We start from the raw sequence: 120,759 nt of genomic DNA on the forward strand, positions 1-120,759 counted from the left end.
AACTACCTCATCCCCTTGCTGTATTTATTTATTTATTTTGCTCCTTTGCACCCCAGTATCTCTACTTGCCCATTCATCTTCTGCACATCTACCATTCCAGTGTTTAATTGCTATATTGTAATTACTTCGCCACAATGGCCTATTTATTTCCTTACCTCCCTTATCCTTTCCTTATTTGCACACACTGTATATAGACCTTTTCTACTGTATTATTGACTGTATGTTTGTTTATTCCATCTGTAACTCTGTGTTGTTGTATGTGTCGAACTGCTTTGCTTTATCTTGGCCAGGTTGCAGTTGTAAATGAGAGCTTGTTCTCAACTAGCCTAACTGGTTAAATGAAGGTGAAATAAAAAAAATACTATGGATATATTTAGTATGCCAAATGTTCCAGGATGTCGTACTAAATTCGCCAAAATATGAGGAATACACGAAGAGGACACTATTTCCGTACTTTAGGGCCAATAATGCAAATCTTCAGGAAATCTACCCAATGTTTGACGTGATTATTCCCGTCATTCTGAGCTTAGCTAAATGGTATAGTCATTGTGCGTTCTCAATAGACATTCGGGTGCTTTCATAAATTCGCTCTGGCTGTCTACTCTGCTCTGAATTTACAAAACAGACAATGTGACAATGCTCTGAATTCATGAGCGCATTCTGGAACTCCTGATTGAATTTAAGAACACACCCGAAGTCGTATAATGTCTAACCGGTAATTTGTTATGCTAGATAGCTAGCAAGAGGTTGCATAGCAACAGCATCAACTTCCGGTAGACAGGTGAAAAGCTAGTACGCGCAATTGAAAGCCTACTGTTCGTTTACAGTATACTAAAATGAACTAATAATATATAGTATGTAGTATACAGTATGTTAGTATGGGTATTCGAGCACAGCTCTTGTTTTCATCAATGCTCATTAAGAAATGCTAGCGGCCATGACTGAAGGCAAACAAGAATTGTCTTGGGGGTGTGGTTTGATGTGGGTGTTTCTTGGATGTGTTTTTACCATTCAATTGCAATAAACAAGTGCAGTAGTGAATACGTAAGGTAAGCCAGCTTTGCTGTAGAAAACAACGTTTTGAAGTTGAGGACTTCTCCCGATGAGCATTGATACCAGAGCACGCTCATTTGGGCTACAGTTTGAATCACAACGTACCAGATGAGTGCGGAATCTGACTTTGGACATTGAATTATTATTATTTAAAAAATGTTGTGTTCGATCAAAACATTGGGTTTTGGAAGTGAATGTAGTGGTGCGTTTGGTTGGTGGATCTGCACATCTGTAATGATGACCATAACTGTATTTTATGGTTGAAACTTGCTGAAATTTGTTGACAGTGTTCCTACCATCCCAACAAAGCAGTTGTGGACAAAAGTTTACTTGCCAATTGCATCAAACATGTTTTAGACCTTGTTTATGGAAAAGTGGTTATAACTGTATTTTATGGTTGAAACAAACTGAAATTTGTCCAAGGTGTTCCTACGATCTCAACTACACAGTTGTGGACAAAATTTTACTTGCTAATTGCATCAGACATGTTTTAAGACCTTGTTTATGGAAAAGTGGTTATAACTGTATTTCATGGTTGAAACTTGCTGAAATTGGTTGGCAGTGTTCCTACCATCCCAACAACGCAGTTGTGGACAAACTTTTACTTGCCAATTGCATAAAACATGTTTTAGACCTTGTTTATGGAAACTTGAACTTGTTAGAGAAGTGATCCCGCTGTGGGGATCAAATCAGCAGAAATGCTCAAGAGCGCCACCATAGAGGTTGATAAACCTCAAACTTTCATTAAAATTGACATACAATATACTGAATTAAAGCTACACTCGTTGTGAATCTATTGACCAAGTCAGATTTGTAAAATGCTTTTCGGGGAATGCATGAGAAGCTATTATCTGATAGCATGTAACACCACAAAAGACCCGCAGGGGACGTAAACAAAATAATTAGCATATTCGTCGCTACACAAACCGCACAATAAAATAGAAAACATTCATTACCTTTGACCATCTTCTTTGTTGGCACTCCTAGATGTCCCATAATCACTATTGGGTCTTTTTTTTCGATTAAATCGGTCCATATATAGCATAGATATCGTTATATGTAGACTGTGTGATCAACGGAAAAAAACAGCGTTTCATAACGTAACGTAATTTTTTAAAATTCAAAAAGTCGACGATAAACTTTCACAAAACACTTTGAAATACTTTTGTAATGCAACTTTAGGTATTAGTACACGTTAATAAGCGATAAAATTCATCAGGAGGCGATGTAAAAATCATTAGCTGTCGTCTTGGAAAAAATTTCAGGAGAGAGCTCTTCCAAATTATCTGGGCGGGGACAGTAGGAAATGAGTTCCCTTGTTTCGGTTAGACCAAGAATCAATTGCGCAACAAATGACGTCACTCTAGACAACATGGGGAAGCTGTAGAAAACTCGGCTCTATGTAATTCTGTTCGCTTTTAACAATTGCCTGTCGTCGCGGAAGAATATATGTTTTCCATTTTCAGTGAACAGATTTTCATGCACTATGCGATAAAACGCACGTTCTGTAAATGGCACAGGCGTGATTTAAACAGTTTTGGAAACGTCTGAGTGTTTCCTATCCACACACACTAATCATATGCATGTACTATATTCCTGGCATGAATAGCAGGGCGCTGAAATGTTGCGCGATTTTTAACAAAAAGCTAAGAAAATTCGCAACATCCTTAAAAGGTTATGGAAACTTGGTTATAACTGTATTTCATGGTTGAAACTTGCTGAAATTGGTTGGCAGTGTCCCTACCATCCCAACAACGCAGTTGTGGACACAATTTTACTTGCCAATTGCATCAAACATGTTTTAGACCTTGTTTATGGAAAAGTGGTTATAACTGTATTTCATGGTTGAAACTTGCTGAAATTGGTTGGCAGTGTTCCTAACATCCCAACAACAGAGTTGTGGACAAAATTTTACTTGCCAATTGCATCAAACATGTTTTAGACCTTGTTTATGGAAAAGTGGTTATAACTGTATTTCATGGTTGAAACTTGCTGAAATTGGTTGGCAGTGTTCCTAACATCCCAACAACAGAGTTGTGGACAAAATTTTACTTGCTAATTGCATCAGACATGTTTTAGACCTTGTTTATGGAAAAGTGGATATAACTTTATTTCATGGTTGAAACTTGCTGAAATTTGTTGACAGTGGGATCGATTTGGATGTGGAGGGTCCGTCATGGTCTGGGGCGGTGTGTCACAATGCTGTGCGTTACAGGGAAAACCTCCTCCCTCATATGGTACCCTTCCTGACATGACCCTCCCAGCATGACAATGCCACCAGCCATACTGCTCGTTCTGTGCTTGATTACCTGCAAGACAGGAATGTCTGTGTTCTGCCATGACCAGCGAAGAGCCCGGATCTCAATCCCATTGAGCATGTCTGGGTCCTGTTGGATCGGAGGGTGAGGGCTAGGGCCATTCCCCCCAGAAATGTCTGGGAACTTGCATGTGCCTTGGTGGAAGAGTGGGGTAACATCTCACAGCAAGAACGGGCAAATCTGGTGCAGTCCATGAGGAGGAGATGCACTGCAGTACTTAATGCAGCTGGTGGCCACACCAGATACTGACTTACTTTTGATTTTGACCCCCCTTTGTTCAGGGACACATTATTCCATTTCTGTTTGTCACATGTCTGTGGAAGTTGTTCAGCTTGTCTCAGTTGTTGAATCTTGTTATGTTCATACAAATATTTACACGTTAAGTGTACTGAAAATAAACGCAGTTGACAGTGAGAGGACATTTCTTTTTTTGCTGAGTTTATTTAATCCAATCACTTCTCATTGCACATTTTTCAGTTTTCACACAACAATTGTAGTCTAGACACTGACCACAACACGACTGACCACAACCACACAAGCGGATTGGCCATCTGGCAATTCTGGAAAATTCCAGTTGGGCTGGACCATTTCTTTGTTGGGTGGCCTGGTTAAAATTGACACACACAAATATTTGTTAATATAAAAATAAAACGATGAGAAAGGTCAAAACTAATCTATAATGAGCCTTTGGCTGATCAGTGGGCATTGGTCGACACCCTTACCAAGATGGGCAGGCCCGGTTTTCTGATCGGCTGAGCTGAGGTCGCGTAAAGTCGAACGCGGCATCAGCAAAGAGACCTGCTCCGACTCCGTCATCAGTTCGACAGCCAAGATCATGGATAGTAAAAAACGGAAAGGGTGTCTATAAAATGTAGAAAGAGCACATTCTACATTGTCACCCCATCAAAACGTAACATTTTCTGGGGTGGCTGAAATCATGATTTGGTCAAACAGTAAAGTGCATTATCCTCATGATTCTTGTAATAATTCCTGTGCCCTCGCTGGGGCCTGCTGTTGTGATGAACGAGCCACTCCTCTCCCCTATGAGTTAAAGAGAAAAATGCGTTCTGATTGTATAACATTTCAAAATGCAATTCCGGGAAAATTATCATAGTAGTTAAACTGTCATTGTAAATTGCGCACACATTGATGTCAAGATATGCACCTATGTTCTGTTGGTGATGAATGCAGGAGCAGATTTTAAGATCAGGACAAGACATCTTTTTTAGTGAATGACACAGTTGAAGTCGGAAGTTTACATACACTTAGATTTGGAGTGATTAAAACTCGTTACTCTACAAATTCCTTGTTAACAAACTATTGTTTTGGCAAGTCGGTTAGGACATCTACTTTCTGCTTGATAAGTAATTTTTCCAATAACTATTTACAGACAGATTATTTCACTTATAATTCACTATCACAATGGGCCAGAAGTTTACATACACTAAGATGACGTACAGCTTGGAAAATTCCAGAAAATTATGTCCTGGCTTTAGAAGCTTCTGATAAGCTAATTGACATAATTTGAGTCAATTGGAGGTGTACCTGTGGGGATGTATTTCAAGGCCTACCTTCAAACTCAGTGCCTCTTTGCTTGACATCATGGGAAAATCAAAGGAAATCAGCTAAGACCTCAGAAAAAAATTGTAGTCCTCCACAGGTCTGGTTCATCCTTGGGAGCAATTTCCAAACGCGTTAAGGTACCACGTTCATCTGTACAAACAATAGTACGCAAGTATAAACACCATGGGACCACGCAGCCATCATACCGCTCAGGAAGGAAGCGCGTTCTGTCTCCTAGAGATGAACGTACTTTGGTGCGAAAAGTGCAAATCAATCCCAGAACAGCAGCAAAGGACCCTGTGAAGATGCTGGAGGAAACAGGTACAAAGTATCTATATCCACAGTCAAACAAGTCCTATATCGACATAACCTGAAAGGCCGCTCAGCAAGGAAGAAGCTACTGCATAAAAAACGGTTTGCAAATGCACATGGGGACAAAGATTCTACTTTTTGGAGAAATGTCCTCTGGTCTGATGAAACAAAAATATAACTGTTTGGCCATAATGACCAAACATAACGTTTGGAGGAAAAAGGGGGATGCTTGCAAGCAGAAGAACACCATCCCAACTGTGAAGCACGGGGGTGGCAGAATCACGTTGTGGGGGTGCTTTACTGCTGTAGGGACTGGTGCACTTCACAAAATATATGGCATCATAGGAGGAGAATGATGTGGATATATTGAAGCAACATCTCAAGACATCAGTCAGGAAATTAAAGCTTGGTCGCAAATGAGCCTTTCGAATTGACAATGGATCCTAACTGACCTAAAACAGGGAATATTTACGAGGATTAAATGTCAGAAATTGTGAAAAACTGAGTTTAAATGTATTTGGCTAAGGTGTATGTAAACTTCCGACTTCAACTGTACACAATAGGCCCATCTGGCTTATATGACTATGACGGTCATAATGCTTATTGACAGTGTCAAAGTGTATTTTCTACAAGTTACTTAAAATATGGAGAAAAAAATGACTGTAGAATTCATTCAACAACAAATGACTTAAGAAACAAACTTCCAAACAAACAGAAACTTCTTGGCAGGGAAAAACACATTTGAATAAATGTGGGTTGTTACACTTACGTAGGTGTCATAACCAGTCATTAAATAAAGCATTATACTGTATGTTACAACAATAGTAAATATATGGGTCATGAAAGTTTTATGACAGGTTATGTCACAAGTTATGTGAGCTGTTATGACAGTGTCATAACGTGTTATGACGCTGGGTGTCAAGTAAAGGGTTACCCATACAATTTACTAGTAGCAGTCGGAATTGTACAGAACAAAAATATTAAATGCAACATGCAACAATTTAAAACATTTTACTGAGTTACAGTTCATATAAGGCTAATCAGTCAATTGAAATAAATTCATTAGGGCCTAATATTGATTTTTACATGACTGGGCAGGGGCTCAGGCCCACCCACAGCCAATCAGAATGAGTTTATCCCCACAAATAGGACAAAAATACTCAGTTTCATGAACTGCCCTGGTGGCTGGTCTCATGAAGCCTGGGGTCCTGGGCTAGTGTGGTTACACGTGATCTGCAGTTGTGAGGCTGGTTGGACGTACTGCCAAATTCTCTAAAACGACGTTTGAGGCATCGTATGGTAGAAAAATTAACATTCAATTCTCTGGCAGCAGCTCTGGTGGACATTACTGTTGTCAACATGCCAATTGCACGCTCCCTCAAAACCTCACATTGTGACGTTGTGTTGTGACAAAACTACACATTTTTGAGTGGCCTTTTGTCCTGAGCACAAGGTGCACCTGTGTAATGATCATCTGTTTAAATCAGCGTCTTGATATGCCACACCTGCCAGGAGGATGGATTATCTTGGCAAAGGAGAAACACTCACGAACAGGGATGTAAACAAATTTGTGCACAACATTTGAGAAATACACTTTTGTGCATATTAAAAATTTCAGGGATCTTTTATTTCAGCTCATGTTTTTTGTTCAGTATAATTCCAATGCAAGAATCCCCAAACATGTATCCCCCTCACTGATTTTAACTGTCCCCTTACTCACTTTCTGGCTGGACATGCAGCGACCCACACCCCGCTGCTGATGGATATCCCTCATAGTGACTCAAGGTAGTTTGGAGAATGGGTAAGCGAGCTGGACGATGATGATAATGATGTTCCCACTACCTCTATGATAAATGGCTGTACTGTAAACCTATGTTCAAATGTTAATTGTTTTGTGTAAAAATACAGTCTCAGCCTCCAGTATTTATGCTGCATTAGTTTGTGTCAGGGGGCTAGGGTCAGTGTGTTATATCTGGAGTACTTCTGTCTTATCCGGTGTCCTGTGTGAATTTAAGTATGCTCCCTCTTATTCTCTCTCTCAGAGGACCGGAGCCCTAGGACCATCTGGCATTATGACTCCTTGCTGTCCCCGGTCCACCTGGCCGTGCTGCTGCTCCAGTTTCAACTGGTCTACCTGAGGCTATGGAACCCTGACCTGTTCACCGGACGTGCTACCTGTCCCAGAGTCTGCTGTTTTCAACTCTCTAGAGACTGCAGGAGCGGTAGAGATACTCTCAATGATCGGTTATGAAAAGCCAACTGACTTTTACTCCTGAAGTGCTGACTTGTTGCACCCTCGACAACTACTGTGATTATTATTATTTGACCATGCTGGTAATTTATGAACAGTTGAACATCTTGGCCATGTTCTGTTATAATCTCCACCTGGCACAGCCAGAAGAGGACTGGCCACCCCTCATAGCCTGGTTCCTCTCTAGGTTTCTTCCTAGGTTTTGGCCTTTCTAGGGAGTTTTTCCTAGCCACCGTGCTGCTAAACCTGCATTGCTTGCTGTTTGGGGTTTTAGGCTGGGTTTCTGTACAGCACTTTGAGATATCAGCTGATGTAAGACGGGCTATATAAATACATTTGATATACACATTTGAGAATTATCTAGTCCAATTGTGGCAGGCTTCCATTATTTTCATCCATTTGCGTCAGTTTCAAATGGGGGACTTTTAGAATGAAGGTGAACCACTGATTGCTTATCAATTATGTTGTTCACGTTCCAGTGACTTTGGACACTATGTTTTAATCATTGACACGAACTGGGGCGGCAGGGTTGCCTAGTGGTTAGAGCGTTGGACTAGTAACCAGAAGGTTGCAAGTTCAAATCCCCGAGCTGACAAGGTACAAATCTGTCGTTCTGCCCCTGAACAGGCAGTTAACACACTGTTCCTAGGCCGTCATTGAAAATAAGAATTTGTTCTTAACTGACTTGCCTAGTTAAATAAAAAAACTAGGATATGACGTCTGGTCTCTTCAGTCTAAATAGATATGAACATAACTGTATTATTTTACCACCTTTTTGGATGTCTCATCGCTGCAACTCCCCAACATGCTCAGGAGAGACGAAGGTGGGGTCATGCTTCCTCTGAAACATGACCCACCTAACCGCAATCTTTAACACCTGCCGGCTTAACCCGGAAGCCAACCACACCAATGTGTCAGAGGAAACACCGCTCAACTGGCGACCGGGGTCAGCCTGCAGGCACCCGGGCTGCCACAAGGAGTCGCTAGAGCGCGATGGGCCAAGTAAAACTCCACTGGCCAAACTCTACCCTAACCTGGACCACGCTGCACCAATTGTGCTCTGTCCTATGGGACTCTGGCCACAGACTGTCTTCCACCACCATTTATGTATTTTTGGTGTGCAACATCCTAAATTAAAACAGTAGACATACAGTGCTGACCCCTTATTCTATAATGTATTAAATAATTTATCACACACAATGCCCCATAATGACAACTTGCGCTTTTTTCTAAATTTGAGCAAATTCATTAAAAAATAAATAAACAGAAATAACTTGTTAAGTATTTGCAAGGGCACTTGAAATTGAGCTCAGGTGCATCTTGTTTCCATTGATCATCCTTGAGATGTTTATACAACTTGATTGGAGTCCACCTGTGGTCAATTGGACATGATTTTGAAAGGCACACACCTGTCTATACAAGGTCCCAAAGTTGACAGGCAAAAACCAGCCATGAGGTCGAAGGAATTGTCCGTAGAGCTCGGGACGGGATTGTGTCGAGGCACAGATCTGGTGGGGAAGGGTACCAAAACATTTCTGCAGCACTGAAAGTAACGAAGAACACAGTGATCTCCATCAATCTTAAATGGAAGAAGTTTGGAACCACCAAGACTCTTCCTAGAGCTGGCTGCACAGCCAAACTGAGCAATCGGGGAAGAAGGGCCTTGGTCAGACCAAGAACCCGATGGTAACTCTGACAAAGCTCCAGAGTTCTTCTGTGGAGATGGGGCAACCTTCCAGAAGAACCACCATCTCAGCAGCATTCAAAAACCAGGCCTTTATGGTAGTTGCCAGACAGAATCCACTTCTCAGGAAAAAGGCACGACAGCCCGCTTGAAGTTTGTCAAAAGACACCTAAAGAAAAAACAACCATGAGAAACAAGATTCTTTCTCAGACTGGGGTGAAGGTTCACTTTTTAACAGAAAAACAACCCTAAGCACACATCTACGACAACACAGGAGTGGCTTCGGGACACATCTCAATGTCCTTGAGTGGGCCAGCCAGAGCCCGGAGTTCAACGCAATTTAACATCTCTGGAGAGACCTGAAAATAGCTGTGCAGCGAAGCTTCCCATCCAACCTGAGGCTTGAGGGTCTGCAGAGAAGAATGGGAAAAACTCCCCAAATACAAGCTTGTAGCGTCATACCAAAGAAGACTCAAGGCTTTAATAGCTTCCAAAAGGTGCATCAACAAAGCACCGAGTAAAGGGTATGAATACTACATTTTATACATTTCTAAAAACCTGTTTTTGCTTTGTTATTATGGGTAGATTAATGAGGGAAAAACTAATTAATTTTAGAATAAGGCTGTCACGTAACTAAATGTGGAAAAAGTCAAGGTGCCTGAATACTTTCCGAATGCACTGTATGTCAAATTTTCCAACGACGGTCCACCAATAAGGCTAGTTAATGAGGGAAATTATGCCTAAATGGAGGATGCTTTATCGATCCGTTCCACACGGGACGAGTGTATTGGTAGACGATAGTGCAGATCAAGTGGCCACTATCAGCTGATAGTGGCTTTCGGAGTTAAGCTTTCACCACAGAGAGCAGTATGCACTTTTTCCCCTGTGGGAGTTATTTTTTTCTGTTCAGGGCCCACTTAAAAAAATATATACAGTGGCAAGAAAAAGTATGTGAACCCTTTGGAATTACCTGGATTTCCACATAAATTTGTCAAAATTTGATCTGATCTTCATCTAAGTCACAACAATAGACGTGCTTAAACTAATAACACATTTATTTTTCTGGTCTACATTTAAAAAGTATGTGACTTATCCAAAAGCTAATTGGAGTCAGGAGTCAGCTAACCTGGAGTCCAATCAATGAGACAAGATCGGAGATGTTGGTTCGAGCTGCCTTGCCCTATTAAAAAAACACAATTTAAGTTTGCTATTCACAAGAAGCATTGCCTTATGTGAACCATGCCTCAAACAAAAGAGATCTCAGAAGACTTAAGATTAAAGATGGTTGACTTGCTGGAATGGTTGAAAAAAACTCTGAAAGCCTTGATGTTCATCAGTCCACAGGTAAGACAAATTGTCTATAAATGGAAAGTTCAGCACTGTTGCTACTCTCCAAAGAGTGGGCATCCTGCAAAGATGACTGCAAGAGCACAGTGCAGAATACTCAACGAGGTTAAGAATCCTAGAGTGTCAGCTAAAGACATACAGAAATCTCTGGAACATGCTAACATCTCTATTGACGAGTCTACAATACGTAAAACACTAAACTGGAATGGTGTTCATGGGAGGACACCATGGAAGAAGCCACTGCTGTCCAAAAAACATTGCTGCACGTCTGAAGTTCGCAAAAGAACCCCTGGATGTTCCACTGTGCTTCTGGCAAAATATTCTGTGGCCAGATGAAACTACAGTTGAGTTGTTTGGAAGGAACACACAACACTGGAGAAAGAGGCACAGGACATCAACATCAAAACATCCCAACTGTAAAGTATGGTGGAGGGAGCATGGTTTGGGGCTGCTTTGTTGCCTCAGGGCCCGGACAGCTTGCTATCATTGACGGAAAAATGAATTCCAAGTTTATAGAGACATTTTGCAGGAGAATGTAAAGCTATCCGTCTGCCAATTGAAGCGCAACAGAAGTTGGGTGATGCAACAGGACAATGACCCAAAAGACAGAAGTAAATCAACAACAGAATGGCTTCAACAGAAGAAAATACACCTTCTGGAGTGGCCCAGTCAGAGTCCCGACAATAACCCGATTTAAAATGCTGTGACATGAACCCGAGAGCGGTTCACACCAGGCATCCTAAGAATATTGTTGAACTGAAACAGTTTCGTAAAAATGTATGGTCCAAAATTCCTCCTTACCTTTGAAGATCTGATCCGCAACTACAGAAAACATTCGGTTGAGGTTATTGCTGCCAAAGGAGGGTTAACTTGTTATTAAATCCAAGCGTTCACCTACTTTTTCCACTCGACACAATGTTCACATGGTGTGTTCAATAAAGACATAAAAACGTATAATTGTTTTTTAGTTTAAGCAGACTGTCTATTGTTGTGACTTCGATGAAGATCACATCAAATTTTATGACCAATTTATGCAGAAATGCAGGTAATTCCAAAGGGTTCACATACTTTTTCTCTCCACTGTATATTCCCACACAAAATAATTTCTCCACTGTCTGTATATGCTCAGTTAACCTATATACTATGAGGATATATTTGGATGATACTAAATCCTTCACACCAATGTGTGAACACCTTTGGGGGGAAAAAAAGAAGAAGAGAACAGACAGCTGCTACATGCATCACTTAGTGATAATAAATAGCCACAATGAAAAGTTAGACATTCTTGGTTTTATTAAACTACAATATAACAATTCTGGGCATATATTTAATAAACTAAGAAGCATATTTAATTCACATTTAAATAAAACTGAGTAAAACAAAGAACAAACATGCCTGTCACAGAACATTGAGGTCAAAGAAATGGCGCCATTAGATGGATTTTCATCTTTTTTTCTTCTTGTACTGGGTCACCAATTTGGCGCCGGTGGTTGCCATACAACTTTCTGATACAGGTCAGGTCCTTGGTAGCAGTAGTCTAGTCATACGTGCAAATCAGACACTATTTTCCCAGATAAAATACACTGCCTTCATGGTCCCTCGCAAAAGATGCGTTTAAGACTCACATTTTAAAGCAATTAACCCCTTCAAAAGTAGGACTGTTTATTGCCTTTTCCTTTATTTTGAAACATTTTAAAATAACACATTTTTAACAAACACCCATGTATCATTTGTAATTTCTTGAAATCTAAATGGATGAAAATAAAGTTAACATGATCGTTTCGTCCAATGACAGAGGGGGGAAAGGACATGAGGAAGAGTAGCTGTTGCTTTTGCAAAAAAAAAAAAAAAGGCAGTGGCAAATCGACACTAACATTCAGCTAGTTAAACCGTGCCCCCTTATCTTGAACAGCCACAGAGTACACACCATAATAGGCTACACAACTTTGGAAGGGGATTAAGGTCGGAAACTAGATTAAATGTGTAAATAAAATCTAATACAATATTACTCAAACAATACTTTGGTTTTGTAATGTACATGACAGTGGATCGTTCAAGGCTTTTACACTCCATTGAGGGATGCAGGTTTACCGACTAAGACTACTTCTCCATAGGCAAGCTAGTGTTCATGTTATGTGCATTACCAAGTCACCCAGAAAGCATGCTAACTTTCAACAGCACACACCCTAGAGGCCTAAAGCAGGGCTAGCCTTATTATACAGCTCAACCAACTGTTAATCGTTTGAGAGTTTAGTAAAAGATATGAAAATAAAATATGAGTAGGCGATGGACCAATCACTCAAACAACCAGGTGGCATGGTCAAAAATAAGTGAGCCACTATCCCATTTGTGAACCGGTGACCTAGTTTTCCCAGTCACCTAGTGTGACCACAGCTGCAGCTTGCATTGGTTCGGCTCCTTTTTTTTGTTAACGATTGAATAACTTATCTTGAACTCATAACTTAAATAACGTGAAATTATTCCCCTTTTCTTTAGTGACCTACGAATGCATTGGTTCGGCTCCTTTTTTTTTGTTAACGATTGAATAACTTATCTTGAACTCATAACTTAAATAACGTGAAATTATTCCCCTTTTCTTTAGTGACCTACGAATAAAACTAACGCTCCTCTCTTCCCCCATATCTGGATTTACCCTGCCCAAAGGCAGAGGTTGTTGAAGTGATAAGGTGAAAATGCTTCCCGTCATATCTGAGTGTTGACATTGAGGTGCCGACTCGCTGTCATCAGTTACATTGACATGTGTTCTGGAAGCACATAGGAGATGTCATCCCATGGGTGGCGGTACAGGCCCTGTTTTAGCCTCTTCTGGTCCAGGTAATGACCTGGGATGGGAAGTAGAGAAAGTGATTATTGATTAACTAGAACTTATTTAACTACACCTTATAACTTAGTATTACTGTGATATAGTAAAGGGCGGGGGTGTATGCCTTATGATTAACGACTCGGTGTAATCACTACAACATATAGGAACTTAAGTAATTTTGTTCACCTGACCTAGAATTCCTTACAATACAATGCTGAGAATTCTCTTCGATTATAGTCAGTTGCATATATCCCTCCAACCTGAAAGAACTTCACAAGACTATGTAAACTAGAAACCATACATCGAGGCTGCATTTATTGTAACTGGGGATTTTAACAAAGCTAACGTGAGAACAAGACTCCCTAAATTCTATCAGCATATCGAATGAGTGACGAGGTCGTAGCATTCTGGATCATTGCCACACTAACTTCTGCGATGCATACAAAGGCCTCCCCCGCCCTGCCTTTGGCAAATCTGACCACGACTCCATTTTTTAAAGATTCCCAGCCTATAGACAAACTAAAACAGGAAACGCCCCTGCTCAGGTCTATCCAATGCTGATCTGACTAATCGGATTCGACACTTCAAGATTGCTTCGATCACGTGTACTGGGATATGTTCCAGATAGCCTCAGACAATAACGCTGACTCGGTGAGCGAGTTTATTAGCAAGTGCATCGGAGATATCGTACCCAACTGTGACTATTAAAACCTTTCCTAAACAGAAACCGTGGATTGATGGCACATTCGCGCAAAACTGAAAGAGAAGCACCTCTTTTAATCATGGCAAGGCGACTGGAAACATGAACGAATACAAACAATGCAGCTATTCCCTCAAACAAGCAAAGCGTCAGTATAGAGACAAAGTAGAGTTGCAATTCAACAGCTCAAACACGAAACGCATTTGGCAGGGTCTACAGTCAATCACATATTACAAAAAGAAAACGAGCTCCGTTGCGAACACCAACGTCTTGCTCCCAGACAAATTAAAAAACTTCTTTGCTCGCTTTGAGGACAATAGTGCCACTGACACGGCCCACTACCAAAGCCTGTGGGCTCTCCTTCTCCGTGGCCAATGTGAGTAAAACATTTAAACTTGTTAACCCTCGCAAGGCTGCCGGCCCAGATGGCATCCCTAGCCGCATCCTCAGAACATGCACAGACCATCTGACTGGTGATCATTTACGAACATATTCAATCTTTCCCTATCCCAGTCTCCGGTCCCCACATGCTTCAAAATTGCCACCATTGTTCCTGTTCCCAAGAAAGCTAAGGTAACTGAACTAAATGACTATTGCCCAGTTGCACTCACTTCCGTCATCATGAAGTGCTTTGAGAGACTAGTCAAGGATCATATCACCTCCTGCCTGATACCCTAGACCCACTCAAATTTGCTTACCACCCCAATAGGTCCACAGATGATGCAATCACTATCACACTGCACAATCCCGTCTGGACAAGAGGAATACCTATGTAAGAATGCTGTTCATTGACTACAGCTCAGCATTTAATGCCATAGTACCTTCCAAATTTGTCATTCAGCTCGAGAACCTGAGTCTCGACCCCGCCCTGTGCAGCTGGGTCCCGGACTTCCTGACGGGCTGCCCCCGTGTGGTGAAGGTAGGAAACAACATTCCACCCTGCTGCTCCTCAACACTGGGGCCTCACAAGGGTACATTCTCAGCCGTCTCCTGTACTCCCTCCATAACTGTGTGGCCATGCATGCTTCCAACTCAAATCATTACGGTGGTAGGCTTGATTACCAACCACGATGAGACGGCCTACAGGGAGGTGGGGAGGGCCCTCCGAGTGTGGTGTCAGGAAAATAACCTCACTCAACGTCAACAAAACAAAGGAGATGATCGTGGACTTCACGAAACAGCAGAGGGAGCACCCACCCACACGGGACAGTAGTGGAAAATGTGGAAAGTGTTAAGTTCCTCGTCGTATACCTCACAGAAACTGAAATGGTCCACCCACACAGACAACGTGGTGAAGGCGCAACAGTGCCTCTTCAACCTCATGAGGCTGAAGACATTTGTCTTGTCACCTAAAAACACGAACTTTACAGATGCACAATCGAGCGCATCCTGTCGGGTTGTATTACTACCTGGTACGGTAACTATACGCAGGGCCCAGCTGTAAAAGAGACCTTGGTCTCAGTCTGTGTTCCTTGTTGAAATTAAGGTAAAACGGCACTGCCCTCAACCGCAAGGCTCTCCAGAGGGTAGTGCGGTCTGCACAACGGATCACTGGGGGCAAACTACCTGCCCTCCAGGACACCAACAGCATCCGATGTCACAGGAAGGCCAAAAAGATCATCAAGGACAACAACCACCCGAGCCACTGCCTGTTCACCCTGCTACCATCCAGAAGGTCAGTACAGGTGCATCAAAGCTGGGGCCGAGAGACTGAAAAACAGCTTCGATCTCAAGGCCATCAGACTTAAACAGCCATCACTAACAGAGAGGCTGCAGCCAACAGACTCAAATCTCTGGCCACTAATATATGGACTTAAAAGGTATCACTAGCCACTTTATTAATGTTTACAAGGTAGTTGTTGTGAATGTTACATATTACTGCATTTCTCTACACTCGCATTAATATCTGATGACCATGTGTATGTGACCAACAAAATTTGGTTTCCTTACCTAGCTACCTCAAGTTGAATGCACTGGCTCTAAGTCGCTTTGGATAAGAGCTTCTGCTAAATGACCAAAATGTAAACCTTTCCCTATGCACCACCATGCTGGACAGACCCATTAACCTCTGGGACCGTTCGGGACGTGAGTGTCCCACCTCTCAACAGCCAGTGAAACTGCAGGGCGCCAAATTCAAATTCCTCAAACATATGAGTATTTTACACCATTTTAAAGATACAATTCTCATTAATCCAACCACAGTGTCCGATTTCAAAAACGCTTTTCGGCGAAAGCAGAACATATCATTATCTTAGGTTAGAGACCAAATCAAGCCAAACAGATACCCGCCATGTTGGAGTCAACAGATGTCAGAAATAGTATTAGAAATATTCACTTACCTTTGATGATCTTCATCAGAATGCACTCCCAGGAATCCCTGGTCCACAGTTGATGCTTGTTCTGTTCGATAATGTCCATCATTTATGTCAAAATAGCTCCTTTTTTTGGCGCGTTCAGTACACAATCTAAACTCGCCAAGCGCGTTCACTAGTTTCAGACAAAGTAAAAAAACAAGTTCCGTTACAGTCCGTAGCAACTTGTCAAACAATGTTTAGAATCAATATTTAGGGTGTTAAAACCTCTTGGATCTACCCATCTCGGATCCGGGAGAATTGTCATCAACTGACACTAATTAGCATAACGCATAGGAACAAATATTACTAGAAAATATTCATATTCATGAAATCACAAGTGAAATATATTGTTTCAAATATTTTTTATTAAACACACACAAGAATGGTGTATAGGTATAAAGACAGGTATACAATTCTTATCTAAACATAAGAGCATACAGGAACAACAAGACCCAGAGTTCTGGGTGAAAAACAAATAATACAAAACACGACATACAAAACAAGGACACGTAGAAAGAAAGAGGGAAGATGTCTCTCCCCCCCTCACACTTGTTCCAATTTATTCTGTATCCCGAGAAGGTACCAAACAAATTGATCACATCAAGAATAGCTGGGATACTAGCCTGGGGTTCTGTTACATAGAGGATGTCATGTGCGTATAGGGAAATCTTATTTAGAGTATCTTTAGTATTATAGCCGTATATTGCTGCATGAGATCTAATCTGAGCGAGCGGTTCGATAATTAGGGCGAAGAGCATAGGCGACAGCGCACAACCCTGCCTTGTCCCCCTGTTAAGGTTAAATCGGGGCGACAATGATTGGTCTGAGTATTCTGGCACAGGGGTTCCTATATAAAAGCTGGATCCAATTTATGAACTCATCTCCAATATTACATTTCTGTAGGACCTTGAATAGATAGGGCCACTCAACTTGGTCAAAGGCCTTTTCGGCGTCAAGAGATATGAGGGCAAGGTCCACGTTGGGTAACCTCTGAGAATACATAATATTGAAGAATGAGTTTCTGTTAGGGATAAAGCCGGTCTGATCCGACTGGACCAATTTGTCAATTAAAGTGCTAAGCCTGATAGCCAGAGTTTTTGCTAAAATCTTTTGGTCTGTATTAAGGAGAGATATTGGTCTGTATGACCCTACCTCTTCTGGATCCTTACCCTTCTTATGTATAACTGTAATGAACGCTTCGTCCAAAGTAGAAGGGAGAGCTCCATCCTCATTGGCCTGAACCAACATTTTGTGCAGGTAGGGAGAGAGCATGTTGCTGAATGTGTTATAGAATTCACCAGGGTATCCATCTGGGCCCGGGGTCTTGCCACTCTTTAGAGATTTAATTGTTTCTCGAATTTCATCGAGATATTTCCTTATTCAGGAAGTTAGAATCTTCCTGGTTCATGGCAGGAAGATTACAGTCCTCCAATTTGTTTTGCATAATTAAGGGGTTAGGATCCGCTTTAGATGTATATAGAGTCTCATAAAACTGCCGGAATCTGTCATTGAGGTCTTTGGCGGAAGAGAATAATTCCCCAGATGCAGATTTAACTTTGTGAATCATTCTGCCACTCACATTTTTTCAAAGTCGTCTGGCGAGTAATTTGTGTGGTTTGTCACCAAACTCAAAATATTTTTGCTTGGCATAGAGAAAAGATTTAGCAATTTTAGCTGAGAGAATCTGAATATATTCAAATTTTAAAGAGGTAATTTTTTTATGTTTCTCCATAGATGGGTGGCTAGCATTCTCCCTATCCAGTAAGTGAATTTGTCCCTCCAGTTCTTCCAGTTTTCCTCTGTTTTGCCTACTCCTGGCAGCCTGAAAGGAGATGATACAGCCTCTCAGATAAGCCTTCAGTGTTTCCCACAATAATGCTGAGGAGGTCTGTGCTGTCGTTGCTATCAAAGAAAAATGTAATTTGGTCTTTAAGATATTCACAGAATGTTGGTTCTGTGAGGAGCTGAGGATTCAACCTCCAGACCCTCTCGTTTGGTACAATGTCACCCAATCTCAGGGAGAAGGTGAGTGGACTGTGGTCCGAGATTATAATATCATGATACCTCACATTACAGGTATAGGAGAGTAGTCTAGCATCCAACAAAAAGTAGTCAATTCGAGTGTAAACATTGTGAACATGAGTAAAAGGAGTATTCCCTACCCGTAGGGTTAGCGATCCTCCATATATTAAATAAGTTCGAATTTTTTAAGTAGGTATTCCTGTTTGGCCCTGTCCGGGGGTGTCCTCGGATGGGGCCACAGTGTCTCCTGACCCCTCCTGTCTCAGCCTCCAGTATTTATGCTGCAGTAGTTTATGTGTCGGGGGGCTGGGGTCAGTTTGTTATATCTGGAGTACTTCCTGTCCTATTCGGTGTCCTGTGTGAATCTAAGTGTGCGTTCTCTAATTCTCTCCTTCTCTCTCTCGGAGGACCTGAGCCCTAGGACCATGCCCCAGGACTACCTGACATGATGACTCCTTGCTGTCCCCAGTCCACCTGGCCATGCTGCTGCTCCAGTTTCAACTTCCACCTGACTGTGCTGCTGCTCCAGTTTCAACTGTTCTGCCTTATTATTATTCGACCATGCTGGTCATTTATGAACATTTGAACATCTTGGCCATGTTCTGTTATAATCTCCACCCGGCATAGCCAGAAGAGGACTGGCCACCCCACATAGCCTGGTTCCTCTCTAGGTTTCTTCCTAGGTTTTGGCCTTTCTAGGGAGTTTTTCCTAGCCACCGTGCTTCTACACCTGCATTGCTTGCCGTTTGGGGTTTTAGGCTGGGTTTCTGTACAGCACTTTGAGATATCAGCTGATGTACGAAGGGCTATATAAATACATTTGATTTGATTCAAGAATTCGCTTGAATAGGAGGTAGGGGTTCGCCGGGAAGAGGATCTATCCAAATACTGGTCTAGCACACAGTTAAGGTCCCCTCCAATGACCAGGTTAGTATGGGAGATATCTGGAATCAGGGCAAGGACTCTTTTGAAAAAAAGAGGGGTTATCAATGTTTGGCCCATAGATATTTAGTAGAGTTACTGAGGTAGAGTGGATTTCTCCTATTACGATCACATACCGACCCTCTTTATCCGCAAGGGTGGTTTTATGTAGAAAGGGAATTCCTTTCAGTACCAGAATCGCTGTGCCTCTCGTTTTGGCAGAGAAGTTAGTGATACTTGCCCCACCCACCTACACTTAAGTCTGCTATGAGAGTTATTCTTCAGATGGGTTTCTTGCAAAAATATAATATCAGACAAGAGTGCTTTCAAGTGGGCTAGGACCTTGCCTCTCTTAATTGGTTCGTTTAAACCCTTGACATTCCAGGAAGTGAATGTAAGCCCCGCCCTCCTCTCATTTGTAGTTCCTATGGTGGCCTGCATACCATGTAACTTGATAAAAAGGTAAGAAAGCACACCAAACCATCACAATCAGCATATGTAGCACCTACACCCGAGAAGTATCCAACCCACCCCTCCGCCCCTGCAAGCACCTTTGCTTCCCACCCTGTTCCCCTAATTTCCCCAACACTTACACCCCCCCCCAATCAACCCACATTTAACAGGCATGCACAAACAGAAAAAAAAGGAAAAATAAAAATAATAAACACATTGTCTGGCCGATGCCAAAAAAGCACGGCGCGACCTCGAACAAGAAGTAAAACAAAAATAAAATCCCAACTATACGTTCACCTCTCACTATCCTAGAACTTCTAACATATGAACTGAGGAGGCTCCCGCGAATAAAGTGTTCAGTTGGCATCTAACCTAAACAGAATAAGTTGCAACTTAAACATATTGCGCATTTAAGCGGCATCCTGGGTCAATCCCAGAGATAAGCAAGATATAGCCTCAAGATTGTATTGCTAAGCACTGCCGGTCAAAACATAAACCATCCGCAACCGACAGTCAGCCGTACCTTTACATACTGTGGGTCAGAAGATCGGAACAAGGATTTGCTAAATTAAACGTTCCCCCAATTAAAAAAAAAATTTTTTTTTATATATATATATATATATATATATATACACACACACACACATAACTACATACATACCCACACAAAAAAATATTTAAAGAAAATGTATATACATCCATATGCACATAAACATTCATACCCCAGAATAACAATCTACACTGATTTAAAATATACACATACATAATACTAAAATGCTAAGAGAAAATAGTAATAAAGTACAAATAGTAATTATATGTACGCACACCTACACAGACATAAGCACTACAGAGGGCTGGTGGGACTCTAGTCGGGAGAGCGGCCCACGGCTAGACAAAGGCAGAACGGCACAAAACATCAACTTGCTAACCAGGTGTCTGCTTCTGCCCCTTCCCAACCATCACTCCCAGTCCCCTGCAAGCAATAAATAAATGGTATGGTAGTAAGAATAATGTAAGGATTGTAAAATAAATAACGAAACAAAACAAAAGTGGGGGAATACAAGTATATCCATCCGAAGGTGTCAGTGATCAAACCTGGAAGTAAAAATATGCATCGCTCTGAGCACAGCCGGGATGAAAGTGAATTTAACGTTAAATGAGAGCTCTGACCGCCATCCATTGGTCGGCTCAGCGTCTTACATGTTCGGTAGCCCTTGTTGAGCCCGTTTAATACAGTTTCACCCAATATGGTATAGTATGGATTCGAGTCCATGAGCAGACCCTAACACGCAATGACAAGGCATATACACCAATCCCTCTGTACGGGGGATTGGCGTATATCCCCGGATAAACTTCTCTGCGTCCAAAACCAAGGAGAGCCAAATCTTCTCACCGGAAGGCGGGGTAATTCTTAGTCTTGCAGGGAAGAGTAAGGCTGGGCGAAGATGGAGTTTGGTCATGACATCTCTGTAGTCGGCGCGATGCTTTGCCACATCGGGCGCATAATCCTCATATACACGGAATGGATGCCCTTCATGTGACAGGTTGCCCCTCATTCGAGCTTCACGCAGGATAAGATCCTTGGTCTTGAAACTGTGACAGATGATTACTGGGCGAGGACGTTGGCCCGGTCCAGGCACTGGGACAAGGGAGCGATGTGCACGGTCCAGCTGGGGATCCGAATCCAAAAATTCCGATCCCATTGCATCCTTCAATAGCTTGGCGAAGAAGTCGGTGGGGCGAGAGCCCGCTTCTACCCCCTCTGCCAGACCAACAACGCGAAGGTTATTACGTCTGGATCGGCCCTCCAGGTCCACCACTTTCACAGAAAGCCTCTGCACACTATCCTGCAATGACGTGCATAGCTTCTCTAACTCGTCGATCCTACCAGCGTTGAATTCAGAAGCTTTCTCAAAGTCCACAAAACTCTGGCCATGCGAAGCGACCGTTCGAATGATGCTCTCGATTTGTGTCCAGTTCAGCAATAGTGGCCTTAAGATCCTCCTCAGCTATAGTAACACGTAGCTCCCCCAAAGCCCGGGTAATGTCTGTCTCGTTGTTTAGTGGGGAGTAGGCCTCCGCTGTGGATTTATTGTCCTTTGGTCGCTTATTACTCGGCATTTTCATATAAAAAGTTACAATCTTGTATTAGAAAGAAACGCTTGTTGTAAAAAGTGCCATAAAGTAGGTTAAATTAGATTATTTCGCAAAAAAGTTGCAGGAGCCTCTCACGCACAGCCGTTCACTCCAACATGCTAGCTCCGCCCCCCACAAGTGAAATATATTGAAACACAGCTTAGCCTTTTGTTAATCACCCTGTCATCTCAGATTTTGAAATTATGCTTTACAGCCAAAGCAAGACAAGCATTTGTGTAAGTTTATCGATAGCCTAGCATATCATTATGCCTAGCTAGCAGCAGGCAACCTGGTCACGAAAATCAGAAAAGCAATCAAATTAAATCGCTTACCTTTGATGAGCTTCGGATGTTTTCACTCACGAGACTCCCAGTTAGATAGCAAATGTTCCTTTTCCCATAAAGATTATTTTTGTAGCCGAAATAACTCTGTTAGTTCTTCACGTTTGGCTGAGAATTTGACCGGAAATTGCGATCACAACAACGCCGAAAATATTCCAAATTAGATCCATAATATCGACAGAAACATGGCAAACGTTTATAATCAATGAGGTGTTTTTCAAATATCTATTCGATAATCTATCAACCGGGACAGGTGGCTTCTTAGTAGGAAAGAGAATAAATGGTAGCATTTGTCTATTACAAACAAATCACTCAGAGCCTCCAGCTGACCACTGACGCAATGTTGTCGTTCAGGCTCATTTTTCAAATAAAAGCCTGAAACTATATTGTGACACTAGACACATTAGGGAAGCCATAGAAAAAGGTATCTGGTTGATATCCCATTCACTGCTCAATAGGGACGCAGAGCTTTCTAAATAAGAGTCTTCCTGATTGGATTTTTCTCAGGCTTTCGCCTGCAATATCAGTTCTGTTATACTCAGACAATATTTTTACAGTTTTGGAACCTTTTGTGTTTTCTATCCTAAGCTGTCAATTATATGCATACTCTAGCATCTTGTCCTGACAAAATAGCCCGTTTACTTTGGGAACGTTATTTTTCCAAAAATGAAAGTAGTGCCCCCTAGATTCAACAGGTTAACATAAATCTTCAATAATGTTCCAACCGGACAATTCCTTTGTCTGTACAAATGAAGCGGAACATAAATACCTTTCACGTGAGCGCGCCAGACCGAGGCTGTGGCACCCTGCCAGACCACTCACTCAAAGAGCTCTTATGAGCCCCTCCTTTAGAGTAGAATCCTCAAAACAGTTTCTAGTGTAAGCCTTAGGAAGTGAAACATACAGTGGGGAAAACAAGTATTTGATACACTGCCGATGTTGCAGGTTTACCTACTTACAAAGCATGTAGAGGTCTGTAATTTTTATCATAGGTACACTTCAACTGTGAACCGGAATCTTAAACAAAAATCCAGAAAATGACATTGTATAATTTATTTTTTAAACTCTGTTTATTAAGTTTTACACACACACACACAGACAAGACATATCGTATAATTTTAAAGTAATTCATTAGCATTTTATTGCAATTATCAGAAAAGCAGAACTTAATATTTGGTAAAGAAACCTTTGTTTGCAATTACAGATCATACGTTTCCTGTAGTCCTTGGCCAGGTTTGCACACACTGCAGCAGGGATTTTGGCCCACTCCTCCATACAGACCTCCTTCAGGTTTCGGGGCTGTCGCTGGGCAATACGGACTTTCAGCTCCCTCCAAAGATTTTCTATTGGGTTCAGGTCTGGAGACTGGCTAGGCCACTCCAGGACCTTGAGGTGCTTCTTACGGAGCCACTCCTTAGTTGCCCTGGCTGTGTGTTTTGGCTCGTTGTCATGCTGGAAGACCTTGCCACGACCAATCTTCAATGCTCTTACTGAGGGAGGGAGGTTGTTGGCCAAGATCTTGCGATACATGGCCCCATCCATTTTCCCCACAATACGGTGCAGTCGGCCTGTCCCCCTTGCAGAAAAGCATCCCCAAATAATGATGTTTCCACCTCCATGCTTCACGGTTGGGATGGTGTTCTTGGGGTTGTACTCATCCTTCGTCCTCCAAACATGGCGAGTGGAGTTGAGACAAAAATACAGCTTTTTGGTCTAATCAGACCACATGACCTTCTCCCATTACTCCTCTGGATCATCCAGATGGTCATTGGCAAACTTCAGGCGGGCCTGGACATGCGCTGGCTTGAGCAGGGGCAGGGGGACCTTGCGTGCGCTGCAGGATTTTAATCCATGACGGCATAGTGTGTTACTAATGGTTTTCTTTGAGACTGTGGTCCCAGCTCTCTTCAGGTCATTGACCAGGTCCTGCCGTGTAGTTCTGGGCTGATCCCTCACCTTCCTCATGATCATTGATGCCCCACGAGGTGAGATCTTGCATGGAGCCCCAGACCGAGGGCGATTGACCATCATCTTGAACTTCCCAGCCTTGTGCAGGTCTACAATTTTATCCCTGATGTCCTTCCACAGCTCTCTGGTCTTGGCTATTGTGGATAGGTTGGAGTCTGTTTGATCGAATGTGTGGACAGGTGTCTTTTATACAGGTAACGAGTTCAAACAGGTGCAGTTAATACAGGTAATGAGTGGAGAACAGGTGGGCTTCTTAAAGAAAAACAAACAGGTCTGTGAGAGCCGGAATTCTTACTGGTTCAAATACTCATGTCATGTAATAAAATGCAAATTAATTACTTAAAAATCATACAATGTGATTTTCTGGATTTTTTTAGATTCCGTCTCAGTTGAAGTGTACCTATGATAAAAATTACAAACCCCTACATGCTTTGTAAGTAGGAAAACCTGCAAAGTCAGCAGTGTGTCAAATACTTGTTCTCCCCACTATCTTCAATAGGGGCTGAGTTGAAAAACTACAAACCTTAGATTTCCCACTTCCTGGTTGGATTTTGTCTCAGGTTTTTATATGAGTTGTTATACTCAGACATCATTTGAACAGTTTTAGAAACTTCAGTGTCTTCTATCCGAATCGACTAATTATATGTATACTCTAGCTTTTACGGCTGAGTGGAGGCAGCTTAATTTGGGAACGTTTTCCCATCCAAAATTCCCAATACTGCCCCCTACCCCAAAGAAGTTAATTCACCAACCCAGTACACTGTAAACATAATCCTGTAATTTTGACAGTAAAATACTGGCAGCAAAGTCAATAACTTATTGTAGATTTACAGGACCTTTACTAAAACACAAATGTACAGCATATTACTGTAACACCTGACTAGAGCAAAATGCTGTATTTCTAGAATTTACAGTGCATTAATGTCAGCACAGTAGCCAGTAAATTACTGTAGATTTACAGGACAAGGTTTTTGGAATGCAAAGATGCAGTATGGCACTGTATTTTGTGGGGTACAACCTTCTCACTAACACGTGCAACAAATAAATCCTCTTACAAGGGATGCCTCAAAATACGTTAATGAGCCAGAGATTATTTCTCTGCCCACAGCATTTTCTCTCAATGCACTATAATTCACAGTATGCTTTTGTAAATATAAAGCCAAACCGGTAATATAGTACTTAAATAGAATTACCGTAATTTCCGGACTATAAGCCGCTACTTTATTCCCACGTTTATACAATGACGCGGCTAATTTATGGATTTTTCCCGCTTTCACAAGATTCATGCCGCCAAAAAACAGCACCGTCACATAATGTGACGTAAATCGAGCGCGCTCAAACTTCCCATCATTCTGATTACGGTAGTAATTTTGTCACCCTCATCATGGCAAAGACACAGAAATGCATATGATGCAGCTTTCAAGTTGAAGGCGATCGATCTGGCTGTTGGAAAAGGAAATAGAGCTGCTGCACGGGAGCTTGGCCTTAATGAGTCGATGATAAGACGTTGGAAACAGCAGCGTGAGGAACTGACTCAGTGCAAAAAGACAACAAAAGCTTTCAGAGGGAAGAAAAGCAGAAGGCCCAAAGTATTTGCAGCCACTCGACATCAGTGTAAATCGTGCATTTAAAGGTGGCGCTCCTTGTTCAGTGGGAGGCTTGGATGACAAGTGGGGAGAAATCCTTCACTAAAACGGGCCGCAGGCGAAGATCATCTTATGGTCAAGTCTGCCAGTGGGTCCTGACAGCGTGGAGCATTGTCAAAAAATCCACTATCATCAACGGGTTTCGAAAGGCTGGACTGCTGCGTGTTGAAGGGGCAGCATGAGCTCAGCGGGGTATTTGCCTCCGGATGAAGCGACAATGAAAACGATCCAACATCGGATGAAGCAATTCTGAGGCTATTCAACTCCGACACCGAAGGAGATGACTTCAGTGGTTTCAGTGCACAGGAGGAGGAAGATAGTGACCAATGACTTTCTTGGTAGGCTACGGTTTTAATTTTTGTTACAAGCAGTGTTTCGTTAAAGCCTATTTATTTTTGTTACAAGCCGTGTTTTGTTAAAGCCTATTTATTTTTGTTACAAGCTGTGTTTCGTTAAAGCCTATTTATTTTTGTTACAAGCCGTGTTTCGTTAAAGCCTATTTATTTTTGTTACAAGCCGTGTTTCGTTAAAGCCTATTTATTTTTGTTTTTTGTTAAAGCCTATTTATTTTTGTTACAAGCTGTGTTTCGTTAAAGCCTATTTATTTTTGTTACAAGCCGTGTTTCGTTAAAGCCTATTTATTTTTGTTACAAGCTGTGTTTCGTTAAAGCCTATTTATTTTTGTTACAAGCAGTGTTTTGTTTAAAGGCTGTGTAAAGTTAATTTGTTTCAATGGCTTATAGACATGTGAGGCTTATTTATGTACAAAATACATATTTTTTAATAATTCAGTGGGTGCGGTTTATATTCAGGTGCGCTTAATAGTCCAGCAATTACGGTACAGTAGCTAACAAAATATACACCAATTTGTTAGTCTAGGTGATCCTCCGTTTTTCAGTTAACTGGACATTCAAATTAGTGTTAAACTGATGAGTGAAATTTTTCCAAGTATTTGAAATACTTGGTGTGCTGAATTTGGCCTGTTTATGTAATGGCCTAAAAAGCCCACATGCTGCTTGCCAGGAGAGCTGCACCACAAGAATTTCAAAAACGTGTGTATTCGAACCAGATTTTATATGAGGTGGGTTTAATGTTGAGAGACACCTAAAATAAGCCAATGGGACTCACCGATGAAGCCCATACTCCTGCCCAGCACAAAGATCCCGTTCAGTGCACCAATCTCCACAAACTCGTCCGCTTCGTCTCTGTAACGCAGAACACATACACTTACCAGACTGCATCTCCTATGTCACTATTACAGGCTTCTCTGAAACGTGTTGGGAAAATACACTGCTCAAAAAAATAAAGGGAACACTTAAACAACACAATGTAACTCCAAGTCAATCACACTTCTGTGAAATCACTGTCCACTTAGGAAGCAACACTGATTGACAATAAATTTCACATGCTGTTGTGCAAATGGAATAGACAACAGGTGGAAATTAGGCAATGAACAAGACACCCCCCAATAAAGGAGTGGTTCTGCAGGTGATAACCACAGACCACTTAGTTCCTATGCTTCCTGGCTGATGTTTTGGTCACTTTTGAATGCTGGCGGTGCTTTCACTCTAGTGGTAGCATGAGACGGAGTCTACAACCCACACAAGTGGCTCAGGTAGTGCAGCTCATCCAGGATGGCCAATCAGTGCGAGCTGTGGCAAGAAGGTTTGCTGTGTCTCCTGGTAGCGCCTCCATGCTCTGGACACTACGCTGACAGACAAGCCAGTACATCAGGAGACGTGGAGGAGGCCATAGGAGGGCAACAACCCAGCAGCAGGACCGCTACCTCCGCCTTTGTGCAAGGAGGAGCAGGAGGAGCACTGCCAGAGCCCTGCAAAATGACCTCCAGCAGGCCACAAATGTGCATGTGTCTGCTCAAACGGTCAGAAACAGAGACTCCATGAGGGTGGTATGAGGGCCCGACGTCCACAGGTGGGGGTTATGCTTACAGCACGTTTGGCATTTGCCAGAGAACACCAAGATTGGCAAATTCGCCACTGGCGCCCTGTGCTTTTCACAGATAAAAGCAGGTTTACACTGAGCACATGTGACAGAGTCTGGAGACGCCGTGGAGAACATTCTGCTGCCTGCAACATTCTCCAGCATGACCGGTTTGGCGGTGGGTCAGTCATGGTGTGGGGTGGCATTTCTTTGGGGGGCCGCACAGCCCTCCATGTACTCGCCAGAGGTAGCCTGACTACCATTAGGTACCGAGATGAGATCCTCAGACCCCTTGTGAGACCATATGCTGGTGCGGTTGGCCCTGGGTTCCTCCTAATGCAAGACAATGCTAGACCTCATGTGGCTGGAGTGTGTCAGCAGTTCCTGCAAGAGGAAGGCATTGATGCTATGGACTGGCCCCCGCCCGTTCCCCAGACCTGAATCCAATTGAGCACATCTGGGACATCATGTCTCGCTCCATCCACCAACGCCACGTTGCACCACAGACTGTCCAGGAGTTGGCGGATGCTTTAGTCCAGGTCTGGGAGGAGATCCCTCAGGAGACCATCTGCCACCTCATCAGGAGCATGCCCAGGAGTTGTAGGGAGGTCATACAGGCACGTGGAGGCGCCACACACTACTGAGCCTCATTTTGACTTGCTTTAAGGACATTACATCAACGTTGGATCAGCCTGTAGTGTGTTTTTCCACTTTAATTTTGAGTGTGACTCCAAATCCAGACCTCCATGGGTTGATAAATTTGATTTCAATTGATCATTTTTGTGTGATTTTGTTGTCAGCACATTCAACTATGTAAAGAAAAAAGTATTTAATAAGAATATTTCATTCATTCAGATCTAGGATGTGTTATTTTAGTGTTCCCTTACATTTTTTTGAGCAGTGTATAATGTGCATATTAGTACACAGCCACTTAATATCTTTCTGTGTATGATAGGAAAAACCTCCATTAGACCTACACACCTGACTTAAAACAGTTTGCTTTTCTACAAGTGATTAACACTCAGTCCAATTTTGAGTCCAATTTTGAGTAGCACGAATTTGAACCGCAATCTCAAATTGACATCAATGAATGCATGATTTGTGCCTAAGTTAACGTTTTGCACACAATCCTTTAGTAATGATTTGGCCCCATGCAAGACCAAAGAGAAACGTCCTCTTACCGTGTGAATCCACCACACATCCTAAGTAGGTCCACAAAGGCCACACCGATGAAGCCGTCCACATTGAGGATCAGGTTGGGTTTCTGCACACAGACAGGAGGGAAACAACAATACTTAGTTGATGAATCAATGGGCTTCTTCAACATTGCGGCAGACTGATCTACAAATCACCTTGCATCATAAATAACTTTCATTATTGTTTGGCTGTGAAGACAGTTCTCCCCTGCTCCGCCTCCACCCACCCCTCTGGGTCTCTCTTTCTCAAAGTTTAGGATCCGGATCACATTTGGCGCACGTGTTAATTTTACACCAAAAAAAAGTTTAACCTATCGATCACCTATATATTTTTTTAACCTGTCGTAATGGACATTCCAGTTGCACAAGCAGGACGTACGCAGTCCCTACACATTGCATTGGCGCAAAATCAAGCCATATTTTGAGATGTTGGCTAATATTTATAGTTGCTGCAATATCGTGGTCACTAGCCCAGAGTTCCTGAAAAAACACCACGACTGACTGCCTGCCTGACTCCTGCTTAGCCAATGTGTGCAATGGTGAAAAAAAACAAATCGCTAATTAGATTCCCTGTCTGCGTCTTGCTTGTGTTTAATATGCTGCCTAGGTAGCTACATGTAACTCTACACTTGCGTTTTGCATTGGGGCAATGGAATTGTCTACATGTATTGTAACTCAGCAGCTAAGAACATGAAATTGCTTGACTGCCTGTTTGTGTCACGCTTGTGTTTGCAATACTGTTAAAACAAACTTTGTACGAACATGTCGTTCATGTCTTTTGTGTGCGGCATGTAGCCTAACTCACCTCCTGAAAAAATACAATTAAATAAAAATGGCGCTTATGCTTGTAATAGCCTTCTGTTACAACACACGTTTGCTTTTCATAGGTTTCTCCTCCATCATGCCATTGTTTTGAACGTTCAAGCCGCCCTCTATTGGCACGCAATAGCGGTGGTGATAAACGCTAAATAAACGATAAAGTGGTGATAAACCCATTCATTCTGGACAGACACCAACTACTGTTTCATCTAAATTACACTATAGTGCCTGTTCGAACATATTTTGTGTACAAGCATGTCAAAGTTTGTAAGCTGCACCAGACAAAAGCAGAGGCAAAGCAGCTACATAATATAAGCGGTAGTGGAGTGGGCAGCTACGTAAAAAAAATCCTGCACATATGCAGGAATCTTTAGCAATGGCAAATCAGGAACCGAAGCCACGTTGTGAATGGGCCACCAGTCAACCCCCCCCTCCCAATGTGATACTCTCGAACACAGCCAGGGAAAGTACCTATCTTTTTTCATCTGGACACAGAAATCAAGGGGTACACTTCATAAGGTTGAAATGACTGATACTCTAGTATATGCAGGGTTATTAGTCCATGAGTAAGAACCCCGAATTTGGGCCATCAGGCTCACTTGGGATGACGATGTCTCAGGGATTATCTTGAAGGTCTGTGTCCTTAAGAGTTGGAAAATGTGTGATAGCAATGTGAGCTTTCTCTGCGTTATCACTCGTTCATCCCTCCATCCCATACATTTTACCCTATGACAAACAATGTCAGGATACAACAAGTTACTGCTCAAGCACACCCTTTAAATCATTACAAAGTTAATATTCACAGCTATCCAGGGGACACATTTTTGGAATGTTAAGGTCAACAGAACTTTGACCTTTGGGCCAGTGGTGTCACCCCTGAACCTTTTGGACAAATGTATATATAAAAAAAAAAGTCTGATATGGCATCTTCATAACATATCACATATGTTAAGCATTATTAAAACAAAAGTTTAAACATTTTTATGACAAAAATAAACAATACAATACTGTGCTAAGCAGTAGTATTGTAGTCACTAGTTCACACAGCCAAAGTATTATGGCTAAACTCCACTCTACAAAATATGAATTAAGACCAAAAATCTATGACTTTGTGACTCTTAACTAGTGGAAACCCAGTAGTAGGCACTGCATGAAGCCACCGGAATGACTCAGTAGCTGCTGTGATTGGTCAGGATTTAACAACGCAGTGGACCACTCACATCCCTTCACCCCTCCCTCACAGCACCGGTTAAATGTTAATGTCATCACTCAGCAAAACACTCACTCAGTCTCTGTAGTATATCACAGAGCAAATATGGATATTCGGAACATCTTTCGAAGGAGAGGCAAAAGAAGCGAGCAGGTTGAGCATGAGCAGGCAGCAGTGAATGAGGTGGAGAGGGCAGAACAGCCAGAAACTCAAAGTGCAGCAGCAGAGTTAGCCACAGGTTTGTGCAGGGTTGGTGGTAGCAAACTAGCTAGTCTCCCTTAGCATAAGGGTTGGCTAATGCTAATAAACTAGCATTAGCGCTCAGCATCCAAATCAAATCAAATTTTATTTGTCACATACACATGGTTAGCAGATGTTAATGCGAGTGTAGCGAAATGCTTGTGCTTCTAGTTCTGACAATGCAGTAATAACCAACGAGTAATCTAACCTAACAATTCCAAAACTACTACCTTATACACACAAGTGTAAAGGGATAAAGAATATGTACATAAAGATATGAATGAGTGATGGTACAGAACGGCATAGGCAAGATACAGTAGATGGTATTGAGTACAGTATATACATATGAGATGAGTATGTAAACAAAGTGGCATAGTTAAAGTGGCTAGTGATACATGTATTACATAAAGATGCAGTAGATGATATAGAGTACAGTATATACGTATACATAGGAGATGAATAATGTAGGGTATATAAACATTATATTAGGTAGCATTGTTTAAAGTGGCTAGTGATATATTTTACATCATTTCCCATCAATTCCCATTATTAAAGTGGCTGGAGTTGAGTCAGTGTGTTGGCAGCAGCAACTCAATGTTAGTGGTGTTTAACAGTCTGATGGCCTTGAGATAGAAGCTGTTTTTCAGTCTCTCGGTCCCAGCTTTGATGCACCTGTACTGACCTCGCCTTCTGGATGATAGCGCGGTGAACAGGCAGTGGCTCGGGTGGTTGTTGTCCTTGATGATCTTTATGGTCTTCCTGTAACATCGGGTGGTGTAGGTGTCCTGGAGGGCAGGTAGTTTGGCCCCGGTGATGCGTTGTGCAGACCTCACTACCCTCTGGAGAGCCTTACGGTTGTGGGGGGAGCAGTTGCCGTACCAGGCTGTGATACAGCCCGCCAGGATGCTCTCGATTGTGCATCTGTAGAAGTTTGTGAGTGCTTTTGGTGACAAGCTGAATTTCTTCAGCCTCCTGAGGTTGAAGAGGCGCTGCTGCGCCTTCTTCACGATGCTGTCTGTGTGAGTGGACCAATTCAGTTTGTCTGTGATGTGTATGCCGAGGAACTTAAAACTTGCTACCCTCTCCACTACTGTTCCATCGATGTGGATAGGGGGGTGTTCCCTCTGCTGTTTCCTGAAGTCCACAATCATCTCCTTAGTTTTGTTGACGTTGAGTGTGAGGTTATTTTCCTGTCGTGGGTGAACAGGGAGTACAGGAGAGGGCTCAGAACGCACCCTTGTGGGGCCCCAGTGTTGAGGATCAGCGGGGTGGAGATGTTGTTGCCTACCCTCACCACCTGGGGGCGGCCCGTCAGGAAGTCCAGTACCCAGTTGCACAGGGCGGGGTCGAGACCCAGGGTCTCGAGCTTGGAGGGTACTATGGTGTTAAATGCCGAGCTGTAGTCGATGAACAGCATTCTCACATAGGTATTCCTCTTGTCCAGATGGGTTAGGGCAGTGTGCAGTGTGGTTGAGATTGCGTCGCCTGTGGACCTATTTGGGCGGTAAGCAAATTGGAGTGGGTCTAGGGTGTCAGGTAGGGTGGAGGTTATATGGTCCTTGACTAGTCTCTCAAAGCACTTCATGATGATGGAAGTGAGTGCTACGGGGCGGTAGTCGTTTAGCTCAGTTACCTTAGCTTTCTTGGGAACAGGAACAATGGTGGCCCTCTTCAAGCATGTGGGAACAGCAGACTGGGATAGGGATTGATTGAATATGTCCGTAAACACACCAGCCAGCTGGTCTGCGCATGCTCTGAGGGCGTGGCTGGGGATGCCGTCTGGGCCTGCAGCCTTGCGAGGGTTAACACGTTTAAATGTCTTACTCACCTCGGCTGCAGTGAAGGAGAGGCCGCATGTTTTGGTTGCAGGCCGTGTCAGTGGCACTGCATTGTCCTCAAAGCGGGCAAAAAAGTTATTTAGTCTGCCTGGGAGCAAGACATCCTGGTCCGTGACGGGGCTGGTTTTCTTTTTGTAATCAGTGATTGACTGTAGACCCTGTCACATACCTCTTGTGTCTGAGCCATTGAATCGAGATTCTACTTTGTCTCTATACTGACGCTTAGCTTGTTTGATTACCTTGCGGAGGGAATAGCTACACTGTTTGTATTCAGTCATATTTCAGGTCACCTTGCCCTGATTAAAAGCAGTGGTTCGCACTTTCAGTTTCACGCGAATGCTGCCATCAATCCACAGTTTCTGGTTTGGGAATGTTTTAATCGTTGCTATGGGAACGGCATCTTCAACGCACGTTCTAATGAACTCGCACACCGAATCAGCGTATTCGTCAATGTTGTGGTCGGACGCAATACGGAACATATCCCAGTCCACGTGATGGAAGCAGTCTTGGAGTGTGGAATCAGATTGGTCGGACCAGCGTTGAACAGACCTCAGCGTGGGAGCTTCTTGTTTTAGTTTCTGTCTGTAGGCAGGGATCAACAAAATGGAGTCGTGGTCAGCTTTTCCGAAAGGAGAGCGGGGCAGGGCCTTATATGCGTCGCGGAAGTTAGAATAGCAGTGATCCAAGGTTTTGCCAGCCCTGGTTGCGCAATCGATATGCTGATACAATTTAGGGAGTCTTGTTTTCAGATTAGCCTTGTTAAAATCCCCAGCTACAATGAATGCAGCCTCAGGATCTATGGATTACAGTTAGCAAAGAGTCAAATAAAGTTTGTTCAGAGCCATCGATGTGTCTGCTTGGGGGGGAATATATATGGCTGTGATTATAATCGAAGAGAATTCCATTGGTAGATAATGCGGTCGACATCTGATTGTGAGGAATTCTAAATCAGGTGAACAGAAGGACTTGAGTTCCTGTATGCTTTTGTGACCACACCACGTCTCGTTAGCCATAAGGCATACGCCCCGCCCCTCTTCTTACCAGAAAGATGTTTGTTTCAGTCGGCGCGATGCGTGGAGAAACCAGCTGGCTGCACCGACTCCGATAGCCCATGTTTCCGTGAAGCAAAGAACGTTACAGTCTCTGATGTCCCTCTGGAATGCTACCCTTGCTCGGATTTCATCAATCTTGTTGTCAAGAGACTGGACATTGGCGAGAAGTATACTGGGGAGTGGTGCACGATGTGCCCGTCTCCGGAGTCTGACCAGAAGACCGCTACGTTTCCCTCTTTTACGAAGTAGTTTTTTTGGGTCGCCGGCTGGGATCCATTCCGTTGTCCTGGGTGAAAGGCAGAACACAGGATTCACTTCGCGAAAGTCATATTCTTGGTCGTACTGATGGTGAGTTGACGCTGCTCTTATATTCAGTAGTTCTTCTCGACTGTATGTAATGAAACCTAAGATGCTACTAATGTAAGAAATAACACATAAAAAAACTGCATAGTTTCCTAGGAATGCGAAGCGGCCATCTCTGTCGGCGCCGGAAGGAACACACAACATCCTTAAGCTATTGGGTGTCAGAGTTATTCAACAGTACATTTAGTGAACGTGCAAGCTAAGGATGTTGATATAGGTCATGATATTAGATTTAAGTGCTTACTTACAGCACTTGGATGGGTTTCGTTTTTGTAGCTAGCTAGCCACTTCGGTAGCTACTGCCTGGCTAGCTGAGACCGAAGAGTACAAGAGTACAACTTGATATTAACCCTAATAATTCCACATTTAACCCAACCCCTCTGAATCAGAGAGGTGCGGGGGGCTAAACATGCTTGACTGATGGCCTATATGGAAATAACAGACATGTAACTATGTAAATAAAAAATAAACTGCCCATTATTACATGGATTAAATTATTTAGAGCTTTTATTTGTATTATGCTTTTTATTCACTTAGCTACTTACATTTTGTATTGTTGCTGCATTGTCGAGAGTAACATGCAAGTAAGAGAATACACCCTGAAATGGACAAAAATGAATGGGAAGCAATTGGCATTGGACAAACCATATACACGGTGTCCAATACCACCCAATCTGGCATTGATTCGTGTAAAGTTGATTTCAAATGCCATATGGCAAATGCCAGGTGTAACACTTTGAAAATCCAACAGGTGGCGAGCGCGCTCCACCAGGGTTTTTCATATTGCAAATGCAACCCAAGTCAACATCCAAAAGCAAAATTTTGAAAAAGTGAATTTTTTTCCCACAAACTTATCACTCCCCAAATTTTTTGTCAATTACACGTGTAAGAACTGTATGAATATAAAAAAATTTTTAGCTTGCGCACAAGGCATATGTTTTGTCCATTTGCAATATGATTTCATAGGAAGTCAAAAGTAAACTTTTTGGGGGCCAAATGCCAAAATAAATTACTGTGCCTCCTTTTCACTCCTCTCCTCTTTTGACCTCACCCTCTCACCTTCCCCCTCTACTTACAAGGCAGGCAATACGCTCGACCTCATCTTTACTAGATGCTGTTCCTCCACTAACCTCATTGCAACTCCCCTCCAAGTCTCCGACCACTACCTTGTATCCTTTTCCCTCTCGCTCTCATCCAACACTTCCCACACTGCCCCTACTCGGATGGTATCGCGCCGTCCCAATCTTCGCTCTCTCTCCCCCGCTACTCTCTCCTCTTCCATCCTATCATCTCTTCCCTCTGCTCAAACCTTCTCCAACCTATCTCCTGATTCTGCCTCCTCAACCCTCCTCTCCTCCCTTTCTGCATCCCTTGATTCTCTATGTCCCCTATCCTCCAGGCCGGCTCGGTCCTCCCCTCCCGCTCCGTGGCTCGACGACTCATTGCGAGCTCACAGAACAGGGCTCCGGGCAGCCGAGCGGAAATGGAGGAAAACTCGCCTCCCTGCGGACCTGGCATCCTTTCACTCCCTCCTCTCTACATTTTCCTCTTCTGTCTCTGCTGCTAAAGCCACTTTCTACCACTCTAAAGTCCAAGCATCTGCCTCTAACCCTAGGAAGCTCTTTGCCACCTTCTCCTCCCTCCTGAATCCTCCTCCCCCCCCCCCCCTCCTCCCTCTCTGCAGATGACTTCGTCAACCATTTTGAAAAGAAGGTCGACGACATCCGATCCTCGTTTGCTAAGTCAAACGACACCGCTGGTTCTGCTCACACTGCCCTACCCTGTGCTCTGACCTCTTTCTCCCCTCTCTCTCCAGATGAAATCTCGCGTCTTGTGACGGCCGGCCGCCCAACAACCTGCCCGCTTGACCCTATTCCCTCCTCTCTTCTCCAGACCATTTCCGGAGACCTTCTCCCTTACCTCACCTCGCTCATCAACTCATCCCTGACCGCTGGCTACGTCCCTTCTGTCTTCAAGAGAGCGAGAGTTGCACCCCTTCTGAAAAAACCTACACTCGATCCCTCCGATGTCAACAACTACAGACCAGTATCCCTTCTTTCTTTTCTCTCCAAAACTCTTGAACGTGCCGTCCTTGGCCAGCTCTCCCGCTATCTCTCTCAGAATGACCTTCTTGATCCAAATCAGTCTGGTTTCAAGACTAGTCATTCAACTGAGACTGCTCTTCTCTGTATCCCTCCTGTCTCAGCTTCCAGTATTTATGCTGCATTAGTTTATGTGTCGGGGGGCTAGGGTCAGTTTGTTATATCTGGAGTACTTCTCCTGTCATATTCGGTGTCCTGTGTGAATCTAAGTGTGCGTTCTCTAATTCTCTCCTTCTCTCTTTCTTTCTCTCTCTCGGAGGACCTGAGCCCTAGGACCATGCCCCAGGACTACCTGACATGATGACTCCTTGCTGTCCCCAGTCCACCTGGCCATGCTGCTGCTCCAGTTTCAACTGGCCTGGGCCCTAGGACCATGTCCCAGGACTACCTGACATGATGACTCCTTGCTGTCCCCAGTCCACCTGGCCATGCTGCTGCTCCAGTTTCAACTGTTCTGCCTTACTATTATTCAACCATGCTGGTCATTTATGAACATTTGAACATCTTTGCCACGTTCTGTTATAATCTCCACCCGGCACAGCCAGAAGAGGACTGGCCACCCCACATATGCTCTCTCTAATTCTCTCTTTCTTTCTCTCTCTCTGAGGACCTGAGCCCTAGGACCGTGCCCCAGGACTACCTGACATGATGACTCCTTGCTGTCCCCAGTCCACCTGACTGTGCTGCTGCTCCAGTTTCAACTGTTCTGCCTTATTATTATTCGACCATGCTGGTCATTTATGAACATTTGAACATCTTGGCCATGTTCTGTTATAATCTCCACCCGGCACAGCCAGAAGAGGACTGGCCACCCCACATAGCCTGGTTCCTCTCTAGGTTTCTTCCTAGGTTTTGGCCTTTCTAGGGAGTTTTTCCTAGCCACCGTGCTTTTACACCTGCATTGTTTGCTGTTTGGGGTTTTAGGCTGGGTTTCTGTACAGCACTTTGAGATATCAGCTGATGTACGAAGGGCTATATAAATAAATTTGATTTGTATCACGGAGGCCCTCCGCACTGCTAAAGCTAACTCTCTCTCCTCTGCTCTCATCCTTCTAGACCTATCGGCTGCCTTCGATACTGTGAACCATCAGATCCTCCTCTCCACCCTCTCCGAGTTGGGCATCTCCGGCGCGGCCCACGCTTGGATTGCGTCCTACCTGACAGGTCGCTCCTACCAGGTGGCGTGGCGAGAATCTGTCTCCTCACCACGCGCTCTCACCACTGGCGTCCCCCAGGGCTCTGTTCTAGGCCCTCTCCTATTCTCGCTATACACCAAGTCACTTGGCTCTGTCATAACCTCACATGGTCTCTCCTATCATTGCTATGCAGACGACACACAATTAATCTTCTCCTTTCCCCCTTCTGATGACCAGGTGGCGAATCGCATCTCTGCATGTCTGGCAGACATATCAGTGTGGATGACGGATCACCACCTCAAGCTGAACCTCGGCAAGACGGAGCTGCTCTTCCTCCCGGGGAAGGACTGCCCGTTCCATGATCTCGCCATCACGGTTGACAACTCCATTGTGTCCTCCTCCCAGAGCGCTAAGAACCTTGGCGTGATCCTGGACAACACCCTGTCGTTCTCAACTAACATCATAGGTTCATGCTCTACAACATCCGCAGAGTACGACCCTGCCTCACACAGGAAGCAGCGCAGGTCCTAATCCAGGCACTTGTCATCTCCCGTCTGGATTACTGCAACTCGCTGTTGGCTGGGCTCCCTGCCTGTGCCATTAAACCCCTACAACTCATCCAGAACGCCGCAGCCCGTCTGGTGTTCAACCTTCCCAAGTTCTCTCACGTCACCCCGCTCCTCCGCTCTCTCCACTGGCTTCCAGTTGAAGCTCGCATCCGCTACAAGACCATGGTGCTTGCCTACGGAGCTGTGAGGGGAACGGCACCTCAGTACCTCCAGGCTCTGATCAGGCCCTACACCCAAACAAGGGCACTGCGTTCATCCACCTCTGGCCTGCTCGCCTCCCTACCACTGAGGAAGTACAGTTCCCGCTCAGCCCAGTCAAAACTGTTCGCTGCTCTGGCCCCCAATGGTGGAACAAACTCCCTCACGACGCCAGGACAGCGGAGTCAATCACCACCTTCCGGAGACACCTGAAACCCCACCTCTTTAAGGAATACCTAGGATAGGATAAAGTAATCCTTCTCCCCCCTTAAAAGACCTAGATGCACTATTGTAAAGTGGCTGTTCCACTGGATGTCTTAAGGTGAACGCACCAATTTGTAAGTCGCTCTGGATAAGAGCGTCTGCTAAATGACTTAAATGTTAAATAAATTTGACATGCTCAAAAATACTGCAGAATTGCAAAATTGACTGGCCTGATGAACACAGGATGGCCTGGCAGTGATAGTTGCTCCTTTCCATCGCTTGTTAGGGTTGATTTCAGAATGTCACTTTGGTGATGGTACCTCACTGTTTAAACATATTGCAAATGGACAAGAGTCACCAGCAAGTCACTGTCCATCAGTCAATTAGATATCATTCTGACACCAAACTGATAAAAACTGACACCAAACCCACTTTTAGTAGCCAACTATCACATACTACAGAGCTGGCCCAAAATTCACAACGCCTTCGGTTCAAACCATTAAAAAAACGTAAAACACGTAGTTATGTTCTAGCAGCGGGTCCATTTCTGATGTTGTGTAGGCCTAGCTGAGGCAACCCCAAATCCCAAGTTTCAGCTCGATAGGTCATTTGGTGCCCGAGCAAGACCCGAATTGGTGCTGAAAATCCACTTTTTTCCATGACTTGCAACGGGGTCCTTGAATGAGCTATCGGACAGAAATGTTGGGGTCCGTCTATATGGGCCAAGGCGGTCGTAATGCACTTAGTCTTGCGACTCTGGGACATTTCTAAATGTCGTCATTTTTGTGATGCAAAAATGAATTTAAGTCATTGCAAATGTACGAGGCTGTTTCTCGGTCCGAGAACCTTCTAGAGCCACGTAACTCACCACACACTATCGACCTGAGGTCTAGAACAGGTTTCTAAAGTTTCAGAACTCTAGGTTCTTTAAAAGTTCCAACAAGGTTAACTAATGCAGGCAGTGTATGTCTCTACGCACCCCAATGTGTCCCTCCTTCCAAGCTGTGCTTGTGTGTGATTTAGTTTTTCTTTGAAATTTTATGGGAAAAATGACTGATTTACAGTTCATGGGGGTTGCCTAATCACACATATGAAGTTTTGAAAAGATCTGACCTTTATAACCCTTGGAAACAGCCACTATGACACCATTTAAGGCACTTCCGGTTGGCACAGGAAGCTATAAATAAACTCATATCCTAATTGGGGTATGCCTTTACAGAATCCTGAGTTTTAAGTCTCTATGTTAAGAACTGAGTTATTTACGGAGGGTTTAGTGAGTGTCTGTTATTTCAGAAAATCATAGAAAATCACAGAAATCTCGCAGAGCTCCACAGCACACTTTAAAAAGATTCGTATGAACACCCTGCAACTGGATCTGTAACTGTTTAAAAAAAAAAAAAACTTATTTTTGAACATCACCAATTTGACATTGTACGATTTCTCTTAAATGACGATAGATAAATGGCTGGTTCTTTTTTTATGGACACCGGAGTCTCCTTGACTTTGACGTGAAGTGGAAAAATTATTGCTCTATTTTCATATTTTGGACCTTTAATCCCAGAGAAATGGCCATAACTCAAAAACCGTTGAGGCCTAGACGCCATCTTGTTCGGGGCCAACTGCCCATTATGCCAAACCTACGCTCACCAAGTTTCGGCTTCAAAATATTTTCCGTTTTGGAGATAAGGCCACGTCGTGATTCGTGATGTTTTGTACATTTGCAATATGTGGGATTTACCGGGAGAGCGGAAAAATGACCAAAATTTGATTATTTTATCAAACGGAAACCGAATGTCCGAGGAAGTTCGTTTGATGACTTCACGGTAGATCCGGCCCTGCCGCACGGCCCGACGCCGAACGCAAATTTTAGAAACGTTTTCGGACGTCTAGTAAGGGACCGTACATTTGCAATATGTACTTTCTCACTAACCATACAGCAAATGTCAAAATGTTCCCTTAAGGTATGTAAGCATTTAATTGCACTGTGTACACCATGTGTATATGACAAAAATACCTGGTTAGATTTTGAAAATGCATATGTTCTTAAGTGATGTCCTCAAATGTTATGTAATGAAAAAAGTTCTCACATTAGCTAGTAGAACTGACAAAATGTAATCAGAGGCCTTAACTTACTTCATCTTGCAGGTTTATTTTTTTGGGCTCAAGTCTCTTTATTCGCATAGCCTAGGGCCTAGGGCAGGGGTCTCCAACAGGTCAATCGTGAGCTACCAGTAACTCGCCAAACAATTCTGAAGTTAATAAAATGTTTCATGCTTTCCACTGAAAAAAAATCTCAGAAGTATCAGACACCGCAAGCTCCCAGCTACTATCCAATCAATGCATCATTTACATTATTCCACCCCTGGTTAAAAAGCCAAACCTAACACTATCTGCCAATTCATTTCCAGCAATATTGCCCTTCTGTCTATCAATCTGTGTGTAGCCAGTTGATGTGATAACCGTCTTGTGGGTTGACAGAGATACTTTCCCCAAAACCTCAAGTAAATGTTAACTGAAAAGTAGGCTTACCTACATAAGAGACGCATTTGGCATTTGCTGTATGATTGAGGAGAAACTCCATATTGTAATACAGCAGAGCCTAGCATAGCATTATGCCATGATAAACTTACACAAATGCTTGTTTAGCGTTGGCTGTAAAGCATATTTTGAAAATCTGAGATGACAGTGTTGTTAAAAGGCTAAGCTTTGAATATATTTATTTAATTTGCGATTTTCATGAATAGGAAAAGTTTCTAGGGGTATTTATGTCCGTTGCGTTATGCTAATGCATTTGAGGCTATGACTACGCTCCCGGATACGGGATTGCTAGTCGCAAGAGGTTAAACATTTAATATCTTTATTTAACTAGGCTAGTCCGTTAAGAACACATTCTTATATTCAATGACTGCCTAGTAACGGTGGGGTAACTGCCTTGTTCAGGGGCAGAAAGACAGATGTTTACCTTGTCAGCTCGGGGATTCAATCTTGCAAACTTACAGTTAACGAGTCCACCGCTCTAACCACATGCCTCTCATTGCACTCCACGAGGAGCCTGCCTGTTACGCAAATGCAGTAAGCCAAGGAAAGTTGCTAGCTAGCATTAAACTTATCTTATAAAAAACAATCATAAATCAAATTGGTTGATGATATAACTAGTTTATCTAGCATGTCCTGCATTGCATAAAATCGATGCGGTGCGTATTCGCGAAAAAGGACTGTCCTTGCGCCAATGTGTACCAAACCATAAACATCAATGGCTTTCTTAAAATACAAAGTATATATTTTTAAACCTGCATATTTAGCTAAAAGAAATCCAGGTTAGCAGGCAATATTAAGCAGGTGAAATTGTGTCACTTCTCTTGCGTTCATTGCACGCAGAGTCAGGGTATATGCAACAGTTTGGGCCGCCTAATTTGCCAGAATTTTATGTAATTATGACATAACATTGAAGGTTGTGCAATGTAACAGGAATATTTAGACTTATGGATGCCACCCGTTAAATAAAATATGGAACGGTTCCGTATTTCACTGACAGAATAAACGTCTTGTTTTCGAGATGATAGTTTCCGGATTTAAGGCTCGTATTTCTGTGTGTTATTATGTTATAATTAAGTCTATGATTTGATTTGACTGAGCTATGGTAGGCACCAGCAGGCTCATAAGCATTCATTCAAACAGCACTCTCGTGCGTTTTGCCAGCAGCTCTTTGTTGTGCTGCAAGCATTGCGCCGTTTATGACTTCAAGCCTATCAACTCCGAGATTAGGCTGGTGTAACCGATGTGAAATGGCTAGCTAGTTAGCGGGGTGCGCGCTAATAGTGTTTCAAACGTCACTCGCTCTGAGACTTGGAGTGGTTGTTCCCCTTGCTCTGCATGGGTAACGATGCTTCGAGGATGGCTGTTTATGTGTTCCTGGTTCGACCAGGTAGGGGCGAGGAGATGGACGGAAGCTATACTGTTACACTGGCAATACTAAAGTGCCTATAAGAACATCCAATAGTCAAAGGTATATGAAATACAAATGGTATAGAAAGAAATAGTCCTATAATAACTACAACTTCTTACCTGAAAAAATGTAAGACTCATGTTAAAAGGAACCACCAGCTTTCACATGTTTTCATGTTCTGAGCAAGGAAGTTAAGTTAGCTTTCTTACATGGCACATATTGCACTTTTACTTTCTTCTCCAACACTTTGTTTTTGCATTACTTAAACTAAATTGAACATGTTTCACGTTCTATGCCTTGCCAGAGAATCATTAATAATAATTGGGGAATCATCCAACGTGATACGCTACTAAGCCAAGTCTTTCCTGAGCCACCAGTCATAAGCTTTAAGATATGTCCTACCCTAAATGACAAATTAGTCCACAGTTATCTTCCGGGTGACTCTCAAAAAACTTGGCTTGACCACAAACCCAAGGGCTCTTTTAAATATAACCATTGCAACCATTGCAGTAATATTGCACAGAATAACTATTTTGTTGACACAGCTTCCAAAATGGAGTATTACATCAAGCATTTCATTAACTGCAAAACCCCTCATGTCATCCATAGCTTGGAATGTCCACAGTGCAAGGTGTTCTACATTGGACGGACAAAGAGACACCTTCAAGACCTCTTAGCGGAACACAAGTATACCATAAGGGTAGGCAATGAAGACTACCCCATGGCAAGTCCCTACACCACGGCAACCCTGCCTCCCAACAAGCTATGGGTATTGATCATATTCCGGCCTCTATTAGAAAAGGGGACTGTCTTAAACAGTTACACCAAAGGGAAAGTTTTTGGATTTACAAACTACAGGCCACTAAATACCCTGGTTTAAATGAAGATATGGATTTCTCACCCTTCCTGTAAGGTCATGATGGGTCCATTTGCTGTCATCTAGTGGACATCTTGCTCAATTGCCCTCAGCTATGGTTAGACTGTTCATGTTTTGCTGTGTTCTAGTGTACTATGGAATATACTGCTTTCTTATTATTGACACTTCTATCAGTCATATTTAAGGTTAGAACTACCTTAGTGTTCTGATACTTCTAGCTTGGAGTGGTATTTTTATGATAACATAGCTACAGTATTTCACCTTGTAATGTGTATAGTATTGCTTACTAGGTGTGTCCAATCAATTGTATAACCACTCCCTCTTCCAATTAGGGCTAATTGAAAAGCTGTTCAAAAGAGGACATTGTATTCCTTTTTTTTGTACTCCCTGACAAAGGCCATGCAGCCAAAACACGTCGGTTTTTAAACTTTGTTTCTATTGAATAAAGGCATTTTAATCAATTATATGAAGAGTGCCTTGGTCCTCCTTTTTATTTGAGGCTAAATTGATTTTATTGATATATTATATTAAGTTAAAATAAGCGTTCATTCAGTATTGTTGTAATTGTCATTATTACAACAAAAAAAATCTGATTAATTGGTATCGGCGTTGAAAAATCATAATCGGTCGACCTCGGAGCGCTACGTGATTTCTGTGATTTTCTGAAATAACACACTCATTCAACCCTCTGTAAATAAGTCCGTTCTTAACATGCAGGATTCTGTAAAAGCCTACAACCAATGAGGATATGGGTTTACTTTACTTCCTGTGCCAACCGGACGTGCCTTAAATTGGGGGAATAGGGGCTGTTTCGAAGGGTTAAAAAGGTCAGATCTTTCCAAAACTTTGTGTGTGATTAGGCAACCCTCATGAACTGTAAATCAGTAATTTCTCCCAACAGATGTCAAAGAAAAAACACACACACATCTAGGATGGTGTGACACAGTGCGGGGCTTAAAGACACACAGAGCCTGCAATGGCATTACCATAATCTCTAGGCCGTGCAGAGTTCAACAAGATGCCCCGCTTGACCGAAGCTCGCTCGGTCTAAGTGCAGCGACAGTGAAAAAAAGTAGGCCCAAAATGAAGCCTGGCCCTAAATTTCAGATGCCTATGGGTGACAGCGGAGGAACCGTTAGGGTTAGAAGCACAATTCAACCTCAGGAACGTTCCTGAGGTCCTCCAAATATGTGCAAGCCTAACCTTGACCATGTGGCATTAACCCTTAACAGTGAAATTAAGGTGTTTACAAACAGTTTACAATGACTTTTCTCTCCATAGGAATACATTTCCTGCTCCCCTAAATTCAAACTGAAGCCTATGTGGGTTATGAAAGCCTTATGAACCTGTCTTCGATGACAATCCATCAGGCCACTATGAGGTCTACCTGTGTTGATTTGAAGCTTCCTGGAGCAACCGGAAGTGGTTAAATTCAACCTAAAGGTGTTTTGATTTCCCCAACCTGCAGTTTGTGAAAATCACTGCATTCAACCCTGTGTAAATCAGTTAGTTCTTAATGTAAAGACTCTGGATTCTGTAAAAGCCTACCCCAATGAGGATGTTTTTACTTTTAGCTTCCTGTGCCAACTGGAAGTGCCTTAATTGGGGGCATAGGGGCTGTTTCAAAGAGTTAAGTCACATCTTTCCAAAACTTTGTGAGATTAGGTAAACCTCATGAACTGTAAATCAGTCATTTCTCCCATCAGATTTCCACACACACAGCAAGGACAGAGTGACAGTGTGGGGCTTACAGACAGAGAATGCAATAGCTACCTTTGTTCTAACTTTCAAAGAACCGTCAGACCTAGAGCTCTGAAACTTTAGAAACCTGTTCTAGAGCTCAAGACGATAGTGCACAGTGAGTTATGTGGCTCTAGAAGGTTCTCAGACCGAGAAACAGCCTTGTACAGTTGCAATAACGTCAATTAATTGTGACTAAACGCGAAAATGATGAGATTCAGAGAAGTCCCAGAGTCACAAGACTAGGTGCATTGCAACCGCCTCGGCCCATAGAGACGGACCTTAACGTTTCTGTCAGATAGCTCATTCAAGGACCTCATAGCAACGCCCGGAAAAATAGTATTTTCAGCACCAATTAAGGTCGCTGCTCGGGCTCCGAATGACCTATCAAGCCAATTTCACATGACCATGGCTGTATGAAATATAAATTGTATTTGGCCTCCTGAGTGACGCAGTGGTCTAAGGCACTGCATCGCAGCGCTTGTCGCTCTGGATAAGAGCGTCTGCTAAATGACTTAAATGTAAATGTTAAGGCGTTACTACAGACCAGAGTTTGATCCCAGGCTGTGTCACAACCTGCTGTGACCGCAAGTCCCATAGGGAGGCGCACAATTGGCCTAGCGTTGTCCGGGTTAGGGGAGGGTTTGGCTTTACTTGGCTCATCGCGCTCTAGTGACTCCTTGCGGTGGGCCGGGTGCCTGCAGGCTGACACCAGTTGTCAGTTGAACAGCATTTCCTCTGACATATTGGTGTGGCTGGCTTCCGGGTTTAGTGGGGGGGGGTGCTTAGAAGCGCGGCCGGCTAAACCCTAAACAGGACGACACTGGGTCAATTGTGCGCCGCCCCATGGGTCTCCCAGTTGCTGCGACAGAGCCTGGAACTCGAAAGATCTCTAGTGGCACAGCTAGCACTGCAGCGCCTTAAACCACTGCCCAACTCGGTAGGCCGGCGTGAGTTGTTTTATGCACGTGATGTCAGAATGCACTCCCTGTTCCAAAATGTGATTATTACACAACAGGACAAATAACACACGCTGCCTGATAGCTTACAGATAATTATGTTTCAACTTGTCAACTGAGGGGTGTTCCGCCTAATTAATTCACAAAGAAGTAGCCCATTTCAGCTTTGCGGACAATTTATCTTTGAGGCTTTACTGAGCCAGACAAACTTCTTTCTTCGAGGAGAGACCACACACTTCACCAATGTGTCGTGCCACAGATCTGGGGATGGGCAGCCAAACAATTTCTGCAACATTGAAGGTCCAAGAACACAGTGGCCTCCATCATTCTTAAAATGGAAGCAATTTGGAACCACCAAGACTCTTCCTGGAGATGGCCCAATGGCCAAACCGAGCAATCAGGGGAATAAGGCCTTGGTCAGGGAGGTGACCAAGTACCTGAACCTTCCAGAAGGACAACCATCTCGGCAGCACTCTACCAATCATGCCTTTATGGTAGAGTGGCCAGACAGAAGCCACTCAGTAAAAGGCACATGACAGCCCGCTTGGAGTTTTCCAAAAGGCAACTAAAGGACTCTCAGACCATGAGAAATAACATTCTTTGGTCTGATGAAACCATGACTGAACTCTTTGGTGCAAATGCCAAGCATCACATCTGGAGGAAACCTGGCACCATCCCTACAGTGAAGCATGGTGGTGGCAGCACCATGCTGTGGGATGTTTTTCAGTGGCAGGGACTGGGAGACTAGTCAGGATCAAGGGAAAGATTAACGGAGCGAAGTACAGAGAGATCTTTGATTAAAACCTGGGGAGAAGGTTCACCTTCCAACAGGACAACGACCCTAAGCACACAGCCAAGGCAAAGCAGGAGTGGCTTCGGGACGAGTCTCAATATCCTTGAGAGGCCCAGCCAGAGCCCGGACTTAAGCCTGTTCAAACATCTCTGGAGAGACCTGAAAATAGCTGTGCAGTGACGCTCCCCTTCCAAACTGACAGAGCTTGAGAGGATCTGCAGAGAGGAAAGAGAGAACCTCCCCAAATACAGGTGTGCCAAGCTTGTAGCGTAATATCCAAGAATACTTGAGGCTGTAATCGCTGATTCAACAAGTACTGAGTAAAGGGTCTGCATACTTATGTAAATGTGATATCAGGTTAACACATTCATAATTCTAAAAACCTGTTTTTGCTTTGTCATTATGGGGTAGTGTATGTCGATTGATGAGGGGGGAAAAAACGATTTAAATCAATTTTAGAATAAGACTAACGTAACAAAATGTGGAAAAAGTCAAGGGGTCTAAACACTACCTCATGAAACTGGTTGAGAAAATACCAAGAGTGTGCAAAACTGTCATTAAGGCAAAGGTTGGCTACTTTGAAGAATCTAAAATATATTTTGATTTGTTGAACAATTTTTGGGTTACTACGTGATTCCATGTGTCATTTCATAGTTATGATGGTCTTCACTATTATTCTACAATGTAGAGAATAGTAAAAACAGAAAAACCCTAGAATGAGTAGGTTGGTCCAAACATTTGAAGCTACAATCTGCAATATTAAAGCATAACCCCCCCCCCTCCCCTGCCTAATATGCCCTCTGACAGTATAGGATTCAAAATAGTCTAAACTATGTTAACGTCAGCATTACGCTTGATAAGAATGTATTGTACCTGTAACCTTGACCAAAAATGATCAAGTAACAAAATAAATTAAGTATTCCCTAAATAAAGTAGCCTGCACCACTAGGTAGAGAAGTGAGAGGTTAGTAGAGGGCAGTACCTTAGAGGTGGTGATCTTTTCCACATCCAGAGCGTAATCCAGCATCGGAGTGGCAGGGAAATGCCCCTTCACAAAGTCCTTCAGGATCTGGACTCTCATGTCGGGGTTGTTGATCTACAATTATATCAACACATTTAGATCATTCTGCCAGCACATATGTCAATGTATCCATTCTGCCACTGAGCTCTAGAGGTATACACACACTTCTGAATTTATTTGATTTAATTGTGAGGCAATAAGACTGGAGGACGGGAATCAAATCTTAATGCGTACTTTCTTGCAAATCATGGTGTCAAATAACAAAAATTCTAGTTAGACTTAACACAGGCAGCCCAATTCTGATATTTTGCCATTAATTGATATTTTGACCAAAACAGAAAAATTCTCATCTTTTGCCAATAATTGGGCTGCATGTTTAAAAGCAGCCATACATCTGGTCTTGAAAAAACAGGTTTAGGATTATTTTAATCTACACTGAACAAAAATATAAAGGCAACATGTAAAATATGCACTTTTGTCACAACAAACAGTGCAATCGGAAAGTATTCACAACTTGACCTTCCACTTTTTGTTACTGTTGAGTTCTGAGAATATGAAATATACTTATTCATGTCACTGAGGGAGAGAGGGTAATGTATAACGTTTACATTATGTCAGGATATGTTATTGTTGGCCATCAGGAATCCTATGGGAAGGATCCTCTGGGAGGAGAAGACACAGTCTAGTACCAGTCACCATGACAGCTGTGAGTTGGGGAGGAGTGAGCACTTTGGGGTAGAGTTCAGGTCAGATGATACAGATATCACTAAGGTTCTGTCTAGCAACAGAAATGCATTGGCTGTTCAGATGTGTAGGAGGAGACTCAGCCTAGGAGGAACAGTTATATATCAGTGCTTGTGTGAAAATGTCTTCATCTAATGCAGCTGCATTGATCTTCTGGGAAGAATAAACTTGTTTAAGCCTTCATAGTGTCTTGAGTTTTTTACTCAGAATTAGAAGATTAGAACATTATGTTACAGCCTTATTCTAAAATTGATTCAATATTTTTCCCCCTCATCAATATACACAGAATAACCCAAAAACTGTTTTTTAGACATTTTACGAAAGAAAAGAGCTCTCCAGTAGGTACCAAAATATTCAAAGGCCATTTTCTCAAAAGTGTGGTTACAAGTTGATCAATTTTCAAAGCAGAATTACTTTCCCCATTGTTCCTGAAATGCAGTGTATGATATACCATTTTATAATCTTGTGCCTACCTTTATCCAACGTAAAAAAAACAATATCACATGTTGCTACATAAGACCTGTCATGACATTACCCTGTTGTATGAGGTTTATGACCCCCATAATCACCTTTCCCTCTTGGACAGCCAAGAGAGAAAGAACTCTTTGAAAGCCCTGTGTTAACATCAAAAGGTTGGGGAAAGGTACAATATTTCTGTAATCCAACCAGTTGAAAGTGTCCATTGGTACTTAAAGAATATGATGTCAGATCAGTTGGTGTCTGGGACATTATATCTGATGATAGGATGACATACATTGTACATTGTAGATTCACATGGAATTGCTGTGCAATTTAAATGTTTAAATATGAACCTATGTGTAAATATTAAAATGTAATTTAGCTTCTAAATGAATTGTTTTCATACGTAAACTGTGCTCACTCAGTGGTAATGACCAAGTGAACAGACATTGGTTGAAAACTATGGAACACGCCCTTCTCTCCCCTAATACAAAAACCCGACGGAAATCGACCCTAGTTCCCGACGACATTAGGAATGGTGTCTATACTTTAAAAAAAGGGCTATTTTTGTTGTTTGTTTTTTAATTTGTACCCCCTTTTTCTCCCCAATTTCGTGGTATCCAATTGTTAGTGGTTACTATCTTGTCTCATTGCTACAACTCCCGTACGGGCTCGGGAGAGACGAAGGTCGAAAGTCATGCATCCTCCGAAACACAACCCAACCAAGCCGCATTGCTTCTTAACACAGCACGCATCCAACCCGGAAGCCAGCCGCACCAATGTGTCGGAGGAAACACCGTGAACCTAGTGACCTTAGTTAGCATGCACTGCGCCCGGCCCGCCACAGGAGTCGCTGGTGTGCGATGAGACAAGGATATCCCTACCGGCCAAACCCTCCCTAAACCGGACGACGCTAGGCCAATTGTGCATCGCCCCACGGACCTCCCGGTCGTGGCCGGCTGCGACAGAGCCTGGGCGCGAAAAAGGGGCTTTTTCAACTTGGAGGTGACTATCCCCACGCTGGAAGGATGAATTTCGACAAGACCAGCCAGAATACAGCACGAGCTGATTATGGCAAAACGGTATGAACTTTGAACTCGTATTCAATAAAGTGATACATCCTAGAAGTCGAGTTATCAGCTGCAGCTGTAAACGTATGTGGCCTAGGAAATTACAGAATCTCCTAATAAGAACGACAGGGTACAACGTATCCGCCCTACAACATTACGACCAGAAAGATTTGTCAAAGGACAAAGGCGATCTCTGCTAGACAAACCAGTCTTCCATCTTCGATCAATCTATCGAAGCGCAGCTCGGTGTAAATATACATCTCGCATTTTCCTTTTCTGAATGGGCGTATTTACAGATTCTGTATTTACAGTAGCATAGCTTCTCAAGGTCCGATAGAGACCCAATCCTTTTGTTCCCCAGTCTCTCCGCTCTTTCATTCAAACCCAACTCCCTTTCTTTGTGTAACCAGCTGTCATATGGGTTTAGTCCGTTAGGGACCTTTTATGACATGATTAGTAATCGATGTATGATCCATCCTGTGTATATGTAATTCTGTGTGATTATTTAGAAAATAAACAGGTGGCGATTAATAATTGACTGCTATTGATACAAAATATCTTCAGATCTTTAAGAGTTTATTCGGAAGGCAGCAGCTCTATAAACACTCTTCCATGGTGCCCCAGGTTATTAACAAGTTAATTGTAGCATGGTTTAATTCAATCACGTAATCAAACTTTAGGTAATCAATTTGATAAAATAGCCTGTCATAATTTAATCAGTCGGACACAACAGACTGAATCAAGGATGTCAGTCATGAATTCATAAAAAAATTATTACTTTTACAGAAGTATTCAGACCATTTACTCAGTACTTTGTTGACGCACCTTTGGCAGTCTCGAGTCTTCTTGGGTATGACAATACAAGCTAGGCACACCTGTATTTGGAGAGTTTCATTCCTCTCTGCAGATCCTCTCAAGCGCTGTCAGGTTGGATGGAGAGCACTTCTGCACAGCTATTTTCAGGTTTCTCCAGAGAATGTTCCAACATTCAGAGACTTGTCCCGAAGCCACTCCTGCGTGCTTAGGGTTGTTGTCCTGTTGGAAGGTGAACCTTTGCCCCGGGCCGAGGTCCCAAGTGCTCTGGAGCAGGTTTTCGCCAATGATCTCTCTGTACTTTACGCCGTTCACCTTCCCCTGGACCCTGACTAGTCTCCCAGTCCCTGCTGCTGAAAAACATACCCACAGCATGATGCTGCCACCACCATGCTTCACTGGTGCCAGGTTTCCTCCAGACGTGACACTTGACACTCAGGACAAAAAGTTTAATCTTGGTTTCATCAGACCAGAGAATCTTATTTCTCATGATCGGTGCCTTTTGGCAAACTCCAAGCGGGCTGTCACGTTCCTTTTCCCGAAGAGTGGCTTCTGTTTGGCCACTCTACCATAAAGGCCTGATTAGTGGAGTTCTGCAGAGATGGTTGTCCTTCTGGTAGGTTCTCCCATCTCCACAGAGGAACTCTAGAGCTCCGTCAGAGTGACCATCAGGTTCTTGGTCACCTCCCTGACCAAGGATCTTCTCCCCCGATTGCTCAGTTTGGCTAGGCGAACATCGCTAGGAAGAGTCTTGGTAGTTCCAAACTTCTTCCATTTAAGAATGGAGGCCACTCTTTTCTTGGGGCCCTTAAATGAGACAAATGTTTTGGTATACTTCCCCAGATCTGTCTCTTGACACAACCCTGTCTCAGAGAACTACAGACAATTCCTTTGATCTCATGGCTTGGTTTTGCTCTGACGTGCACTGTCAACTGTGGGACCTTATATAGACAAGTGTGTGCCTTTCCAAATCATGTCCAATCAATTGAATTGACCACAGGTGGACTCCAATTAAGTTGTAGAAACATCACAAGGATGATCAATGGAAAAAAAGATGCACCTGAGCTCAATTTCAAGTCTCATAGCAATGGGTCTGAATACTTATGTAAATGTGATATTTCAGAGAAAAAAATATATATAAATGCACAAACATTGAGAAACCTGTTTTTGCTTGGTCATTATGGGTTAGTGTGTAGATTGATGAGGGGGAAAAAACCTATTGAACCCATTTTTGAATAAGGCTAAAAGTCAAGGGGTCTGAATACTTTCCGAATGCACTGCAATACCACAGATGTCTCAAGTTGAGGGAACGTGCAATTGGCATAGTGACTGGAGGAATGTCCACCAGAGCCGTTAAAGCTAATTTCTCTATCATAAGCTACCTCCAACGTCGTTTTAGAGAATTTGGCAGTACGTCCAACGGCCTCACAACCACAGACCTGTGTATGATGTGTGGGCAAGTGGTTTTCTGATGTCAACGTTGTGAACAGCGTGCCCCATGGTGGCGGTGGGGTTATGGTATGGTATAAGCTATGGACATCGAACACACATTTTATCGATGGGAATTTGAAAGCACAGAGATACCGTGACGAGATCCTGAGGCTTATTGTGAGGGCCTTTTTAAAAAAGGTACAGTATCTGTGGCCAATAGACGCTTATCTGAATTCCCAATCATGTGAAATCCACAGATTAGAGCCTAATGAATTTATTTCAATTGGCGGATTTCCTCATATGAATGATAACTCAGTAAAATCTTTGAAATTGTTATATGTAGCATTTATATTTGTGTTAGTATATGCTCAGTCAAATAAATTGAGATGGAATCGTTCAAATTAACTGGAAATGTAGCTATATTTAAATACTTGTAATTTACTGCTCACCGATTTGACCCTGTGCCCAATACCCATGATCAGCTTGCCATCCTTCTTCATCTTGTTGACAAACTCCATCGGCAGCATGCCGCTGTCGAACGCCTTGCTGAACTGCTTGGCCGCAGCATCCAAAGCTCCTCCAAAGCGGTCCCCCTGGGAAACAATATCAACAAAGTATATTCGTCTCTAAACTCTTACACAAGTTAAGACAACCCCTTTTTGTCAGTGTCCCAGTAGTGGGCTACATCCAAATTCTCCACACTTTTCCTGAACTTATACAGATTCTTGCATTCATTTAATAAATGGTGGAAGCCAAAGATCTTGGCTGGAGAGAGCCTTAGACCAATGCTATGCTTTTTAAATCCACGATGGAGAATGTGCAAGTGCAGAAGTAATGGTCTTTTGAAATATTCCCTTTTTCTCATTCCCTTCCTTCAAGACCTTTAATCTGAGAGGTATGGAAGCCATTGGATAGATACTAATGGTAACTGGACTTGATGCATTTTCAAATTTCAGGTAGTCACACAGTGTGTGTGTGTGTCCTCACAATGGTGAGCAGGCCGGATGTCAGGCTGGAGATTAGGTCCTTGCCGGCACGGGCACAGACTATGGTGTTGTGGGCACCAGATACGGCGGGCCCATGGTCTGCAGTCACCATCAGGCACATCTCAATGAACTGGCAGGCGTAGCGCGGTAACCTAGGGAAAAATCAAGATGTGGGAGGATAACTGGAGGGAGAAGTGATGGGGCCATGTCAGTGCACAACGCCAAAGTGGAGTGTGCATTCGTGTTCATTCATATACAGGCACGTAACGGAAAATGTTGTGCAACAGAAAAACTAAATCTGAAGGTAAAAAAAAGTCCAGGTAATCCTTCCAGGTGTCAGTCCTTCTTCCGTTTGGTGCCTAATGAACACACTCAGGTGTGAGAAATCTCTGGCCAATCAAAGACACTCCTATTTTGCCAATTGGCTTGGACCCTTTTACCACACGGAGCCCTGCTGATCCATGATGACTGGTCTGCCGACGTAACAGCACGAGGGGGCAACAACAGACTTCTTCCGTCGTGACGTCCATCTAAGGCCCCTCTGCTAGCTTGCTAGCCCCGGCCCACGAGCTGTCTCACTGGACCCCTATGATCACTCGGCTACGCATGCTTTCCCCTAATGTCAACATACCTTGTCCATTGCTGTTTTGGTTAGTAATTACTGCCTTATTTCACTGTAGAGCCTCTAGCCCCTGCTCAATATGCCTTAGTTAACCCTTTAGTTCCACCTCCCACACATGCGGTTTCCTCACCTGGTTTAAATGATGTTTCTAGAAACAATATCTCATCGTCACTCAATGCATAGGTTTACCTCCACTGTATTCACATCCCACCATACCCTTCTGTACATTATGCCTCGAATCTATTCTACCGTGCCCAGAAACCTGCTCCTTTTACTCTCTCTGTTCCGAACGTACTGGACGACCAGTTCTTATAGCCTTTAGCCGTACCCTTATCCTACTCCTCCTCTGTTCCTCTGGTGATGTAGAGGTTAATCCAGGCCCTGCAGTGCCGAGCTCCGCACCCATTCCCCAGGCGCTCTCATTTGTTGACTTCTGTAAACGTAAAAGCATTGGTTTCATGCATGTAAACATTAGAAGCCTCCTCCCTAAGTTTGTTTAATTCACTGCTTTAGCACACTCTGCCAACCTGGATGTCCTAGCAGTGTCTGAATCCTGGCTTAGGAAGACCACCAAAAACCCTGAAATTTCCATCCCTAACTATAACATTTTCCGACAAGATAGAACTGCCAAAGGGGGCGGAGTTGCAATCTACTGAAGAGTACTGTCTTATAATCGTGGCCAAAAGTTTTGAGAATGACAAATATTAATATCCAAAGTTTGCTGCTTAAGTATCTTTAGATATTTTTGTCAGATGTTACTATTGAATACTGAAGTATAATTACAAGCATTTCATAAGTGTCAAAGGCTTTTATTGACAATTACATGAAGTTGATGCAAAGTCAATATTAGCAGTGTTGACCCTTCTTTTTCAAGACCTCTGCAATCTGCCCTGGCATGCTATCAATTAACTTCTGGGCCACATCCTGACTGATGGCAGCCCATTCTTGCATAATCAATGCTTGGAGTTTGTCAGAATTTGTGGGTTTTTGTTTATCCACAAGTTCTCAATGGGATTAAGGTCTGGGGAGTTTCCTGTCCATGGACTCAAAATATCGATGTTTTGTTCCTCGAGCCACTTAGTTATCAGTTTTGCCTTATGGCAAGGTGCTCCATCATGCTGGAAAAGGTATTGTTCATCACAAACTGTTCCTGGATGGTTGGGAGAAGTTGCCCTCGGAGGATGTGTTGGTACCATTCTTTATTCATGGCTGTGTTCTAAGGCAAAATGATGAGTGAGCCTACTCCCTTGGCTGAGAAGCAACCCCACACATGAATGGTCTCAGGATGCTTTACTGTTGGCATGACACAGGACTGATGGTAGCGCTCACCTTGTCTTCTCCAGACAAGCTTTTTTACAGATGCCCCAAACAATCGGAAAGGTGATTCAGAGAAAATGACTTTACCCCGGTCCTCAGCAATCCAATCCCTGTACCTTTTGCAGAATATCAGTCTGCCCCTGATGTTTTTCCTGGAGAGAACTGGCTTCTTTGCTGCCCTTCTTGACACAAAAAGTCTTTGCCTCACTGTGCGTGCAGATGCACTCACACCTGCCTGCTGCCATTCCTGAGCAAGCTCTGTACTGGTGGTGCCCCGATCCCGCAGCTGAATCAACTTTAGGAGATGGTCGCTTGCTGGACTTTCTTGGGCGCCCTGAAGCCTTCTTCACAACAATTGAACCGCTCTCCTTGAAGTTCTTGATGATCCGATAAAAGGTTGATTTAGGTGCAATCTTACTGGCAGCAATATCCTTGCCTGTGAAGCACTTTTTGCGCAAAGCGATGACAGATTTTTTTCCTTGCAGGCAACCATGGTTGACAGAGGAAGAACAATGATTCCAAGCACCACTCTTATTTTACCCCCTTTTCTTCCCAATTTTGTGGTATCCAATTGTTAGTAATTACTATCTTGTCTCGTCGCTACAACTCCCGTACGGGCTCAGGAGAGACGAAGGTCGAAAGCCATGCGTCCTCCGAAACACAACCCAACCAAGCCGCACCGCTTAACACAGTACGCATCCAAACCGGAAGCCAGCCGCACCAATGTGTCAGAGGAAACACCGTGCACACCTGAGGACCTCAAGGTTAGAGTGCACTGCGCCCGGTCCGCCACAGGATTCGCTGGTGCACGATGGGACAAGGATATCCCTACCGGCCAAACCCTCCCTAACCCGGACGACTCTAGGCCAATTGTGCAGACCTCCCGGTCGTGGCCGGCTGTGACAGAGCCTGGGCGCGACAAACGTCGGTATTTTGGGTATAAAAATCTTTATGGAACAAAATGAACATTTGCTGTGTAACTGGGAGTCTCGTGAGAGAAAACATCCGAAGATCAAAGGTAAACGTTCATTTGATTGCTTTTCTGATTTGTGTGACCAAGCTTCCTGATGTAAGTGCCCTGGCACAGCTACCGATGCAGTGCCCTAGACCACTGCGCCACCCGGGAGGCCCACCACCCTCCTTTTAAAGTATGTTATACGAACTCAATCAGCATGACAGAGTGATCTCCAGCCTTGTCCTCATCAACACTCACACCTGTGTTAACGAGAGAATCACTGACATGTCAGCTGGTTCTTTTGTGGCAGGGCTGAAATCCAGTGGAAAATAGGGACTTTGCCATTAATCGCAATTCATCTGATCACTCTTCATAAAATTCTGGAGTATATGCAAATTGCGATCATACAAACTGAGCACTTTGAAAATGTATATTTGTGTCATTCTCAAAACTTTTGGCCACAACTGACCTATCCAGGTCTGTGCCCAAACATTTTGAGCTTCTACTTTTAAAAATCCACCTTTCCAGAAACAAGTATCACACCTTTGCCGCTTGCCTTAGACCACCTTTGCCCCCAGCTGTGCCCTGGACACCATATGTAAATTGATTCCCCCCCATCTATCTTCAGAGCTCGTGCTGTTAGGCTGACCTAAACTGAGACATGCTTAACACCCCGGCCGTCCTACAATCTAAGCTTGATGCCCTCAATCTCACACAAATTATCAATGAACCTACCAGGTACAACCCCAAATCCATAAACACGGGCACCCTCATAGATATCATCCTAACCAACCTGCACTCCAAATACACCTCTGCTGTCTTCAACCAGGATCTCAGCGATCACTGCCTCATTGCCTGCGTCCGTAATGGGTCAGCAGTCAAACAACCACCCCTCATCTTTGTCAAACGCTCCCTAAAACACTTCAGTGAGCAGGCCTTTCTAATCGACACAGCCCGGGTATCCTGGGAGGATATTGACCTCATTCCGTTAGTAGAGGATGCCTGGTTAATCTTTAACTTTTGTGGTAGGGGGCAGTATTGGGTAGCTTGATTGAAAAACATGCCCAAATTAATCTCTTGAAGCTAGGGGGCAATATTTTTATGTTTGGAAAAATAACGTTCCCAAAGTAAACAGCCTATTTCTCAGGACCAGATGCTTGAATATGCATATAATTGACAGATTAGGATAGAAAACACTAAAGTTTGTCTGAGTTAAACAGAACTGATTTTGCAGGCCAAAACCTGAGGGAAATCCAATCAGGAAGTGACCCTGTTTTTGAAATCTCTGTTCTTGTGCATCCCTATTGCGCATTTAAAGGGATATCAACCAGATTCCTTTTTCTGTGGCTTCCCTAAGGTGTCAACAGCCTTTAGACATAGTTTCAGGCTTTTATTTTGAAGAATGAGCGTGAAGGATCACATTGCGTAAGTGGACTGGTGGGGGCTCTCCGAGTGAGTTGGTGCGCAATTGAGTAAGACGGCCATTGTTCCTCCCGCTGTTATGGAAAAAGCTACACACTCGGTTGATATATTATCGAATATATATTTTAAAAACCACCTGAGGAATGATTCTAAAAAAACGTTTGACATGTTTATGTGGACATTATGAAGACTATTTGGATCTCCCGTCTGCGTTGTCGTGACCACTCTTTCCTGTGGATTTCTGAACATAACGCGACAAACGTCGGTATTTTGGGTATAAAAATCTTTATGGAACAAAATGAACATTTGCTGTGTAACTGGGAGTCTCGTGAGTGAAAACATCCGAAGATCAAAGGTAAACGGTTCATTTGATTGCTTTTCTGATTTGTGTGACCAAGCTTCCTGATGCTAAGTGTACATAATGCTATGCTAGGCTATCGATAAACTTACAAATGCTTGGATTGCTTTCGCTGTAAAGCATAATTTCAAAATGTGAGACGACAGGGTGATTAACAAAAGGCTAAGCTGTGTTTTCCTATATTGCACTTGTGATTTCATGAATATTTTCTAGTAATATTATTTGACTGTTGCGCTATGCTATTCAGCGTTTCTGATGACTATTATCCCGGATCCAGGAGGGGTGGTTCACTGCCTGCTACTCAGCCGTAAAACCTAGAATATGCATATAATTAGTACATTTGGATAGATAACACTGAAGTTTCTAAAACTGTTTGAATGATGTCTGTGAATATAACAGAACTAATATGGCAGGCAATAACCTGAGAAAATATCCAACCAGGAAGTGGGAAATATGAGGTTTGTAGTTTTTCAACTCAGCCCCCATTGAAGACAGTGGGATATGTTTCACTCCGAGGCTTCCACTGGATGTCAACAGTATTTAGAACCTATTTTGAGGATTCTACTCTAAAGGATGGGCTCATAAGAGCTCTTTGAGCGAGTGGTCTGGCGGCAGAGTGCCACAGCCTCGGTCTGGCGGCAGAGTGCCACAGCCTCGGTCTGGCGCACTCACGTGAAAGGTGGCTAGGTTCCACTTAATTTGTACAGACAAAGGAATTGTCCGGTTGGAACATTAAGTTTTATGTTAAAAACATCCTAAAGATTGATTCCATACTTAGTTTGGCATGTTTCTAACGGAACTTGAACTTTTCGTCCGAGGTTCGGCGCGACCTGAAAGCGCTTTTTTTTTTACCAAACGCCCTAACAAAAGAAGATATTTGGTCATAACTGATGGACATTATCGAACAAATCAAACATTTATGGTGGAACTGGGATTCCTGGGAGTGCATTCTGATGAAGATCATCAAAGTGAATATTTAAAATGCTATTCCTGAGTAATGTTGACTACCCAATATGGCAGGTATCTTTTTGGCTGCTTTGTCTAAAGGCTGTACTCAGATTATTGCATGGTTTGCTTTCTCCGTAAAGTTTTTGAAATCTGACACAGCGGTTGCATTAAGGAGAAGTTTATCTAAAGTTCCATGTATAATAGTCGTATCTTTATCAATGTTTATTATGAGTTCTCTGTAAATTGATGTGGCTGTCTACACAATCACCGCGTGTTTTAGAACTATTGTAAACTCAGATTTATTTATATAAATATGAACTTCATCAAACAAAACATACATGTATTGTGTAACATGAAGTCCTATGAGTGTCAGCTGATGAAGATCAAAGGTTAGTGAATTTTATCTCTATTTCTGCTTTTTGTGACTCCTCTCTTTGGCTGGAAAAATGGCTGTGTTTTTCTGTGGCTTGGTGGTGACCTAACAATCGTTTGTGGTGCTTTCGCTGTGAATTATTTTTGAAATCAGACACTGTGGCTGGATTAAGAAGAATTTAATCTTTAAAATGGTGTAAAATACTTGTATGCTAGAGGAATTTTAATTATGAGATTTTTGTTGTTTTGAATTTGGCACCCTGCACTTTCACTGGCTGTTGCGGGGGGGGGGGGGGGGGTCCGCAGTCCGAGACAGGTTAACCTGTTGAAACTAGGGGGCACTATTTTCATTTTTGGAAAAATAACATTCCCTAAGTAAACGGGCTATTTTGTCAGGACAAGATGCTAGAATATGTATATAATTGACAGCTTAGGATAGAAAACACAAAAGTTTCCAAAACTGTAAAAATATTGTCTGTGAGTATAACAGAACTGATATTGCAGGCGAAAGCCTGAGAAAAATCCAATCAGGAAGGGACTCTTATTTATAAAGCTCTGCGTTCCTATGCGTCCCTATTGAGCAGTGAATGGGATATCAACCAGATTCCTTTTTCTATGGCTTCCCTAATGTGTCTAGTGTCACAATACATAGTTTCAGGCTTTTATTTGAAAAATGAGCCTGAACGACAACATTGCGTCAGTGGTCAGCTGGAGGCTCTGAGTGAAGTGCGTAATAGACAAATGCGACCATTGTTTCTCTCTTTCCTACTAAGAAGCCACCTGTCCCGGTTGATATATTATCGAATAGATATTTGAAAACACTGAGGATTGATTATAAAAAACGTTTGCCATGTTTCTGTCAATATTATGGATCTAATTTGGAATATTTTTCGGCGTGGTCGTGACTGCAGTTTCCGGTGGATTTCTCAACCAACGTGAAGTAGAAACGGAGGTGTTTCGGCTATAAAAATAATTTTTATGGGAAAAAGGAACATCTGCTATCTAACTGGGAGTCTCTTGAGTGAAAACATCCGAAGCTCAAAGGTAAACGATTTAATTTGATTGCTTTTCTGATTTTCGTGACCAAGCTGCCTGCTGCTAGCTAGGCATAATGCTATGCTAGGCTATTGATAAACTTACAAATGCTTGTCTTGCTTTGGCTGTAAAGCATAATTTCAAAATCTGAGACAGGGTGATTAACAAAAGGCTAAACTGTGTTTCAATATATTTGACTTGTGATTTCATGAAAATGAATATTTTCATCGCATTGACTGATATCCCCAAAGATTGGAAAGCTGCGCGGTCATCCCCCTCTTCAAAGGGGGAGACAATGCTACAGATCTATATCGAAGGTCTTCGAAAGCGTAGTTAAACAGATCACCGACCATTTCGAATCCCACCGTACCTTCTCCGCTATGCAATCTGGTTTCCGAGCTGGCCATGTGTGCACCTCAGCCACGCTCAAGGTCCCAAACGATATCATAACCGCCATCGATATGAGACAATACTGTGCAGCTGTATTCATCAACCTGGCCAAGGCTTTCGACTCTGTCAATCACCACATTCTTATCGGCAGACTAAACAGCCGTGGTTTCTCAAATGACTGCCTCGCCTGGTTCACCAACTACTTCTCAGAGTTTAGTGTGTCAAATCGGAGGGCCTGTTGTCCAGACCTCTGGCAGTCTATGGGGGTGCCCCACAGGGTTCAATCCTTAGGCCAACTCTTTTCTCTGTCTGCATCAATGATGTCGCTCTTGCTGCTGGTGATTCTCTGATCCACCTCTACGCAGACGACACCATTCTGTATACTTCTCGTCCTTCTTTGGACACTGTTAACTAACCTCCAGACGAGCTTCAATGCCATACAACTCTCCTTCCGTGGCCTCCACCTGCTCTTAAATGCAATTAAAACTAAATGCATGCTCTTCAACTGAACGCTGCCCACCCGTCCAGCATCACTATTCTGGACGGTTCTGACTTAGAATATGTGGACAACTACAAATACCTAAGTGTCTGGTTAGCACGCGCTCCCAGCAGGTATATTTCACTGGTCACCCCCAAAGCCAATACCTCCTATCCTTCCAGTTCTCTGCTGCCAATGACTGGAACGAACTGCAAAAATCACTGAAGCTGGAGACTCATATCTCCCTTACTAGCTTTAAGCACCAGCTTTCAGAGCAGCTCACATATCACTACACCTGTACATAGCCCATCTAACTACCTCATCCCCATACTGTTATTTATTTTGCTCCTTTGTAGCACAATATCTCTACTTGTAATCTCAACTGCACATTTATCACTCCAGTGTTTAATTGCTATATTGTAATTATTTTGCCACCATGGCCTATTTATTGCCTTACCTCCCTTATCTTACCTCATTTGCACACACTGTATATATACTTTTTCTACTGTATTATTGACAATGTTTGTTTATTCCATGTGTAACTCAGTGTTGTATGTGTCGAACTGCTTTGCTTTATCTTGGCCAGGTCGCAGTTGTAAATGAGAACTTGTTCTCAACTAGCCTACCTGGTTAAATAAAAGGTAGAATAAAATATATATATTTTTAAATTAATTTAGCGGCAGGGAGAAGATGAGCAACAGGACTTCAGACCTGGAAGATCCTGCAATGTGTATACTAGGGTCCAGTTCATTAGTCACTGACCAAACAGAATGGACTTCTGTCTCTTGGCTAGGGGGCCAGACTGTACTCTCACCTGCGTTGGAACCAGAGCAGGCCCAGCACGCCTCCCAGGCCCATCTCTTCCTTGAACACCTCTGTGATGGGCATGCCTGCGTATATGAGCTCCTGGCCACGCTCGTCACAGATGCTGGTCATGAAGGAGGCGGGCTTGCGGATCAGACCCAGCTCCTAGGGACACAGAAGGAAAGACAATAGATATGGTTTTGTTAAAGGGGTAATCTGCAGTCCCAATAATAACAAAGCGTGCAACTGCAGATTGCCCAAACAAGGAAATGGAATGGAAAACCATTATATAGTCTCCCAAATAGATGTTATCCACCCCAAAAAAATCAGAAGGTCCACACCTTGTACTATTGTCAAAGAGCATGTTTGTTTTTAGTGTTTTATAATAATACACAAACGTTTCAGCTAAAAGCATTCTTCAGTGCTAAGCTTAGTGTCTTGGGGAAGAAGATGGATAATGAAGCAAGCTCTGATGCCAATACCCTGGGGAAATTCAACACATTGGTTTTTACCAGTATCATGATCCAACAGAACCATTACTGCTGCCTATATTTACATCTTCACACCAAAAAAACAAATCAATAATCAGCCACTTATGGCCATCAGATATGATCATATATATTTTATGTGATTTATGATATACAGCGGCTTTATAAAGTTCACACACCTTCACTTGTTCCACATTTTGTTGTGTTACAGCCTGAATTTAAAATGGATAACATTCAGATTAGTCACTGGCCTACACACAACACCCCATAATGTAAAAGTGGAATTATGTTTATTTTTTTTACACATTAATAAAAAAAAAAACTGAAATGTCTTCAGTCATTAAGTATTAAATTCTTTTGTTAGGGCAAGCCTAAATTGTGACATTAAAACAGTTAGGAGAAAACTGAGGATGGATCAAGAACATTGTAGTTACTCCACAATACTAACCTAATTTACAGAGTAAAAAGAAAGAAACCTGTACAACAAAATAAAATATTCCAAAAACATGCACCCTGTTTGCAACAAGGCACTAAAATAATACTGGATTTAAAAAAAAAGTCCTTAATACTTAGTGCAATGCTTGGGGCAAATCAAATTCAACACATTACCGAGTAACACTCTCCATATTTTCAATCATAAATGTAACGTTTAGTGCTGAGTGCATCATGATATGGGTATGCTTGTAATAATTAAGGACTCGGGAGTTTTTGCATAATAAAAAATAAATGTAATGCAGCTATGCATAGCCAAAATCCTAGAGGAAAACAGTTTTCATTCTGCTTTCCACCAGACACAAACAAATTCACCTTCCAGCAGGATAATAACCTAAAACACGAGGTCAAATCTACACTGGAGTTGCTTAACAGAAAGACAGTTAATGTTCCTGAGCGGCCAAGTTACAGTTTTGACTTACATTTGATAATCAATGGGAAGACTTAAAAATGGTTGTCTAACAATGATCAACAAACCAATTTGACAGAGCTTGAAGAATTTGTTAAAGAATAATGAGCAAATATTCTACAATCCAGGTATGAAAATCTCTTAAGAGATTTACCCAGAAATACTCAGCTGTAATTGCTGCCAAAGATGATTTTTAACATGTATTGACTCAGGGGTGTGGATACTTATGTAAATTAGATTGTATTTCATTTTAAATACATTACTTAGGCAAAAATGTAAAATAAAATATAAAACTTTTCACTGCCATCATGGGTTATTATGGGTCAATTTAATCCATTTTGAATTCATGGTGTAACAAAATTAGGAATACGTCAAGGGGTATTAATACTTTCTGAAGATACATTCAGTTATTTTGAAGGTAGAGTACTAGGTCTTCTTACCCTTGCCCAGGAGTAGTCCATTGGCACTGTTGGGGGTGGAACCTCCTGAGCGGGAACAATGGTTCCATTGGCCACCAGTTCATCATACACTGTCCTGTTATGACCCAGAAGCACAGATTCAAGTTATCATGGACAGATCTTTTAGTATAATTTAGTAATTTCAGGACGCATAAGCCGAAATGAAACCAAGACACTCAACCAGCAATTTTCAAACCTCTCTAGCACAAGCACTGGTCCACAGAGATGGCGCGATATTAGGCTATTGATGCATTTGATGGCTAGAATAATGAGTTTGAAGTGCTCAATTGAATTGACCTTTTAAGCTACTGAAAACGTTAATGTAATTAAACTAAAACTCATTCATTATATTTAATCTTGAGCGTGTTTGAAGCTCTTTAAAGTTTAAAATTGATGACCCCGTCTTCAGAGCAGTACTGTCTTCATGGTGACAGTATCTGTGTTGTTTGACAGTTACCTGATGACGTCACCCAGTTCGTCAAAGCTCTTGGGAACAAAGGCTCCTGCATCCCTCAGAGCTTGGTTCTTAGCCACTGCCGTTTCAAAGTCCTGATTTGCACAGGCTCCAGCATGGCCAAACTGCACCTGTAGAAGGCATCGATGTACTCATCAATTACAAACAATCCAGACAGAATACAGGTTTAGTTTGGTCTAGGTTCTAAATTATTCAATGGCCCGTCAATTTTTAAATAAATAAATATAAATGTATATATATCAATGTAAATATAAATGTACAAGAGAACAAGTATTTGATACACTGCCGATTTTGCAGGTTTTCCTAGGTCTGTATTTAAAAAAATCATAGGTACACTTCAACTGTGAGAGACGGAATCTAAAACAAAAATCCAGAAAATCACAATGTATGATTTAAGTAATTAATTTGCATTTTATTGCATGACATAAGTATTTGATCACCTACCAACCAGTAAGAATTCCATCTCTCACAGACCTGTTAGTTTTTCTTTTAAGAAGCCCTCCTGTTCCCCCCTCATTACCTGTATTAACTGCACCTGTTTAAACTCATTACCTGTACAAAAGACACCTGTCCACACATTCAATCAAACAGACTCCAACCTCTCCACAATGGCCAAGACCAGAGAGCTGTGTAAGGACATCAGGGTTAAATTGTAGACCTGCACAAGGCTGGGATGGGCTACAGGACAATAGGCAAGCAGCTTGGTGAGAAGGCAACAACTGTTGGCGCAATTATTAGAAAATGGAAGGAGTTCAAGATGACGGTCAATCACCCTCGGTCGGGGGCTCCATGCAAGATCTCACCACGTGGGGCATCAATGATCATGAGGAAGGTGAGGGATCAGCCCAGAACTACACGGCAGGACCTGGTCAATGACTTGAAGAGAGCTGGGACCACAGTCTCAAAGAAAACCATTAGTAACACACTACGTCGTCATGGATTAAATCCTGCAGCGCACGCAAGGCCCCCCTGCTCAAGCCAGCTCATATCCAGGCCCATCTGAAGTTTACCAATGACCATCTGGATGATCCAGAGGAGGAAGGTCATGTGGTCTGATGAGACAAAAATAGAGCTTTTTGGTCTAAACTCCACTCGCAGTGTTTGGAGGAAGAAGAAAGATGGGTACAACCACAAGAACACCATCCCAACCATGAAGCATGGAGGTAGAAACATCATTCTTTGGAGATGCTTTTCTGCAAGGGGGACAGGCCGACTGCACCGTATTGTGGGGAAAATGGATGGGGCCATGTATCGCAAGATCTTGGCAAACAACCTCCTTCCCTCAGTAAGAGCATTGAAGATGGGTCGTGGCTGGGTCTTCCAGCATGTCAACGACCCGAAACACACAGCCAGGGCAACTAAGGAGTGGCTCCGTAAGAAGCATCTCAAGGTCCTGGAGTGGCCTAGTCAGTCTCCAGACCTGAACCCAATAGAAAATCTTTGGGGGGAGCTGAAAGTCTGTATTGCCCAGCGACAGCCCCGAAACCTGAAGGATCTGGAGAAGGTCTGTATGGGGGAGTGGGTCAAAATCCCTGCTGCAGTGTGTGCAAACCTGGTCAAGAACTACAGGAAACGTATGATCTCTGTAATTGCAAACAAAGGTTTCTGTACCAAATATTAAGCTCTGCTTTTCTGATGTATCAAATTACTTATGTCATGCAATAAAATGCAAATGTTTTACTTAAAAATCATACAAATGTGATTTTCTAGATTTTTGTTTTAGATTCAGTCGAAGTGTACCTATGATGAAAATTACAGACCTCTACATGCTTTATAAGTAGAAAAACCTGCAAAATCGGCAGTGTATCAAATACTTGTTCTCCCCACTGTGTGTGTATGTGTGATTGACTATGAGTTACATTGTGTTGTTTAAGTGTTCCCTTTATTTTTTTGAGCAATATATATATATACACACACACATACATATATATATATATATACCCCCTTGAACTTTGCGACCTTTTGCCACATTTCAGGCTTCAAACATAAAGATATAAAACTGTATTTTTTTGTGAAGAATCAACAACAAGTGGGACACAATCATGAAGTGGAATGACATTTATTGGATATTTCAAACTTTTTTAACAAATCAAAAACTGAAAAATTGGGCGTGCAAGATTATTCAGCCCCCTTCAGTTAATACTTTGTAGCGCCACCTTTTGCTGCGATTACAGCTGTAAGTCGCTTGGGGTATGTCTCTATCAGTTTTGCTCGAGAGAGAGACTGAAATTTTTTCCCATTCCTCCTTGCAAAACAGCTCGAGCTCAGTGAGGTTGGATGGAGAGCATTTGTGAACAGCAGTTTTCAGTTCTTTCCACAGATTCTCGATTGGATTCAGGTCTGGACTTTGACTTGGCCATTCTAACACCTGGATATGTTTATTTTTGAACCATTCCATTGTAGATTTTGCTTTATGTTTTGGATCATTGTCTTGTTGGAAGACAAATCTCCGTCCCAGTCCCAGGTCTTTTGCAGACTCCATCAGGTTTTCTTCCAGAATGGCCCTGTATTTGGCTCCATCCATCTTCCCATCAATTTTAACCATCTTCCCTGTCCCTGCTGAAGAAAAGCAGGCCCAAACCATGATGCTGCCACCACCATGTTTGACAGTGGGGATGGTGTGCTCAGGGTGAGGAGCTGTGTTGCTTTTACGCCAAACATAACGTTTTGCATTGTTGCCAAAAAGTTCAGTTTGGTGTGTCTCCCAGGTGGCTTGTGGCAAACTTTAAACAACACTTTTTATGGATATCTTTAAGAAATGGCTTTCTTCTTGCCACTCTTCCATAAAGGCCAGATTTGTGCAATATACGACTGATTGTTGTCCTATGGACAGAGTCTCCCACCTCAGCTGTAGATCTCTGCAGTTCATCCAGAGTGATCATGGGCCTCTTGGCTGCATCTCTGATCAGTCTTCTCCTTGTATGAGCTGAAAGTTTAGAGGGACGGCCAGGTCTTGGTAGATTTGCAGTGGTCTGATACTCCTTCCATTTCAATATTATCGCTTGCAGTGCTCCTTGGGATGTTTAAAGCTTGGGAAATCTTTTTGTATCCAAATCCGGCTTTAAACTTCTTCACAACAGTATCTCGGACCTGCCTGGTGTGTTCCTTGTTCTTCATGATGCTCTCTGCGCTTTTAACGGACCTCTGAGACTATCACAGTGCAGGTGCATTTATACGGAGACTTGATTACACACAGGTGGATTGTATTCATCATCATTAGTCATTTAGGTCAACATTGGATCATTCAGAGATCCTCACTGAACTTCTGGAGAGAGTTTGCTGCACTGAAAGTAAAGGGGCTGAATAATTTTGCACGCCCAATTTTTCAGTTTTTGATTTGTTAAAAAAGTTTGAAATATCCAATAAATGTCGTTCCACTTCATGATTGTGTCCCACTTGTTGTTGATTCTTCACAAAAAAATACAGTTTTATATCTTTATGTTTGAAGCCTGAAATGTGGCAAAAGGTAGCAAAGTTCAAGGGGGCCGAATACTTTCGCAAGGCACTGTATATATATATATATATATATATATATCTCAAAAAAATAAAGGGAACACTTAAACACAATGTAACTCCAAATCAATCACACTTCTGTGAAATCAAACTGTCCACTTAGGAAGCAACACTGATTGACAATAAATTTCACATGCTGTTGTGCAAATGGAATAGACCACAGGTGGAAATTATAGGCAATTAGCAAGACACCCCCAAAAGGAAGAGTTCTGCAGGTGATGACCACAGACCACTTCTCAGTTCTTATGCTTCCTGGCTGATGTTTTGGTCACTTTTGAATGCTGGCGGTGCTTTCACTCTTATTTAACCAGGTAGGCCAGTTGAGAACAAGTTCTCATTTACATATGCGACCTGGCCAAGATAAAGCAAAGCAGTGCGACACAAACCGAGTTACACATGGAATGGTCAATAACACAATTGAAAATCTGTATAGTGTGTGAAAATGAAGTAAGGAGGTAAGGCAACAAATAGGCTATAGTGGCGAAGTAATTACAATTTAGCAATTAACACTGGAGTGATAGATGATGGCAAAGTATAAATAGTGGTGTGCAAAAGAGCAGATTTTTTTTTTTAATGAGAATGAGGTAGGTAGTTGGCGGGATGGGCTATTTAGATGGGCTGTGTACAATAATCCATGACAATGAGACAATTAGGGACAATAAGGGGCGGCAAGTAGCCTAGCAGTTAGAGCGAATACCCGAGCAGAAAAGGTGAAAAATCTGTCGATGTGCCCTTGCGCAAGGAATGCTCTCTGTAGCCAATGTTATTAAGACTTTCAACAGGTTAAAATTCACAAGGCTGCAGGGCAGGATAGATTACCATAACACATACTCATAGTACGCAGTGACCAGCTGGCAAGTGTCTTCACAGACATTGTAGAGGTAATTGTTAGAGAGGGGTAAAGATAAATGGTTTTTGTACCGCTACCAGATACACCAGCAGAAGAGACCGCCTAGAGTGTAGCCTGTTTGCCAGAGGTGCATTATTAGTTCACCAAAGGCACTGAACATAAAAGGGAGCGCAGCAAAAAGAGCAATTTTAGTGTGAAGCACTTGAGCTAGAAAGAGAAATTGGCTTAGCGGTTGGATCCAGGATTGAAGTGGCAGCGCACGGTGAAGGCCAGTCAGACGATTCCAACTCATCGGGAGTAGCACGATAACAAAGGCAATCAAACATATAACTTTTATAAACTAAACACGCTGAAACTAAGCAAGACTTCTGAAGAGTTGCATGTGCAATCAAAACTGCAGTGTCAACCGAGAGCTCCTACACAGAGCCGGGAGAGCCCGGCTTTATCTTTATTTCCTCCTTCCTCACTGCTGCTGCACTCTTAAAGTGGCAGCGCACGGTGAAGGCTCTACGCAGGATTTCACCACAACATTTTCAACCTCTCCCTGATCCAGTGTGTAACAACTACATGTATCAAACAAGACTACCATAATTAATGTGGCCAAGAACTAAATTACTATTGCCCCATAGCACTCACATCAGTAGCCATGAAATCCTTTGAAAGGTTGGTCATGGCTCACAACACCACCATCATCCCAGATACCCTGGACTCACTGAAATGTGTATACTACCACAACAGATGCAGCAATCTCTATTGCGCTCCACACTGCTCTTTCCCACATGGACAAAAGGAACACCTTCATGAGAATGCTGTTCATTGACTACAGCTAAGTGTTCAAAAGCTTAGTGCCCTCTAAGCTCATTACTACGCTAAGGACCCTGGGACTGAACACCTCCCACTGCAACTGGATCCTGGACTTCCTGATGGAACAGGATAGGAAACACATCCGCCACTCTGACCCTCAACACCGGGGCCCCTCAGGGGTGTGAGCTTAGTCCCCTCCTGTACTCCCTGTTTACCCAAGGCCACAGACAAAACTAACGCCATCATTAAGTTTGCAGACGACACGACGGTGGTAGGCCTGATCACCGATGACAATGAGAGCTGGCAGTGTGGTGCCAGGACATCAACCTCTACTTCAACATCAGCAAGACAAAAGGAGCTGATCGTGGACTACAGGAAACGGAGGCCAGTGCACGCCCCCCATTCACATTGGTGGGGCTGTAGCGGAGCGGGTTGAGAACTTCAAGTTCCTTGGTGTCCACATCACTAAGGATCTATCATGGTCCAAACACACCAACACAGTCAAGAAGAGGGACGGCCATGCCTCTTCCTCTTAAGGAGGCTGAAAAGATTTGGCATAGGTCCTCCGATCTATAAAAAGTTCTACAGCTGTACCATTGAAAGCATCTTGACTGGCTGCGTCACCACTTGCTACGGGAACTGTTTGGCGTCCGACCGCAAGACACCACAGAGGATAGTGCTCCCTGACATCCAGGACCTCTATAGCAGGTGCTGTCAGAAGAAGGCCTTAGAAAATGCCAAAGACTCCGGCCAACAAAGTCAAAGACCGTTCTCTCTGCTACTGCACTGTGTCGTGTCTAGACTATCATCAAATGTGAAGACTTATTTTATCAAATCAATTCTCTATATGTAATTATTATTAACTGATTAAACCAATCATGTAAACTTGAACTAACTAGGAAGGTGGGGCACCACGGGAAAATATTTAGTCTATTTCCTGAATCGACTCATCAGATACTGTCATATCTTATCGATTAGTCTTCTATTAATGTATCATTATTACCTCATCAGTTCATTACTGGAAGTCGCAAACCCTTGGATATCTGCACAAACCCTAACCTAAATGATGAATCAGCGATAGTAAATAATCACAGAAATACAAAAACAAACAGATATCGGTTACTAACACATTGTCCTTTGTGGGCTAAAATCGGTATGACGGCTTAGTAGACAAAGCAATTTCTATGAGTGTAGTTATCAGCTAACACTTTACACGAATGATCGCTTATTTAAAAAATAAATTGCAATTTACGAGTGTATGTCTTCGTGGTCACCGGTCCGTCTGCTGGAGAGTCAATCGACAGAAAGTATGGTTGTGTTCATTGTGGATACGTCAGGCGTACATGGTCGCATAGACAAATGTTTCAGGCGGTTGTCGGTATTCTTGTCCTAGACAGTGGTTCCTCCTTACGCTGCAAGATTTAGAGGTAATTTGTGGTTTAGTATGGTACCCTGCGTCACCACTTCATAGCTCCAGACCAGCGCAAGGGGGAGTTGGAGCACATAAACCTAAATAGAAACTGATAATTGTGCATGACTGTTGTTACACTAAGGTTTTTATTATTTAATTTAGATTTTGCTCTCACTGTAGGCCACTCCCGACCGGTCATGTTGTACACCGCCGCCTGAGTGGTGCAATGGTATAAGACACTTAATCGCTGTGCAATCTGTGTTGCTACAGATGCTGGTTCAATACCCGTGCTGGCCTTGACTGGGAGATCCATGAGATTAATGTTTTTGGTTTTTCTCCCTCTAAAAACAGAAATAAATCACTCTAAATAACAAAGTGGCTTTATTACAAATTAGTAACAATGTCTCACCCCATGCTCAATAATAGTCTTCTTTTTACACTTTAAAAAAGGGGCCTTGCACTAATAGCGCTGACTAGGGAAACATTCCCGCTGTTCTGTTCTTAGTGCCAGTCCGCACGTTCAAACTTATACAATGTAACTAATAATGGCATCTTTATGCTTTCATTAATAAAATGATAAAAATACGCTTTCAAAATGCCAATGTATATTTAGTGATGGACCCATAACGAATTACTATGGGAATAAGTATCACTGAATTACAGAAACATCCTCCAATCCTTAAAGTAATTATTGGCGGAGAGTCACGGTCATATTTTTCGATAAACTGTAGGTCTATCGTAGGCGACATGAGTATAACTAGTGTTGAGTAATGTCCTGTTAAAAGTGGTATAGGTCTTATTGAAAGAGCATATTGAAGTTAGAAGCAGTGGGATTTTAAGCAATAGCCAACAACTATTTTAGCACTGTTTCACACTGCTCTGAGAGAAGCATGGGGACTAGTCTTGATAAATCAATGAGATTTTTATTTTTCACTGAATCTCTGTTTGGGTATTAGTTACACTAGAATTTGAAAATTAGGGTGTAGAAACGTTATGCTCTTAGTGTAACCATTAACTAGACAAGTCAGTTAAGAGCAAATTCTTATTTATAAGAACAGCCTACTCCTTCCTCCCCATCGGGGAATTGAACCCCGAAATACCCTGTGTTCGCAGCACATAAAGCTGTCCAGTATATCTGGAAAATAAATATCCTCTCATGTTGTCATGGTTTCCAGAAGAGGATGCCTTCCTTAATTGACACCCCATAAACATAATGGACATATACCAGGAGGTGTGCCAGGCCCGCCACGTCTGTTGACTCATACAGCTGTAACGCATACAGTTGAAGTCAGAAGTTTATATGCACTTAGGTAGGAGTCAAAAATTATTTTTTCAACCACTCCACAAATTTCACAAGTGAAGTCAGTTAGGACATATACTTTGTGCATGACACTAGCCATTTTTCCAACAATTGTTTACAGACAGATTATTTCACTGTATCACAATTCCAGTGGGTCAGACGTTTACATACACTAAGTTGACTGTGCCTTTAAACAGATTGGAAAATTCCTGAAAATTATGTCATGGCTTTAGAAGCTTCTGATAGGATAATTGCATATTTTGACTCAATTGGCGGTGTGCCTGTATTTCAAGGCCTACCTTCAAACTCAGGGCCTCTTTGCTTGACATCATGGGAAAAACAGCCAAGACCTAAAAAAAGAATTGTAGACCTCCACAAGTCTGGTTCATCCTTGGGAGCAATTTCCAAACGCCTGAAGGTACCACGTTCATCTGTACAAACACCATGGGACCACGCAGCCGTCATAAGGAAAGAAAGGAGACGCATTCGGTCTCCAAGAGATGAACGTAATTTGGTGCGAAAAGTGCAAATCAATCCCAGCAGCAAAGGACCCTGTGAAGATGCCGGAGGAAGCAGGTACAAAAGTATCTATATCCACAGTAAAACAAGTCCTATATCGACATAACCTGAAAGGCAGCTCAGCAAGGCAGAAGCCACTGCTCCAAAACCACCATAAAAAGCCAGACTACGGTTTGCTTTGCATATGGGGACAAAAATAGTATTTTTTGGAGAAATATCCACTGGTCTGATGAAACAAAAATATAACTGTTTGGCCATAATAACCATTGTTATGTTTGGAGGAAAAGGGGGAGGCTTGCAAGCCGAAGAACACCATCCCAAACATAAAGCACGGGGGTGCTAGCATCATGTTGTGGGGGTGCTTTGCTGCAGGAGGGACTGGTGCACCTCACAAAATAGATGGCTTCATCAGGAAGGAAAATTATGTGGATATATTGAAGCAACATCTCAAGACATCAGTCAGGAAGGTAAAGCTTGGTTGCAAATGGGTCTTCCAAATGGACAATGACCCCAAGCATACTTCCAAAGTTGTGGCAAAATGGCTTAAGGACAACAAAGTCAAGGTATTGGAGTGGCCATCACAAAGCCCTGACCTAAATCCTATAGAAAATATGTGGGCATAACTGAAAAAGCGTGTACGAGCAAGAAGGCCTACAAACCTGACTCAGTTACACCAGCTCTGTCAGGAGGAATGGGCCAAAATTCACCCAACTTATTGTGGGAAGCTTGTGGAAGGCTACCCGAAACATTTGACCCAAGTTAAACAATTTAAAGGCAATGCTACCAAATACTAATTGAGTGTATGTAAACTTCTGACCCACTGGGAATGTGATGAAAGAATTAAAAGCTGAAATAAAGAATTCTCTACTATTATTCTGACATTTCACATTCTTAAAATAAAGTTGGGATCCTAACTGACCTAAGACAAGGAATATTTACTAGGATTAAATGTCAGGAATTGTGAAAAACTGAGTTTAAATGTTTAAAATTGTCCCAGCCATATCCGTGGCAGCAGGAAGAATAAAGTCCTTCACAATCGTATGGGGCTTGCCTGTCCTAGCCACCGGTAGCTCACCATACAAGACGCTTCTAGCCCCTTCTTATTAATGGTATCTGTTGCTTACTACTCAAAAGTAGTCTTCATTCTCGCTCAAAACTCACGTGGCTTATTTTTCAAATGGTCATGTTTAGTTTCTAAATGTCTGAGCAAGAGTATGATATAGCCATTAACTAACATTCAGAAGTTCAGCACTGAGGGCTTTCAACCACATTTTTGTCTTTGTGGGAAACCCACAGTGCAGAATCACCTGCATAGAGGAAACAGTCACATGTACAGGCAGATTTCAAGTCATTTATATACAACAAAGTGTACCCAGCACACTCCCTTGGGTTACCCCCCCCAGTTAAAGGTTATGGGTTTAGACCGGGTCCCATCTACCATTAGTTTTCATCCTTGCAGATAAGACCTAACCCATTTCATAGCTAAGTTGTTAAAGCCCATGACTTAGTTTTTAAAAACAGAATCTCATGATGCACTGTATCAAATGCCTTTTGGAGATCTAACATATACTAGGCAAGTGTCAGTGGAATGGGATTTCCAAAAGCCAGATTGGAGCTCATATAGGTTATATGTAAGGAAATATAAAATGTAAATCTGCTCGAACATAATCTTTTGCATGACCTTCGATAAAATACACAGGAATGAGAGTTTCCATGATCCAGCATATTCCATTTTAACCCTTGCACGTTTTAGTTCACTGGGAAAAATCCCTAGTTATATGTACATATTTACCTCAATTACCTGGTAACCCTGCACATCGACTCGGTACTGGTACCCTTGTATATAGCCAAGTTATCATTACTCATTGAGTGTTTCTTAAAATGCGTATTACCATACTCCAAGGACGCAAATTATTGCACAGGAGGGTGGGAGTATGCGTCTAATTCAAAGTATGCGAAACATAGCACGGAGGGCACTTCTTGAATGCGTACTCAGTCTGTACATATTTTTAAGCATGCATCGATGCAAGCTTCAATGGACAGTATGCAAATAAATGACAACCACAAAAAAATTACAACATTTCTTGAAATCAAAGGTGGCCATTATTTGAGCTGAAGCGAGAGAAAATTCAATCTTACTTCCAAATAACAATGTTGCCTGACTACAATATTTAAAATTATGTTTAGCTACATTATTACAATCCACATTTGCTAGCTGATAGTTCTGAAGTAAAACTTTTGCGTGTGTATATCTTGTTTCATCTCCATTGCCAGCTAGCTAGCCACAAATAACTGTTAGATTGCTACCCACAGAGAAGTAGGATCAGTGAATGGGGAGAAACACATTGTGTATATAATATTACATGTTTTAGTTTTCTATTTTTTCTCTATACCGAGTGGTAGTGGCTGTGCTGTGCCTTTAACCAATGGTCTCTGGCCACAAATTTTGGAGGTCCTCCTCTTGGCCACAGAGACCAGATTAGAGTGTTTTAATGTACATTTTCTGCAATTCTTACATTTTGCCATGGGGCTTAGAGAAAATGTGCAGTTTTAAAGCTAATTTCCTGCAATTCTACACATTTTGTCATGGCTTAGCCATGAATTTATACCATCTGAGTAACATGTTTTATTTATTTTATATTCTCCCCGACAGTTTAGTTTTTTTGGTGATTGTTAGTTCTCAAGGATGATCTTATTTAAAAAATATACAACACTAAAAACATTTCACTATATTTGTTGGGTACCATGTTGTCAGCTAGCCAGGTAACATGACTAAACAAGGTAGTTTGTTATCAAACCAAAAACTCGTTGCCAACAAGTCGTTTAAAATGGCCTGCGAAATGTTTTTTAAATATCTTTTAACATGTACACCAATTTGCGGTAGAATGGCGTTTGGGTGAAAAATCTGTGGTTTTCAGTTATGTGAAGGTGCATGTATGACTGTCATTGTGCTCAGTTTCTCTATGGCAGTGGTACTCGGAGGCTACGTGACAGAGAAGCCTAGTCAGATGGGCCTGCTTGTTCATACAGACGAAATGAAAAGACACCTACGCATCCTCTTCGCTCGCGTTGCGAGCCGCTCCAATAATTACACACATTTAACGACAGACAACCCAGCTCGCCATTACGTCTAAATAACATTTTAAAACTGATGGATATGGGCAGAAAGAATGGACAGAGAGAAACCGCAGAGTAGGCGAGGCTAATTGCTGGCAAGGGGATGTGGTTGGCTGCTCACAGCTGTCACGTGATATTGGATGAAGCACTCATTGCTCAATGGGTGTACACTCACTCTCGCTCTTCCAGAAACTTATTTTTTTTACCCATCTACATGAGTCACCTGAAAGTGGCGAGTTTGAATCCCTGATAAGTTCTCCCTAGACACGTTACCAAACCGGCCGACTGACCTCCGAGGAGAACATGGTCGCACAGGTTCCTATACACCAGCACACCACCGGCTTGGTTATCCTGCCCTCCTTGATGCCTTGACAGATCTTATACTCTTCTGTGCCTCCGATCTACACAAGGGAGAGAGAAGAGAAAGAGGGTGTAAATTTAGGATATTTTGTAAATAGATATAAATCTGGAGGATAATTTACACAATCTAATAAGAAATATTAGTTAATGGAGAAATCTAATAAATATAAACATTGTAAATTATGTTTCATGAAATTGGATGATATTTGGATGAAACCATACCAAAGTATGGTGATCAAAATATGAAAAATGACTTGCGTCTACTACAAGTTTGATTATAAATGTATTGGTCAGTACCCTCCCCCATGTCAAACACTTAAATTCAGGAGGTGGGATTTTTAAGGGAATATGGTGACATCACTAACTCATTTTAATACACCAATGGTAACATGACATTATTTTATAAGTTCCGCTACGTAACCAACATCGGAGAAAGCGTGTTGGCAGAGGGCCGTGGTTTATATACAGTGCCTTCAGAAAGTATTCACACCCCTTGACTTTTTCCATGTTTTACAGCCTGAATTTAAGATGGATTAAAAAATTCACTGGCCTATCAATACACCATAATGTCAAAGTTGAATTATGTTTCTGATTTTTTTTAAATTGATAAAAGAAATGCTGAAATGCCTTGAGTCAATAAGTATTCAAACCCTTTGTTATGGCAAGCCTAAGTCCAGGAGTAAAAATGTGCTTAACAAGTCACAAATTGCATGGACTCACTGTGTGCAATAATAGTGTTTAACATGTTTTGATGAATTGATCTCTGTACCCCACACATACAATTATCTGTAAAGGTCTCAGTCTCTCAGTGAGTTTCAAACACAAAGACCAAGGATAATAATAATAATAGAGCAGACATTGAATATCCCTTTGAGCACGGTGAAGTTATTAATTACACTTTAGATTGTGTATCAATACACCCAGTCACTAAAAAGATACAGGCGTCCTTCCTAACTCAAGTTGCCAGAGAGGAAGGATTTCACCAGGTGGCCAATGGTGACTTTAAACCAGTTAGAGTTTAAAGGCTGTGATAGGAGAAAACTGAGGATGGATCAACAACATTGTAGTTACTCCACAATACAAACCTAAGTGACAGAGTAAAAAGGACACCTGTACAGAATAAAAATATTCCAAAACATGCATCCTGTTTGCAACAAGGCACCAAAGTAATACTGCAAAAAATGTGGCAAAACTATTAATAAGGATTCAACCCTTTTTTTCAATTTTAAACTAAAATGACATACCCAAAAGTAACTGCCTGTAGCTCAGGACCTGAAGCAAGGATATGCATATTCTTGATACCATTTGAAAGGAAACACTTTGAAGTTAGTGGAAATGTGAAATGAGAGGAGAATAACACATTAGATCTGGTAAAAGATAAAGAAAAAACATGTTTTTGTGTACCATCATCTTTGAAATGCAAGAGAATGTCCATAATGTATTATTCCAGCCAAGGCACAACTTAGATTTTGGCCACTAGATGGTAGCAGTGTATGTGCAAAGTTTCAGACTGAGCCGATGAACCATTGCATTTCTGTTAAAATTTTTGTATCAAGACTGCCCAAATGTGCCTAATTGGTTTATTCATATCTTTTCAAGTTCATAACTGTGCACTCTACTCAAACAATAACATTGTATTATTTCACTGTAATCGCTAATGTAAATTGGACAGTGCAGTTAGATTAATGTCAGATCTGTCTATGTCCTGGGAAATGTTACTTTCAACCTTATGCTTATCGCATTACGATAACCCACAGATCCTGTAGAGGCCAATACAGCATATCTCCATATTTTCAAGCATAGTGGTGGCTGCATCATGTTATGGGTATGCTTGAAAACCGTTAAGGACTGGTGAGTTTTTCCTGGATAAAACATTTACTGAATGAGCTAAGCATAGGCAAAATCCTAGAGGAAACCCTGGTTCAGTCTGCTTTCCACCAGACACAGCAGGACAATAAGCTAAAATACAAGGTCAAATCTACACTAGAGTTGCTTACCAAGAAGAAAGGGAATGTTCCTGAGTGGCCGAGTAACAGTTGACTTAAATCTACGGCAAGACCCGAAAACGGTTGTCTAGCAATAATCAACAACAAATTTGACACAGCTTGAAGATTCTCTGAAAATGTTACAAAATCCAGGCGTGGAAAGCACTTAACAGATTTAGCCAGAGCGACTCACATCTATAATCGCTGCCAAAGGTGCTTCTACAAATATTGACCCAGGGGTTTGAATACGTATATAAATGAGATATTTCCGCATTTCATTTGTCAAAATGTACACTGTCATTATGGGACAGTGTGTGTAGAAGGGTGAGGAAAAATAAAGCCATTTTGAATTCTATCTGTAACAACAAAATCTGGAATAATTCAAGGGTAGAGAGCTACTCAACAGGTGCCAAAATTTGACCGTAGGTTATCAGCAAATATATAGGTTTACATGATTTATCTATGGCAAAGGTACTTATGTTTCCCCTTTCATCAGTGGCTGGCGTCAGCTAGTTACTGGTGTCGGATTCTGGGTTAAACTTGGAACATTGTTATACTAGAGACATGATACATCAGGAGTCATACTGTATGTAGTACATGAGTGATAGAGACTTGTTTTTACATCAGAAGTTAATTGTCATCTGTAGGAGCCAGATGGTTGCTCTAGGTGATCACATGATTGCTATAGGTGATACGGATGGAAAGCCTTGGATTAGGCATCAAGGGGGTTGAGGTCTGGTCAACTTAAGGTAGAAGGAACAGTTATTAACACATCACTTCATCTTCCTGTAGAACCAGAAAATATGTAAGGGTTGGAGAGGAGGAGTGCATCTAAATTGGAGTATATATACTTGTGTTGGTGGAAACACGTTTTGTCTGATGCAGCTATATAGACCCCCTGGGAGAATACATTTGGTTAAGCTTTCATAATGTTTTTTTTCAGAATTTTTAAAATCAGAATTAGAACTAACACTGACTAGCTTGGTCTTTGGCCAGCATGGAACAAAATGGGGGAAGGGCCATTCAACACATCCATCAGTGCTGCTGTGAACAGCATCAATAGACATGCCAAACGGAAGATTGATTTTTTTTTTTTTTTTTTTATAAATACATCAATAGCTAGGTTTCCATCCAAATGGCAGCATATTGAATGTGAAGATCCTAAAATCCCCAAAAAACTAACATGCGCATTTTCCCACCTCCCACAAAACAAATGTGCGTTATATAGCGAGTGCGCTCACTCTGGTATTGGCACGTGCGCTCTAGCCAACAGCTTACGAGTAAAGTACATGTTGCAAAGAAAATTTGGGATGGAAACCTGGCTATTGATGGAATTTCAATGTTGTTTGAGATGCTTTGTGTATCACCAAATTAGCTTTTACTCACTGCATCGACATAGGCCTTGCAAAGAGCTGTCAATCAATGCAACCCACTCAGCCTGTCTTTTCATACTTCCTGGTAGTTAGCCATAAGAGAAAGTACCTTTTCTCAAATTTTTTGCATTTCTATCCCCCCCAAATATTATGGGTGATATTTTAGTCACTCAAAAAGCTATTTTACGTGAAAATGACTGTTCTGGACCTGTAAGACATTATACAGATATTAGAAGCAACGCTGGTAAAACAAGTTGGTAGTGCCAATAAAAGGTTCACCTCTCCAAGCATCACGATCATCTTCACTCCTGGAGTGTCCTGGTAGCGGAGCACATGGTCCATGAACGTTGAACCTGGATACCTACAGGTCAATGCAAATGGTGCTTTAGTAGAGGAACTTGTTTTAAAGAAAAGGTAGAAGTTATTAGATTATCATCGAGTACATAATAACCACCTTACAATTAAAGTCGAAACTTGGGCTTCTATTGACAAAGCGTCTCAGAGTAGGAGTGCTGATCTAGGATCAGGTCCCACCTAAATCATTATCATTTTAAAGGCAAAACTTATCCTAGATCAGTACTCCTGCCTCAGATGCTTTGAGAATACATGCCCTGAATGATAGCTCCAGTGAAATAAAGTGAAATAAAATTCATCCCTATTGGATTAGATTCTCTCGTTTGCCATTTGCCCTCTGCCTAATCTTCCTCACCGGTCACCTCCGATGGCCACGCCCTCGTAGACGCCATCTGTAGTGTGGGAGATGATGTTGTTGAGCTCGTTGGACATGCCTCCTGAGCGGGACACGTAGGCCACGCTGCCTGGCCGGTACAGATTGGAGGCCAAGATGTTGTCCAGCATTCCGCCCGTGTTCCCGATCTTGAAGCAGCCGGGTTTGATGCCTCCCACCTGGTTAGGACACAGAGGAGTGATGGAGGTTAGGCACGGGTTGTTATGCTCTCTGCAGGGACCAGCGATATGTCAGAGACACACAATGACAAACACACGTTAATGTTCAAACAGTAAAATGCAGCCATATTCTGTTTCAATATTGCATGTTATTAGTGAAGTGCTTACCGTGGCTGGGCCGATGATTGTGATGCCGTTCTCATCTGCCCTCTTGATCAGCTTCCTTGTCTGGGCTTCAGGGATGCCCTCAGCTATGATGGCGATGGTGTGGATCTGGAGTAACAAAAGTAAATTCATTATTAAGAGCATTCAAACAAGTAAGGTCAACATGTCCTTGAATGATAAGGGACATAACTGCTTGGTCTAAGACATTGGCCATAACAGCTTTCTATTTTGCTAATCAAATCAAATTTGATTTGTCACATACACATGGTTAGCAGATGTTGATGCGAGTGTAGCGAAATGCTTGTGCTTCTAGTTCCGACAATGCAGTAATAACCAACAAGTAATCTAACTAACAATTCCAAAACTACTGTCTTATACACAAGTGTAAGGGGATAAAGAATATGTACATAAAGATATATGAATGAGTGATGGTACAGAGCAGCATAGGCAAGATACAGTAGATGTATCGAGTACAGTATATACATATGAGATGAGTATGTTAACAAAGTGGCATAGTTAGTGGCTAGTGATACATGTATTACATAAAGATGCAGTAGATGATATAGAGTACAGTATATACGTATACATATGAGATGAATAATGTAGGGTATGTAAACATTATATTAGGTAGCATTGTTTAAAGTGGCTATTGATATATTTTACATCAATTCCCATTATTAAAGTGGCTGGAGTTGAGTCAGTGTGTTGGCAGCAGCCACTCAATGTTAGTGGTTACTGTTTAACAGTCTGATGGCCTTGAGATAGAAGCTGTTTTTCAGTCTCTCGGTCCCAGCTTTGATGCACCTGTACTGACCTCACCTTCTGGATGATAGCGGGGTGAACAGGCAGTGGCTCGGGTGGTTGTTGTCCTTGATGATCTTTATGGCCTTGCTGTAACATCGGGTGGTGTAGGTGTCCTGGAGGGCAGGTAGTTTGCTCCCGGTGATGCGTTGTGCAGACCTCACTACCCTCTGAAGAGCCTTACGGTTGTGGGTGGAGCAGTTGCTGTACCAGGCGGTGATACAGCCCGCCAGGATGCTCTCGATTGTGCATCTGTAGAAGTTTGTGAGTGCTTTTGGTGACAAGCCGAATTTCTTCAGCCTCCTGCTGCGCCTTCTTCACGATGTTGTCTGTTTGAGTGGACCAATTCAGTTTGTCTGTGATGTGTATGCCGAGGAACTTAAAACTTACTACCCTCTCCACTACTGTTCCATCGATGTGGATAGGGGGGGTGTTCCCTCTGCTGTTTCCTGAAGTCCACAATCATCTCCTTAGTTTTGTTGACGTTGAGTGTGAGGTTATTTTCCTGACACCACACTCCGAGGGCCCTCACCTCCTCCCTGTAGGCCGTCTCGTCGTTGTTGGTAATCAAGCCTACCACTGTTGTGTCGTCCGCAAACTTGATGATTGAGTTGGCTACCATGCCGCCCCAGGGTAATCCTGGGGCGGCAGGGTATTTACGCACATCTTAAGTCAAATTAGTGTTAACATTAACCTTACTCATCACCAGCAAATCGATGTTAACAATCAGTACCAATAAACTAGAAAACCTCAGCTATTATGGTTGAAGGTTGACAGTTACTTCCTGTGTCAGAGTAGGTGACATAACTCTTCGACAAGAGCCATCGATACACATGTATGTCCTTGGATGTGGATTTTGACTATATTTGTCATTATAAGGCTACCCCCCAGCCTATCTCCGCCAAAGGAAGCCATAACTTGAGAAAAAGCTTTAAAAAAATAAAACTAAAACTAAACAAGTCGTACCTGTGAGTACTGCATGGTTTCCATGGTGCTGTCAAAGGCGGAGCGGAGCGAGGCAAAGCTTATAAGCACGTCCACTTCAGGGTGCTTTTTCATGGCGTCGGCCATGTTCTTATAAACAGGAATCAGGATCTCCTTGTGGCCCCAGTAGAACTTCTGCTTGTGGTCCCCGCTGAGAACAGTCACACATAGCTACATCAATAAACACACCGATTATTACCAGTCTGATCAAACATTATTATTCAAATCACTTCAACTGGATTAACAATTAGTATTCTAAGGATACATTCTCTCAGTTCATTAGAGTCCATTTTGGATTTGGGAAACAAAGATGGGATTACCAAGTAAATTAGTAATTATTCTGGTTGATGCACGAGATGTGACTAGAATACACGTGGGAACTCCAAGAAAAGCATTCCAGCTGAAGCTGTTTGAGAGCTGTCATAAAGGCAAAGGGTGGCAAAGGGTGGCTACTTGGATGAATCTCAAATATATTTTGATTTGTTTAACACTTTTTTGGTTACTACATGACTCAATGTGTGTTATTCCATAGTTTTGATGTCTTCACTATTATTCTACAATGTAGAAAATATAAATTATAAAGAAAAACCCTGCAATGAGTAGGTGTCCAAACTTTTGACTGGTACTGTATGTATTAACATATTATGATAAAATATTGTCGTAAAGCCACGAGACGTGAATGGCCAACATTTCACTCCAACATAGGATTAGATTCTCTCTTACTTCAGCATAAAAATAGCGGCCATAGTTCGGAATAGCAGACAAATCACATAACCAATATCTCCGCTCTGATTGGAGGACTCCTAGAAATTGCACACTAGGTGGCGCTGCCGATCAAGATTCCCCAGATAATAAAGGCCATGACAATTTTTTGGAGGCGATATTGTCATGCATTGTTGCCAGCCCAGCAGTGGTTACTGCAACTATTTGATTTTGAATATGAGCAGCTTTTCATTATCTGGGGAATCCTGATCGACAGTGCCACCTAGTGGGCAATTTTTATGAATCCTCCAATCAGAGCGCAGATAATGGTCATGTAATCAGTCTGCTGTTCAAGTGTATTTTTTAACACATGCTGACCGTTTTTGAAATAAGTGAGAGAAAATCATCACCTATGTTAGAGTGAAATGTTGGCCATCTCATATGTGGCTTCACTATAATATTTTATCAATATATATGTTACACACACACACCCCTTCCTACCATTACATACAGTGTTCAGTTTAATGTTCACCTGTCAAAAATATCCACAGTGGTGCGCATGCTAATCGATTAGCTTGCTAACTGAAAGCCATGCTAAGTCAATGGGACAAACAGGCTCGGTTTAACTAGCTGGCTAGCTTGACGAATACCATTTATACTTCCTAACTTAGGAAGTTTGCTAAACCTATTTATCCTTGGCTCTAATTTGTATAAACCTTGCTGTCTGACTTTTGCAACAATTGTTTCAAAAATGGTTGGGACCAGACAGGCAGGCAGCGTTTCTCAGGCGGTCAAAATCTGGCATAATTTGTATGGACATATACAAAGAAATGTCAATTGAAAATAAAGTCAAACGAATTCAAGTGCAGCTAGATTGCAGCCTATTCCTTTTATCTTTGACCATCATTCTCTCGCTCACACAGCAACTCCACTCCCACTTGTCTCCAATTCCACATACCAACCCTCAGCTTCCCTCAGCCCATCCCATCCATCTCTGCTGGCCACCCACTTCAGGTTTCTACGCAACACATATCTTTCAACTATGCTGTGATGTTTAACGTACAATTTCTTATCTAAACTAATAGAAGCCACAGATTGCGAGTTGAAGATAAATACTTTTACTAAGAGTATGAGCAATTGACTGACCTGGTCTCTCCAGATGTCTTAACAGTACTATTTCTATGGTCAATTTTAGATCAATGCTATGCATTTTCAGCCATTCCTGAACCCGAGACCAGAAACAGGCTACCTGCGGGCAATACCAAAATAAATGGTCTATCGATTCTGTATCCTCACAACAAAATCTGCAGAGCTTCGATGATTTCATGCCCCAAATATTCAACATTTTGTTGGTGGCAAGAAATCTTATAATAATTTTAGCTGAAAAGCACGAAATCTTGCGTTTTATATATCAACTCATCTCTTCCCAACTATTTTGCAATCCGTATGGCACAGTTGTCAACATCCTGGTCCTCAAATGAAACTGGTATACTTTCCTATTTATGTGATTTTTATTCCTCCGCCAGTTTTGACCCTTTATATTGGGCAGACAGACCAGTTCCCTACCTCCTCCCGCTGCCACCCGCCTCCTCCATTTTTGGGGCAATGCTGTAATCAATTGGTTGTACTCTTGGATTGAGCAGGCCTTTCCGTACAATTCTGATAACACTACCACTCAAATTTACAATATTACTTAAGAACAAATCCCTTTTCAAACATCTTTCCCATAAATACAGGTATTCTATCAAATCAGCACATTTGAGTTGAGCCATAATATTTGTTTTATATTTTCAGGGTGACAAAATTGAAGCTTGTTTGATAGAGTTTTTTTCAAAGTATCATTTTCAATTAATCGAAAATGAGACATGGCAATCTGCACAAAGGCAATTTTTAAACAATGGATGAGCTTTTCTTAGTAATCTATCTATCAACCGTTTGGGGCGGCAGGGTAGCCTAGTGGTTAGAGCGTTGGACTAGTAACCGAAAGGTTGCAAGTTCGAATCCCCGAGCTGACAAGGTACAAATCTGTCGTTCTGCCCCTGAACAGGCAGTTAACCCACTGTTCCCAGGCCGTCATTGAAAATAAGAATTTGTTCTTAACTGACTTGCCTGGTTAAATAAAGGTAAAATAAAAATAAAATAAAAAAAAGGGTTCAAATGCAACTTTTGAATGAGTGAAGCTTCTAGAGAGGTTTAGTGCTTGTATATTTAATAATCTCAACCCACCCAATAAAATTGGATTTGATTTGATTATCATATTCATTATATAGATAATGTTTTATTTTGTCTGTTTAGCGTCCCAGATATATGATTTGAAAAACGAATCAGGAGTAGGCGCGCCATATGTAAGCGAGTAAACAGATATATTTGGGTTAATCAGGGCAATTTTTCCATAAATAGACAGGTATTTACCTCTCCATGGTTGCAGGATCTTGTCTATTTTTACAAGTTTCCTATTGAAATTCATTGTGGAGAGCTTATTTATATATTTTGTGATATGAATACCGAGTATGTCTACTTCACCATCAGCCCATTTTATAGATTACCTTGCAGTTTATGTAAAAGTTATATTTTTTAAGGATCCAATACATATGTTTTTTATTTTATTTAACAAGATGGACGAGAGAGATTTACTCCAGACACCTGATAAGGCACTCATCCGTCAGTCGCAGGAGAAAGAGGACGACGGTCAGGTTGCCTTGTAAGGATCCGTCGGTGTGTGGGTAATTTGCCTTTAGCATCCGTCCTATTAGCCAACGTACAATCATTAGACAATAAAATAGACAAACTACAAGCACATATATCCTACCAACGAGACATTAAAAACTATTATCTTATGTTTCACAGAGTCGTGGCTGAACAACGACATGAATAACATACAGCTGGCGGGTAATACTATGTATTTGCAGGATACCTGGACAAAAGGAACACCTTCATTGACAACAACATAGTGCCCTCAAAGCTCATCACTAAGCTAAGGACCGTGGGACAAAACACCTCCCTCTGCAACTGGATCCTGGACGTCTTGACGGGCCGCCCCCCAGGTGGTAAAGGTAGGTAACACCACATCCGCCACTGATCCTCAACATGGGAGCCCCTCAGGGGTGCGTGCTCAGTACCCTCCTGTACTGAGCAGGCATGACTCCCAACATCATTAAGTTTGCTGATGTCAACAGTGGGACAAGCATTTCGCTACACCCACAATAACATCTGCTGAACACGTGTATGTGACCAATTAATGTTGATTTGATAGGCCTGATCACCGACAACGATGAGACAGCCTATAGGGAGGTCAGAGACCTGGCCGTGTAGTGCCAGGACAACAAACTCTCTCTCAACATGATCAAGACAAAGGAGATGATTGTGGACTACAGGAAAAGGAGATCGAGCACGTCCCCATTCTCATCGGCGGGGCTGTAGTGGAGCAGGTTGAAAGCATTAAGTTCCTTGATGTCTCTCTGCTACCACACAGCAAGTGGTACAAGAGCACCAATTCTAGGTCCATACGGCTTCTCAACAGCTTCTACCCCCAAGCCATAAGACTCCTGAACAGCTAATCAAATGGCTACATAGACTCTTGGCATTGAAAGATGAAAGGGAGCAAACCGGTTAAAAAGGATTGTTAAGCCTTGAGAAATGGATTGTGTATATGTTCCAATGAGAGGGTGAATGGGCAAGACAATATAAGTGCCTTTAACAGGGTATGGTTGTAGGTGCCAGGCGCACTGCTTTATGTCAAGAACTACAACACTGCTGGGTTGTTTACGCTCAACAGTTTCCTGTGTGTTTCAAGAATGGTCCAGCACCCAAAGGAAATCCAGCCGGCTTGTCACAACTGTGGGACGCGTTGGAATCAACATGGGCCAGCGTCCCAGTGGAAAACTTGACACCTTGTAGAGTCCCATGCCCTGACAAATTTAGGCTTTTCTGAGGGCAAAAGGGGTGGGTGCAAATCAATATTAGGAAGGTGTCCTTAATGTTTTGTACACTCAGTGTACACTGTGTGTACCGTAATTGCTGGACTATTAAGCGCACCTGAATATAAACCGCACCCACTGAATTATTTAAAAAATATGTATTTTGTACATAAATAAGCCGCACATGTCTAAGCCGCAGGTGCCTACCGGTACATTGAAACAAATTAACTTGGTCACTATCTTCCTCCTCCTGTGCACTAAAACCACTGAAGTCATCTCCTTCGGTGTCGGAGTTGAATAGCCTCAGAATTGCTTCATCCGATGTTGGATTGTTTTCATTGTCGCTCTCGTCACTTTCATCCGGAGGCAAATACCCCGCTGAGCTCATGCTGCCCCTTCAACACGCAGCAGTCCAGCCTTTCGAAACCCGTTGATGATAGTGGATTTTTTGACAATGCTTCACGCTGTCAGGGTCCACTGGCAGACTTGACCATAAGATGCTCTTCGCCTGCGGCCCGTTTTAGTGAAGGATTTCTCCCCACTTGTCATCCAAGCCTCCCACTGAACAAGGAGCACCACCTTAAATGCACAATTTACACTGATGTTGAGTGGCTGCAAATACTTTGGGCCTTCTGCTTTTCTTCCCTCTGAAGGCTGTCTTTCTGCACTGAGTCAGTTCCTCACGCTGCTGTTTCCAACGTCTTATCATCGACTCATTAAGGCCAAGCTCCCGTGCAGCAGCTCTATTTCCTTTTCCAACAGCCAGATCGATCGCCTTCAACTTCAAAGCTGCATCATATGCATTTCTCCGTGTCTTTGCCATGATGAGGGTGACAAAATTACTACCGTAATCAGAATGATGGGAAGTTTGAGCGCGCTCGATTTACGTCACATTATGTGACGGTGCTCAGTTTTTTGGCGGCATGAATCTTGTGAAAGCGGGAAAAATCCATAAATTAGCCGCGTCATTGTATAAACCGCAAGGTTCAAAGCGTGGGAATAAAGTATCGGGTTATAGTCCGGAAATTTCGGTATACATTTTTAATTACAGGTGCATACTAGATGATGCACCCTGCATTAAGCAAGCTCAGCCATAATTGTTATGTTGTGTCTTTAAGGGAAGCTGTACATTTAAAAAGCTTGAAAAATTCCTGAAAAATGTGTCATGATTTAGAAGCTTCTGATAGACTAATTGACATCATTTGAGCTAATTGGAGGTGTACCTGTGGATGTATTTCAAGGCCTACCGTCAAACTCAGTGCCTCTTTGCTTGACATCATGGGAAAATCAAAAGAAATCAGCCAAGACCTCATATATATATACTGCTCAAAAAAATAAAAGGGAACACTAAAATAACACATCCTAGATCTGAATTAATTAAATACTCTTATTAAATACTTTTTTCTTTACATAGTTGAATGTACTGACAAAATCACACAAACATCAATGGAAATCAAATTTATGGAGGTCTGGATTTGGAGTCACACTCAAAATTAAAGTGGAAAACCACACTACAGGCTGATCCAACATTGATGTAATGTCCTTAAAACAAGTTAAAATGAGGCGCAGTAGTGTGTGTGGCCTCCACGTGCCTGTATGACCTCCCTACAACGCCTGGGCATGCTCCTGATGAGGTGGCAGATGGTCTCCTGAGGGATCTCCTCCCAGACCTGGACTAAAGCATCCGCCAACTCCTGGACAGTCTGTGGTGCAGTCTGTTGGTGGATGGAGCGAGACATGATGTCCCAGATGTGCTCAATTGGATTCAGGTCTGGGGAACGGGTGGGCCAGTCCATAGCATCAATGCCTTCCTCTTGCAGGAACTGCTGACACACTCCAGCCACATGAGGTCTAGCATCGTCTTGCATTAGGAGGAACCCAGGGCCAACCGCACCAGCATATGGCCTCACAAGGGGTCTGAGGATCTCATCTAGGTACCTAACGGCAGTCAGGCTACCTCTGGCGAGCACATGGAGGGCTGTGCGGCCCCCCAAAGAAATGCCACCCCACACCATGACTGACCCACCAACAAACCGGTCATGCTGGAGGATGTTGCAGGCAGCAGAATGTTCTCCACTGCGTCTCCAGACTGTCACCTGCTCAGTGCGAACCTGCTTTTATCTGTGAAGAGCACAGGGCGCCAGTGGCGAATTTGCCAATCTTGGTGTTCTCTGGCAAATGCCAAACGTCCTGCACGGTGTTGGGCTGTAAGCAAAACCCCCACCTGTGGACGTCGGGCCCTCATACTACCCTCATGGAGTCTGCTTCTGACCGTTTGAGCAGACACATGCACATTTGTGGCCTGCTGGAGGTCATTTTGCAGGGCTCTGGCAGCGCTCCTCCTGCTCCTCCTTGCACAAAGGCGGAGGTAGCGGTCCTGCTGCTGGGTTGTTGCCCTCCTACGGCCTTCCTCCACATCTCCTGATGTACTGGCCTGTCTCCTGGTAGTGCCTCCATGCATCAGCCAGGAAGCATAGGAACTGAGAAGTGGTCTGTGGTCATCACCTGCAGAACCACTCCTTTATTGGGGGTATCTTGCTAATTGCCTATAATTTCCACCTGTTGTCTATTCCATTTGCACAACAGCATGTGACATTTATTGTCAATCAGTGTTACTTCCTAAGTGGACAGTTTGATTTCACAGAAGAGTGATTGACTTGAGTTACATTGTGTTGTTTAAGTGTTCCCTTTATTTTTTTGAGCAGTATATGTGTGTGTATACAGTGGGGAGAACAAGTATTTGATAACCTGCAAAATCGGCAGTGTTTCCTGCTTACAAAGCAAGTAGAGGTCTGTAATTTTTGATCAACTGTGAGAGACGGAATCTAAAACAAATCCAGAAAATCACATTGTGTGATTTTTAATTAATTTGCATTTTATTGCATGACATAAGTATTTGATCACCTACCAACCAGTAAGAATTCCGACTCACAGACCTGTTAGTTTTTCTTTAAGAAGCCCCCCCTGTTCTCCACTCATTACCTGTATTAACTGCACGTGTTTGAACTCGTTACCTGTATAAAAGACACCTGTCCACACACTCAATCAAACAGACTCCAACCTCTCCACAATGGCCAAGACCAGAGAGCTGTGTAAGGACATCAGGGATAAAATTGTAGACCTGCACAAGGCTGGGATGGGCTACAGGACAATAGGCAAGCAGCTTGGTGAGAAGGCAACAACTGTTGGCGCAATTATTAGAAAATGGAAGAAGTTCAAGATGACGGGTCAATCACCCTCGGTCTGGGGCTCCATGCAAGATCTCACCTTGTGGGGCATCAATGATCATGAGGAAGGCGAGGGATCAGCCCAGAACTACACGGCAGGACCTGGTCAATGACCTGAAGAGAGCTGGGACCACAGTCTCAAAGAAAACCATTAGTAACACTACGCCGTCATGGATTAAAATACTGCAGCGCACCCAAGGTCCCCCTGCTCAAGCCAGCGCATGTCCAGGCCCGTCTGAAGTTTGCCAATGACCATCTAGATGATCCAGAGGAGGAATGGGAGATGCAATAAAATGCAAATGAATTACTTAAAAAACATGATTTTCTGGATTTTTGTTTTCGATTCCATCTCTCACAGTTGAAGTGTACCTATGATAAAAATTACAGACCTCTACATGCTTTGTAAGTAGGAAAACCTGCAAAATCGGCAGTGTATCAAATACCTGTTCTCCCCACTGTACACAATTATACTTAATTTTAACATGCTAATTTTATATAACCCCTGAAAATGTCATGTTAATACAACATTCCTATCTTGAGATATTTTAGTTTTGGTTTGTAAATCAGAGTCCACCCGTGTCATTTTGGTGCCATTTTTGGAAAAGGCTTAGCCATTGTTCCAAAAATGTCACCAAAATGACAGGGGTGGACTCCAATGTGTGCATTCTCAGGCCACTTTGACGCAGAATTTGGACACAAAAATGTATATACACATCTCAGCAATGGTGAGACCTACAGACATGAGACAATGTGCACTGTGCTTCTGATAATGTGTTGTATCATTTGGTAAGCTCAGTTTGGCTCTCAAATGAATTTTTATTCCACCTCTCTAAATTTCTAACTTTTTTGTGAATCAATTCTGTGCCTTTCAATAGGGTACTCTGTATTTTTATGGCCATCTACAACAATCAATTATTTTTAAGTCCTTGAGTGGTAGTGAACAAGTGCACACTTTGAGGAAAGATTTGTGGGAGAATGGAAATTGGGCTCAAGAGTCTTGAGGAACCTACGTGAAGGGATAGACGATGGCCGCCACAGAGGGCTCGTCCCGCGAGCACACGTAGTCAAAGTCGAGCATGCCTTGCACCGCCCGCGTCTGCATGCCCCACATGATGGCTTTGGTGTTTCTGCTAAACAGCATGGTGGCTTTGACTGCAGGGAGATGAGAAAAGGAGCGAGTGGATAAGAGGAGTGGAGGAAGAGAAGACAGCACACACAGGAGGGGTTATTGTAGAGTACAGCAAGGCTCTAAGAACAGAGACAAGCAACGGGGATGGGGAGCACATGCAGAGAGACATGATAGGCTGTTAATTCTGTGAGGATATTGAGGAGAGGCGTCACAAATGTTACACGGGAAATGTATCAGAGGGAGGGTTCCCTGTTTTTTCTGAAAGCAGACACCAGGGGAGGCAAATGGACAAGGGGGATGAAGGAACTATTCATTTTAAACAAGAGGGGGTCTGAATCTGACTTTGTATTTCTTCTCAAACATTTGTTAATGGAAACCTGAGGCAAGCTCAGAAATGTAATGAGAACTGAAACCAATGCAGGTGTGAGAAGAATAGAATGGTGAATGTTTTGTATTTGATACATATAAGTTTGATACATATATCAGTGTGCATTCCTCGATATTTTTTTTTTTTTTTTTTTTAAGTGTTACTGAAACACCACCTGAAAATGGATGAATTAGTAATGAATTATTCCAAAGCAACAACTCTAATATGCCTCACCAAGGAAATAAACATTTAAAACAATTCTTGAACCCAACCCAAGTGAACACAGAAAAGGGCAAAGGGCAGAGCAGTTTGGTAGTTCAGGTTCCAGTGGCATGCATTGAAACACGTGGCTTCCCTGTGGCTTTTTTTTTATAGCAAAACTATGAATTAACTGACTTATTTATAAATAATTGTCAACATTTAACCATCACAATAACGTTTGGGACATTCACTGTATTACAAGGAACAATAGCAATGGTCTATTTCGCTACAGCAGCTGGCATATTCTGTCCGTTCACAATTCACTTGTGGGAACATGGCTGCTCTCAACACCCGACAACAGAAAGCGTTGGCCACTATCCGAGAGATTGTTTGTAAGGACATAAGAGAAGTCGAGGGCAGAGGTTGAGTCTTTTGCACGGCTCACTTTTAAAGTGGATACCTACCCAACTAAAGTGGAGTTTAAAGACAGCGGCCAATGTGCATGACCTAGAAACAGCATGAACTAAACTAGAAAAGGAAATCAATCTACAAAAAATTAAATTAAACTTAATTTACTGAAAGTACCATGCATTGAGTAAGACTCAACCATTACTTCCATGGTAAATCGACCCAGCACTGGACAACAAGCTACGCAGTAATGATCAATTAGCTGATTTAGCAACTATTAAATCTAAAACTGCAATTACTAAATCAGAACCCAAATTGATCTAGTTACTCCCGCTTCTATAAAGAACTGTACATCTCAGATTGTAAACCAACACCAAGCCAGACTAAGTCCTTTCTAAAAGAAGAAACTTCAAATTATTAGTCGTTCACAAAGGTTACTTTAGGAAAGATGTGAACACAGCACTAATTGCACTTTTATAAAAACAAAGTTAAGGATGTCACCCAGTGTTCTCACTATCACCCCCATCCTTGATAAACACAGATCTTAAACTGTTTTCCAAAATGTTGTCATCCAGTCTCGAGACTTACCCAAATTGGGCCACATGGACCAAAGCCGGTTTGTTACAAAGTGTTTTTCCTGGGCCTCCAAAGTGGCGCAGTAGTCTAAGGCACTGCATTGCAGTGCTAGCTGTGCCACTAGAGATCCTGGTTAGAGTCCAGGCTCTGTCGCAGCCGGCCACAACCAGGAGACCCATGGGACAGCGCACAATTGGTCCAAAATCATCCAGGTTAGGGGAGCGTTTAGCCGGCCGGAATGTCCTTGTCCCATTGCGCTCTAGCGACTCCTGTGGCAGGCCTGGCTCATGCACATTGACACTGTTTGAATAATGTATGAGTATAACAGAACTCATATGGCAGGCAAAAACCTGAGAAAAATCCAACCAGGAAGTGGGGAATCTGAAGTTTGTAGTTTTAAGTCATTGCCTATCGAATAAACAGTGTCTATGGGGTCATATTGCATTCCCAAGGCTTCCACTAGATGTCAACAGTTTTTAGAAAGTTGTTTCAGGCTTCTACTATGAAAAGGGGAGCGAATAAGAGCTGTTTGAGTCAGGGGTCTGGCCGAATGCCTTGAGCTAAGACTCCCGTGTGGCCGTGAGCGCGAGCTCCGTTCCTTTTAATTTCTAAAGACAAAGGAATTGTGCGGTTGAAACATTATTGAAGATGGATTATATACATCGCTTGACATGTTTCTACGAACTGTAATGGAACTTTGACTTTTCATCTGGAAGTTCGATTGGTGAACTAAATGTGCTAACAAAAAGGACAAAAATGACATAAGATGAACTTTATCAAACAAAACAAACATTTGTGGAACTGGGATTCCTGGGAGTGCATTCTGATGAAGATCAAAGGTAAGTGAATATTTATAACGCTATTTCTGACTTTTACAGACTCCACAACATGGCGGGTATCTGCATGGCTTGTTTTTGTGGCTGAGCGCTGTACTCAGTTTATTGCATGGTGTGCTTTTGCCGTAAAGCTTTTTTGAAATCTGACACAGCGGTTGCATTAAGGAGAAGTAGATCTTTAATTCTATGCATAACACTTGTATCTTTCATCAAAGTTTATGATGAGTATTTCTGTAAATTGATGTGGCTCTGCAAATTCGCCGAATGTTTGAGGCACAACATTACTAACATAACGCGCCAATGTAAACAGATTTTTGGATATAAATATGAACTTTATCGAACAAAACATACATGTATTGTGTAAACTAAGTCCAATGAGTGCCATCTGATGAAGATCAAAGGTTAGTGATTCATTTTCTCTATTTCTGCTTTTTGTGGCTGGAAAATGGCTGTGTGTTTTTGTGACTAGGCTCTGACCTAAAATAATTGTATGGTGTGCTTTCACTGTAAAGTTAAATATAAAAAAATATATATATTTGAATTTCACTCTGCCATTTCAGTGGAGCGGAACCCTAGCTATAAAAGGTTAAGATGTCTTTGGTATATAATTGGTCTAGCATATACTCCAAAATTAAACAAATTAGAGTAAAATTTCTATCCAAGAGTTTGGGAGAGCCCCAAGCGATTGTTGTTGGTTCATTGATTGTAAAGGCCGGCTTAAAGTTAGCCTACAATTATAGTGAATTTGTATTTGAATAAACCTACTAATAGTGCATTTTTCATAATGAATTGGATGACATTACCTTTAACTATACAGAATCTCCCCACCATGCGTTACCATCTCCTATATTCCGTACTCAAGTTCGTAAAGGGGCTGAGAAACAATTCCCGAATAGATTTCACTTCGTGTCCCAAATTAAGCACTGGGTAGCTGTAGGAACAGGGTTGAGAGTCCATGGCATACAGCGATTGGGCAGAATATCAACATGCTCCGCTATAAATCCAAAGTAGAAAAATATCCTTTCTATTTTATTCAGCTAAGTAAAATTATATTCTTCTTGTAGATTTTACTTTTTTATATTCCAAAGGAGCACATTTCAGGGGCTTCTATGCAGCTTGTACGTGTGGAGGCCTGGAGATATTGAACATGTTTATGTTAATTAATGGTCAATTACCATGAGACCGGTCGTCTTTTGCATGACAATAGCCGGTTGACAAAATGTCATGACCGCCACAACCCTACGCCTGGCACCTACTACCATACCCCGTTCAAAGAAACTTTAATATTTTGTCTTGCCCATTCACACTGAATGGCACACATACACAATCCATGTCTCAAGGCATAAAAATATATTATTTAACCTGTCTCCTCCCGTTCATGCACACTGATTGAAGTGGATTAAACAAGTGACATCAATAAGGGATCACACCTTTCGCCTGAATCCACCTCTATGTAATGGAAAGAGCAGGTGTTCTTGATTATTTTTTACAAATATTCAGTGAATGGCAAGGTAAACGATTCAAGATAAAATGAACTGATTTACAAAGGGGGGGAAGATATAGGACTATCCATACCAAACTTTAAAATTGCATATCCAGGCACTAGCATTTCACCATATCCTTAATTGGTTTAGGCACGACTCTTCTGCCCCCTGGCTGAGTACAGCGAGAAATATGGTGTCACCAATCCCTCTGGAAAAAGGTATTCACTGATATATCCATTCAACAATGTAAACTACGCTTTGTTCAGATTCTCACACAATTTCTATGTGGCGCAAAATTGAAAAACAATGTGGCATTCCCATTTCCCAATAATGCCTTGCAACCCTTAATATCTTGGGACAGTAATGGTTTTGTTAAAATTCTAAGATATTAAAGATATATACACAGCAAAAGGAAACTCCCTTTTCTATACTTACAACATAGATCCTATGGTGTCACTTGGGAAACTGAACAATTCAATGATGGGATTTAAGAATAAATTATCTGTGCTCACGAAAGGAATGCTCTATAATACACTGCTCAAAATAAATAAAGGGAACACTAAAATATTCTTAAATACTTTTTCTTTACATAGTTGAATGTGCTGACAACAAAATCACACAAAAATTATCAATGGAAATCAAATTTATCAACCCATGGACGTCTGGATTTGGAGTCACACTCAAAATTCAAGTGGAAAACTACACTACAGGCTGATCCAACGTTGATGTAATGTCCTTAAAACAAGTCTAAATGAGGCTCAGTAGTGTGTGTGGCCTCCACGTGCCTGTATGACCTCCCTACAAAGCCTGGGCATGCTCCTGAGGTGGCAGATGGTCTCCTGAGGGATCTCCTCCCAGACCTGGACTAAAGCATCCGCCAACTCCTGGACAGTCTGTGGTGCAACGTGGCGTTGGTGGATGGAGCGAGACATGATGTCCCAGATGTGCTCAATTGGATTCAGGTCTGGGGAACGGGCGGGCCAGTCCATAGCATCGATGCCTTCCTCTTGCAGGAACTGCTGACACACTCCAGCCACATGAGGTCTAGCATTGTCTTGCATTAGGAGGAACCCAGGGCCAACCGCACCAGCATATGGTCTCACAAGGGGTCTGAGGATCTCATCTCGGTACCTAACGGCAGTCAGGCTACCTCTGGCGAGCACATGGCTGTGCAGCCCCCCAAAGAAATGCCACCCCACACCATGACTGACCCACCTCCAAACTGGTCATGCTGGAGGATGTTGCAAGCAGCAGAACGTTCTCCACGGGGGCGTCTCCAAACTCTGTCACATGTGCTCAGTGTGAACCTGCTTTCATCTGTGAAGAGCACAGGGCGCCAGTGGCGAATTTGCCAATCTTGGTGTTCTCTGGCAAATGCCAAACGTCCTGCACGGTGTTGGGCTGTAAGCACAACCCCCACCTGTGGACGTCGGGCCCTCATAACATCCTCATGGAGTCTGCTTCTGACCGTTTGAGCAGACACATGCACATTTGTGGCCTGCTGGAGGTCATTTTGCAGGGCTCTGGCAGTGCTCCATGCATCAGCCAGGAAGCATAGGAACTGAGAAGTGGTCTGTGGTCATCACCTGCAGAACCACTCCTTTATTGGGGGTATCTTGCTAATTGCCTATAATTTCCACCTGTCTATTCTATTTGTACAACAGCATGTGACATTTATTGTCAATCAGTGTTGCTTCCTAAGTGGACAGTTTGATTTCACAGAAGTGTTATTAACTGGGAATTACATTGTGTTGTTTAAGTGTTCCCTTAATTTTTTTGAGCAGTGTATATAAACAACTTTTGGAACACTCATTCTAAGCTAGCCATAAAAAAAGCATGGTCTACAGATCTAATTAAATCAGAACAACCTTTAACTGGAACAGAATGACCTGACCAGGGACAAAATGACCTGGTTTGCAGTTTTTTGTATGCATTTCTTTGTTTTTGTACCTGTAATCCCCCCTCTGGAAAAAACCTAAATTAAAAGCACATGTTCGCCAGTCTTACCAGGGCTTTGTTTCATTCCAGATCTTAGTTTCCTTCCATCTATGCTTGCCATCTGCTCTGTCATGACTAGAAGGTGGAATCAATACATCAGAACCTAGATGACTGGAGGAGCTATTAAATAATAGGCTCCGCCTATCCAGATCTATCAGACACAAAAGGGGAGGGAGTGCCAGCGGCTGATGTAACAGCCTAAGCAACATATGCCCCCCGGCAACAGTGTTTTGAGCCCAATCGCAGCCACCCTTCTGCCCCTACGATCTGTCCCCCTTTACATTTCCCACTGTACTGTCAGAAATAATACAACCCCCCCCAAAAGTACAATTTTGTTACGTTACAGCCTTATTCTGAAATGGATTTTACAGAAACAGCAGCGGGGTCAAACTACAGACCGCTGTTCCTACATTTGAACATAAAAATTGTTTTAGCAAACAAAACTATGCTACATTCTCTCTCTGGGACCCTCAGGACGACAAATCAGAGCAAGATCGCTGAATGTAAAAACGTGATTTACATTCTGGAAGGTAAATGTATCAAACCATTTGATACCAGTGATATGTTGTGCACTCCTCAAACAATAACATGGTAATTTTACACTAATAGCTATTGTAAATTGGACACTGCAGTTAGATTAACAATTTAAGCTTTCTGTCCATATAAAGATAAATGTCTGTTCCAGAAAGTTAGCTGTTGTATACGTCATTCTAGTCACATTAGCAACAATCGTCCCCACAGAGATAAAAAAAAATAAAAAAATAAAAAACTGTTTTACTAAGTATTCCAGACCCTTGCTATTAGACTCGAAATTGAGCTCAGGTGCATCCTGTTTCCATTGATCATCCTTGAGATGTTTCTACAACGTGGAGTCCACCTGCGGTAAATTCAATTGATTGGACATGATTTGGAAAGACACAGACCTGTCTATATAAGATTCCACAGTTGACAGTGCATGTCAGCGCAAAAACCAAGCCATGAGGTTCAAGGAATTGTCTGTAGAGGTGAGAGACAGGATTGTGTCGAGGCACAGATCTGGGGAAGGGTATCACAAAATGGCTGCAGCATTGAAGGTCCAAGAACACAGTGGCCTCCATCATTCTTAAATGGAGGAAGTTTGGAAACACCAGGACCCTTTTTAGAGCTGGCCACCTGGCCAAACTGAGAAATCAGGGGAGAAGGGCCTTGGTCAGGGAGGTGACCAAGAACCCAATGGTCACTCTGACAGAGTGATGGTTGTCCATCTCCGCAGCACTACACCAAATCAGGCCTATATGGTAGAGCAGCAAGACGGAAGCCATTTCTCATTTAAAGAAGCACATGAAGGCACACAGAATGACACAGTAGTCCAAGGCACTGCATAGCAGTGTTGAGGAGTCACTACAGCCTGGGGTTCGATTAATAAAGGTAAAAGCACATTACAGCCCACTAGGAGTTTGCCAAAAGGCACCTAAAGGACTCTGACCATGAGAAACTAAATTCCCTGGTCTGATGAAACCAAGACAGAACTCCTTGGCCAAAATGCCAAGCGTCACGTCTGGAGGAAACCTGGCACCATCCCTATGGTGAAGAACGATGTGTGGGAATTTTGTGGGAGTGTTATCAACGGCAGGGACTGGAAGACTAGTCAGGATCGAGGGAAAGATGAACGGAAAAAAGTACAGAGAGATCCTTGACGAAAACCTGCTCCAGAGCGCTCAAGACCACAGACCGGGGCAAAGGTTCACCTTCCAACAGGACAACGACTCTAAGCACACAGCCAAGACAAGGGAGTGGCCTTGGAATAAGTCACTGAATGTCCTTGAGTGGCTCAGCCAGAGCCCGGACTTGAACCCGATCAAACATCTCTGGAGAGACCTGAAAAAAGCTGTGCAGCGAAGCTCCCCATCCAACCTGACAGAGCTTGAGACAATCTGCAGAGAAGAATGGGAGAAACTCCCCAAATACAGATGAGCCAAACATACAGCGTCATACCCACTAGAGGCTGTAATCACTGCCAAATGTGCTTCAAAGAACTGAGTAAAAGGTCTCAACACTTGTGATATTTCCATTTTTTTTTTTATACATTTACAAAATTTCTAAAAACCTGTTTTGCTTTGTCATTATGGGGTACTGTGTGTAGATTGATGAGGGAAAACAACTATTTAATCAATTTTAGAATAACAAAATATGAAAAAAGTCAAGGGGTGTGTAGCGCTGGCATCTCACAGTACGGACATTGCAATTTATTTCCCTGGCCACATCTGCAGTCCTCATGCCCCCTTGCAGCATGCCTATAGCACGTTCACACAGATGAGTAGGGATCCTGGGCATCTTTATTTTGGTGTTTTTCAGAGTCAGTAGAAAGGCCTCTTTAGTGTCCTAAGTTTTCATAACTGTGACCTTGGTTGCCTACCGTCTGTAAGCTCTTAGTGTCTTAATGACCGTTCCACATGCGTTCACCAATTGTTTATGTTCATTGAGGTTCATTGAGCAAGCATGGAAAACAGTGTTTAAACGCTTTACAATGAAGAGCTGTGAAGTTTAGATTTACGAATTATCATTGAAAGACAGGGTCCTGAAAAAGGGACGTTTCTACATATATACATAAATAAACAAAAAAGGGGAGCGAGGAAAGGGGAAGTGAGCAACTTTCTGTAAATAACCGAAGTCCGGGACAGCCGCAGACCCATTTGACAAGGTTTGCGTCTGATTCTACACCCTCCTCCCAAAGTGTACACTTACAACCGTGCATGGATTTAACAATGGTGGAAATGTACTCCAGCCAATGCTTACATCAATAATATGCTTTAAAATCCATGCTGGGAAGCATGCAAGTCAACATTTCTGGAAACGAGTAGGAGAATTGGGACAGTTCGTCACCATGAGAAACACCTAACTGGATGGAGGCTGAACAAAGGCATTTCCCACACACACACTACTTAAGAGAAACAGGGATGGACGTAGGGGAAAGAAGAAGGAAGAGAGGAGAGCCTGGAGGAGGACTGAGGGTCTATCACTCATCTCTAACTCTTCTCCAGCCTGACGAAGACTGTACTTCTGTGACCAACTGGGCAACACAAAGCAGTGACGACAAAATAAGCGACAACGAAATAAGGTACCAAACAGTTTGAATAAAAGCCTTACTATGTAACCTCATCAATCAACTAATGCATTGGGTGTGTTGTATGGTTGCATGTATGGCTGCATGCCTTGGCCTTCACACTTCATTGCATGGATACCCAATAAGAGGGACCGATATAGGAGCTCAATTAACTAAACATCTATTAAAAAAAAAAAGTAAACAAACAATACGAAACCCAAGGAACTTACCCATGTAGACCATTCCCTAGGCCTAGTCCGTGGGAGTTCCAGAATGCCAATTCAGAACATAGGCGTGAAAGCAACACACACACACAAACCTCTAAATTGGGGAAGTGTGGGGCAAGACAGGGACAAACCCAAGGAGTAGGGTTACACCTGCACTTACCGTAGCGGTCTCCTGTGAATTCCTCCTTCACAGGCCACAGCCACGGATAATGAGGAGCAGCTTAAAAGATTTGAGCATGAAAAGACAGGCTGATTACACATCGAAATGAGGGGCAAAAGGAAAAAAACAAAACACTTAAAATGTCAAACTGTGCTGGGTGGTTGGTGTAGATGGGGAGAAAAGGGAAAGAGGGATGGCAGAGGTGAAGAAGCAGACAGAAGACAGAGGGTTGTGTGTGTGAGAACAGGGTCATTCATATTCATTAGTGCACAATGCACACTGTAGCAAAACATTTTGCAATGTCAATTGTTTACTCCCAGATGCACTACTACGTGATTTAAATGGTTTCCGTTGCAAAACATCTTGCTACATTTAGCCACAATGAGCCTTAATGAATATGAGCTGTAGGGAGTCTAAACTGTCCCCAAGTTGTCCCTTTTCTTACTAAACCTCTGAGGATCTACACATGACATATGTTTGTTTTGTTGTAAACTAGCGCTTTAAGGATAGGTTTCCCCTGAAACAGATTAAGCCTAGTCCTGCACTTAAAAAAGCATCCTCAATGGAGACTGGGTTTAATCTGTTCCAGGGAAACCAGTGAAAATTGGTAAGGAGGGCAAGGTGGCGTGGTTAGCACTCGTTACCTGCTGGTATGCCCGCTTTGGGCTTCTTAGCTAACGTGGCATCGTTAGCTGCTCTGGGCTCAGAGAAGGAGGCTGTCCTGGTAGATGCTGGGGTCTAAAAGAAGAGAGACAGTGATGAGAGGTAGATGTGGGCATCCTGAAAACAAATTCAGTTTATTTATATAGCCCTACTTACATCAGCTGATATCTCAAAGTGCTGTACAGAAACCCAGCCTAAAACCCCAAACAGCAAGCAATGCAGGTGTAGAAGCACGGTGGCTAGGAAATACTCCCTAGAAAAGCCAAAACCTAGGAAGAAACCTAGAGCGGAACCAGGCCATGAGGGGTGGCCAGTCCTCTTCTGGCTGTGCCAGGTGGAGATTATAACAGAACATGGCCAAGATGTTCAACTGTTCATAAATGACCAGCATGGTCAAATAATAATAATCACAGTAGTTGTCGAGGGTGCAACAAGTCAGCACCTCAGGAGTAAATGTCAGTTGGCTTTTCATAACCGATCATTGAGAGTATCTCTACCGCTCCTGCTGCCTCTAGAGAGTTGAAAACAGCAGGTCTGGGACAGGTAGCACGTCCGGTGAACAGGTCAGGGTTCCATAGCAGCAGGCAGAACAATTGAAACTGGAGCAGCAGCACGGCCAGGTGGACCAGAGAAGGCAAGGAGTCATCATGCCAGGTAGTCCTGAGGCATGGTCCTAGGGCTCAGGTCCTCCGAGAGCGATATAAAATAATTCTAAATAAAATCAGTGTCACCAGAAAAGCACCCCGACACCACCTACTCCATGCTTCACGGTGGGGACAACATATGCGGAGATCATCCGTTCACCTACTCTGCGTCTCCAAGACACGGAGGTTGGAACCAAAAATCTCAAATTTGGACCAAAGGACAGATTCACCGGTCTAATGTCCATTGCTCGTGTTTCTTGGCCCAAGCAAGTCTCCTTCTTATTGGTGTCCTTTAGTAGTGGTTTCTTTGCAGCAATTTGACCATGAAGGCCTGATCCTCTGAACAGTTGATGTTGAGATGTGTCTGTTACTTGAACGCCAATGAACTTATCCTCTGCAGCGGAGGTAACTCTGGGTCTTCCTTACCTGTGGTAGTCCTCATGAGAGCCAGTTATCATAGCGCTTGATGGTTTCTTAAAATGTTCCAGATTGACTGACCGACCATGTCTTAAAGTAATGGACTGTCGTTTCACTTTGCTTATTTTAGCTGTTCTTACCACCCCTATCTTGTCACAACAACTGATTAGCTCAAACACAAATGAGGAAATAAATTCCACAAATGAACTTTTAGCAAGGCACACGTGTTAATTTAAATGGATTTCAGGTGACTACCCCATGAAAGCTGGTTGTGAGAATGCCAAGAGTGTGCAAAGCTGTCAAGGCAAAGGGTGGCTACTTTGAAGAATGTATTTAATTAACACTTTTGGTTACTACATGATTCCATGTGTTATTTCATAGTGTTGATGTCTCCACTATTATTCCACAAAGTAGAACAGTGTAAAAATAAACAAAAACCCTTGATTGGCTGGCTGACTGGCTGGAATACATACGTGCGTGCATGCAATACATATTGGTAGAGCGAAAAGCTATCGACTGAAAAATCGACCTGTCGACCAATTGGGGTCAGCTCTACATTGAACACAAAACGTACGGCGGAGTTGGTGCTGGAGTTGAGCAGGAAGTTGGCTGTGTGGGCGGCTACTGGAGGCTGGTTGGGGATTGGCTGGTGGCCCAGCGCCATGCCGACAATGGCCGTCATGTGGGTCTCTGTGCCGAAAACATAGATGGGGATACCGGTGGTCTTACCTAAGGGAAAAAAAATTGACATGGTTAACAAATATTTTGATTATTCTGAACAACTGTACAATAAAAAAGGAAACCTATTGATCAAATCTCCAGGTGTGAATTTCCCAAAAACAGAAATCGTTTTCATTGTCTACCAATGGACTCAATTATCTTTAGTGCCAAAGATGGTCTTTATGTTTTAGTACACCCAGCAAACCTGGAACATAAGGCAAGTTTCACATATGTTTTTATTTATTTGTACGATTTTCTACATTGTAGAGTAATAGTGAAGACATCAACACTAGGATATAACACACATGTGGTAATCATGTAGTAACCAAAAAAAGTGTTAAAACAAATACATTCTTCAAAGTAGCCACCCTTTGCCTTGACAGCTTTGCACACTCTTGGCATTCTCTCAACCAGCTCCATGAGCTAGTCACCTGGAATGCATTTCAATTAACAGGTGTGCCTTGTTAAAAGTTAATATTTGAATTGCTTTCCTTCTTAACCTCTCTGGGGTAGGGGGCAGTATTTTGAAGTTTGGATGACAAACGTGCCCAAAGTAAACTGCCTATTACCCAGGCCCAGAAGCTAGGATATGCATGGTAGTATTGGATAGAAAACACTAACGTTTCTAAAACAGTTAAAATAATGCCTGTGAGTATAACAGAACTGATATGGCAGGCAAAACCCTGAGGACCAACCATCCAAAAAAACAAACAATTCAGCCTACCACTGTTTCCAATGGTTGTCATGTTAATTATGAGGCGAAAATCTCCCAGATTCCAGTTCCTAGGGCTTCCACTAGATGTCACTCGTCAGAAAGAGTTTCAGGCTTGTTTTTGGAAAAATTAGCTAGAATTAGTTTTTCTAAGTGGTTCCCATTTTGGCTGTAGTGATGTCATGCGCGGGGATGAGAGCGCGTTCTTTGTTGTTAATCTCCGGTATAGACAATAACGATTCTCTGTCTTTATTGTTATTGTTTTTTTACGTATTGGGGTAGCGGAGTTTGGATTATAAACGTTGTTTGACTTGGAGGAGTTTATTGGAAACGCTTGGGATGCATTTTGGAAGGAAACCAGCTAAACTGAGTTTTTGGGGATATAAAGAAGAACATTATCGAACAAAAGGATCATTTGTGATGTAGCTGGGACCTTTGAGTGCCAACAGAAGATCTTCAAAGTTAAGGCATTTATTATATGGCTATTTCTGACTTTCGTTTGAGCCAATCATTTGAGTTGTGACAAGGTGGGGGGTATACAGAAGTTAGCCCGATTTGGTAAAATAACAAAGTCCATATTAATGGCAAGAACAGCTCAAAAAGACAAAGAGAAATGACAGTCCATTACTTTAAGACATGAAGGTCAGTCAATACGGAACATTTCAAGAACTTTGAACGTTTCTTCAATTGCAGTCGCAAAAACCATCGAGCGCCATGATGAAACTGGCTCTCATGAGGACCGGCACAGGAATGCTGAAGAGGATAAGTTACTCAGTTACCAGCCTCAGAAATTGCAGGCCAAATAAATGCTTCAGAGTTCAACAGGCTAATCTCAACATCAACTGTTCAGAGGATACTGCACGAATCAGGCCTTCATGATCAAAATTGCTGCAAAGAAACCACTACTAAAGGACACCAATAATAAGAAGAGACTTGCTTGGGCCAAGAAACACGAGGAATGGACATTAGACCGGTGGAAATCTGTCTTTTATTCTGATGTCCAAATGTGAGAATTTTGGTTCCAACCGCCAGGTCTTTGGGAGACGCAGAGTAGGTGAACAGATGATCTCTGCATGTGTGGTTCCCACCATGAAGCATGGAGGTGGTGGTGTGAGGGTGCTTTTCTGGCGACACTGATTTATTTAGAATTCAAGGCACACTTAACCAGTATTGCTACCGCAGCATTCTGCAGCAATACGCCATGCCATCTGGTTTGCACTTTGTCCCATTATCAGTTTTTCAACAGGACAATGACGCAACACATCTCCAGGCTGTGTAAGGACTATTTGACCAAGAAAGTTCGTGATGAAGTGCTGCATCAGATGACCTGGCCTCCACAATCCCCCGACCTCAACCCAATGAAGTGGTTTGGGATGAGTTGGACCGCAGAGTGAAGGAAAAGCAGCCAACGTTTGCTCAGCATATGTGGGAATCCCTTCAGGACTGTTGGAAAAGCATTCCAGGTAACTCTACTCTGAAAAGTACAGTGGGGCAAAAAAGGATTTAGTCAGCCACCAATTGTGCAAGTTCTGCCACTTAAAAAGATGAGGCCTGTAATTTTCATCATAGGTACACTTCAACTATGACAGACAAAATGAGGGAAAGAAATCCAGAAAATCACATTGTAGGATTTATGAATTTATTTGCAAATTATGGTGGAAAATAAGTATTTGGTCACCTACAAACAAGGAAGATTTCTGGCTCTCACAGACCTGTAATTTCTTTAAGAGGCTCCTCCACTCGTTACCTATATTAATGGCACCTGTTTGAACTTGTTATCTGTATAAAAGACACCTCTACACAACCTCAAACAGTCACACTCCAAACTCCACTATGGCCAAGACCAAAGAGCTGTCAAAAGACACCAGAAACAAAATTGTAGACCTGCACCAGGCTGGGAAGACTGAATATGTAATAGGTAAGCAGCTTGGTTTGAAGAAATCAACTGTGGGAGCAATTATTAGGAAATGGAAGACATACAAGACCACTGATAATCTCCCTCGATCTGGGGCTCCACGCAAGATCTCACCCCGTGGGGTCAAAATGATCACAAGAACGGTGAGCAAAAATCCCAGAACCACACGGGGGGACCTAGTGAATGACCTGCAAGGAGCTGGGACCAAAGTAACAAAGCCTACCATCACTAACACACTACGCCGCCAGGGACTCAAATCCCGCAGTGCCAGACGTGTCCCCCTGCTTAAGCCAGTACATGTCCAGGCCCGTCTGAAGTTTGCTAGAGAGCATTTGGATGATCCAGAAGAAGATTGGGAGAATTTCATCTGACCATATGACACCAAAATAGAACTTTTTGGTAAAAACTCAACTCGTCATGTTTGGAGGACAAAGAATGCTGAGTTGCATCCAAAGAACACCATACCTACTGTGTAGCATGGGGGTGGAAATATCATGCTTTGTGGCTGTTTTTCTGCAAAGGGACCAGGACGACTGATCCGTGTAAAGGAAAGAATGAATGGGGCCATGTATCGTGAGATTGAGTGAAAACCTCCTTCCATCAGCAAGGGCATTGAAGATGAAACGTGGCTGGGTCTTTCAGCATGACAATGATCCCCAACACACCGCCCGGGCAACGAAGGAGTGGCTTCGTAAGAAGCATTGCAAGTTCCTGGAGTGGCCTAGCCAGTCTCCAGATCTCAACCCCATAGAAAATCTTCGGAGGGAGTTGAAAGTCCGTGTTGCCCAGCAACAGCCCCAAAACGTCACTGCTCTAGAGGAAATCTGCATGGAGGAATGGGCCAAAATACCAGCAACAGTGTGTGAAAACCTTGTGAAGACTTACAGAAAACGTTTAACCTCTGTCATTGCCAACAAAGGGTATATAACAAAGTATTGATAAACTTTTTTATTGACCAAATACTTATTTTCCACCATAATTTGCAAATAAATTCATTAAAAATCCTACAATGTGATTTTCCTGATTTTTTCTCCCTCATTTTTTCTGTCATAGTTGAAGTGTACCTTTGATGAAAATTACAGGCCTCATCTTTTTAAGTGGGAGAACTTGCACAATTGGTGGCTGACTAAATACTTTTTTGCCCCACTGTATATCCCCTTTATCTATTAAGACTCCATCCTTAACGTTGTATATTAGTTATGAAAAAGAATGAAAGTATTTTTGTTAAGTCAAATGTCTAGAAAATCTCATTTAAGATTGAACAGAAGCACTTACTCCAGTTAAAAAGGGTGCGTTATTGCTGGACAATAGGTCCGCCAAATTTAATTCCATTACTGAGGACGCAATAGACTCAGATACAAATGTTGCAACGCACAAGGCAAACATCGCAATAGCCGATTCCACTCAAACTCAGATAAGTCAATATTTTGTAGCCATGAACAAAGTGGGACCATCCTACTACTCTTCAAATCATCCTACTGTACTATTCTCAAATCACCGTAGTACGCTACTCTCATCACCCAGTGGGAGCCATCGACACAGCTGGCTTGGCTAGCTATCCAAGGAGAATCTTTCAGAGTGAACAGTAGAAGACAGGAAAGGGGAGACCCCTTTCAGACAATCAGAGCCTTACAAGAATGCAGCTGAAAGGCCATCCCACATCATTCCTAAGGCTGGATCTGACAGACATATACAGCATTCACACGTAAATACATTCATGATTTCCTACTCCAAACGGGCAGCGGTTCATGTGCAAAGTATATGATTAGTGAGAAGTTCATTTCTGTGTAACAAGCCGCCATATGCTGTCAGTCCGCTAGGGACCTTATTCTCATGTATTAAATGTGTATGTTTGTGATATTATTTAGTTAGTAAATAAACCAATTTGTGTAGTACTGAATCATAAGTAAGGTTGGGTTTTTTGCAGATCCAAGGTTATGACTGTTCAGAATGATAAGAGGTAATTAATACATTGACTGATATGGATGTGATAGGTAAAGACCTTTAGAGTTTAATTCGGAAGATGGTAACTCTGAACAACGGCTCTCAATCATTGTTACATGATTCATTTAAAATCGGGTAATAATTACAACAAAGTTAGTTGATTCGATAAATAAATCAGATTAATAAAAGTCACGACACAGGTCTTGCTATGGATTTTCAAGTAGATTTAAGTCAAAACTGCAACTGGGTCACTCAGGAACGTTCACTGTCTTCTTGGTAAGGAATTCCAGTGTAGATTTGGCTTTGTGTTTTAGGTTCTTGTCCTGTTGAAAGGTGAATTAATCTCCCACTGTCTGGTGGAAAGTAGACTGAACCAGGTTTTCCTCTAGGAGTTTGCCTGTGCTTAGCTCCATTCCATTTATTTTTTATTCTGAAAAACTCCAGTCCTTAAAGATTACAAGCAGAACCATAACATGATGCTGCCATGACTTTGCTTGAAAATATGGAGAGTGGTACTCAGTAATGTGTTGTATTTGCACCAAATATAACACGTTGTATTCAGGCCAAAAAGTTAATGGCATCTATTGGTATATTTTTATTCTGCACAGGCTTCCTGCTTTTCACTCAGTCAATTAGGTTAGTATTAATTAATAACTTCGCCATGCTTAAAGGCATATTCAAAGTCTGCTTTTTTTTTTTTACACATTTAACAATAAATGCCCTTTTCTGCGAGGCATTGGAAAAACGTCCCTGATTTTTGTGGTTGAATCTGTGTTTGAAATTCCCTGGACCTGACAGATAATTGTATGTGTGGTGTACAGAGTTGAGGTAGTCATTCAAAATTCATGTTATACAGTATTATTGCACACAGAGTCCATGCAGCTTATTATGTAACTTGTCAAGCACATTTTTACTCCTGAACTTATTTAGCATTGCCATAACAAAAGGGTTGAATACTTATTGACTCAAAACATTTCAGAATCATTTATGAATTTGTAAACAATTCATAAAAACAATTACTCGTACATTATGGGGTATTGTGTGTAGGCCAGTGACCAAAAATCTCAATTGAATCAATTTTAAATTAAAGACTAACACAATAAAATGTGGATTAAGTCAAGGAGTGTGATTACTTTCTGAAGGCACTGTATGACCAGTGGTAGGGTTATCTGGCCACACATCTACATTCCTTTATTACGCCCCCAAATCGCCTTATCACATCTGATCGTTTCTGCCATATTGCTTTCAACTGAGTGGCACCATCGCTTCAACTAAGGTCTGTCCTAAATAGCACCCTATGGGCCCCGATCCCGGTACCATCCGGGATGCAGTCAGGGACAGTCGTCTCAGATCAGAGAATTGGAGTAAATGTTGGCAGAAGGGAGGAGTGGGACAATTGCCATGTTTCAATTACTTTTCCTTCTCCCCAAGTGTGTACTCGTTCACTCCACCTCATGCATTTCAAAGCATTGGATTGATACAAGAATGGCTGGAGGGAGCTACCACCATATTCATTATACCAGTCCATTCCTTTTAAATCCATAACAGGGAGTGTACAAGTACACACTTCGGGAAGTAGGGTAGAGAATTGGAATGTAGCCAACTAGTTGCAGCCTGGACTCACCTACTTCTCCCATCACTCTCAGGCCCTCCTGGTAGTTGGGGCCGCCGCGACGCACAAAGATGGTGACTCCGTTCTCCTTCAGGGGTCCCTGGTAGTCTTTGATAGCCCTGACGATGCCCTAGGGGTGATCAAAGGAGAGCACAGTATGGTAAAATGTATGGATAGAGATGCCTTGTTCAAAGCATGGGATTAATGGCAGGCACAATGGCTAAGGCTGGACAAAATCTGCAGGATGCCTTTTCTAAATCTGTCCTTATTGAATTTATATAATTATATACATAATTTTCATATATGAAACTGCAGCATGTTATATCATGTTTAGTGGCATTATTTGGTTCTAAATGTTAGAATTTTGACAGGAAGATTAGGCATCAGCTCATGTGTATCCAAATAGAGAACCACTGTGTCCGAAAAACGATCTTGCCTACTAATTTTTAAAACGTACTGTGTACTAATCATACTAGATATATGTACGGTTTAATATAAAAGTATGCATTCAGCAACAAATAAACATACTAGGCTCACCCATACTAAGAAAGCATCATCTAATGCTCAAACGTGTCGTTTCCCGCCATTCGTTCATTTTGCAACAGCCCATCCTCTCTTATGACAAATGGGTCTGAAAAGATGCACCTCTTCCTTAATAGAGTATGCAGCAAATACAGATGAAGACTAAATGAGTACACTACATGACCAAAAGTACGTGGACACCTGCTCGAAAATCTCGTTCCAAAATCATGGGCATTAATATGGAGTTGGTCCCTCCTTTGCTGCTATAACAGCCTCCACTCTTCTGGGAAGGTTTTCTACTGTACTAGATGTTCAAACATTGCTGCGTAGACTTGCATCCATTCTGCCACAAGAGCATTAGTGAGGCACTGATGTTGGGCAATTAGGCTTGGCTCGCAGTCGGTGTTACAATCCATCCCAAAGGTGTTCGATGAGGATGAGTTCAGGGCTCTGTGAAGGCCAATCAAATTCTTCCACACCGATTTCAAAAAAACATTTCTGTATGGACCTCGCTTAGTGCACGGGGGCATTGTCATGCCAAAACAGGAAAGCACCTTCCCCAAACTGTAACCACAAAGTTGGAAGCACATAGTCTAGAATGTCATTGTATGCTGTAACGTTAAGATTTCCCTTCACTGGAATTAAAGGGCCTAGCCCCAACCATGAAAAACAGCCCCAGGCCATTATTCCTCATCCAAACTTTACAGTTGGCACTGTGCATTCAGGCAGGTAGCGTTCTCCTGGCATCCTCCAAACCCAGTCTGTGGGACTGCCAGATGGTGAAGCGCGCTTCATCAGCCCAGAGAACACGTTTCCACTGCTCCAGAGCCCAATGGTGGCGAGCTTTACACTACTCCAGCCAATGCTTGGTAATCTTAGGCTGGTGTGTGGCTGCTCGACCATGGAAACCCATTTCATGAAGCTCCCGACGAACAGTTCTTGTGCTGACGTTGCTTCTAGAGGCAATTTGGAACTCAGTAGTGAGTGTTGCAACCGAGGACAGGCAATTTTCAGCACTCGGCGGTTCCGTTCTGTGAGCTTGTGCAGCCTACCGCTTTGCTGCTGAGCAGTTGTCGCTCCTAGACATTCCCACTTCACAATAACAGCACTTAGTTGACCGGGGAAGCTGTAGCAGGGCAGAAAATTGATGACCTGACTTGTTGGAAAGGTGGCATCCTAAGATGCCACGTTGAAAGTCACTGAGGTCTTCAGTAAGGCCATTCTACTGCCAATGTTTGTTTATGGAGATTGCATGACTGTGCTTTATTTTATACACCTGTCAGCAACAGGTGAGGCTGAAATAGCATAATCCACGAATTTGAAGGGGGGTCCACATACTTTGGTATATATAGAGTATGACGTTCTGGCATTTAAAGCACTCTCAATGTTAGACATTTTACTATTTAGAACGCGAGTAGAGGTATTTAGACCAATTAATATATTTTTCATTACAAATTACATTCAAGGGACTCATGCACATTCTGCACTCAATTTATGTCTGGCCCTATCAATGACACAGCACTAGGGGAAGACAGTGTTTGGGCGCCTTACTTTGAACGTGGCCGCCACGTTTGTGAAGTTAGCGATGCTTCCTCCGATGATCAGCACTTTCCCTGGCGAGGAAAGATAGAAATGTGTTAGTATTAATGCTGAGACTTCATGTAACAACAACATCTAGTTTGACAATGCGGTAACGCACTAAGAATTGAGCATGTGATAGAACTTAGTGTTGCACGGAGTTAAATAGTCCCAACCAATGGAATTCGTCTGTGTCCAAAAGTAATTTAAGTGTAACTAGTAAAACATTGTTTTATTTTTTTAAGTCAACACATATTGCTTCACATTTATTGATGAAGATTAATAAATGAAAAAAGATCAAACTCGGATCAAAACGTTGGAATAGAGGCAGTACAGGAGTAATACAGTCTGTGGGACTTCTTGCTTCTATATGTTTATGATATAGCCCAAATGTAATATGAGCTGACGATGCCAACGTTAATTTCAAAACTATAAGAGGTGCAAGTGGGCAACCCTGGCGAGTTCCCAGGTGTAGGGTGAAGTTGACAGTAGACGTTGATCTTGGGTCAGTTATGCATTTTCCTACTAATGGTTAAGCTTATAATTGGGGTTGGGGAAGCTGAGCAAGTACCCACCTTCGTGGTGCTTCTCTCTGGTCATAAGTGAGAGGATGGTCTTGGCGTAGTCGTAGGTCTGTTGCTCACTGGGCGCTCCCGAATACTCCCCGTAGTTGGCCAGCTCATCCACTCCACCCAGGTCACAGATGGTGTCACTACATTCGAGGGGACAGGTGTCAGAGTCAAGGACAAGTTATTGCCTCCCAAACAGCTCCCTATTGCCTTTACAGTACACTAACTTTGACCAGTGCCCAGAGTAGTGCACTAGATAGAGAATAGCGTGACATTTGGGACATGGCCAAAGTCATGCCCTGAGCTGCACGAGTTATAAATGCAATTAGAAAGTATCTTCAGTGCCAAAACCGCCAATGCAGCGCAATTGTTCTATTCAGCAACACTGGGATCGATTCAAACAGAAAACTAAGTGTAGCTGGGATCATAGAATTATAGATAACATTGCACTATAGTAACAAGTCATTTTTATATTTTCCAAATCCCAGTTGGGAGGATTCCCTAAATCAGGAGCGAACAAGCAGGGTGGGAATCTTCCAACCGGAATTTCTGGAAAAAAACATCTGGAAGGCAGTATGTTTCTGCTCTCCTACCAACTAAACTCAGCAAAAAAAGAAACGTCCTCTCACTGTCAACTGCGTTTATTTTCAGCAAACTTAACATGTGTAAATATTTGAACGAACATAAAAGATTCAACGACAAACTGAACAAGTTCCACAGACATCCTCAATGGGATTGCGATCTGGGTTCTTCGCTGGCCATGGCAGAACACTGACATTCCTGTCTTGCGGGAAATCACATACAGAACGAGCAGTATGGCTGGGACAATTGTCATGCTGGAGGGTCATGTCAGGATGAGCTTGCAGGAAGGGTACCAGATGGAGGGAGGAGGATGTCTTCCCTGTAACGCACAGAGTTGAGATTGCCTGCAATGACAAGCTCAGTCCGATGACGCTGTCACACATCACCCCAGACCATGACGGACATCCACGTCGATCCCGCTCAAGAATACAGGCCTCAGTGTAACGCTCATTCTTTCGACGATAAACGTGAATCCGACCATCACCCCTGGTGAGACAAAACCACGACTCGTCAGTGAAGAGCACTTTCTGCAAGTCCTGTCTGGTCCAGCGAAGGTGGGTTTGTGCCCATAGGGTCGTTGTTGCCGGTGATATTTGCCTTACAACAGGCCTACAAGCCCTCAGTCCAGCCTCTCTCAGCCTATTGCGAACAGTCTGAACACTGGAGGGATTGTGCGTTCCTGGTGTAACTCGGGCAGTTGTTGTAACACGTGGTCTGCCACTGCTAGGACAATCAGGTGTCCGTTCTGTCTCCCTGTAGCGCTGTCTTAGGCGTCTCACAGTACGGACATTGCCATTTATTTCCCTGGCCACATCTGCAGTCCTCATGCCCCCTTGCAGCATGCCTATAGCACATTCACACAGATGAGTAGGGATCCAGGGCATCTTTCCTCTGGTGTTTTTCAGAGTCAGTAGAAAGGCCTCTTCAGTATCCTAAGTTTTCATAACTGTGACCTTAGTGTCTTAATGACCGTTCCACAGGTGCATGTTCATTAATTGTTTATGGTTCATTGAACAAGCATGGGAAACGGTGTTTAAACCCTTTACAATGAAGATCTGTGAAGTTATTTGGACTTTTACGAATTATCTTTGAAAGACAGGGTCCTGAAAAAGGGATGTTTCCTTTTTTGCCGAGTTGATTTATGGGACAGTTTTGCTCGACAATTAGGTAGTGGGCAGAAGCCAAAAAAATTGAAGTTGAACGAGCTGATTTTTTGTATACGTGACTGAACAATTCTTATGATGACTATAAAAGTTTGACACCAATTCTTCCACTGATAAGATTTCAAGTGTCTGCCCAGGTAAATGCGGAACTGCCAAACTTGGAACCAACCAGAACTTCCATACATACTCCTCATGATGAAGGAAGCAAATGTCCTGCTTCTATCTACGATGTGTAAACAGCCTGTAGTGAGAACGCAAGCTGCTGTCTGGAGGATCAGATATAGCTAGCTATAAGTAAATATCTGTTTGAGTACACTTCAAATATAGAAGTGCACTTTAGAGGTAACTGACCATTTAGCCAATATATTGAAAGCTAGCCAATGTCACAGTTTGCGTAATCAACTACTGTAAATGTCAATGTGTTTCATTAGCAATCTGTCAGTGAAAAAAAAAATGTTAATCATGTTTTGGCGTCTCATTTCAAGTAACTAGCAGCAGGCTTGAAAACATTCAATCAAATACTTTTCTTATAAACACAATTAAAAGCATGTGTGTGTATGTCATGTAAGCGAGAATAGAGTTAAAACAGCTGCATAGGAATATTAGCCACTATATATAGCATTTGCAATACAACTTGAATACATATGAATTCTCAAATAGCAGCTGCCCAATACCATGGTAGGCATGCATAATGTTGGATGCATTGGAATTTAAGATATGTAATCAAATCAAATCAAATTTATTTATATAGCCCTTCGTACATCAGCTGATATCTCAAAGTGCTGTACAGAAACCCAGCCTAAAACCCCAAACAGCAAACAATGCAGGTGTAAAAGCACGGTGGCTAGGAAAAACTCCCTAGAAAGGCCAAAACCTAGGAAGAAACCTAGAGAGGAACCAGGCTATGTGGGGTGGCCAGTCCTCTTCTGGCTGTGCCGGGTAGAGATTATAACAGAACATGACCAAGATGTTAAAATGTTCATAAATGACCAGCATGGTCGAATAATAATAAGGCAGAACAGTTGAAACTGGAGCAGCAGCACAGTCAGGTGGACTGGGGACAGCAAGGAGTCATCATGTCAGGTAGTCCTGGGGGGGCAGGGCTGGTCCTCCGAGAGAGAGAGAAAGAAAGAGAGAAGGGCATATGTGGGGTCAGGATTATCCGTGGCCAAGATGTTCAAATGTTCATAAATGACCAGCATGGTTGAAGAGGCAGGCCAGTTGAAACTGGAGCAGCAGCATGGCCAGGTGGACTGGGGACAGAGAGTCATCATTAGATGGAGGGCTCAGGTCCTCCGAGAGAGAGAAAGAAAGAGAGAAGGAGAGAATTAGAGAACGCACACTTAGATTCACACAGGACACCGAATAGGACAGGAGAAGTACTCCAGATATAACAAACTGACCCTAGCCCCCGACACAAACTAATGCAGCATAAATACTGGAGGCTGAGACAGGAGGGGTCAGGAGACACTGTGGCCCCATCCGAGGACACCCCGGACAGGGCCAAACAGGAAGGATATAACCCCACCCACTTTGCCAAAGCACAGCCCCCACACCACTAGAGGGATATCTTCAACCACCAACTTACCATCCTGAGACAAGGCCGAGTATAGCCCACAAAGATCTCCGCCACGGCACAACCCAAGGGGGGCGCCAACCCAGACAGGCCGACCACAACAGTGAATCAACCCACCCAGGTGACGCACCCCCCCAGGGACGGCATGAGAGAGCCCCAGTAAGCCAGTGACTCAGCCCCGTAACAGGGTAGAGGCAGAGAATCCCAGTGGAAAGAGGGGAATCGGCCAGGCAGAGACAGCAAGGGCGGTTCGTTGCTCCAGAGCCTTTCCGTTCACCTTCCCACTCCTGGGCCAGACTACACTCAATCATATGACCCACTGAAGAGATGAGTCTTCAGTAAAGACTTAAAGGTTGAGACCGAGTTTGCGTCTCTGACATGGGTAGGCAGACCGTTCCATAAAAATGGAGCTCTATAGGAGAAAGCCCTGCCTCCAGCTGTTTGCTTAGAAAATCTAGGGACAATTAGGAGGCCTGCGTCTTGTGACCGTAGCGTACGTGTAGGTATGTACGGCAGGACCAAATCAGAGAGATAGGTAGGAGCAAGCCCATGTAATGCTTTGTAGGTTAGCAGTAAAACCTTGAAATCAGCCCTTGCTTTGACAGGAAGCCAGTGTAGAGAGGCTAGCACTGGAGTAATATGATCAAATTTTTTGGTTCTAGTCAGGATTCTAGCAGCCGTATTCAGCACTAACTGAAGTTTATTTAGTGCTTTATCCGGGTAGCCGGAAAATAGAGCATTGCAGTAGTCTAACCTAGAAGTGACAAAAGCATGGATTAATTTTTCTGCATCATTTTTGGACAGAAAGTTTTTGATTTTTGCAATGTTACGTAGATGGAAAAAAGCTGTCCTCGAAATGGTCTTGATATGTTCTTCAAAAGAGAGATCAGGGTCCAGAGTAACGCCGAGGTCCTTCACAGTTTTATTTGAGACGACTGTACAACCATTAAGATTAATTGTCAGATTCAACAGAAGATCTCTTTGTTTCTTGGGACCTAGAACAAGCATCTCTGTTTTGTCCGAGTTTAATAGTAGAAAGTTTGCAGCCATCCACTTCCTTATGTCTGAAACACATGCTTCTAGCGAGGGCAATTTTGGGGCTTCACCATGTTTCATTGAAATGTACAGCTGTGTGTCATCCGCATAGCAGTGAAAGTTTACATTATGTTTTCGAATAACATCCCCAAGAGGTAAAATATATAGTGAAAACAATAGTGGTCCTAAAACAGAACCTTGAGGAACACCAAAATTTACAGTTGATTTGTCAGAGGACAAACCATTCACAGAGACAAACTGATATCTTTCCGACAGATAAGATCTAAACCAGGCCAGAACATGTCCGTGTAGACCAATTTGGGTTTCCAATCTCTCCAAAAGAATGTGGTGATCGATGGTATCAAAAGCAGCACTAAGGTCTAGGAGCACGAGGACAGATGCAGAGCCTCGGTCCGTTGCCATTAAAATGTCATTTACCACCTTCACAAGTGCCGTCTCAGTGCTATGATGGGGTCTAAAACCAGACTGAAGCATTTCGTATACATTGTTTGTCTTCAGGAAGGCAGTGAGTTGCTGCGCAACAGCCTTCTCTAAAATTTTTGAGAGGAATGGAAGATTCGATATAGGCCGATAGTTTTTATATTTTCTGGGTCAAGGTTTGGCTTTTTCAAGAGAGGCTTTATTACTGCCACTTTTAGTGAGTTTGGTACACATCCAGTGGATAGAGAGCCGTTTATTATGTTCAACATAGGAGGGCCAAGCACAGGAAGCAGCTCTTTCAGTAGTTTAGTTGGAATAGGGTCCAGTATGCAGCTTGAAGGTTTAGAGGCCATGATTATTTTCATCATTGTGTCAAGAGATATAGTACTAAAAGACTTGAGCGTCTCTCTTGATCCTAGGTCCTGGCAGAGTTGTGCAGACTCAGGACAACTGAGGTTTGGAGGAATACGCAGGTTTAAAGAGGAGTCCGTAATTTGCTTTCTAATAATCATAATCTTTTCCTCAAAGAAGTTCATGAATTTATCACTGCTAAAGTGAAAGTCATCCTCTCTTGGGGAATGCTGCTTTTTAGTTAGCTTTGCGACAGTATCAAAAAGGAATTTCGGATTGTTCTTATTTTCCTCAATTAAGTTAGAAAAATAGGATGATCGAGCAGCAGTAAGGGCTCTTCGGTACTGCACGGTACCGTCCTTCCAAGCTAGTCGGAAGACTTCCAGTTTGGTGTGGCGCCATTTCCGTTCCAATTTTCTGGAAGCTTGCTTCAGAGCTCGGGTATTTTCTGTGTACCAGGGAGCTAGTTTCTTATGAGACATTTTTTTAGTTTTTAGGGGTGCAACTGCATCTAGGGTATTGCGCAAGGTTAAATTGAGATACTCAGTTAGGTGGTTAACGGATTTTTGTCCTCTGGCGTCCTTGGGTAGGCAGAGGGAGTCTGGAAGGGCATCAAGGAATCTTTGTGTTGTCTGTGAATTTATAGCACGACTTTTGATGTTCCTTGGTTGGGGTCTGAGCAGATTATTTGTTGCAATTGCAAACGTAATAAAATGGTGGTCCGATAGTCCAGGATTATGAGGAAAACATTAAGATCCACAACATTTATTCCATGGGACAAAACTAGGTCCAGCGTATGACTGTGACAGTGAGTGGGTCCAGAGACATGTTGGACAAAACCCACTGAGTCGATGATGGCTCCGAAAGCCTTTTGGAGTGGGTCTGTGGACTTTTCCATGTGAATATTAAAGTCACCAAAGATTAGAATATTATCTGCAATGACTACAAGGTCCGATAGGAATTCAGGGAACTCAGTGAGAAACGCTGTATATGGCCCAGGAGGCCTGTAAACAGTAGCTATAAAAAGTGATTGAGTAGGCTGCATAGATTTCATGACTAGAAGCTCAAAAGACGAAAACGTCATTTTTTTTTTTTGTAAATTGAAATTTGCTATCGTAAATGTTAGCAACACCTCCGCCTTTGCGGGATGCACGGGGGATATGGTCACTAGTGTAGCCAGGAGGTGAGGCCTCATTTAACACAGTAAATTCATCAGGCTTAAGCCATGTTTCAGTCAGGCCAATCACATCAAGATTATGATCAGTGATTAGTTCATTGACTATAATTGCCTTTGAAGTAAGGGATCTAACATTAAGTAGCCCTATTTTGAGAAGTGAGGTATCATGATCTCTTTCAGTAATGACAGGAATGGAGGTGGTCTTTATCCTAGTGAGATTGCTAAGGCGAACACCGCCATGTTTAGTTTTGCCCAACCTAGGTCGAGGCACAGACACGGTCTCAATGGTGATAGCTGAGCTGACTACACTGACTATGCTAGTGGCAGACTCCACTATGCTGGCAGGCTGGCTAATAGCCTGCTGCCTGGCCTGCACCCTATTTCATTGTGGAGCTAGAGGAGTTAGAGCCCTGTCTATGTTGGTAGATAAGATGAGAGCACCCCTCCAGCTAGGATGGAGTCCGTCACTCCTCAGCAGGTCAGGCTTGGTCCTGTTTGTGGGTGAGTCCCAGAAAGAGGGCCAATTATCTACAAATTCTATCTTTTGGGAGGGGCAGAAAACAGTTTTCAACCAGCGATTGAGTTGTGAGACTCTGCTGTAGAGCTCATCACTCCCCCTAACTGGGAGGGGGCCAGAGACAATTACTCGATGCCGACACATCTTTCTAGCTGATATGCACGCAGAAGCTATGTTGCGCTTGGTGATCTCTGACTGTTTCATCCTAACATCGTTGGTGCCAACATATGTAGAATGTTAGAGTGTGTAGGAATGTAGAAAAAGCAGTTGGGAAAATGTTTGTTCAGTGAATGTGAGTATATTTAGGTGGTTTGAATGATTAGCTTTCCTATTAATCTTCTAAAAGCTGATGTGCCAAAATCTGGCCAATCCATTCATTGTTCTACTAACTATGACAGAGTGTGGGACATGTTTTCCATAATATACGTTTCATGCATATACATTCGAACAAAGTACACCATCACCAATAGTTTCTGTTGACCATTTATTGAGTTTTCAGGTCGCAATTGTAAATGAGAATTTGTTCTCAACTTGCCTACCTGGTTAAATAAAGAAGAAAAAAAAGAAAAAAAAAGTATTTAGACAAATTTAGTCCGTATTTTATTGAAGCACCTTTGACATACCTGCAGTTGGGGAGTTTCTGCTGCTGAAAACCATCCCCGCAGCACGATGTTGCCACCACCATGCTTCACGGTAGGGGATGGTGTCACGTTTCCTCCAAACCTGACACTTGGCATTCAGACCAAAGAGTTCTATCTTGGTTTCATCAGACCAAAGAATCCTGTTTCTCATGGTCTGAGAGTCCGTTCGGTGCCTTTTGACTTCAAGCGGGCTGTCATGTTCCTTTTCAGGAGTGGCTTCCGTTTGGCCACTCTACCATAAAGGCTTAAATTGGGAGAGTGCTGCAGAACAGCAGAACTCTGTCAGAGTGACCATCGGTTCTTGGTCACCTCCCTGACCAAGGCACTTCTCCCCCAATTGCTCAGTTTGGCCGGGCGGCCAGCTCTAGGAAGAGTCTTGGTGGTTCCAATCTTCTTTCATTAAAGAATGGAGGCCACTGTGTTCTTCGGGACCTTCAATGTTGCAGACATTTTTTGGTACCCTCTCCAGATTTGTGCAGCGACACAATCTTGTCTGAGCTCTACAGACAACTCCTTCGACCTCATGGCCTGGTTTTTGTTCTAACATGCAATGTCAACTGTGGTACCTTATGTAGAAGTGAGTGCATTTCCAAATCATGTCCAATCAATTGAAGTCACCACAGGTGGACTCCAATCAAGAAACATCGAGGATGATCAAAGCAAATAGTGCACCGGAGCTCAATTTTGAGTCTCAAAGCAAAGGTCTGAATACTTATGTAAATAAAAATGTATGTTTTTATTTTATTTATACATTTGAAAAAACATCTAAAAACCTGTTTTCGCTTCGTCATTATAGGTTACCGCGTGTAGACAGATGAGAAAAAAACTATTTAATCCATTTTAGAATAAGCCTGTGGAAAAAGGGAATGGTCTGAATACTTTCTGAATGCACTGTACAGTGTAACCTGCCAATCAATGTATATCAAATGCCAGGGAGGGCACAATCTTACAATGG

General features: G+C 42.6%; 1 protein-coding gene across 1 annotated transcript; it reads right to left on the reverse strand.

Moving 5' to 3' along the window:
* Window positions 1-13,041: 13,041 nt before the first annotated feature.
* LOC115143961 (ATP-citrate synthase-like) lies at window positions 13,042-112,502 on the reverse strand (the record flags this gene model as incomplete). Its single annotated transcript, XM_065015553.1, has 20 exons — window positions 13,042-13,371; window positions 27,022-27,098; window positions 29,016-29,098; window positions 48,059-48,172; window positions 53,064-53,207; window positions 53,602-53,752; window positions 62,312-62,466; window positions 64,131-64,224; window positions 64,606-64,733; window positions 76,428-76,538; window positions 80,135-80,216; window positions 80,565-80,761; window positions 80,930-81,034; window positions 82,694-82,862; window positions 91,568-91,709; window positions 101,670-101,763; window positions 103,324-103,478; window positions 109,665-109,782; window positions 111,726-111,787; window positions 112,328-112,502. Coding segments are annotated over 20 exons (2,451 nt in total), but the record flags the coding sequence as incomplete, so codon positions are not given.
* Between the last annotated feature and the right edge of the window lie 8,257 nt (window positions 112,503-120,759).

Source organism: Oncorhynchus nerka, unplaced genomic scaffold (assembly GCF_034236695.1).
Source record: "Oncorhynchus nerka isolate Pitt River unplaced genomic scaffold, Oner_Uvic_2.0 unplaced_scaffold_211___fragment_2___debris, whole genome shotgun sequence".
NCBI classification, from domain to species: domain Eukaryota; kingdom Metazoa; phylum Chordata; class Actinopteri; order Salmoniformes; family Salmonidae; genus Oncorhynchus; species Oncorhynchus nerka.